General features: G+C 26.7%; 9 protein-coding genes across 9 annotated transcripts; 7 read left to right on the top strand and 2 right to left on the bottom strand.

The window, feature by feature from the left end:
- The first annotated feature begins 2,897 nt into the window (after nucleotides 1-2,897).
- On the top strand, nucleotides 2,898-12,630 carry LOC145838217 (uncharacterized). The gene is made up of 4 exons (XM_082945777.1): nucleotides 2,898-2,994; nucleotides 11,694-11,845; nucleotides 12,014-12,115; nucleotides 12,448-12,630. The coding sequence occupies exons 1-4, from the start codon at nucleotides 2,898-2,900 to the stop codon at nucleotides 12,628-12,630; spliced, it is 534 nt and encodes a 177-aa protein (XP_082801903.1).
- Nucleotides 12,631-15,612: 2,982 nt separating this feature from the next.
- LOC145838619 (cystatin-A-like) lies at nucleotides 15,613-17,788 on the top strand. Its single transcript, XM_082946239.1, has 4 exons — nucleotides 15,613-15,670; nucleotides 16,683-16,765; nucleotides 17,110-17,211; nucleotides 17,428-17,788. The coding sequence occupies exons 1-4, from the start codon at nucleotides 15,625-15,627 to the stop codon at nucleotides 17,542-17,544; spliced, it is 348 nt and encodes a 115-aa protein (XP_082802365.1). The 5' UTR covers nucleotides 15,613-15,624; the 3' UTR covers nucleotides 17,545-17,788.
- An 8,895-nt stretch (nucleotides 17,789-26,683) lies between these two features.
- Nucleotides 26,684-34,230, top strand: LOC145838470 (lysophosphatidic acid phosphatase type 6-like). The gene is made up of 6 exons (XM_082946069.1): nucleotides 26,684-26,942; nucleotides 27,315-27,553; nucleotides 28,238-28,395; nucleotides 29,124-29,320; nucleotides 31,275-31,467; nucleotides 33,939-34,230. The coding sequence occupies exons 1-6, from the start codon at nucleotides 26,689-26,691 to the stop codon at nucleotides 34,125-34,127; spliced, it is 1,230 nt and encodes a 409-aa protein (XP_082802195.1). The 5' UTR covers nucleotides 26,684-26,688; the 3' UTR covers nucleotides 34,128-34,230.
- A 16,945-nt stretch (nucleotides 34,231-51,175) lies between these two features.
- On the top strand, nucleotides 51,176-54,222 carry LOC145838245 (protein adenylyltransferase FICD-like). Its single transcript, XM_082945808.1, has 3 exons — nucleotides 51,176-51,678; nucleotides 52,598-53,076; nucleotides 53,306-54,222. Exons 1-3 carry the CDS (start codon nucleotides 51,180-51,182, stop codon nucleotides 53,750-53,752), a joined length of 1,425 nt encoding a protein of 474 aa, XP_082801934.1. The 5' UTR covers nucleotides 51,176-51,179; the 3' UTR covers nucleotides 53,753-54,222.
- Nucleotides 54,223-54,651: 429 nt separating this feature from the next.
- LOC145838508 (lysophosphatidic acid phosphatase type 6-like) lies at nucleotides 54,652-56,898 on the top strand. Its single transcript, XM_082946117.1, has 4 exons — nucleotides 54,652-55,122; nucleotides 55,429-55,646; nucleotides 55,760-55,956; nucleotides 56,428-56,898. The coding sequence occupies exons 1-4, from the start codon at nucleotides 54,669-54,671 to the stop codon at nucleotides 56,798-56,800; spliced, it is 1,242 nt and encodes a 413-aa protein (XP_082802243.1). The 5' UTR covers nucleotides 54,652-54,668; the 3' UTR covers nucleotides 56,801-56,898.
- A 7,092-nt stretch (nucleotides 56,899-63,990) lies between these two features.
- On the bottom strand, nucleotides 63,991-69,618 carry LOC145838215 (uncharacterized). Its single transcript, XM_082945775.1, has 4 exons — nucleotides 68,778-69,618; nucleotides 66,597-67,064; nucleotides 64,608-64,759; nucleotides 63,991-64,023 (listed from the first exon to the last, which is right to left on the bottom strand). The coding sequence occupies exons 1-4, from the start codon at nucleotides 68,818-68,820 to the stop codon at nucleotides 63,991-63,993; spliced, it is 696 nt and encodes a 231-aa protein (XP_082801901.1). The 5' UTR covers nucleotides 68,821-69,618.
- A 7,455-nt stretch (nucleotides 69,619-77,073) lies between these two features.
- Nucleotides 77,074-91,242, top strand: LOC145838010 (synaptogyrin-2-like). The gene is made up of 7 exons (XM_082945526.1): nucleotides 77,074-77,188; nucleotides 78,339-78,413; nucleotides 80,952-81,099; nucleotides 85,932-86,077; nucleotides 89,482-89,637; nucleotides 89,980-90,095; nucleotides 90,470-91,242. Exons 1-6 carry the CDS (start codon nucleotides 77,087-77,089, stop codon nucleotides 90,055-90,057), a joined length of 705 nt encoding a protein of 234 aa, XP_082801652.1. The 5' UTR covers nucleotides 77,074-77,086; the 3' UTR covers nucleotides 90,058-90,095; nucleotides 90,470-91,242.
- A 17,697-nt stretch (nucleotides 91,243-108,939) lies between these two features.
- On the top strand, nucleotides 108,940-116,086 carry LOC145838213 (carboxylesterase notum2-like). The gene is made up of 8 exons (XM_082945774.1): nucleotides 108,940-109,378; nucleotides 110,081-110,212; nucleotides 110,455-110,687; nucleotides 113,654-113,837; nucleotides 114,237-114,390; nucleotides 114,582-114,629; nucleotides 115,298-115,489; nucleotides 115,700-116,086. Exons 1-8 carry the CDS (start codon nucleotides 108,940-108,942, stop codon nucleotides 115,860-115,862), a joined length of 1,545 nt encoding a protein of 514 aa, XP_082801900.1. The 3' UTR covers nucleotides 115,863-116,086.
- Nucleotides 116,087-117,965: 1,879 nt separating this feature from the next.
- Nucleotides 117,966-134,395, bottom strand: LOC145839424 (cilia- and flagella-associated protein 57-like). Its single transcript, XM_082946997.1, has 25 exons — nucleotides 134,167-134,395; nucleotides 132,621-132,736; nucleotides 131,160-131,342; nucleotides 130,499-130,639; nucleotides 129,475-129,602; nucleotides 128,884-129,052; nucleotides 128,390-128,543; nucleotides 127,977-128,115; nucleotides 127,416-127,581; nucleotides 126,840-126,953; nucleotides 126,160-126,372; nucleotides 125,585-125,755; nucleotides 125,045-125,206; nucleotides 124,229-124,354; nucleotides 123,772-123,895; nucleotides 122,635-122,825; nucleotides 121,891-122,064; nucleotides 121,328-121,486; nucleotides 120,922-121,062; nucleotides 120,635-120,754; nucleotides 120,341-120,472; nucleotides 119,892-120,041; nucleotides 119,331-119,487; nucleotides 118,892-118,998; nucleotides 117,966-118,385 (listed from the first exon to the last, which is right to left on the bottom strand). The coding sequence occupies exons 1-25, from the start codon at nucleotides 134,339-134,341 to the stop codon at nucleotides 118,311-118,313; spliced, it is 3,687 nt and encodes a 1,228-aa protein (XP_082803123.1). The 5' UTR covers nucleotides 134,342-134,395; the 3' UTR covers nucleotides 117,966-118,310.
- Between the last annotated feature and the right edge of the window lie 9,784 nt (nucleotides 134,396-144,179).

Genomic DNA, 144,179 nt, shown 5'->3' with positions numbered 1-144,179 from the left:
ATTAACTTGTCGTTTAGGTACGTATTTCCTAGGTACGCACTGTCGATTGTGTACGCACTTTTTAGTCGAAAGACGCTTTGTTCAGACTTAATTCTACTTACAATTAAAAACTAAACCTAAAAGATAATAATAAAAAAACTTTGTATTTAAAATTAAATATACTGAAGTAAATTTGAATATATTAAAACTAAATAATCCATTAAAAAATGAAGTTACAAGTGTTTTATCTAATCTAATATTTACTTTATTAAAAATAGCCTTTTAGTTACTAAATACTATTACAAAATAAATTTTACTGCAACAAATTTTTACTGAAAAGAAAACTATTCATATTCCTATAGATGAATTTTATGATGTCGTTTCAAATTTTTCTTTTAAAATTCGATTTTATCTTCTTTTACATTAAGTATCTTTTGATAATAAAATCAGTTTGTTAAGTAACTTAATTTATAAAAGTTAAAAATATACTAAATAAATAAAAATTTTTAAAAAAATGTTAAAGTGTTGTGGTTACTAAATTAATGTGGTTGTCAAGTTTTTAAAATTTCATGGTTAGTGTTTAGTAAGCAAAAAAAAAACAAAAACTTGAAAAATTGTTGTATATCTGTTTACTTTTAAATATTTAACTCATTTTTCAACTACTATGTAGTGTAAAATTGTAATTACATTGATACTTTTTGAAGTAAAGTTGTACTTACTACTTTATAAACAAGGGAGCAGGTCAGAACTGCACGGCGTCAATTTAGCACAGCGTCATTTTGCACACCGTAACTTTAGCACGAAGCTTAATTTTAGCACAATGTGACACTTCTGCTCACCGTCACCTTATAACAAAGTGGCACTCTAGTTTCGTTAGTAACTTTTGCACGTAGCTTCACTTTTGCACGGCGTCAGTTTACCACTGAGCGTCATTTTTTCACCGTTTTTTGTTTTCTTATGTATTTGCTTGGAACGTCTTTTTTTAACAGTTTTTTTTTTGCTCTTAGTGTAACTTTTGCACAAACCAAACCTTTTCAAACCTTCGTTTGATTTTTTGATACGAAATTTTAGTTATAAATTCTAGAACTCTGTAATGTATAAAACATGTGATTAAAAACCAAATTGATAATAAAAAATAAACATGCATTAGATTACTAAAAAATTCAAACTTACTTTACTTTTAGAATTTATTTTGTTAACTTTAAAAAAGTATCACTAAATTGTTTTGATAACTGTCTAGAAGTATATATCTTATAAATCTTATAAACAATTATAACTAAAAACATAACAAAACACTAGATTTTTTTTATTTCGAACATGTAAATAGTTTTAGTGGTACAGATATTAAAACAGAATAGTGTTAATTGAAGTTGCTATTCAGTTTTATAAAATAAAAGTATTACAAACTTAAAAGCAAAGTTTAAAATAATTTACTGTTTATGTTTAAAGCATTTAATTTTGTACTTGATATTAACTAATTAAAAAAAAACTTATTTTATTGTTTCTAAACTATAGTAGCTTGATACATTTGTTTTAATCTTTTAAAATTCAAGTTCACAGTACAACAAAAAAATATTTTTTACGTTTGACGGTTTTTATTATTTATGTATTTAATAAAAGCCTTGTAGTGAAAATGTTGCAGATATAATAAAGCTAAAATCAAAGATATTGTTTAAGAACATACAGTTAAAAATAAACGTTAAATGAGTTATTAATTGCTTCGAAAATGTTTTAACTACGGAATTGTTTTAATTGATACGTCTTTAAAAATAAAAGTTCTGTATTATTAAACATACTTATTTCTTAAACTATAAAATGCAACTGTCAAACTCTTTCCAACAAATTAAAGAAAACTTTTGCATTTACTACAATGTTAAACTATACAAGTAAGAGAATGTTTAAAGTTTTCAAGATGGTTACGTGTTTAGTTTGAAAACTACAATATAACTTTACTATACTACTTTATTTCTTAGAAGTATTTTTTCAAAAGAAAATAGGCAAAAAAAACATAAAAAAATACGTATAATTTGGTTATACTGTAAGGACAGCGTCCTCTATTTGTCTTTTTAATTAACCATAAATTAAAAGTTAACTTTCATAGGTTTGTCATTTTTGCCGCCTCTTGAACATATATGACACATTTACGCCTTGGTAAGTTTTCCATAAGTACTTAGTTAAAATATAGGAAGTTTCAGCGAAAATGGAAACTTTCGCCGAGAGGAAAGTCAATTCTCTCGAATCATTTTTGCATATCAACTTAGTTTTGCTTAATGCAGGGCGGCTTTTCAAATTTACAAGTCAAAGTTTGCTGGGATTTTTTACACGTCAAAAGTCAAAAGTATAAATTACTAAGAAACAACGATTTTGGTTGTTTCTTTTTGGGCTTGTAAAATTTCCCCATTGTTACGTCATTTTGGTCGAAGTTCATTATTTTATGATTCTAAACCAAGTTAAGAGCTCAGTCAAGAGTCTCTAAAAATCAGTCAGTGAACCTTACGCCTGACTCAAGCAATTACCATCATAAATCTGGAGAAAACTGCTCCAATTTATCTCCCAGCTAAACCTTTCAAGTGGTTTCACTAACGAGTTTTCCCGGTATATCCAATCGTAGTTGTAAGCTTGTTTGTGTCGTTTTGTGTATTTTTTTGTAGTTAAAAAGTAGTAATAAATATTCGTTTGGTATTTTACTTGTTTAAACTTGTAATATAAATACTTAATTTAAATTACACTTACAAGTTATTTAGTATACTTACTTTTAGAAGTTTTACTTTTATATAGATTTTGTTACTGAGCTTATAACATTTAATTATTAGTCTATAATATCCGATATGAGATAAGGCAGTATTTTTAGACTTATTCGATTATTTATGCAGTCACAACATTATATTGTTTAACCTTTCCCAAATCGTCCCTAAAATATGTCCTTTACCCAACGTAACCACTTTATGAACTGTTACAATGGCGTCCTCACTGCATCGAAGACCCTCAAACCGAATCGTGCAACAGTCGAATCAGGTAGATTATAGACAGAATACGATAGAGATACCTAAAAGAATATCTTACAACTCGTTGAAAAACAAGTTTGTAGATTTACTGCAAAAAAGAAAACGAAAGAATCAGTCGATAAAAAACCTAATTGAAACAGTTATCCAATGTTCTATGTTTAATCAATAATATAATTGTAAAAGAAGATATTAATATTTTTAAAAAGGCTCAGAGTAAATTTTAAAAGGAATTACATGGCTCTATATTAGAAAACCAAGAGTTATAAAAAAAGTATTTAAAAAAAGAATACTATTATGACCAATATTCAAACTCAAAACATAACATTAACTTAGCCCGTTTAAAATCGAGTTTTATACGGCCAGGCACGACAAAGAATATATTTTAAAAACCTCTCCAAACTTGTAAACAGTCGGGCAATGATGAAATAATTGAGATAAATAAATCCCCTAATATAAGCTTGCAAAAAGTAGATAGTGACGTTATAGATACAATCGAGAGTCTTAAATTGAATCCAAACATAAAAAATATAACCGTTTGATCACAACTTGTTGGTTAACCGAGAAAAAATAAAACAAAGAAATAAAGAGCAATATAATTTAAAGTTAAAAAAAACTTAAAGTAAAACAAATATAAAGTACCACCTTCATCGACAAGTCAAAGCGTTTAACTGTATACAACTAATAATTTACCCTCTTCAGTTATAGTGAATACTAATAAAGTTACAAAAAATAAAGCTAATGAGGGTATCATAAACAATATGAATCTTGAGTCGATTTTTTTACAATTTTGCCGTATCATAAAAATAAAAAAGTTGTTAATTGTCCTTTTGGTCTGCAAACTACTATAACAAGCACCTTCCAATGACAGCTAAAGTCACTATATCATTCATAAAATATCAGGGAAGCCTAATTCAGGTAACATAAAAAGTCTATACCATTGAGATCAAAAAAAAGATCAAATCAACAAACACTATCCCTTTCAACAAATACAGAAACAAGCTACTAGAAACACCTTAATAGTCCATTCATTTTTTATTCATACGCATTTGCTACTTATATCAAAGTAGTTTTAGTGCAAAAAGGTGAAAATAGAGTAAAATTTCTACTAGTTGTTTAAAATAATACTCGTCCGAAAAAATTCAAGTTAAAAAATTAATGGATAATTACAAACTTTGTATTTAAGTCTTACTCAATATCGAAACAAAATTGTAAATCGTTGCGAGTTTGTTGTATGAACGAACAATCTGTAAGAACATATTTATTTTGGCAGTCATTTTACCATAAAACAACGCTACATTGAGGCGATTAAAAATCGTAACTCTGCTGCTATCTGTACAAACGATTTAAAGGTAGCAGATATTGTTAACGAGCCGCCAAGATAGCCCGTCGTAAACTAACTAATAGCTATATTTTAACTATCAAAACCGTCGCAAACAAAGTTCAGTAGTAGATCAATTAAGCTAAACGACGACAAAGCACTTAAGCTCTTTATTTTCTCAAGTAAACTATAATATATGTTGTTTATTGAACGACAAAAAAATTCGCTCAAAAAGTTTGGTCCAAGAACCTGGTGTAGGAAAGGAACCTGTCGGTTATCGAGTCGTTCACCAGAACAGTTTAACGTCATGTCGAAGACACATCTTGATGTTGTTTAATCAATCTATATTGAACCTTCTGGAACATTTACATTATTTTCTTAAGTGCAATTTTTAAACAACTTCGTATGTTTACATTCAAAGTTAAAAGCTCTTAAACAACTTCGTACCACTTGAAGTTTAATTCACGCAAATACAAAATCGCAAAATGTTAAAAGCTTTCTGTTTTGTGGTTCATGTAACAAACTTCTCCTATTATTTTGAAACTTTCGGTTAGTAAAGTTTCACAGCTAGTTTAGAAAAGAACAATAAAAGTCCCCTTTTAAATCTTTTATTTTAGTGTGTATAAAATGCACGATTAGGAAAACAAATCTTTAATTTTAGTATAATGGCTGAATTGAAAAATGATCAACATTTCAATCTAAATTAGTACCGTTATACTTCGTTGATTAGTATTAATTTTCTTGTTATTACAAAGTGTTAATACTTAATAAATAAAAACCTTTTAAATAAACATTTATAGGCTCGACCTTTATATAAATATAGTACAACTCTATTTTACTATTTAAAGTAATTTTTATTTTGTAAATAACAAAAAAAATATTGTATCTTATTTAACTGGTATGATAAAATAACTGTAAGTATGTCTTATTTTAATAGAAAAAAATTGTTTTCTTCAAATTTAAAATTGAAATTAATCAAATATAACTAATTTAGTTTTAATTAATTAATTGTAATAACTCTTATACTCCTCATTCTGAGTGAAAATGGTTTAATCTCATTTAATTTTTTCAAAGTTTTATTAGTTTTTGTTGTCATAATTCGAAATTTATATATGTTTTTTAAATCTAGAAATAATATGCTTCTTATACAATTACGTTTTGTACAGTAAACTAACTTACGTTACAATTCAAAAATTGCTTTGAGAGTTATGAAAATTGTTTTGGAAAAGCTTATTATGAGAATAATGAAAATTTTTTTGAAAAATCTTAAAAGGATGTTTTTTTAAAACAGTTATTTTTAGTCTGAAATAAATTGTTTCTAAAAAAAGTAAAAATATATGCCCGTTCGGCACATTTTCCTTTTCTTTCTTAAAAATTTAATGAATTTTGTCATCCTTTTTAAAAATTTTCTTAATAACCTAATTTACTAGCGGTACACTTTACTTCTTTAAATTGTTTTGTTAGTATTTATACTAAGGCTTTTATAATAGTTAGAAAAATTCTTACTAAGCATTCAATTTTTTAATTTTGCTATAAAGTATTTTAGTTTCAAATAAAGTCATATACAACTAAATTTTTAGTCAAAAAAATTTTTAGCTTGTATTTTAAATTATGAAAGTTATTTAACAGAAAAGTTAATGCAAAAATAAAAGTTAAAGTATGAGTCAATGAGTTGTTCTTTATAATTCACTTCGGGCTTCTCGTTTCCTGCTTTTTGTGTTCCAATTTATTGTTGTTGTACTACTTGTTGTTAAGCTACCTTTTATGACTCCCTTCGAGCTGGTTTAGTAGAATCAGCAAACAAACTACTTGATTGACGTTGAAAAACGTTGACGTTATTTGAGTTTCTTTATTGTGACGTCATAAACAAAATCTTCATCTCTTCTATTGTCCAAAAAACGTTTAAAAAAATAAACTACTTTTTTTAAGCAGAAAGTGGTGTTGCTAATACTTAAGCAACAAAAAAATTGTATTCGTGAACGTTTACAAGATAAAAACGCAGCAATTTTTTAACAAGCAACACGGTAAAAAAGGAGTTAATTTTTTCATCATTTAAAAGGAAAAAAAATCCGAACTATGAACTTGACCTCGTAATAAAAGTTGGAAAATTTTTATCTTGCCATTTTTAAGTTAGAAAAGATTGAAAATAACTTTAAGTTTCAGAAAAATTCTTAGTAAAGTACAATCTATGTATTAGAACAATCAACCAGCAAAACAAAACAATCAAGTAGTAGTAGTAGTAAATAAATTAAACAATTTGTTTCATCAACAAATACTCAGACTTTATCGAGAACGGTTATTCTGCTGCTATAATAAATACTTATGCGGTTTTTAGTTTACATTCCTATGCTTTGAGCAATAATATATGCGCTTTTCTTGGCGACTTAAAAGTTGCAAACTCGAACTTAATACTGTATCCCCAGACGACTTATGTAAATTCCAACATCTTCAATACAAAATTGTCCACTATAAAAATTGTGAACTTTAAAATCTTAATATTGCACCGCCTGACGACTTATGTTAATTGCAATACTTGAATAAAATATTTTGTACTTAGACTAGAAAGATCGTGCACTTTAAGATCAAAATACTGCGCTTCATGGGGACTTACGTTTACTGCAACATATTTAATGTACTTTAGAACTAAAAAAACCATAAGTTTAAGTAGAAATAACCGTAAATATCAAAATCAAGCACTACTTAAATTTTAGCAAAAACAAAACCCCAAGAAAAAAACATGTTTTTTTAATAAAAATTTAAATGACCACTACTACACACTTGTAACTTAATTGTAGACTTGTTCACAAAAACTTCTTTATTCAATCATTTACTCGAGTTTTACAAAATAAAACATTTTTGATATTTAGTTTCAAAGTTCTAAACTGAATATTTTTTTCATATTTTTTTTTAATGCGTTTCCTAATCAGAAGATTCCTAAAGCTCAGGCCACTCATGGTCTCTGATGTAACCAATCTAGGTTGTTAGGGGTAACTAAAAGGGGATAGACATGGGTAGATAAAATAAATACATCTAAGATACTAAAAAGTAAACAAAAGTTTATTTACAAATATAAAATAACCACACGACATACTAACTAAAACTACAATTCAACAAAAGTAACAAAAAGTATCTTAAACTAAAGAAAACGAAGCATTTCAAACTTAAATTTAAACATTTTTTAATACAACATTACGAGCTACACCAAACACCAACCGATACTGCAAGTTAATGCAAATAAAATTCCGTTTTATAAGCATTATAACAAATGTAACTCCTTTAAGTAAACAATATTGTTTATTGTTATAAGAAAATTATTTTGAGAGTTATAAAATTTACTTTGAAAAAGCTTGTTTTGAGAATAATGAAAATTGTTTTGGAAAAAATCTTAAAGGATGTTTTTTTAAAACAGTTATTTTTAGTTTGAAATAAACTATTTCTAAAAAAATAAAAATATATGCCCATTCGGCACAAAACTACTGTTTTATACTTTTCGTGTTCTACATGTTGGAGATAATAATGCATATGGTTTAAATTTTAATTTTAGTATACAGTTTAGGTTTTGCAAAACTGATAATAATTTGTTTTAGCATTTTGATGTTTCATATCTATAACAGTAAAAGCTAATATCTTATACAAACAAATATGTTTTGAAATTTTTTGTTTTAAATTAATGTTAATATATTATTTAACTTTGATACTGCAGAATAAACTTGGTAAAGTATTTATATATATATATAATAAATATATATATATATATTATATATATATGTTAGGTAAAGGTGTTATCAAATAATTTTTTTGTTAAAAAAACGTTTAAGTATTTATTATTCAATTGTTTAAATGTTAAAATAGTTTAGATGATAAAAAATATAATGAAAATTTTGAAATAACCTTTGATATTACTATTCAAAACTTTTTAGTATTTTTTTAGTCAATGTTTCTCTTAGTTAAATATTCATCATAGTATATTATCGCCTTAAGTTAAAACAAAACTTTAATAAATAAACCCAAAAATTTTAAAATAACATTAAGTGTGAGTCAATAAAATATTTAAGTTTACTTATTTTTCATAAAATTCAAAATTAACTTATTTTACAAAATCTTCTCAACTAATTAAGCTAAAAACATAAAACTTTATTTAGTCATTAAGTTCAGAAACAATAGCGTTTGTTTAAAATAATTATTTGAACGTTTGTAGCTGAGCTTAACAATGGAAACTAAAAACTCAGACTAATGCTAAAAAATTAAAAATTGTTAAACTTAAAAGACAACTGTAAGTGAAAATAGTTCCAATTTTTCAACTTTCAAGCTTCAGAAGTAAGTTATACTTGAAATAAATTTTAAATAGCTAGAGACAAAACAGTATCGAAACTAAAACTCTTTTAGTTAAACCTTATATACGTAACCTACAATTAATATTAGGTAAAAATGTGTGTTTAATACTTGATATAAAGTTTTCATAAAGATCATAAAGTTTTAACATCAGACCATGAGCTTTCGCTAATAAGAAACCAGTGTCAAGACGGACTTTGTTTATAAAAAATTAAATGTACATAGTTTATTTTAATAATTTAAGTCTGTTGTTTGATGGGTTTTCTATAAACTTTGCCTTGTGAAGTTTTATAATGTTTTTGGTAGAGCTTATAAGGATACGTGTTAACATTTTAAAGTTACTACTAAAATTTAAAAAAAAACATATAACAAAACATTCAATTGTTGGAATAATATAAAAAAAAATTATGATCATTGAAAAAAGGAACTAATAAACCAACAAGAAGAAATAAGTATAATAAAATTTTAAATGGGTTTTATTGACAAAAAATGTATTGCATTCAGTAAAACTTAAAATAAGGACTAAAGCTTGAAATAAACATGCAACAACTGAGCATAAGTGACAAATCTTTTACCAAAAAAAATATGTATAAATTTTTATTAAAAAGAATGTAATAAAATGTACATATCGGGTTATGAAAAGTGTAAGTTTTGTCTAGATGTTACTAAAATTGTCTTATAACAATACTAAAGACTGTTTTATGTTGTGAACAAAATAAACGTCGTTACTGAAGTTTTTTTTTCAATTTTACCTTTTACATTTTCCGAAGTTTTCGAGATACATAAAATGGTTCAACTTTTAAACATAAAATACATCCACAAACAACTTATGGGAAAATCAAAGATATTTGAACTACGTAAGTCAAATGAACGTAGTTCAAAATTATTTTATATTAATGATTTACTTGTAGATTTATAAATCTTTAAATTTGAGGTTTCGAAGTTTGTTTTTAAACAAGCTTAATCCTAATAATCTACTTATAATGATGCACGGCCTAAATAGTAAATTTTTTAACGTTCTGTACACTCCTTTTTAACAGATTAAATTTTATGCATATAAAAAAAAACAATATTTAAGAATTTAATTTAAGCTAAGAATTATTTCTTTCTATATGATAGAATTAAAGCTAAATAATAATCAAAGTTCTTGATTAATTATCTTTTATTATACAACACAGAAAACTCCTATTTTTTAAATTATTTTAGAACTAATAAAACTAGCTAGAATTTGATTACAAACAGATATAAGTTATTAGTACAAGAAACCTCTTTACTACTTTTGTTTTATAAGTATACAATAAATATGTTTCGAATAAAAGTTGTGACAAATAAAAGAAACACGCATGAAAATTTTTCATTAAACAAGAATTTTAAACTGTTTCAAAGAGTTAAATAGTAGTCTTATTAAGTTAAAAGAGAAAATAAGTACAACGATAGTTTTAGTGAATTCGCTTAGATGTTTTAAAAGATATTAAATGTAGACGTATTGCATTGAATAAATAAAAAAAAACAAATACTCAGGTGTTAAAACAAAAAAAAACAAATGGAAACCCAACGTAAGAATCAAAGTTAGAAAAGTAATTTTACAAAATTTAATTTAGATATAGTCCAAAACATTATAAATAAAAAGTTCTAAGTTTTGACTAAATCAATTAAAGATAAATATTAAATCGGTTTTATTATTTATTATCAAAATAAAAACACGTAATTCATTTTTTACCATGATAAATTTTTAACTTAAATCTGGAAAGTCCAAGAGATTTAAATTCCTTCCATAACCACGAAGTCAGACAAAGTCAATTTGAAGGTACTTTTTAATATAAATTTGTTTGAGGTTTTTGTGAAATATTGAATTTGAAGTGTCTACATAGTTCAAAATTATTTTATAATAATGATTTACTTGTAGATTTATAAATTTTTGAACTTGAGGTTTCGAAGTTTTTATTTAAACAAACTAATTCCTAATAATCTACTTATAATAATGCACAGCCTAAGTAGTAAATTTTTTCAAGTTCTGTTTACTCCTTTTTAACAGATTAAATTTTATGCATATAAATAAACACAAAAATTAAGAATTTAATTTAAGTTAAGAATTATTTCTTTCTATATGATAGAATTAAAGATAAATAGTAATCAAAGTTATTATACAACACAGAAAACTCCATTTTTTTAAATTAATTTACAACTAATAAAACTAGCTAGAATTTGATTACAAACAGATATAAGTATTAGTACAAGAAACCTCTTTACTACTTTTGTTTTATAAGTATACAAAATTATGTTTTGAGTAAAAGTTGTGACAAAAAAAAACAAACACGCTCCGAAATTTTTCATTAAATAAGAATTTTAAACTGTTTGAAAGAGTTAAATAGTTGTCATATTAAGCTAAAAGAGAAAACAAGTACAACGATGTTTTTAGTGAATTCGCTTAGATGTTTTAAAAAGGTATTATATTTAGACGTATTGCATAAAATAAAACGTAGTTTTTTTATTTATGTGAATTGTAATTAGACGAAAAATTCTTAACGGTTTCGTAAAAGAATTGTGAGTAAGTTTTACTCTTTTTTTAATAAAACAAATACAGTAGTTCATTAGTACTCAACTTGACTACAATTAGAATAAGATTTTATTTTTTGACGGTTTTAGCTTGACAGCTATTTGTAGGTGATCGGCTGAAAAAATATAAAACATTGCTTTTGTCCGAAATAAAAAAAAGTAATAACGAATAACTAGTTGTATTACTAATATATGGAATTCTAAGTTAAAACGAGTTTAAAAGTATATTTTAATTATAGAATAAAAAAGTTCAGCTTACTTCGATCAAGAAGCAACTACTTAAATTTAAATTTACGGCCACGTTTTTAAGTAAGTTAAAACACTTTCGACTAGTGTTTTGATTGGTGCTACTACTCTTAAAAACAAATTTATTTTGCTTTCGCCTTTCAAACAAATTAAAATTTTAAAACTATATCACACTACAAAAACTACAAAAAAAAAAAAATTCAAATTAATGTCATGTATAAGCTCATTCATTTGGAGCTACTAATTTCACTCTTAAGAAAGCTTTACCACTGAAGTGCAGATAAATAAAAGTATTTTCTTTTTAGCATCAGATTGCAGGAGTCTTGGGTCTCCTCCACCCCCTAGTGTACCAGGCAGCTTTAGTCCAACACGAAAAGCAACCGAAGCAATTCAAAAAGTTGCGGATGAGGTTAAAAAATATGTTTTAAGTGCTTTATAACGAATCTTTTTGAACTTTTAAATAATATTATATCTAATAATAGCAAAATAAGCCAACGGCTTCTAAAATCTATAACGGTTTTCTAAAGTTGAAAATTGAAGAAATTAAACTTTGTTACATAACGTTTTACTCACTCAGGTCAAATACACGGTTCAAAAGCAGCTCGGAAGTTTGATGAACATGTACGAAGCGGTCGTGTATACTTCCCAAGTTGCTGCAGGGTTCAACTACATTATATTGGTTATTGTTTTATATTGTATTATGTTTTAAAACACTTAACAACTTTTAAGAGTGTTTCTGTAATGAAAATTTTAAAAACTAGTATTAAAGTATAAATAAATTAGTTCACATGTTGTTTTACTACAAAAAATTATAAAATAAAATTTACAATAAAAACAATAATGAAACTAATTTTTGTATAATAGTATACTAACAAAAAAATAATAATTTTGGTAGTTTTTGATAACGCAAGTTTTAAAAAAGAACAAATATATTTTTCATTAAATGATTTGTAATGTAATTTGAATTGTAATGTTTAGAATTAACGCTTGATTTTACTTTTTGAATTGCAGATGCAAATAAATGATGACTTGTTCATCACAATAGAAGTGTTCAAGCCACTTTTTGTTGGATCAAAGGCCCAATTTACAGGTTTTGTTGGACCCTTTGATAGGGTACCAACTTTATCAACGCCAACCATGGCACCATACCTGCGCCAACTACTTGACCTGTATTTGAAAATGGACCAAAACTAACAGGACCAACTAAAGGACCTTTTAAACGGTTTGAACCATTTGGACCATTCGACCATTTCGGCCATAAACCAATTTATACTAGGAAAACAAAATGTCTTACCGTTTTTTAACTGATGCAAGCACTTTTTGTTAAAAAAGATGAACTTTTTTTATAATCACATAACCATTAAAGTTGTAAGACTTGACTATTATTTTTAACACATATATTATTTAATTATAGTTTTATTTGTTTCTTTTATTAACAAACAGTGATTTTTTACTTTCATACTAACATCAAAAGTTTTACAAAATGCTTTTCCAAAATGTTTTTATCTAAACATTTTTAAGTAACTCTGAGAAAAAATTTGCACGATTTATTAAATATAATCACAATCTGTGTTTCATATTTGACAACATTAGAAACTAATTTCTTCGATTATTTAATAGATTTAAGTAATTTTGTAATCAAATTCGAATTTAGCTTACTATACAAGAAACTTAAGTTTTTTAAAACTTACGTACTTTTTGTTTCTAACTAGTTTCAATACCACAACACAATGTTTTTTTCATTCGAACAAAATTTCAAGTTTTTACCGTAATAAGCTTAAAATAAACACACTTGTGACAGTTTTTCTATTAGTAAGTTAAGAAAATGTATGTTCATATAGCATTGAAAATTTAAAGGGTAAACGTTTGAACATTAAAAAAGTGATTCAACCTAACTTGAGGCTTAACTAACACATGGTTTGTAAAAACAAATATTTTGAAACTTAAATTAATGAAAAATTGCTTGAAAGAAAACATTCGTGTAAAACATAAATTTGTACTTTGTATATTTTTTTAAATTGATGTTTGTTATTACTATAAGTGGAGCAATACTGACGGCCAAAACATAGCGGCTAACTTACTAGATATTTTTTAATTTCAATAAAAGATATTGTTATGTTTTTAATTAAAATTTTAATTATTTCTAAAGCAGTTGAAGTTCTAATTTTTCAATATTATTAATACTTTTTTAATAGACAAGTTTTTAATCATTTTATAAGCAATATTTTATAACTATTTTTAAAACAACAATTTTTCTATAACTTTAAATCAAAAGTTAGATTAGATCACTTGTGCTAGAAATTTGATCTTTTTGCATTTTAATTCTGGCTAATTCAATTAGTTCTCAATGTGTTAAAAAACGCTTAGGAGTTTATAAAGTTTTAACTTTTGGTATTATCTATCATTTATGGTTTCTCTGTTAAAATTTGAGAGTTTTAAATTCTAATTTGTCACTTCAAAACCACCGAAATTATTGTGTTTGAAAACACTTTAATCAGCAAAGAAAAAGGCGTACACAAAAGTGAATTGTTTTAGACTTTGAAGCACGAAAAAACCAACTAACTGCACCACAGAATCTAGAATTAGTCGGTACTGAGAATAAGCTACTAAACCTTTAAGTCAATATTTTACAAAACTAAAAACAAATATTTTTTGATTGGAATGTTAAGTTAGATTAATCTGTTTAGTGCCGCCTAGGTGTTTTCTCGCGTATTTTAAACAAAAACTATAATTAACAAAAAGTATATAATTCACGTTTAACTTGTAAAATAACAAAAAAATAAGCAGTTGTTGTGTTTGTCTACTAATTATTTTAGTCTCACTCGGACACAACTCAAATTTCACACAACCCGATTTAGACACTAGCTATTTAGTTTATAGGTTTTAGTAACTTACTTGTTTTTTAGGTCATTTAACAACTTTTTTCAACTTATGTAGAATTACAACTTATGTATTTAGTATTTTATATAGAGTTATCAAAGGTTTGACCATACAAACTCCGATCATAAGACCACAAGCTCTCGGTAGACTGAGACCCGGGTTTGGCTCTTATTTAAAATCGTTTCAGTAAGTACAAAACCCTGGTCTCAGTCTACCGAAAGCTTGTGGTCTAACGATCAAGCTTCAACTTTTTATACTTTTGCCGATGTTTTCTTTATTTGGTATCATATTTAACTAGTTACAGTGAAATTGATACAATTTAAACTGAGTGTAATATATAAAAAGTTTTTTTATTTTGGTATATGTTATTTATTATTTTGATTATGTTTTTTTCAACACAATTACTTCTTTTTCTATTGACTACTTACTTATTCGAAAAATAAGTTACGTACTTTATTGTCTAACTGTATAACTAAGCTTCAAGTTGTGTATGTTTGATACAAAATATTTTTTGTTTGTAGATTAAAGTTAAAAGCTATTAATTATCAAAAGAAAAATATAGTACAACAATAGATTATGACAATGTATAAAATATAAAACAAGCTTTACTTTATATTTTTACATTTTGAATTTTATAGAGTTTTGTTCGACGCATACAAAATTAACACAATTATGTAAAAAATCTTTTAAGACTGTTTTACAAAAAGAATAAAACTTGTCCAAGTATTGAATTTTTGAAGTCAATTAAAGCATTATTTTAACCTAAGTGTTACTAATAGTCATTCAAACTTTATACTCTTTTTTGATAGCTAGTGCAAAACTGAAGAGAAACATTTAATGTTATCGACGTGTAAAACAAGTAGCTTATTTTTTAACTTACAATACACCAGCTAAGCTTCAAAAAGCATCTTAAGCCTGCAAAACTAAATCTTGTCAAAATACACATTGTAACCACACACCAGTAGATGACCACGACAAACGGTCTACTGTTTTATACTAATACGTACTACATATAATGCCTCCAGGAGCATTTTGTGCCACTACTTTTTATATTACTCTCAAAAATTTTCAACGTAAAATGTTATTTTCGTAGATATTTGCTGTTGCTGCTTTCACTTTGACGTAAGTTAAATGTAACAGAAATCAGAGGCAACTTATTTTTTTTTTAATTTCAGTTGTATTTTGGTAAAAAAAACTAAAAATTAATATAAGTTTGCTATATATATTTTGGTTATAAAATGTATTTAAGTAATTTTTTTTATTCATTAAAAAACTCCTAAAAACTTTTACAGAGTTTTAAAAGCTAATATGAGAGCTTATTATGTTGTCTGTGCTCTAGCACTAATTTACAACGGTAAGTGTTTCTACAGTATTTTTCAAGTTTCAAAAAAGTTTAAGTTACTTTTGTAGATGCATAAACATCATATAGAACTTTGTTGAAAAGTAGTTGTAAAATAACAACTTTATCAAGAAATGCCCGCTACTAAGCAAAACATTATTTGAATCATAAAAATAAGTTCTGATGAGCTTATTGGTTGGACATAATTACTAGAACACTTTAAATTCAATTTATATTAAAAATTAAAGAAATTACAACTATCTAAAACTTTTTTCAGTGATTAAGTACTTTAACCTCTAAAAATTACTTATGTTTTGAATTTAAATAGTCTAAATAACAAAACACAACTACTCTGTTACTTTTCTATATTGTATAAGCAACAGCTAGACAATTTATAAGCAACTAAGCGTCAATACCTTGAATACTTAATGTATTTTTTTATTAAGAAGTAAATAAAAAAGTGATAATATTTCAAATTGTATTTTCTGTATTTCTCAGTTCTTTTTCGTTTTTGAACTGTTTTTTGTTATTTCTTATGGTTTTTTTATTTTATTGAAACTGTTTAAACTGGGTTGTGTTAGCTAATTAATGCGTAATAGAAGTTTTTAACTAGTAGGTACAAATAAGAAAATGAGATAATTTTAATAATTTAATAAATTAAATTAAATATTATAGTTATATTATAAATTTTAATAAAACAATTAATATAATTAATATTAAAATTAACTACATTTTTTTTATAAATTAAATTAAATTTTATAAAGAAGAAATTAGTTACTATTACAAGATAATAAATTATTAGATAACTTTATCAATTTAAAATAAACTGATCTTAGCTAATTATTCTTTGTTAGACTTATTAAGTTTTTCATATAAATACTATTTACTGATTTTATTTTGAACCGAGCAATATAATATTCCGATTAAAAACTTATATGTAACACCGTTGTGTAGCATAAACTACAATAACAAAATAAACCGTTTTTTTGTTTTTTGAAAATGTTTTAATTTTAATAATTAATTTCAGCATCAGGATGCTCAGTAATGACGGGGGGTGGTTTCAGTGAAGTGAAACCTGCAACTGAAGAAGTACAAAAAATTGCTGACCAGGTTACATATAAAGTTTTTTTTTAAATAAAGTAGTATTTGTAAATGCAAACTGTTTTTGTTTAGATATTTGGTTTTTTTTTTTGAACTAATTACCTATCAAAAATATAAAAAAGTTGTAAAAAAATGTTACTCTTACAAACTTGTTACGAAACTAACGTATTGAAAATGCTAAACACTACATTTATTAAGTATTTATTATGGTAAACAATTTTATACTCTCTTTCTTTAAAAATTTTAAACTAAACTACTTCTTGAAAATCAATTTAATTTTAGTAGAACTTGACAACAGTTTACGATAACTAATGTTTAAAGAAAATTTAAGTTAAAACTAAATGTTTTGTCAGGTCAAATTCAGGGTTGATAGAAGATATAAAGATCTGGTAAAAATGTACAAAGCAGTTGAATTTGAAGAACAAGCAGTTTTCGGGACTAATTACAGAATCAAGGTAAAAACATGAAATTAAAGTTTTTACATTAAAACAAAAGTATACTTATTTACAAGACTATTTTTGCTTATAAATTAAACAAACTGTATCAACTGTTAAAAACTATAATTTCAAAATTGGCACTATTAGGTTAGTTTTTAATAAAAAAAAGTATGTATGCTAATCAAAAACTCAATAGTTTAACCAGTTTGGTTAAATTTAAAACTTAATTTTTAGATACAAATAAACGAAGCCACTTTTGTCACAATAAAAGCCCATAAGTCATCAGTGAATGGAAAAGTGTCATTCGCAGGATTCATGAGGAGAAGAAACAACAACGATCAACAAAATTAGTTAAACGAAATAATATTTCTGTTGTATGACGATGTTTACTTATGTATTAATCATGTAATTATTTTTCATTGCTTTATTTAAATGTTTTATTTTAGTTTTTACTACATATTTTATACAAATTTTGTCCTGTGTTTTTATTAGCTGTGTATTTAACTACTTTATTATTACTAGATGTTTTTGTATTAATTTGTTTAAAGTGATTATACATTTTGATAGTACCGTAGATAATAAAACTAAACTTTAATTTCTATAAGTTGTAATTTTTTTATTAGAATGCATTTTCGAGCTATTTAAGCAACACTTAGTTTGCTGAGTAACTTTTTGAGACTATGAATATAAGTCAATAATAAAATTGTACTAGCTTCCAAAAGCTTAGATTCGAATGCAGAGCTGAATTTTTTAGTCTTTTAAGCTCTAAAGTACAAACCAATATAAGAATACTACCAAAAAAAGACCGAAATTGCTTTAACTTACAAAATTAATAAAAATACATTATCGATTTTAGCCTTTTAAAAAAGTTCTACTAACATATTTAATTTACCTTTAACTATAGTTTTATAATCGTACTTAAATTCTATCTGTGAACAATGATTTAAAGGACTCGATTAAGTTTTGAAAGAACTTTAATAACTAGTACTAGAATTGATAGTACTCGCCGAAATAGTTTTATGTGTTTTACTAACATTATAAAACTTTTTTACTAGAAAAGTAATGTACTATAAATTTATCAAATCTGATTTTACTGTTACTTAAGTTGCTGCATATGTAAACCTTAGCAAACTACATGTTGTTGTTAGGTAGTATTATTTACTTAGCAATTTGTAATTAATACTTTTTGGCTTGCTATACGAACCGAGTCTGTCTAATTTTTGTGCAGGCTAAAAAATACAGTAGAGCCTAAGTTTTAGCTGAATGTTTTAAACATGTACGAATTTCGGTGCTCACTAAAAAACTCAAGTAAACTTGGTTAGAGTAAAATTCTATGTAAAAAGTTACAACTGCAAGTAATAATAATAATAAAATACTCATAGTATTACATAAAATAATTTAAAATCTGAACTTGTTTTTTGAAATACTTAGTTTAGTACCAAACAAATGGTTTGAATTTTATTTGGTCATTGAATAAGTAAAACATCCTTAACTTTGATACATAAAATTAAAACTTAAAAAAATCGTTTTTATATGTTGTTTACAGACAAAATGCTTGTTATATTTCAACTTAATTATTCTAAGTGCTGTAAGAACATACATTATGTTATAGCATTTTCAAGTAGTGATTCGTATACTTGTAAATACTTAATTTGGTTGCAATGATAAATCTTAATGTCTTTCAAGTATAACCTCTAAAAACTAAAATTTATCTGAAATTAATCTGAAAAACCACGACGTTTTAAATAGTAAAGCAGTTTCTTTCACTTGAACTTTTGCAACAAATTAATCATATTTTAAACTTCAAAAGTCGGTTTATACCTGTTATTAACACGTTTCATTTTTTGTTTAACCGATTTCAATATGTGTTCTGAGTTTTTTTATTTTATTTTAATGAATTTTTACTTTTTTATTACTAAATGTTTTTGATAAACTTGCATTAGGAAATGGAGTAAAAAGCTAAATAAGAAAAAATGACAACGCATACTTTTAAAGCTATTTAAAATTAGTTCTGTGTTAAGTTTAATTTAAAATTGTACAACATATAGTATATTAAAATCCTAGAAACGATTTATGATAAAAACACTTTAATATATGGTGGTACAAACTTGTAGTGGTACCATATACTTTATAGCTTATCATTTAAGCAGGAACTGGTTAGTTTAACTCAAAATATTTATAAAATTTTATAAATAGAGTTTAAGTATTAAATATGTTATTCAACTAAAACATTCAAATTAAATGTTCGCTTTAATAAAAAAATACTTCCTTTATATGTACTAAACAATTATACTTTATATATAAAGCATTAGTTGTTCAGCGATTATTCATTTGCTAAACTTTTATTCAGTAATTTATAGTCAACGAAGCGCAGTTTAATCCTTATTAAAATTAATTTAGGAAGTCTTTATTGTCGTACAAAAACAGAGTTTATTCTACTATTTTATTTTACACTTTTGAGTTAGTTCAAACAACTACAACAAACTAAAAATGGTAATTTTTCTGAATAGTTCGGTTTACAAATAGACTTAACTTTGAACTTGGAAACAAAAAAACTTGTATATAAGTTGCAAAAATTAAACAGTTTGAAATTTTATTTAAAACCGATTTTATTGAAACTTATTTAAATATTAAGTATGGAACTAAAAAATGCTTCCAATTATCATTAAAGTAACAAAAACCTGTATTCTATAATAAAAGATGTACAGAAGTGCTATTAATATTAGATCTTAAACGTATTTATAAAAAAAACATCAAACATTTATAATTGACAAAGTAGTAAGACATTTTTTGTTATTATTTAAAAGAAGGTAACTTTTGGTATGAGCACAAATTAAAAGCAACAATATTCTCGGAAACTGTATGACAGTAATGACTAATTCTAAATCAAACTTATGCTTAAGTTTGTACTTTTTTGACATCTTTATCACAAAATGATTTTGCGGTGGAAAACCGTCGCTTTTAAATTGTGTCTTTTTAAAGTTCATCTATTTATTTTTCTAATTAAATTATTCAAAAAGGTAGTAATATTCTCCCAGCCTACTTTTAAACTAAATGCTTTTTAGAATTTATAAACTAGAAAAGTGCACATTTTTAAGCTCGGTATTTTTTTAATTAAAGATTAAAAGCATTTCACTATAAAACTGTGGCGAGTTAAAAGAAATTTAAAACAACAATGAATAAAAAAAGTTCAAAGATTTTTAATAGGCTTTACAAACTAGAGCTTAAAGTTTTTATTTACCATTTAACTTTTTTGAACGTGTTTTATAAGCAATACAAATAATCCGCTTTAAAGCTGTGTATTTGAATATATACAAAAGTTTCAATACTTCTTTTTTCTAAACACGAAAACTAATAATTTTTAAACTATTAGAACAGTAGCTTTATACAAGCTTTTTTTACCAACTAAAAGTAGTTATGTAGTAATAGCCGGATATTCCCGTTGACATGCTTAATCTAAAATACAATATCGAATAAAGCTGTTTGCACTGAAAATACAACGAAGTTAATTTCGAATATTGATTTCGACTTTTTTGATGTAGTTAAAAAAACTTTAAGATTATAAAACATCGAGCAGTTTTTTTTTAACTTGCATTTTTAACACTTATGGTTTTAACTTTTTGTACTTTTGAAACACAACCTATAAGTAAGTTAATAAATACATATTCGAGCAAATTCAAGTTAGTTGTGTATAACAAAGTCTGTTTAAAAAACGAAAGTACAACTTTTAAAACATTATTAAACTAAGAATTTCTTTAATGTGATCATATATTTAAGAAAGCTAAACCTTTAAATATCTAAAAGAACATTTTTAATTAGGCATTTGCTCATACACTTATCTCAGACGGGATTTTAAGTCTTATAAAACATTAACTTACGTTTATAGTAGATTGTAGTTAAATTACTTAGCTTCAACAAAACTAAACAAAACATTGATTTAAATCCTGAATCATTTTAAAAAATTTCACTTCAATTAAACTTTTTTTTTTATTTACCAATCGTAAACACAGCTGGAAAAACTAAAATGCTTAAAAATTGCATTAAAAAATTTGTTTTAAAGAGGCCTTGCTAACTATTAACTTTTCATGTTTTGTGGTATTGGTTGTTCTTATATGATTAAAAATTGCTTCAAAATAATAATTTTGCACTAAATGTTTTTACACCACAAAACTTCGAATAGTTTCTAAAGACTACGTATTCAATCAAAAGTTTATAAATGTAAGTTAAATTTTTTTTAACGGACTAAAAAATCAGATACAACAGAAAAAACATTTCAAAGTTATGTAAAAGTATATGTTATAACTTTACTAGTTAAATAACAAATAATAGAGTTTTGTTAACCATTTTGATAACTTAACCTTAAAATTAAAGCAATAAAAATAAAACCTCAGTAGCGGCGATAGCAGGAAAACTGATTCTTGATGTGATGAATGAAGCATATTAAGAAAACAAAAAAGTAAACAATGAGAAATACAAAGTGAAGTCTCCCTATACCCGTAAGTTGGTAGTGCCTTGTTATCCCGAGGATGAGTCTATCTTGAACTATGTTATTTCCTCTAAGTTTGACTGCGTATGCTAGTCTGCAGACCCGCGAGACGTGATTGTCGTAGACCGGGTCAAGTGGACAGAAGCCGGTTTGTCTGGGGCACGAAATAGTGCAGTGTAACTGTTTAGATACGGATTGTGGATTCCTGTTGCGGGATCATCACCATGACGCAAGTCAGGCACGATCTCGTACGTTCCAGGTTGCCGCGAGACGTGTAAGTCCGAGACCGGTATGGCCGAGGAAAGTACTCTGTAACTGTTAATTTCGGGTCGCGGATCCCTATTGCGGGATCATACCATGACGCAAGTCAGATACGACTAGGCGCGAGAAAAACTAACTGGGACGGCGGAATAAATATTACTGCTTATCGTGTTTGTTACTCGTTCTGCCCCAACCCTGGCCCTTTCATATGAGGTCGTCAGACTGCGGTGAAGCGATACAGACCTAAGTTAAACGGCGCGAATGGCGGTGATGACAGTTTTCCGACGAAGCGGGTCGAACGACTTGCCGAGTCACTTGTACGTACATCATTTGCAAACGAACTCGGAGGGCGGAAAGGACGGTCAAGAGCAGCTTTTCACTGCAATTCCCGTTTCGGAACCGTCTCCCAGAGAGCCGCTCGCGAAAGTGGGCGATTTCCGCTTTTTCCTTGTCGAATGCTTTAAAAGCGATCGAGAAAAGGCCTTGAGCAGGCCAGAGTCGGAGCACGAAGTCGGGAGGGGAAAAAAGAAGACTTCGACTCGATCGAGAAAGACTCAGACATTCGTGTATCATGTTGAAGCTACCATCTGAGGGATTGTGACTGGGATGTCACGACACAGATCCGAGTTAAACGGCTTGAACCGAAGTTTGAAGACCGAAGCCACAAGTTAGCAGGCCGACAGAACGGCCGAGAGAGGATCTGGACCGCGCGGCCGAGGGTCTTGATCATGGAAATTGACTCGTCAAAGAGCCATGAAGGCTTCGAGCTTGAAAATGGGGACGAATATTGGCCGATTGGAACGATTCGAAGGCGGCAGCTGCCGAAAGTTATAACGGTCGGGAGGCACGCCTCCAACTCCGGACCGGCAAGCGTCGGCCCGGACCGAGCCAGCTCCCTCGTCGAAAGGCGGGGCGAAATGTCATTCGAGACCTTCGGAAGATCGGGGCGACTAAAGGCCAAAGAGTAGCTTCTCACTGCGATTCGTCTCACCGCCCCCGGTCGAGTTCGGGCGCCAGAGCGGGGGACTAGCCCCCACCCCGACAGGCTTCAAAGCAGCGCGAACGCCGTTGGATCCGACCGGTTAGCCCGTCGGTGGTGCCAGGGAGCCGAAAGGCAAGCCCGACTCCGGCTGCTGTCCGAAGCCCGGTGCATCCCCTCTCCACGATTTCTTTTTGGGGGGCGGGTCATTTGGAGTGGTCGCTCTTTCGGGAGCTCGCTCTTCATGTTTCTTTGCTCTTCATGTGGTAAAGTGAAAGAAGTAGCAAAGGTAAAAAGCAATGGTAAACAGAAGAACGTGTCTGCCCGCTTGCATGTTAATTTGAACTTTGAAGAGAAAGAGTGTTTAGTTACTGTGTGAATATTTAGTTGACACTTTTCATAATTTTTTAGGTTAAATGTCATGATTTTAGTTGAAGGCTTTATATATCATTAACAAATTTATAGCAATCATAAACTATTGTGTGATGTGTAATTTTGATTACTAGCTTTTTAAATTACTTATTGAATTTTATTTCAATAGTGACGCGAACAATTTTTATCAGTATAATTGCAAACAAATAAGTAAATCAATTACTATGTCAGTTTATAATACATACACAACTTATATCTAATATAAAAGTATATCCGCGTTATAGTTGTGTTTGAAAACTAGTCATGATAACAAAAAAATCAAATAGTCCAAGTTTAAAATCAGTATGAATGCTGATAATTTATTTGTGTATATGACCTTATAAGAAAATCAAACTTTGTTTATAACTTACATAAGGCTTATTTTCAGAAAAAAAAGTTAATAAATCATCGGTTGTAAAAACTAAGAAGCTTTTTTTTGTGTTGTCTTTCTATGTGACTTGCTACGCACAAAAATTTAGACTAAGCTTAACTCCAATGTCGGGGCAACATATGCACCCTATTGTACACTTTGCTTTTGTACAAACAATTACATTTCATTAAAAACGAATTAATAGCTCGTTGCAGCTAAGTTATATAGTTTGCAACTTGAACGTTGAACTTTAGAAGGAAATTTCTCCATTTTAATTGCATAACATTACAGCAAATCTAGAATATAATGTTGCAAATAAACAGGTAACTTGTTATGTGAAATTGTTTACCATAAGTTATTAAGTATGCTTAGTAATACAAACTTTAACAATAGTACAATTAATCAATCAATTATATTTGATTATGTTTCAAGAAGATTTAAAACAGTATCCAAGTGGTGTACAACTATGTGAACAAAAAGTTTTTAAGTACGCCTGTCTTAGGACCAAGCATTTTCAGTGATATTTTTGTTGTTCAAAATATAATATTTGTATTATTAAATATTCAAATTAAAGTCTAACATACTCTTTTAGTTTGTTTAAAGTGTTTGTAAAAAGTTTTTAGTATTATAGAATACATATACTTTCAATTTGAATTTTCAATAAATGTTTTTACAGTGAAAACAAATTAGTCTATGGCTTAGGCTAGGAATCCTAATTACATCATTAAATATTTTATGAGTTGAATGTTGCAAGACTAAAACCTAGTGGTCAACACATAAACAAAAAAAGACAACAGTAATTACTGTTATCTTTACAAAAATAAACTTACTATGCAACAGTCAAGAGAGCAAGTTTTATCTCAATTGACTATTTGATGACTTACACTTATTAAAAAATAAATAAAGTGTTAAAAAATTATAAAATAAAGATCATTGGTGTTTTGTTGTTAAGCAAACAGCTAGGTGTTTTTTTTTGACTGGCGCCTGTAATCTATTTACAAAGAGGCTTGAAATGATTAAGGACCACTAAATTAAAAGGCTTAAAAATATCACTGTGCCAAAAAAATCACTCACAAGCATCCTTTAGAACTTTAGGTGACTAGAAAATCGAGCCAAAAGTTATGCATAGTTTGATGAAGCTATATTTCTTGTTTTAATATGTTGTTTTTTGTTCTCCACAGGCATTTTATAAGCTAGTTAAGGGCATGGGGGGGAGGAGGTTAATCACTTTTTTCACAATTTGATCTTATTTTATAAAGTTTTAACTAAGCTTCAAGATGCTTTTTACTTATTTAAAAAATTCAAAAATGGTTTTTTAGATATAGCAGGTCAATAGCAACAATAGGTTCCTTATGGGAGGCGCAAACTAAAACAGCAAAAAAAAGACTACTTCACTAAAAATCTATCTTCTCCTACGTTTTTTGAGATAAATACCTTAAACTTTTAGAAAATGTTCCTTGCAATATTTAAAAAATTCTGTTGGAAGGCATTTTAAAAAAATAACAAAAAAAAACAGTTTTTTTTTTATTGTCATAAATTTTTGTTTTTTAATTCTGTTCCAACAGAGTTTTTAAATATTGCAAGGAACATATCCTGAAAGGTTGAAGTAGTTTTCTCAAAAAAGCGTAGGAGAAAGTAGATTTTTAGTGATGTCTAGTTATTTGCTTTTTTAGTTTGCGCCTCCCATAAGGAACCTATTGTAGTCTCCAAATTTGACTGACTATATCTCAAAAATTATTTTGATTTTAAAAACCTGTAAAAAGCAACTTGTAGCTTTACTAAAATTCAATAAAATAAGATTAAATTGTGAAAAAGATGATTTAACCCCCTATGCCCTTGAGTTGAATGATTTTTGACAGTTCTATCTTAAAAATTACCCAAATCCTATAAGCTATTAAAAAAATAGTCTACTGCACAAATCTAGTTTAAAGTTCAATTATCAGACACATTATAAACATAGTAATGGGTATTTAAAGTAAATTGATGTTTTTAGGTATATAAGTTTAATTAATAGTTTTTTTTTGATTTAGTTTGATTTTTATTTTAATTTATTCTTTAAGTCAAGCTGACTTCTTGGGCTCAAAGAAGGGATGCCCTGACTAAAGCCAAAACTCTTTTTGTTTGTTTTTGAAAAATAGAATAAGACTTTTTAAGCATAAACTCGATAACCGAGAGGTCTTTTTGGGTATCTGGGTCCGTAAATCAAAAAATTTTGAGCAATTTTTTGATTTTGTTCAATAAACCACTATACTGAAACATATTTTTCATCCAAATAAATTCCTGTGTCCTTTAAAATAAATTACATGAACACTAGTATCAAAATTAACTGTAGTAAAGGTAAAAAAAAAAAAACTTGAAAATTTTATTCAACTCAGCTAGTTTTTTTCAAAGAGTGGCAACCCTTAATTAAGCATAATAACTGTTTTTCTGAAAAAACAAATTAATGAAAGACGAACAAAAAAAAGTAAATGTTGAATACATGTAAGTTGTTTTCTAAGCAAGTATCTGATACTTTTTGGCTATTTTAGTGTAATGTTTATAATTTATAATAAGATTATTTTTAGTAGTTGAAAAAAACAGTACAGAACTTTAATTCAGTTATTAACTATATCAAATTTGAAAGTTTTGACAAATACTGTATTAGTCAGATTCAAAAAAACTTTTACAATATTATTAAAAGTATTTGAAAATTATTATAATTAAAATAACTTTAGACTTTAACTAAAATATTAAATATTATTGCTATACTTAATATAATTGGCTGGCAGGTCAAATAAATTTTCAATTTTAACCTGCACAAAAAGAATGAATTTATTGAGAGAAAAAAAAGGTGATATGTTATTGTTTAAAGATAGCAGTAAAAGTTTAGAATATTTTATTTTATTTGATGAAAAAAAAAAATTGAATGTTGCACGTGATCAAACATACCTTTTCAATTATAGTACCTATTTAATTAAACACCCAAAACTTTCAGCATCAAAAAATAAAATGAAATTAAAATCAAAAGTATCATTTATTGCCTCGCTAGTGGGCATAGGCGGACCTCTGGCATACTACAAACTGGGCAAGAACTTTAGCCTCCACGCCAAAGAGCTTGGACAGAGCAAGCTTATCCTGCAAAGCGTCCAAGTGGTCCACAGGCACGGGGCAAGACCGCCACTGGTGTCCATGGAGTGCTTCCCTGATATTGAGTACGGACCAAGGTTGATGAACCATGGTGACCACACATTCACCCCTCACAAGTTTGGAAAATTAATTGTTTTTTTGTAAAAACAAACTAAATTTAATTAAAATAGCTGCTTTACTTTTTTTTAATGCTATTCAAAAAAAAATGAATAGACCATTTTGATTACCTCTAGGTATACATAGAAAACAAACTACTTAACAAAACCACTACTTTTGATAAGAAAAAATTTAGTAATGTTTTATTTTTTAAAGAAATACATATTTACATATTATCTAAGGTGCACAGAATATATTTTGTGTTGTTTTACTGTACACAACTTAAAAAATTCTTGAAATCACTTACTAAAAAGCGAGCTATACAATGTTTCATACTGTACTGCATATTTATTTGTTTGTTAGTATTGCAACGTTTTCACACCTCCTCACAGGGTAGTGGACTGTGAAGGCAACGATTTTGATGCGACCAAACTGCGCGGCTACTCTTCAAAATTTTTGGGTCAGCTGAGCGCTGCAGGGGCCCAACAGTTGCACGATCTGGGCAAACTTCTCAGGCACAAGTATGTGGACGAGCAGAACTTTCTCTTGGGTTATTACTCCCCGTGCGAAGTCAAGTGCTGGTCCACCAAGATGAGAAGGACTGTGGAATCTGAAAGGTGCCTGTTGTCAGGTTAAAAAATTCTTTATTTATTTGGTTATTTAATTTTGATTTATGAATTCTAATTTGTTGTAAGAAATTTCAAAGATGTACGTAACTTGTTGTCAAGTAAAAATAGTTTTACAATTTAAAATGGTGTCTGTTAATTGTTTTAAGTTACAGCTGTTAACAGATCTGAATATTCTTAATGAATCCTTTTCAAGCATTTTTTAGTTACGTTTTTAATAAAATATTTTTTTAAGTGAGCGTTTACTGTTGTTGTCAGTATCCTTTTTTAATAATAGCAGTTTATTATAGTGAATTTTACTTTGATTTAGTGAAAAAATTTATGGGTTGTTAAAGTTAATTTAAGATTTTTTTGTTTTCAAAGCTTTACTTTGTTCTAAAACTGGCAGTATATCAAAGTTAACATGATTTCAAAGATCATAAATTATGTTTGTAGTTTTGAATAAACATTTTAGTACGTTTTAATATATATAACTCAACTTGTATATTATTTTAATTTAATCTTCAACCTTAATAATAATAGATGTTCATGGGTTTTGTTGGATAAAATAGATGAACAATTAATCAAATTTTAACATCATAGTTATTTCTTTTCCATAATCAAAAAAGACATTTGTTACTGCATCTAAAATACGAAATATAATAGTTTTTATCAAAAAAAAAACACCTAAAGTAATACTGTATATCCAGGTCTGTTCCCTAACAACGATATGGAAATCCCCATCCACGTGACAGCAGATGGCGCCAGTGAGTTCCTGTCACCCAATTATAGGAGCTGTCAGTACCTGAAGGTGATAAGTGCCATGACCTGGGACAACCCGGACAAGATACAAGGTGTCAAAGAAGCTGTAAATGATTTGTTTTGTTTGTTTTTATTTAAGAAAATAAATATTTTGTCAGTTTATTATGGGTTACGTTATAGATGTATAATGTTTAAGAATGTCCAACATTAAAAAATATATACAATAAGGAGTCAAAGAAGCTGTAATTTGTTTGTTTTGTTTTTTTTTATTTAAGAAAAATAGTTTCCAGTTTATTAAGTCAAATTATAAGCTTATAGTAATTAACAGGTGTCCAACATTTTTTTGTAAAATATAAATACAAAGTGTCAAAAAAGCTGTAAATGATTTGTTTCGTTTTTTTTTGTTTTTTTTTATAACCCAACATTTATACTTCGGTGTAGTTTTCTCATGTTGTGTTTATATTTTGTTTAGGACTCTTATTGCTAATTTATTTGTTAGTAAAATTGAATAATATTTATGTGATGCTTGACTTGGAAAATACATTAAGTTTCCAAAAAGTAATAACTTTATACTTCTTTGGAAAGTATTGAATTTAAAATAACTTATAATGATTATTTTAAGGTCTTAAAGATACTTATTAATTTGCAATGCTTTATACACTTTTTGTTTAGTACAACTCAATTTGTAGTGTAATCTTACACTTTTTTTATAATCCTCTTTGCTTAAAGATTAAGTCTTTCTATTCTTCAAAAAACAGCTGTGAGACATAAACAGTCACTTTGCACAAAACACATTTTGCTGTACATTGTTCTTTAACACTGCCTGTTTTCCAGAGGACGCAACTGCAGGAGATGCTCGACATACCCGAGTCGGACAAGTCGTTCCACATAGTGCTGGCTCGTGATTGGCTGTTCAACAACAAGTTCCACGGCGTCCTGCCCTCGCGGTACGACGACGAGAAGATATTAGAGCATGCCGAGTTCGGAGCGCTCAGCGTCATGGAAGCCTGGGGTGGAAAAAATAAAAAGAAGTTGGTTGTTTGTTGTTTATATTTATTACACGCAATTTCTGCTGTATGATTTTTGAAGCCATATGCAGGTACTGTAGTTAGCATATTCGAGTTTGTTCTAAAAAAATAAATGTTTGAAAATTTGTTGTGTTGTTATATACGATTGCTGCTATACAACTTACAATATTTCTGAAAGGGTAAAAATAGTTTTGTAATTTATATCAGTTTCCTTTTTTTTATTTTTTGTTTATTTGAATGTAAACGCTGCAATACTTAAATAAAGATTCTGTCTTATCTTAATGTAATCTCCTCTAATAAAATGAAAAAAAAAAACAACTAATATTTAAAGTAAGATAACTCTTTTGAAACATTAGTTATCAGATAAAGTTTATTATTTTCAACAATATAAGTTAATGTAATCTTATTTATTTGTAATTATTACACTCGTTATTTTTCTGATAATGCTGGTTTAGGTCTTTTTAAGGTTTAGTTTAATATATATCATGAGTTATTAATTTATGGGGTTGAACTGTTTAATATTTGTGTTATAATATTTTATTATTGTGGTATTTACATTATAATTTTATTTATATAAATTAAAAAAATTGTATGGTTACAATATTATTTAGCTGCTTGAAAAATATACAATAACCACAAGTTTAACAAGAATATTTAATATTGTTAAAAATTAACCAATTTTTTCAATTTAAAATTAATTTTACTTTGAAAATATTACAACGTATAACGTCACAAAAATAAACATGTATTTATTTGCTAAACACATGTTTCAAAAGCCAAACGAAGAATTTCGTTCACTTTAAGTAAATGAAAAATTTTATATAAGTGTACTACAATTTCTGGTTATAACATTTTTAAATTAAATGTGTTCGTGTTTACAATCCATTGGTTTTAAACTGTACTTAGAGCTTCCTTCTTAAATAATGATGTTTACTTGTAAGGAAGTATCATATGACATTAAAATATAATTTTGCTTATATATTAACTTAACTTGTACTTATAAACATTTGTGTTTTTATAAAAAAAGTGTACTTCTACAAAAAAAGCTGTATAAATAAAGTCACAAAATCCAACAAGTATTTTCATTACTTAATTAATTCAGTCTGTTTCCAATTTAATTTGTTTTAAGTTGATGTTTTTGACAGAACATTTGCTTACAAGAACTCACACTATTAAAGTTTAAATTTGTATGCAGTTATTCAATTGTGATGTTTGAAAGTTTTCAATCAAAGTTATTCTTAAAAATAAAACATTTATTTTAACTGTTGTACATTAAGTTGTATATATCAGTTTGTTATTTATGTTGTACTTGAAAACTTTTTTTGTTCGAAACTTAAAAAGTTATTACCTCGGTCGATTTAATAGTTTTAAATAAATTTAAAAAAGTATGCACACTAAAAATGTGTTCTTACACAACAAGAAGATAAATTTGATTATGCTAAAACATATATTAACTTTTAGTTTAATTGTTATGCACCTAAAAATGTTTATTAACAAAACTACAACTTGTGCTCTTATATTAACTCAAACTTATTAATTACTAAAATCCTTGAAAGTTTACACAAGGTTGCTGTTTAGCTATAAAAAGTTCATTTAACTCACACAGTTTGACCCATTGAGTAAACAAAAAAATAATGACTTAAGTTACTTGTATAAATATTAAACTTGTTTTTATGATCTAAGTTATCTAATTAAAAAAACTTTTAAAGTTTTTATACTTGTAATATTGGCCTAAAAGTAAAAATAACACTTATGAAGTTAGTTTTAATAAAAAAAGTATTATTAAAGTTAAAAACCATTACAGCCGCAAAGGATTTAAGCATACAGATACTGATCACATGCATAAAGTATAAAAGATAACACTTTGAGATTATTCAAGAACATTTTTCTAAACAACTTAAAACATCCCTTTAAACATTACTTGAATATTACAAAATAAATATAACAAATTCCACAGCTACAAAGGACTGAGGCTGTCAATAGGCAGGCTGATAAAAACCATCTTGGACACTTTCAACGAGGCCGACTGTGAGAAGTTGAAGCTGTACAGCGGGCACGACACCACGCTGATTCCCCTGTTGTGCGCCATGAACATATACGATGGCAGGTGGCCCCCTTTCGCCGCACACATCATATTCGAGCTGTACAGGGTTGGATTTTTGTTATTATTTTTTTACGTTTTAAATAAAAAGTTATTTTTATTTTTCAAAAAAATCTACAAATTTATAAGTACTCGTTATAATGCCTAAAGTACTTTCAAATTCTTTTTTTGAATTTAAAAGTAATTTAGGCAATATAACGAGTACTTATAAATTTGTAGATTTTTTTGAAAAATAAAAATAACTTTTTATTTAAAACAATTTGACAAAGACAAAAAAAATCACGAAGAACAACATACAACCAAGGGAAGATTTGAGATACTTAAAACTATAATATTCTTACTGTTATTTTTTTTGAAATGATTTCGCTGCACACATCACATTCGAACTGTACAAAAATGGAAATGTTGTTTTTTTTTTCTATGATTTCGCTGCCAGGGTTGCCACGAGGTCAGGAAAAGTCAGCAAAAACTAAAAAATGACAAAAGTCAGGAAAAAGTAGGGGTTTTTAAAAAAAAAGTCAATAAATTTGACAAAATTTGAAAAAACGTCAGATTTTGTTAGTTCAAATTTACAAAATTTCTTATTTTCCAAAACCTTTAAGTGGTAAAAAAGTAATAAAAAATCCTTTGAAATCAGACTAAAATTGCAAAATTTTCCTAGTAATTTACAAAATTACTTAATTTCCAATGTCTTTATCTGGTAAAAATTAGTAAAATGAGTGCAAAATGATAAAAGATGGAGCCCACAAACTATGGCTAGATTTAGAGAAAAGATTCTTTTTGACAAGTGTAGGGCAGCATGTGAGAACGATTTAAATAAAATAAGGCAAATGGTTTTAACTGCCAATAAAATTAAGCGGTATGCAGACTAGATAAGGAAACCATATCTTCATTAGATGAAGAGGTTGATATGCTAATAAAGAAACGGATAAAATAAATTTTAGTACATAAAAAAAAACTGTGTTTGATTAAGTCTTTATTTTTAAGGTTTTAATTGTAAAAGTTCTTTATATTTATTTAGATACATTTATGTTAGGAAATGTTAAAACATTGTTTTTTTTTCAGAATAGCTGTGTTTACAGGGTAATAATACAAGTATTTTGCTGATAGAGCTGTTTATTGCAAATAAATCAATCATACACAGGTGGTTCAAGTGACGTAATGGAAGTAAGATGATTGTATTCAGCAAAAATACTATTGTTTTAACCTGTATAGAAATAAGATTGAAAGCTTTATATACTTTAAAGTTATTGATTATGTATATTACAATAAGTTTAGATTAACAGTTTGATTTAGAAAAGTCAGGAAAACTTTTGTAAAAAGTCAGGAAAAGGTCTGGATGTTTTTCTCAGTTTGATCTGTGGCAACCCTGTGCTGCACACATCATGTTCGTACAAGGTTGTAAGTAGTTGTTTTTTCAAGTAAAAAGAATCTGTTTATAGAAATGTTTCTGTAGCTTACATATGTTCATATGAACATGCTTAAACTACATGATTTTTATTAAAGTTTGAATTTTTGTTTATTGAAATGATTTTGCTGCCCATATCATTTTATTGTTCAGTTGATTTTGAAATAAACTTTAATAAATAAATAGTAATAAAATAAAGCACAAGTTTGAGTTGTATCAGACAGCATTAGTAAAGCATCAACTTTGAGCTGTTCAAGATGAAACTAGCTTTTTACTAAAAAAAAAATAAATGTCCTGTTTATTAAACTATTTTTGCATCTACCATCATTTTTTAGCTGTACAAAGTAGTTTAGTTGTAAAATCGAACACTAAAAATATTAAAATTAAATTTTTAGACAAAAATAGTCTTTCCAATATTTGTGCCTTACATAAAAAATCTGTTGAACTCACTAACTTTGTTCGCATTTGAAAATTAAAAAGTTACTTTTGTTTTTGTCAAGTGGCAAAAACTGCCTGAAAACAAAAATAAAGTTCCACAAATTAAGATCAACATGCAATAAAAAAGATGTGACCCCCAATGTGCCCTGATGCCCTCGATCAGTGATGAAGTGTGCAAAGATAAAGTTTTAGTAAATTAGTTATTCGTAACAAACTACTCTAAAATATACAAGATATTATACTTTAAATATACAAGATAAAGTATTGAGAATGTCAATAAATTTTAAAGAGCAGTTAGAAATAAAACTTCCCTTTATGTTGAACATGATGCTTACAAATACAATTACTAGCAATATAAAAAAATCAAATAGTTTGATAAAGAACTTAAAATTAGTTTTTATTATACAGCAGGGTTTCCCAAAGTGTGCCATGGCAGATACTCAGGGGGCCGCAAGCAGCAAAGGGGTAAGAGGGGGGGCCATGAGATCATAATTTGAAACTTACACTAGATATTCTTGAGTTGCAGATGAAGAGAAAAAAAAGATCTTTCGTATATTTTATGGTAGTTTATGGGTCTTGTTGAAGGGGGCCATGGCTTTTTCAATTTCTTTAATGGGGGCAATTTAGAAACCCTGTTATAGAGTAACACATGTACAACTAAATATTATCCGCAGCACAAAGAGGAGCCGGACCGGAAGTTCGTGCGGATCCTGTACAACGACGTGGAACAGCTGATACCCGGATGCTGCTTCGCGTGCGTCGACGACAAGCTCGTCTGTGACGTCACGGAGTTCAGTGACGTCATGCGGGGTTACGCGATCGCCGACGACGATTACGAGCGCGAGTGCTCGGACGTTTGTTGATTGTTTGGATTTTGAGTTTTTTTTTAAATTAATTAATTTCGAATAGACTGCTTTCAAAGAGACCTTAGGTTCAATTATAGTTAAAATTAATGTGGTAAAACTATCTGGATTACGTAAAAAATAATATTAAATATTTAAAACAGTAAGGTTCTTGAATAAAAAAAAAGTTATATTAAAGTTTTATTCATCAAACCTTTTGAAAAAAATATTTTTATAATTGAGAACATTTTTTTTTGCCATTTGCTTTTTACTTTCAATAAAGTTTAGATAATTTTTTGGAACAAATATAATTTAATTTTAAGTAGTATTAGAACAATTTATTAGCTCTAAAGAGTTGGTGTTTGTTTGTATTAAACATCTCTTAAAAGTTAGTTTTGTATAAAGTTTAATGTTTGTATTTTATTTTCGTGTTGCTTATTGGTATTCTATGTACTAAAATTTCGAGTTTGAATACATGTTTTTGTTTTAACATCATTTTTTGGTGACAATCTTTTTTGTTAATTTGAATCCACTTAAATATTCAAAATCATTTATGAGCTGACTTTATTTCAACAAACGTTGTTTTATACATTAGAATGCTTTGAAACGTTTTTTATAAAAAGTTCAAAAAAAAACTTTATAGTTAATGAAATATTTAATGTTTTAGTTATTGTTCGTTACACTTTTCAGTTATTATTATCACGTTCTTTTTTTTTTATTTTAAGATTTTTATAAAGCACTTCTTACATTTATAATTGTTATAAACTTATAAATTAATTTAATTTTCAATGTGTTCAAAGTATTTTGTTATAAATCGTTTGTAATCGTTTTTGTTTAAGTATTATTAAAATTAGATTTCATTCCTTATAATTTTTCCCTTTAACACAAATATAGTTAATTTGAATTAAATTTACAAATAAATTTTATTGAATTTGTTAATTTCGTAGTGTTCATATTTAATTAAAATTAATTTTAATTAGTTTTGAGCAGTAACATTATTTAAAAATAATAATAAATACTTTCAATTTAGAAAATGTATATACGAACTTCAAAATAGTGGGTTCTAAACGTTTTATAAGAAATTTATTTATAACCAGTTCTACATTTGGAATTTCAGAGCGAAGCTAAAATGCATCAAGATCATATAAAGCAATAGTTGTTTAATTTTTTTCATAAAGTAATTTTTGTTAAATACTTAGTAACCATTAAACTTAAAGCAGTTTCGTCTAAACTTTGTGTGTTGATCCAGAAGTAAAATCTTTCCACAATGTCTTATTTACAAGTCTACTTTGAAATAATTTTGTATAAAGAACAATACACGCTGATTTTTGTGGAACATTTGTCCTGAGTTTTTCTAGGAATACATATATAACGAACTCCCATATTTTGCTAGTTTAGCAATATTTTAAATTTTTTAAGTTTAACAATTACACTAATAGTGCAATAATTGACTTCAAAATATTTTGGTTAATTGTTTTTGTTAAAAAAAAAAATTAACATTAAGTTCAATTTTGAGAAAAAATTTATTTTTAAGCTTCGCAATTGTATTAACAGTGAAAAAATTGACGTCAAAATATTTTTGGGCTGTATAGTCATTAAGTTTAAAAAAAAACATTTTAACTTAAAAAAAACTTGGGTGAATGTTTAAAAACGGTGATCAGACAAGAAGCTCAAAATGCATTCATCTTATTTTTTAGTACGCACTTTAAACACAGCCCAAAAGTGCATGATCAAAATTCAAGAAGTCACAGTCTAAAGTAGCATTGTTTTAAACATAAAAAAAGTTTTAGATAATAATTAAAAATGTTTGAAATAAGTTTGAGTATAGAAAAGTATTTTGTTAAAATAAATCTTTGCTTACTTTTTATTAAAGTTTACTATATAGTGACTAAATTTTTAATTAGCTGTTGGTAGAGGGGTCGGCAAACTGAAGCAAGCGGGCCAAATGCAGTCCTCAAAGCCAAAATCTGCGGACCGCGAGGTACTTTTCACCCCAAAATATATAAACTTGAAAACAATACTAAGAAAAGTTTTAGTGGCAAAAGCATACAATAAAGTTTTTGTTTGATAACTGCTCAATACTAGTACTGTATTATTGCTTATTTTACCACAACTTTATTCAAAAGTAATGATTTGATGTTGATTTCTAAAAGTATTTTGAAATAATTGCGGCCCACAGAAGAACTTTTTTATAAAGTGCGGCCGGCTAGTAAACTTAAATGCTGGCTTATTAAACGCTGCCGTCCCCTGTGTTAGTATTAACTAACTTTCTTATAAGCCCACTATCAGCCGGATTCGAGATGAAAATTAGGCAATAAAGGGACTCCCTAAACGTAATACCTTAATTTAGGATTTAATGTAACATATAAAAGAAGAAAAACTAGAACTCTGTAAGACAAAAATATATTCCTTTATCTTTCTTACCTGCCCTTGAATAACACTTGATACTCTCCTTTATCCAACAGGTAACTAACTACTGTAAAGCAGAAATTGGTTTGAACGTGCTCGTTTCTCATTTTCTGATCATGACCGAACCAGCGAACCCTGCGCTTTCTGAAGGTAGTGAGATCGGTGCGTCACAGTATGTCCTTGTTGACAACATCCTGTTTTGACACATGAATCAGCGGAGGGAGTTGTTGTTAGTGATTTAATTTTGTTTGACTGATATGGTCGACCTTTCGCTAAAAGATACTGAAACGCAAGAGGTAAGCTTGGAATGCATAGTTTTGCAGATTTTTATTGTGAGTGTGCAATAAAAGCTGAAGTGCAGACTAGTAAGCTGATCTAATTTTTCGCTGAAAGCAAAACTTTAACCAAAGTATTCAAAGGTTGAATTTTATCGAAAATTTAGTCGTTAAGGTTAATTGTATGTAGAGTTTGTTGATCAGTTGAGGGAAATGTTTTTGTACTTTTTTTGTCATACTGAATTAAAAAAACTTTTCTATTCAAATGCTTTTTGTATGTGTGATATGTTGACCAGGTTGGAATTAGTTGAGTGTTCAAAGTAGAAAAAAATATTACTCGTTAAAATCCACTTTTGGTATTTTTTGTTGTTCTATGTCACTTTTTTTAAAGCAAACAACTACTAAAACAAAAAATTGAACTTATATATTGATTTTTAGTATACATGAAACGGAAGTTTTTTTTTCTTTTATATAAAAGTTTGTGTTACTTATATATACTATTTTATATACTTAAAAATGAGAAAAATGATGTTTCAAATCAAATATTTAATTTTTTTTATAGAACCTTAAGTACATTACTATGAAATAGATTTAGAGTAAAATGAGAATAAGCTTAAATTTTAATGACAAATAAAGATTAGATTTTGGCTATTACTTTACAGTTTTGACAAAGTTTATTTTTTTTATTTAAATGTAACGAAATAAAATTTGAACATAATAATTTATTTTTAGTAAATAATGTAGACTCTCCAAACAAAACTTTATTATTATTATTTTAAAAAATAATAAGAAAAAAATTAAAATACAACTTTTTATTTAAACTGATCTGGTGTATGACTCGATATCCGTAAGGTTTTTTGTACACTAGATCCTTGGACCAAACCTTTTGAGCGTATTTTTTTGTCGTACAATAAACAATAAACTAAACTTAAAAGTTTAAGATAAGTTAGCTTAATTTGTTAAAATATGTTGCTAGTTTTAAAGAGTAACAAAATAATTAATCAACACTTAATTAAAAGCTACTCAAAGTTGGTTATACCAATTAAAATTTTAAGTTTGCTTTACATCAATTTTTTTGATATATTTTATAATAAATTATAGGATATGATAGTATATATAGTGTTTTAAAACTAGTAACAAGCATTGTCTTAAAAAAAAGATACTACATTCATAAAAAGAATAAGAAGAATTGACTTTTTTGTTATGTATATTTTTTTCATACAAACTAAATTAATCAGTTTTAGTAATCAGAAAAAAATGTATTAAATTTACACAAAACAAAAACTTCAAGTTGAGAATTTTCCGCACGTCTTAACTTAAATACCACTGACTGTTACTGGTACACTATACTTTTGAATACTTTATTAAAAAAATTAAAACCTACAGTGTACTTTTAGCCGTCTTAGTCTATTAACGTAAAGAGCTATCAAAATATTTGTGAATAAAATAAACGAAAAACTAGCAGTAGGAATAACTAAAAACACATGTGTTTATGTTTTGCATAAAATTGTAAAGCTATTCAGCAACTGACAGTAAAGACATTTTTAGTTTCATTGAACGTTAATACTATTATAAATAAAGAAGAAAAAAATTATTGTAGAAACTTGCGTTTGATCTTTTTGCTTAATAGGTAAAAAAGGCATAGTTTCTTTTCTTGATTAGTGCAAGCTTTAAAAAATTAAAAGGCGGTAAAAATTCAAAGTATTAAAGATTTAAAATAACTAAATTTTTGTGTCTTGTTACGCTTATTATTGTGGTTATTTGCAAAACTGTGCTGTAAAAGAAATCAGGGTGGATAAAAATTTCTTTAAACAAAAAAAAAAGCTATTTTGTACTTAATAAAAACCACAGGAAAGTTTCAAAGATAACATTGTTTCTTGTTGTAAAAACCGCTAAAGTCGAAAGAACTCGAGCTTCGTTGGAACGTTGAGGTGTTTCCCCTAATACTTGCTGAATCAGCAAAATGATTTTTATTTTTCATTGTTTCTTATTTTAATAACTATAAATTTATCTTTTGTCAAACGTTTATTTTGTTTGGGTAACGTAGGATAAGGGTTTTAACTTAATAACAAATTCAAAAAAGCAAAAAAAAAAGCTTACTCATCAAATATTAGGGGAAACACCTTAAAATCGGACCTAATGAATTTTATGTTAAATCGGTTTGTTTGTTAATCGTTTTGTAGCAACATAATTTCAAAGATAAAAAACATAATAACAAGCAAAAAAAAAGACTTTTATGACATTAATGGATACGATAAAACAACTTTGATTTAATTTACAAAAAGCATCAAAATATCGCAGATCCAAAGTCAAAAGAAGAGTTTCCGCCAAGATTAAAAATCAAGCCTGGCGAGCGCGAAAAACGGTAAGTTTGCGCGGGGACGTTCGGATTCAGAGTTGGTACAACTCTGTTCGTCATTCACGTAACAAAGAACTTTTCCTTCACTATTGCAATTAATATCATAGATAAGTCCTTTACCAATGTTATACAGGTAAACGCACTTATACTCGCCAGAATATCGGGGTCGTTTATCACCCCACCAGGCATGGTAAAATTTGAAAACCACTAATTAAAGCTGTTTTATTGCTGTAGTAACCAGAAAGCTAAAGTAACAAAATAAAGCTAATTTTTTGTTCTCATATTTTACATTGGATAAAATTACAAAAGCTAATCTTTAACAGTTTAGTTGTTATAAACTTAGTAAAATGTTAAATGACATACGTTTTAATTTACAATGTACTAAAATAATTTTAACACGTTGATTGTAAAACTGAAACTGTTTTATAGTATTTTATAATATTTTTACATAATACCTTATTATTTTTTTCAATAACAAAAAATGAAATTCTTCTTAAATCTTTTTTGCCAAAAAGTTTTAAAAAAAGAACAGAAATTTTTTTAATTATTTAATAATTTCTTTTGTAACTTAACCTGTTATTCAACACCATTATTTATTAAATATTATTATTTTTATATTAATTTTTAACAAAGTTAAATACATATGTTTTTTAAAGAACATTGGACTTAATTTTTTTTAATATATTCAATAATCAATAAAATTAGAAACAACATTTTTAGAGAAATAGTTTAATGTCTTCCCTACAGTATATAAAAATAAGTTTTGTTTTGTGCATGCTTTGTCCACAAATTAGAGTTGTAAATTATAGGCAGAAAATTTTCATAAAAATATAAATATAAAGCATTAATTTGTGGCTACAAAATAAATCACAGGTTTAAATGATAAAACTAAAAAGATTTTAGCTTAAATTAATTTTGTTATCTTCAGAATGAGAAAACATATCTTAAGATTAAAAATTAATTATTATAACTATTTTTAAAATTCTATTTACATTTGAGATTAAAAATCCTACTTTCGGGGATTTTTTGATAATAATATATTTAATTTGCGACGCTTGTTACCATGTCTGCACCCCACTCATACAAAAAGCCGTCTTCGTCGAAGTCGCTTCCGTCCGAGTAGACAAAGGGGTTCGTGGCCTTGTCGATAGGTTGTTGTAAGTTCCTGGCGGTGATCCCAAGAATGATTATTTTGTAAATATTGTCGTCTTCGCGAACCGCATCGATTTCTAGATTGGCCTTCTTACCGTTTTCACTGTAAAAACAAATAAAAAATTAGTCTTGACAACTTCGTTTTACTGCTTTAGGTTTTTTTTGTGATATGTTTTAAATTTTGTTGTTTAAATGATTTTTTTTATAAAAGTGTCCAGTTTCGATCGTTTCTTTGTTTTAAACTACAGACAAAAACTGACTTTTACGTTAAATAATTTATTACCAAATAAACTATATGTTTATTCTATCGTTATGAAACATTAAATTTTAAACAATTTTAAACAATTTGCTTATAAACTGATTTTTATAAAATAAAAAACTTGCTGAAGAACGCGTATTAAACGCTGAAATGGTTTTTCAAAAGAAAAGACTGTTTTGGTGCACTTTATTTATTTATGGCGCCTACAAGATGCAAAGATTCTTTTTTATTGTCAAAGGACTTCTCAAGGCAAGTATATATTTAACTTACTATAAAAAGAAATATGTAGTTAGTAACTAATGAGTCTTTTTAACGTATTACACAGTGTCATAAAGGTTTTTAAAAACAAAACTCTGCTAATAATGTTTCTCTAAAGTTTAAAACAAATTATATTTGTTAAAAAAGGTTTGTTTTGCGCACGACTTTGTACCTAGGAAACAGTGCTTTTAGCGTAAGTTTTGTCGATAAATAAAAAAGTCATTTACATCCCATTAAAGTTTTATTAATGTCGATTTTTGATATTACAAAAATTGATTCTAAGCTACTGTTAATTTTAGATAACTTTTCAACTTTTATCCTTTTATTTTACAAAAGGCTTTTATTTAAACATAGAAACAATAAATCTTTATTTCATAAAGAAAGATTTTTGAATGAGGTTATTCTTTTATTGAAAGATAAATGATATCTTTGATCTACTACAAATTATATATAAACAAATTTACGATTTAAAGTTTAAAAGATACACTTTTGTCTTACGAGTAACGTTGCTTTTATACAATAATATATACTATTGTACAGCTATATTTTATTTATACTAGTCGTTGTTATTGCACAAGGTTGCTTTTTAAACTTAATAAAATATACTTTGTCATAAAGGTTAACTTTGTTCTATTAGTCATTGTTTTGTATAAAGTTGCTGTGTTAAGTTTGTAAAACAACACTATTCTTCTATAACTCATTGCTTTTCTTAATAAATTAGCTTTTTCAACCAAAAACTGTACATTTGTGTTCGACATTTATAAGTTTTGAATAAAGTTGTTATTGCTATTAAAAAAGTACTAAATTTGTCTAACAAGATCATTATTTTTCTGTTAATTTGCTATCAAATCATAAAATACATCTTATTTTAAATTTGTTTCTTTTATACTATTAGTCATTCGTATAAATTCAATTTAAAAAACAAAATTAAATTCTTATATTTTAAAAATGCAATGATATTTAACACATTTACTTTTCTATCTTTAAAACAAACTACACTTTTGTTCAACAGATACAACTTTTTGAATAAAGTTGGTTTAATGATACAAAACAAACTGTACTTCTCTAGTAAAATGGCTATTATTTAGGTAAATAATTCTTTTAACGAAAAATATAAATTCTCATGTAATTATACTTTTGTTTTATTTATTTTATTTTCGTATAAAGCTGCGTTAGTTATGAATTGAAATAAACTATAGTTATGTTTGACATTTTATTGTTGTTTTTTCTACAGTTATAAGTTGCTGGATAAAGTTGCTACTTTTAAAGAAAACAAATTTTTTTCGTCTACTCAAACAACGTTTTTATAGCTGCTATAAAATCATAGTTTTCTTTTATCTTAATTTTTTTATTGTGCTTTATTATTTAATTTTTCGTATTAAGTTAATCTTTTAAATAAAAATAAGTTATGCTTTCCTCCTACACGACAATACTGAATTACAATAACTTTGTCTTTTTATACTAAAGTTATAAGGTTGAGTTAAATTGATTTCTAAATACTTGATAAATTGTATTGTCTGCTATAGTCATTATTTTTGATTAAAATTGCTCTCTAATAGTTAGGTATTTTTAACATTTAGCTATAATTTTTTTAAATCAATCACGGTATTTTTAAAGCAGCATCTTTAACGTAAAAAATAACTTTATGCACCTATAAGTCTTTATTTTTGTTCTAAAAATAACTATACTTTGTATAAACTATGTACTTTCAATGTTGTCATAATTCTACAATTCGTTAATGCCTTTTTATGTTAGTTGTCTAAGCTAGAATATACTTTTATATACTGTACTTTTAAGCTTAAAATCAAAACTTTTAAATAACTTTACTTTTGTTGCTGTAAATAAAGGTAGCACTTTTATTCTACAACTATAAACTTTTGTTTAAAACTGTTGCTGCCAATACAAAAACAAACGGATTTATCAACTACAATCTTTTTTTCGAAAGCTGCTTTTTAGTCAAAATATTTGTTATGTGAAAATTAATGAGTTTTTAATAAGTTCGCAACCTACCTGTTTTTGAGGTCCTCCGACGCAATTACTCCGCCTAATTTCTCACACGCCCCTTTCCATTTTTCAAGTCCCTTCATTTTCTCCGTTAACACATAGCTGATGCACTCTGTAAATTTTAATATTTTAATTGAACACACCAAAAATTACAGTGTTCTACAAACAATGTTATTTACATGCTATAAAAATTTTATTAATTTTGGTATATTTTATTATAAGCTGCTATTAATTTTAGATAACTTTTTTTTGCTTTCTTAGTAATATAAGTTTATATCCTTCTTATTTTACATATGGTTCTTCTTTAAACATAAAAATTAAATCTTTTTTTGTATAAAAAATTTATATTGGTGCACATCAAAAATTTAAAGTTTACCAGCAGATAGGTTATGAAAAATGTACAAATAAAAGTTTATGTTTTGTGACTGAAATGATTTAAACTAGTTTTTAAATTAACTACAGTGTAGGACTTTTGTTGATGTGCAAAAATGCATTGATGATTATTTACAACCTATTGTGCAAAATTTAAAATGCTCAAAACACTGAGCTTTTGACTGCTTAATTTCAAATAATGAAGTTCATTCATTTTCATTCATTATCATTTTTCGAAAAGTTTTACGTTTTAAACTTTATATACAAAGTAGTGTTCTTCGCTAGGCTATCAAGTTTGATTTACAGGTGAACTAACATCAAGTTAGTTTTGTAATAACTAGCATTATGTCATCTGTTTAACAAAAACTAATGGCTGTTGCTGCAAATAAGAAGCTTTTAAAACACACCTTTTGCTTCTGTTGACTGCGTGTGGTATAAAAGGGCAGTTGCAAACACTAACAAGATCATCGTTCAAAGTCTGTGTTTGTTTCTTCACCTAATCAATGAGCTGTTTAAAGTTTTAAAGTTAATTTTATTTATGCTTTATGAAGGTTTTTAATTAGACGATTAAAAATTACTTGTATTAAAAAAAACATAAAAAAGTCTACGAATACAGTTTTAATATAATTTATGTTTAGCCATGTAACTTTAAATAACAAACGCTTAAAAAGCTCTAAAGCACCTTACTTCTAGGTTCAACACTGTTTCGTCTTCACTGGTAAGTAACTACAACACACCAGCGTATTTATGCTGAAAATTTTTGCTTGTTTTTATCAATTGTGATTGGCTAAAAATTTTCACTTGTAACCACATCAGCTCTGTCTACGTAAGAAATGAGTGAGAAGCTTGTTGTGTTTCTTGCTAAACTGTTGATTAATAGCTACTTTATAAGAAAATTCTGTTTATTGCTTGTTGAGTAATAAACACGAGGGAGCAAGCTAATGAAGCTTCTTAAAAATATATCGGCTTGCTTACATTGTTTGTTTTTTAATTTAAGTTGTTTAATTTAATTTTTGCACAGCATAGATAAGCGGCTCGCTAAATTTTCAAAAGCTTAAAATTTTCACCGTAGACTTTTAGAAAAGTTTATCTGTGTACACTTTATTATTTACAATGAACAACTAATTACTTAAACTATTTTGTCATGCTTTTGTTATTGATGAGTCTTATATGAAAATAGTACTTATGCTTCTATACTAATCTCTCTCTAATCACTATATCTATTGTTAACGATACTATACTTATTTGACTTGCTAAAATAAACTAAGCGAATAATTTATCTATTAAAAATTGTATGGTTGGTTAAAAGTTGTTTAACTTATTTAACTTTTAGCTTTAAAGAATGTGACTATTGTAAACTTTTATTTTCAAACCTTTGTCAAGCCCATTTTAAGCAAGATTTTTGTCCTTAAAAAATAAAAGACATAAAAATTGTTTCAGATTAACTTACTTTTGTTATACTAAAATAATGAGAACTTATCTAACCACTCTGAAAGTTATTATAGCATTAACTGATTTGACTGCTTAATTATCTGTTGACTCCAAAAAAAATTTTTTGTTATTATCTCGGCTAGTAAGCATGTAGGCGCAAAGATTATTAAGCTTCTTAAAAATAAAAATAATCACGGCTTGCTTACTTGTTTGTTATTTAATTTAAGTAGTTTGTTTTATTTTCAAAGCACATATGGTACTCTATCAAAGCAGCAACTCGCCAAACTTTCAAAGTTTAACCATTATAGAAAAACTCTGTGCTGACCAACATGTTTACAATGAACAGTTTAACTACTGATAATTTTTTATTATTTCAAAATTTATTGATGAGTAGTAAATGAAAGTAGTATAAAGTACAGGGCTTATTCAACACTGTAATGTAACTTCTCTTTTTTTATGTACTTAATTGTTGTAGAATTACTTAATAATATTTATCTCATTGAAACTTTCTGTTAATTGCTTGTTTCCTTAGGCGCAAATTAATGAAGCTTCTCAACAATAAATCAATTCATTGTTTACATTGTTTGTTTTTTAATTAAAGTTGTTTAATTTTTTTAAAGCATTGATGATACACTACTAATTAAGTGGCTCGCTAAATTTTCAAAAGTCTTGTAGAAAAGTTTATTTTAAAACATATATGTATAATATGTTTAGCTATTATTAATGATACTTTATATTTTAGTTAGTGCTACAAGAAGAAAAAATCAGTCATTATAATGTATGTAAAACTTTGGTTCATAAAAAACAGTAAACTGTGATTTTTACGAACAATTTTTTTTTAGTATGTAAAATTTTATATTACTGATTCAACTAATATTATTTTGTTATCAATTTATGCGCAATAAAATAAGTAAGATCGTTTTCAAATTGATTTTTTTACAGTCCAAGTACTTTAAAAAGCTTTGAAATCGCATAGATCAGTGTTACCAAATACATATTGACATACATTTAAGTAATTTGAAAAATGTTCTAACATATTGTTTATAACCACAACAAATATCAATTTATGTTTAAATATTTTTAAATACTTTTTAAAAGAAATGTGTACTTTTTTATGCTGTTTTTTTAGTTAATTTTTATGCAACGTTAACTTTCATTTCAAAAATAGATCCGACCAGATCCTAATTTATGGATCCGATGGATGTCTACTTAAAACTTAGAATATCGTTATTACTTTGAGTTTAAATTCTATTAGTTAGTTTTTAAATTATAATCTAATTTTTAGTTTAGGAGACTAAAATAGCTTGTACTAATTTATTTTTTAACTTTTATTGCATTATGCCGTTTCCTTGCAGTTCATCTGACGCAATCAAAAGCTGAAAAACTGTAATCTACAGAATGATGAATTAGAAAATAAAAATACACATAAAAATAAAGTTAAGTTAATATATAACTTACCATTAATATGTTGTTAATAAAAATTAAAAAAAAAATATATAGGTGAGTTAAACTTTGGTATTCTGTTAACTATATAATATCTAAATCCATTATAATAAAAAAAAATAAAATTAGTTTTGTACAAGGTTAAAATATTACTTTTTATATTAAACAAAAATGGTATTTTTATGAAACGGTTGTAACTCAAAAAAAAAGTATTTACACAATACAAACAAAAATATCACAAAAAAATAAATTAAGTGGATTGGAATAAACTAAGTTAATGCGATTAAAAATATACTAAAAACATTTGCTAGGGTAATGAGGGCACTGGGTCACCAGTTCATTTCTCTTATTTAGGATTTTTCTTTTGTTAGCGTTTGACATCTACAGTCTTTCTAGGTTACATAATGAGCACATAAAGTTTAGTTTGAACCTGCTGTTGGTCTGTCTAAATGTTTTCCATTTAATTGTGTATTTTTCGTCTTTTTCATACAATTTCTATATGTAGTTGGCGAGTTATGTGCAGTTGGTGGGCTTCTTCTTTTGGGTTTAGGAAATGATGCTCTTTGTTCGTATAATCTGTACTTGAAAGGTTTTCAAGTTGATCCAATATATGACAGATTTTTATTTTTCTCAGATGAGACAATTGCTTCGTAGATTGCATTTTCGGGTTTACATTTGTTCATGACTGGACATTGTTTTTTGGTTACATAGTTCTGATTCTGTTGGTGGTTTTTTGAGCAGCTTTTTATTGTGTCCACTTATGGTTGCTTTTATGTTTGGGGAACAACTATATGAGTACTTAATGGAATTTCTGTTAAAGATTTTGTAGAGCTCAGTTGATTTCGGGAAATGTTTGTCAAGCAGTTTTATAAAAAAACTTCCAACTTTTGTTAGCACTGATTCGAAAAAAGGTAGGTTGTAATTGCACTTTCTTTTTCTGTTTTTTAATTTGGTGTTATCAATTGTCGGATTAATTTGAGCTTATAATACAGACTAAAAAAGCTTTACATAACTTGCTAAAATCCATATTTAGTATATGTAATTTACCTAAAAAGAAACTTACACTATGTTTATGTCAGACAATTTTCCCAAAATGTAATGAGAATAGACTTTTCTTAAAAGTTTTTATTCAATTATGTTGTATACATAAAAAGAATAAAAAACAAAAGCTTAGATTTTATAATTAATTTAGATGTGTAGAAATGTTTGAGTAATCAAGCTACAACTATATTTTTATTTGGTTTAGGCTATAAAATAGTAGTTATGTTTTGAGTTTGTCATGGACAAGACGTTAGAAGGTATCCAACAAGGTGAATGACTCAAAACCAAAAGATTTTTTTGTACACCAGGTTATAGGACCAAATATTTTGAGTGCACTTTCTACCATGACATTAAGAACTAAAAGTTCAGCTTAGATTAAATAAAACAAATAATTAATTGATTAAACATATGTTAACCACTCTTTTTGAATTCATTACTGCCAATTCTAACCATAAAAACCACAGTGGACCATATCCTATTCCTGAAGATTTAAATTTTTACTATTATTAATGTTAAGATTTTTTCTGATGGCCTACGAAAAGTTGTTTTTCATCAATATCAATTTACAGTTTTTAATAAATAGTTTTTTAGAAGACTCATAATTTAATTGTAAATACATAAATCATGAAAAGAGTTTTTGAACACTGTTAAAAGTCAATGCTTTTATTTATAAAGGTAAATTATCTTTTCTCATTTTCCTTTTTCAACTTCAACATTTTCTGTGTATAGAAAATAAGTTACCTTATGGACGGTTTTACTAGCCCTTATAATGAATTAAATCTTTTCATAAAAAATATGTTAAAACAAAAAAAAAATTCATGTCATTTGACCAAAACTCAACAGAACAAAAGTCGAGCAATTAAATTAAACTACTTTTTGACTACAATTTCAGTAGTTATATAATGAAATATTGAAATATATGCTTTAATTACTTTATGTATTACTTGATTGGAGAACAGTTTTAGTATAGAAAGTTGTAGTTTAGTTGTTCTAAGCTGAAAAAAATATTCCTTATATCAAAAAAAATTTCAAACTTTAAATAGTTACTCTCTCAAATTTTTTTGCTTTAAGTTTTTTTTATACAAGTTTGTTTTAGACTTGTATTGCAAGTGTTTTTTTTTTGTTTTATTAGCTTATATCTTAAGTAGATGCAATTTTTGCTTTGATTAAAATCTACATGTTTTCCTTTTACCAGCTAAAACAGTATATGAAAAATAGTAAGTATGTTAAAAAATAGAGGATACAGGGAAATAGGATCTGTTAACTACAATGTAGTCTACAAAATAAAAGAATTGTTTTCATATATTTTCTTATTTTGTCTCATTTAATTGTATTTAGCCAAGTTAAATGTATAAACTAAATGGTCAAATAGTTTTTAAGCATTTTTTATTAGGGTTAACTTAAATTAAAAAAAGTTTAGTTGCTTTTTAACTTTTTGATATAATTTTTTTTTAACCAATAAACATCAATGAAAATATTTATATGTTTAAATACTAGATTACAGCAAAATACATCCATTGATTTTATCTCACTCACATTAGTCAAAGATTAATAACATTTCAAATAGTTTTTCAAACCGTTACTCCTAACATACCTTACTTGAAACTGAGCATCTATAGTTAAATCTATAGGGCTTATACATGTTAAAATTCAAAGTATTAAACATAAATTAATTTATATAGTTTTTAAAAGTTTTTTTTTACAGAAGTTCAATTGTGTATAAATTTTTAAATTCAAATGTGAGGGAAACAATTTTATATTGTCATTTTTCACAGAAATTTAAAAGATCACTAAAATTCTATCTACTTGTTCATTTTTTTGGACTCCAAATTTTCGAGAAACAATCTTTAGGTAGTCTAAGGTTAAGATTCTAGTTGTTAATTAAACAATTTTAGTTTTTAATTGCAGTGGAAGAGAATAAATATGTTTTTTTAGTTTATAAAAAAATATTTTACTTAATAAGTCTTGCTCGTATATAAGCCAAACTGAACTTTTACAACGTGATTTTTTCAATTGCCTGAAAAGTTTATACTAAGTAGTCTTTTGTTATGTCTTTCAGTTCAATACTTTAATACCTTCAAAAGCGCTGTGTTCTGCAATAAATCAGAATAACCTAGTGTGAAACTACTTATGTTATCATAAGACCTTGTCAAAGTATTCTTTATTAGCTTACAAACTGACAAATTAAAACTTCATTTAGTATCAGCAGTTTATCAAGCACAAACAAACATAAAATTTATTCACATTTTGTGTAGAGACCATTAGTTTTAAGTAACAATTAGTAAAACCAACCAAGTTAATATAGTGTTAGATTTGCTTATAAATCATGCTATTATAGTATATAATTTTTTAGAACACTTGAATCTAAAAAGTACTTTAGTTTTGACAAAATTAATAAAATAGTTTAGTGAAAACTATAATTTGAAAGGCTTAAGACTTGTTTTCTAAATTAGCTTCTTCACCCAAAGCAGTTTTGCCACGTTTAATGTGCAAATAACAAAATTATCACACCTTACTTTAATTTAACACAGTTTAAAATTTATATTGAAAATAAAAAAGATAAAATAAAAGTTATATATTAGGTCTTTTATCAGGTGACCATCAAATAAAATCACTTTATTCAAAAACACTATATCATAAGCAAACAATTTCCTTTCAACCTCTTTGGCATAAAACAAATCACATATTCACACAATACACAGCAAGAAAACTCAAGCAAGAAGTGATAGACATATTTGCATATTAAAATTTAATAGGATGGTAAAATTTTGAAGACATGTAACTCCTCTAATTTATTAATTTATTTTTTTCAGAATATTTTTGAAGTTTTATTACTTTGTTTTTTAAATTTAGCTGTTTATTGTTAGAAGTGATTTTATTTTAAGTAGTTTAAACAAATTCTATCCATTATTAGTGCTAGATTTTATTGTTTAAAACTGAATTGTTTACAAATCTATAAAAAAGTTAGACAAAGTTTTTTTTTTTGCTCTATTTTTATTTACCTACAAACACATATACTAGAAATTTAAAGACAATTTTTAAAAATACATGGCACTCTTTCAGTTTTATGACATTACTGAATATTTTATGTATACTGACATTAATAACTCTCCCCATTTATTCAATTTTGAGATATCTGTTGCATTTTTTGTGGTTGCTCTTGTAGAAAGGGCAACAAGAAAAATGTGAATGTACATGATCATAAAAATAAAAATCTAGGGGAGGAGACGGTGTGGAGCCCATGGTAGACTATGGTTTCCATGGTCAATATTGGCAGTAATGTTTAAAAAAGAGTGCTTACCATTTTTAAACTTAAAAAAAAAAAATTGTATATACAGTTACTTTCTAAGTTTTTGTTTTTATTTTTTCATTATTGTTTTAAAGTTAGCTCAAAGAATTAGTTACAAGTAAATGGTGTGCAGCTCGATGACCAAAAGGTCTTTCTCCACACCAATCCATTGACCTTAGTTGTGAGCGTTCACATTTTTCTTTCTTTCTTTCTTTCTAATTCTATTAATTTAAAATATTTTTTTTTCTGCTTTATTTGTCAAAACTCTAAATCTGACAATTTCAGGGTAAGAAATCATATCATTTACAATCACTGGGTTTAAAGAAAACTTAATTTATGACAGCTATGCCTTAAAGATTTCAACAAAAATTAGTTTAAGTTTATTAAAATCATAATATATTAAAGTACACTTACCTGTACATCTTAAAAAAGTTGAGCATTATTTTTTTGTCTTTTTATATATTCCTGGTCATAAACAATTTTTATTTCTTTTCAAAGCAAAACAAAATGAAAAAACATACATAAGAAGTATTCATCAGATTTAAACCAGGAAAAATCTCAATATTTTATAACCAGAAGACCTACGTAGACTCAGATTTAGGTTTTTTTTAAACTAAGCTTAGGTATCAGTCTATCGATTATCGATATTTGGTTTGCCAAACTTTTGTTTGAGCAATGTTTGATATAACTTGTAATAAAATATTTTTTGGTTTTTAAATTGACTAAAAATTTTAAACTGTTTAAAAAAAAAACTATTTACAAATAGCATGTTTTATTTATTATGAAAGTGACTTGTGAACTCAAACCCTTGGTTCTCATTAGTTGTTTTGTTCTTTTAGCTTCGTTCTTTCTAGTTCCAATTTTACATAAAACAACATTTTACAACTACGCTTTTACTGGCAACTCATTAACTAAATCTTTGAGTAGAAAAGCAGACCAAAATGACTTGAAATGCATGGAAAATGATATAAATGACAAAACATGTCCCTTCAGCCAAACTTCTGATGACTCAATACCCACTGAAAGTTTTGGAATAGTTGTTTTTCAGCACCACTGGACTACTGGGTTAAATGAAAAAGTTATGCCACGGATCTTTAAAAAAGAAACCGGGATTGAAACTGATTTGACTTCTCCAAAAGAAGCTGGTTTTGCTATTAAAAAAGCAAAAGAACTAGCCTCTCAAGGGAAGCGGAAACAAGCAAAAAAGCTCTTTGAGCATGCCTTGTCTTTGAAGCCTAAGTCTATTGTTGCACTGAACAGCTATGGAGAATTTTTAGAAGGTAATTATAGTTGCTACTAATTTGATTGTTCTATTTTAGTTTTTTTTACTAAACTTCAACCAATTTACAAATTTAAAAATATATGATATGTTTTTTAATTAAAGATAGCTCTTTCATATTACAAAATGTTTAATTAGATTTATTTTTTTGTAATTAAAACATAAGCTACTAAAAGTATATATTTAAAATTTATAAAAATGTTTTTATTAACATGTTATCTACATTTTATATTTACAAAAACTATATAAATACTTTATACAAAACTGAATGTTTAAAAAACAAAGACTGCAACACATTATAACTTGATTGTTTCTAAATGTTTGATTTTATAGAATATTATATACTGAAAATTTAATTTCAGTATTTCAATTTTTGATAAATTCTTAATAAAATTTGATCAATAAATCAGCCAATCTTAATTTAGAATCTATTGTATTTATCTATTTATAAATTGCACAACAGTAATTCACAGAATATTTATTCACACAATAAAATAATCTTAAGTACTGAGGAGTACAGAAAGTACAACTTTTGTTTATTTTGTTTGTGTGAATAAACATTTGATTTATGTTTTTTCAGTATCCTTGTTAAGCTAATTAGTTTTTCTCATGTTATATTTATGTTTGTTGAGAATTATAATTACTTTTTTTTTGTTTTGAGTTTTGCTTGATTAACTAGTTTCTGATGTAATTATAACGCTATATAAGTTTAAAGTTTTCTTTATCTCGTTACAATTGTACCACACTAAAAATCAAAACTACTAATGAATGTTTTTTTGTAATATAATTCTGTTTGATAAAAAAACTTTTTTTGTTTTCAATCAAGTACAATATCATACTAATGTTTAAAATAGATATTTTACGGTAATTCACTCAAACAAACAATGTTTCAACAACTTCAAATAATCAATTTTTTTCAGACGAAGACGTCGTCAAGGCTGATCTGCTCTTTCAACGGACACTCTCCTACCAACCCGACCACAAAACAGCCATCGCCAACAGGCAGAGGACGGCACCATTGGTTGCACTGCACGACAAGCTGATATTTGATGAGTTGGACAGCAAGAAAGCCGAACTGTACAAGTTTTCTGCCCACCACCCGACGCTGAGGAGCTACATGAAGGAGTCCTACTACCACCACGTCTTCCACACGGTGGCGCTAGAGGGCAATAAATTGACTTTAGAGGAGATGAGGTACATAATCGACCACAGGGCGGGGCTGCAGGGCAAGAGCTTGAACGAGCACAACGAGGTGTTGGGGTTGTCGGAAGCCCTGCAGTTTGTCAACAACACTCTGCTGCTGAAGAATGAAGTCACTGTGCAGGACATCAAGAATCTGCACAAGAGGGTCATGGGCAGGAATGATCCGGTGATTGCTGGAGAATTCAGAAGCTCACAAGTAAGTTGTTGTCAATTGAGAGACTCAAGTTTAAATGAGTATAGTTTGAATATAGTTTAATTTACAAAAATGATTAAAGTCTAAAAGAGATAGAACAAAAAAAACACAATTACCATTATACTACAATTCATAATAAAACTAGGCCAATACTTACACATCTTTACTAAGCTCTTAAGTTTAGAATTATATAAATAAGTAGTTTGACCATTTTTAAATATTCAAAAAACAGGTTTTTGTTGGAAACCACATCCCTCCGGACCCCCTTGAAGTCGAAGAACTGATGCTGGAGTTCGAGTTGTGGTTGAATTCCGATTCCTCTCAGCAACTCCACCCTGTGGAACGAGCCGCCCTTGCCCACTACCGTTTTGTGTTCATTCACCCGTTCCTTGATGGCAACGGCAGAACTGGCAGGCTGTTGATGAACTTAATACTCATGAAGGAGGGGATCCCCCCGGTAAGCATCCAAGTGGGGGACAGGTGGACTTACTACCAGACGCTTACCCAGGCCAACGAGGGGGACGTGCGGCCCTTTGTCAGGTTTGTTGCCGCGTGCACCAGGCAGACTCTGGACGACTACCTGCTGGTTGCCAGGCTGCCCAGGATGAGGGTGGAGGACAAAAATAGGAAGATTTTTCAGGTTGATGAGAAGGAAGGTTTAGATGGCGGATATGGTTGAAAATTTTTCAATTTTTTGCTTTGAAATTCATAGATATTGGAAGTTGGCTCAAACTTAAAAATATTAAGAACATTTTTGAAGATTTATTTGAACTGCTTTTGAAAGAATAGCTGTTTTAATTTATACACTGCTTACTTGCGAAAAATAAGTTTGAAATCCAAGAAATCTAGTGTTCAACTTTTAGAATATATGTTTTTTTGAGTTTAAACTAAAATCCAAAAACTAGCAGAATTTACTCTCTTAAAAGTTTTAGAAATATTTTTTAATCATTTGAACAGTTTTTCATACTTATTTTTTCATTTATTTAGTTTCTTATTAAAGGATCTAAAATTTTAAAGAAAAGTAATTTTATTTAAAGTATCAGTATTGATTACGAAAATAACTGGTCTAATAGTCTAATTTTTATTTATTTAAAGAATTTTTTTGTTGCTGCCTCAAATTATTTTGAATTTATTAGTAAATATTTCTGTGCAGACTATACATTTTACTAAAATATTTCTACAATACTTGTTATTGTATTTCTTTGATATTTTATATGTTAAAAAAGTGCAATTTTAAATGGCTTCGGAAAAAATCTTAGAAACGATTTATTTTCTGTTCATTTTAAAGCTGTTTATTTACATGTCATTTTCTATTAAAAAATTGTACTTCCTTTAATTTTTTTGTTTTTAAATAATTATAAATATGTATGTTATTAAGTTAAGCTTTATTATTTATATTGATGTTTTATGAAAAACACTTTAAGATTAGTTTTGAAATATTTTTAAGTTTTACTAACGTTGTTAAATAAAATTAAACTAAGAACAATAAATTATTCGTAAAAACAAAAAGTAATATTATTACCTTTGTCTTAAAGTATTTATATTTTTTTAAGTACAATTTTATTAAAGAAAAAAAAAATCAATTTTATATTTTGATGATATCGAAACTGAAACGCAAAAGGAAAATGATCAAAGCGTTTTTTATCCTGGGCATTATGACGTCGCTCCTATATTACGTCACAATCCTACGACGTCAACCTGATATGAAGCTGGTGCAGAGTCACGTGGTGTTCCGCCACGGCGCCCGCACTCCCCTCAAAACTCCCGCGGGACTTCCCGGGATCGATTGCAAGGATGACGTCATAATAGAACCGCGCGGCGTCCACGTCAATCTGGTGGTCTCGAGGGGACTTCCCTTAGACAAGAATGCGGTGGTCAGGGGCGGAGGGGAGGGTTGCCACGGCAAGCTGACGTCACTCGGGGCCAGGGAGTCGTTCATGTTGGGAAGGAAGTTGAGAGAAAGGTACTTTGTGACGTCACACGATGACGTAATGGTGACGTCGACGAGGATAGAGAGGACGATCGAGACTGCCAGACAAGTTATGAGCGGTGAGTTTTTTAATTGTTTATGTTTTTGTTTTTATATAATAAAATTATTTTAAAACCAAGATGCACTTTTTTTTATTGAAAATATATTATTAAAAAAAAGCACATAATACTATATGATATCGATCGTCTGGGTCTTTTGCAGTATTTTGTGTTAAGCATAATACATTACTAATATAAAAAAGACTAAAATGTGATATTTCAATGTATTTTTATGATACTTAGTTGATAAATAAATTCGCCGTTTGTTATTTTTGTTAATTACTTATTCTCAAACTCAGGATTCTTATACATTTTTTATATTTACAGGCCTGCTTACTGATGATGCTGACATTTTGAAAATCACCAGTGGCAAATATGAAACATTAGGAGAAAGTCCTGTAAATATTGACGTTCACGTCAGAGAAGACGACAATGACGAAATACTGATTCCAAACTTCAACCGGAACCAGAATTGCTGCTTCATCGATGGAATTTGGCGGGAAAACTTCAAAAATCCTGACTCGAACGAGGAAGTTAAACAGCTGGTTATTTCTAATCTATGAATGTGTTGTTTTACAATACACTTAAAAGCAAACTTGTAATTTTTTTTTCTTGTTTCAAACTAATACATTATGATGAATCGGTTATTTTTAAACAGAGATTGCGCATAGAAGATGATCTCAAGCTGAAATCTGAGATTCACGTTTGCTACGTCAGAGATTACTTCATGAGTCAGATGCACCACAAGAAGCTGAGCGAGGCAGATTACGAGAAGTTCGGCAAAAGCGTCGCTTTCGCTGAGAGAGCTGCCAGTATTTTGATGGAAACATCTTTCGCGAAAAATGAAGACCAAGGGTCCGTTTTTGCTTGTAAAGTTTTTTGTGGTGAAAATTTGCTGTTTAATTTAAAATACTAGAATTTTAAAGCTCCTACTTGACACAAAAATTTTCTTGATTTAAATATATTTTCTCAAGTTAATGAGTTTACCAGACATTGTATAAATACTATGTAAACTATATTTAGAACTTGATGTAGTTTTGCCTGTTTTTAAGTAATAACTATGTCACTTAAGAAGTTTTGTTTAAAAAAATCTACAGAGCTTATTCTTATCAAAAGACTAACAATTTTAAAACATTTAAATTGAATCAAATGAAAAAAATAATAGTAGCAACTAAATGTTTTAATTAATTTCTTTTTTTTTAAATAACTATTGTAAGCAATATCAGTTTTGTTTAAACAGGCATAAGGTCGATAAGCAAACAATAACACAGATTCTGTCTTAAATTTGTTCTGCAACAACTTAATTTTTATTATTATTTCTCACAGTGTTCAAATGACGCGAATCTCAGTAGGTCGCTTCATAAATTCAATGCTGAAAGATTTGAAAAACATCCACGAAAACAAAATCGAACACAAGCTCAAGTTGTACTCTGGCCACGACACAACACTAATTCCGCTGCTAGTCGCTCTTGAGAAGTACCCTAAATCAATCGGCTGGCCTCCGTTCACCAGTTACATTGCATTCGAGGTTTACACTGATAGTTCGGATTATTTCGTGAAAGTTGTGTATAACGATCAAGTTATAAAGCTCAATTGCACTGATGGTGCAGATCACTGCAGTCTGAATGAGTTTGTTGGTAAAATGCAGAAGTATTCGTTGAAAGAAGAAGAATACAAAAGCTTGTGTGATGTTTGTTAGGTTAGTTATTGTATAGGAAATAAACTATTGTAAACTTTATAATTATTTATGTTAGATATTTTGGCACTGTTTTTTTAATTCGTGTTATTTATTTGTAGCTTTTAAAGTTTTGCTGATAAAAAACTTTTTTTGTAATTTAGTTTCTAGCATTTCTCAAATTGAACTATTTTTTATTTTGACTAAATTTTTTACCTCCATCTTTATAATAACAAAACTACAACTCTTTTGTTTTTAGCTCGAGTAATCATTATTTTTTGCTTCAGTTTAAAACTTAATTTAATCAAACAAATTAATTTTCTATTAATTGATTCAGCTTGTAATAAAAAACGATATCGCTGTTCTTTTCTGTTCAAATTCTAGCACTGTAGCTTTTTGACTTATGTATATATATATCGATTTTCTATATATCGTCAACAGTTCCAATAAAAAGTTGTATTTTTTATTTACTTAAAGAATTAGAAATATCATTAAAGAATATTCCAAATACTACTAATTAATTAAAATTGAACTAATAGTAGATATACAAACGATGATGATACTTTTTATTTTTTAGCGAATTACTAATTTTTTAGTTGTTTATGCTTATTACTACAATAAACTCCTTTTACTATTTAGTTTATGAATTTACTATTCAAAATTGGTGAATAAACAAATGAAAAGCATCGTTGAAACAGTTTTAGATTTTTTTTTGTTTTTAAACAATAGTTTACAGCATATGTAAAATAAGTTCAAAATATTTTGATATGTATTCAGTTTAAAATATTTTCAATGCTGCATAGAGTATTTATACTGTAAAAATAAATCTATAGTTGTCTTACTCAATTTTCTTACGCTCAATAACGTCTAATAAAGTGAAATAAATATGTTAAAACTTCAATAACAATTAAAAATATTTTTTTTCTTACAAACAAAATGTTTAATAATTATTTAACCAAATTTCTGGTGAAAAATTAAAGTGCTTACAATAAATTAGTTAGCACGAATGGTTTTTACTTTTACAAGTAGTACCTGATCAATTATTTTATCTTAATAATTCGATTTTTATAAGTTTATACATAAATTAGTCTTTTTAAGTTAAAAACATGTGTAGATAAAATTAATAACTACATTTTAAACAACTATCTCCGACACATTAAATAAGATTACAATCAACGCTTGATTTCAAAATTTGCTTTAAAAGAATAATCTAAAATTCATATCCAATAAAAATGCGCTAGTATAACAAAAATGTTTTAATAACTAAAACTTAAAAAAAAATTCCGCTTGTTATTATAAAAAATAGTGGCATGACAAACTGATGCAAAAAAACTTGTTTTAAAAATGCATAAAATAGTTGTACTATTTTTAACTAGCTAATTATGACTTTTTTAATGAATAATACCTTGAAATAAGTTAAAATACTCCATAGTAAATGTTTGCTAAGATTTCACAAAACCAGGCTTATGTATGTGTATTTTTTAGTATCAGGTCAAGTTCTTTTTGCACAAAAAAGGTAATAATTTATCAAAAGTGTTTTGATTGTTTTATATAAAAGTAAATTTTAACTCTCACTCATTGATTTATTTTAGTATTTCATCAGAAACTTTTCTAGATAATTATATTGCTTAAATAAACTTAAGATTGTGATATTTTGATTAGCTTACATTTAGAAGGTCAATACATTATTTAGCCTTGGTAAAAGAAAGCAAAAGTTTTGTAATATTTTCAAGTTAAATTTCTAAAAGTTTTACTTTAAAAATGACTTTATTAATTTGATTACATTTAAGCTAAAAATCAATTAGTTTTATCATTTAATTTATTAAATACTTTTAATGTTATAAAAATGAAATTACTTAAAAAATATTGGTAATAATTTATTCTATTATAAGTCAAAATAAAAAAAGTTTTCTTGACTCCATAACATTATTTTACGAAAAATAGTGACAATTATTTAAAAGTCTTTTAAAGAGATTAATATTAGTTAGAAATTTGCATGCTAAAAAACTCTACTTAATTGTAGTATTACTTTGGTAATAATTTGATTAATAATTGCACTACTTGTATAATACTTAGGTTTGAAATTTTTTATCGACATACTTTTGAATAAGAATTTTTTAGTTTTCTTATATGAAACTGAAAATATGAACTATAAACATACTAAAAAATAAAATTTTAGAAAAGTACAGTTGTATTTTAATATTCCTGATTTAAAAAATAGCGACCACAACCATTTTAAGTCGTTTGAACAACTTATATCTTTGTTGACATCAAATATTTTTAGTTTAATGTTATTAACAACTATTTAGCTGTGTAGGCTACGTAAAATATGTCTGAGTAAATTTATATTGATTTTTGATTAAATACTTATACACTAGAAAATATTGACAACTAAACAGTATAAAAGGTACTGTAATACTTTTATACAAGTTTTAAAGTATGTATCTTATATTCGAAAACTAGTTTCCTGTAATTAGAAATATCTTAAGACTTGAATTATTTTCACTTTTCAAACCTTAAAGCGGTTTTTTTACAGGTTAATAATAAAAGTAAGTTATTAAAAAATAATCGAAAAAGACATCAAAAGTCACTCTCACATTACAAAATAATTAATGAACAAACTAGAAAGTATACACACAAAAGTTTCATACCAATATCTAGCGCTTCTTTTTAATGAGTTCGAAAGATTACGGAATTTTCGGATCAAAATTTGAAATTTAGTTGACAAATTCTATGAAATTCGGCTCGATATGTATGAGTTTATAATAAATCATCAACATCTTTATTCCATAAAAAGTTTTTCTACAAGTTTTGACGGAAACTAAATATACACAATGAAACCTTTGAGTTATGAATCTTTTAATAAAATTTCCAATTTTTACTCTTTGTTGAAAAGCTTATGTTTTATGTTTAAAAAGAAAAACAAGAGGTAGAGTGTAGTCTAGGTATAAGTAGTAGTTACTGTTGTTATGGACGATTAAAATTTGCAGAAAATGTTTTTCAGAAACCTATATCTGAAATTACTACCGTATATGTAGTAGTTTATATGTAGTAGTTATAGATAGTTTTAAAGACTTGTGGCTAGTTGTCGATACAAAGTTAAAAAAGACAAAGCACCTACCAATGACCTTTCACAAAAGCTTGATAGAAGAAGTGATGAATTTTCGGACAATGAGGTCTTAAATTAAAGAATTAAAGATTTTCCTTATTTTTTGGATAAATAAACTAGTCAACTAGTAAGAGGTTTACAATGTACTATTTGTCTAGATAGTTTTGAGGAAAGTCAAGAGTTATGTAGGATCTTGTAGCCGTTACTTTCACAGAGAATGTATTAAAAATTAGTTTCGAAAAACACCTGTGAGCACTTAACAACAGTTTCGTGAAGAAAAACTCTCGGACAAAGGCAGTTCCATAGACAGTTTATAACCAAACTCTCAAAATAATACAGAAGAATAAATTCAGTAAGTGACGAGGAATTTAACTTGGAAGAAGTTGATGAAATAGTTGATGATGTAGTGGCTTCTACAGGACTTTTGTCAGTTTGTAGTATTTCTAAAGAAAACACTTCAGTTGATGAATCGACAAGCACTACAGACAAAATTTTGGAGTCAACAGCAAATACTTTACTAGATTACAGTGAATATAATTAATCCGAATTTTATTTTGATGAAGGTGATTTTCATCAAAACTTGGATCCTTAAGGTTTAGATGTGGTAAACTCAGGAAACAAAACAAAAACTCAGTGTCCGAATTGTGGAACTCATTGTTGGTAAATTTAAACAATATTATGTGGTGTGCGACTTGATATCCGAAAGGTTTTTTCGTACACCGCGTTCTTAGAACACATTTTTAGTGCTTTTATTTTCGTACATTAAAACCATTTTAATGTTTATATAGAATCTTTTTTATTTTGTTTTTGTAAACTAGTAAAAAGAAATATTTAAGTTATAATTAATTTTCATTTAGATTTAAAAGCTTATTAATAACGTAATAATAAAAACAACAAGAATTGAAAGTAATATACAATCGAAAACATAATGACTTGAAGTCTTGCTTTTACTTGTTGTAATATTTCCTTAAGTTTATACAATTTTTTAGTTTGTTCTATTTCAGCTACAACTAACAAATCTTTCGTTGTTACAAAATGGATATTGCACAATTTTCAAAAAAGAAATTTAATTATTTGTATAAAATTACTTAATAGAAATTGCATTTTCAAAACGTTTTACAATATTTGAAACAGCTTTTTATTAATATAACTGTTACTTAAGAGAAAAAACTTTGCTTTTCTTAATTTTTTACGGTAACAAAAATACTGAAAAAATTATTTAATTCTAATTTAATATTAATCAACTAATAAAGCGCGATTTCTTATAAAATAGGGCGTTAATATTTTAAATTTATCCCAAAAACACTTAATAAAAATTATTTTGGAAAATCCAGGTTTGAACTGCATGTAGTGCATTTTAATGTAAATACTGATTCAAAAACTGTTTCAAAACATTTTTTAATTCAGTAGGCTGCCGGTTGAGTCATTTTAGGCCAAAAAACGCTGATTTTAACTATAAATTATAAAAGAATTACCTAAAAGTAGTAAAATAAGGACATTATATTAAAAAAAATATGTTTAAGAGAATATAAATAAAACTAAAAGTAAAGGAATCCGTAAAAAGTTACTTGAAATTTATATATCAAACTCATTATTTAATACAAACAACAATTATATAACAGTTTATTTATTTAACTTTATGACGGCCAATGCAATTCACACTTATATATCAAATGATCAAAACATAGGAATAAAAAGTATTTTTTAAAGTCATATGAAAATTTAAAAAACGAGTACAATGAACAGTGAAACTGACATTTACGCATTCCAAGATTTAAATATAATTTAAAAGTTCTCTAAAGAGCTATATTAAAATTTAATCATATAACGAAAGTAACGAAAAATTTAGTTGAAAAATTAGTTAGAACCAGATGCTCTTGATAAAATGTTTGTTAGTGTAGCTTGTCGTTTAGGTCTAGCAGACACTTTTAGTTTTGTTTTATGGCACTTATGTGTAAAAGTCATCTGTAAACTTAAGTGGCTTTCAGCATGTTTGTATTAGGTTTAGTTTAGATAAATAAAGACCTTTGTTTTTAATTAGGATACGGCCATATCCAGATCTTAAATAATTTAAGCTATATGTAGTGTTAATAGATAACTAACTTAAAAAAACTAATTATTATAAAACATTTATCTAAAATACAGCCCGAACAACAGCATAAAATCATTTTACACAAGTTCAACCAGCAATTGACTTGCACGACTGTAATTTAAATCCTTTGAATAAGCATCGTGACCAGACATGGTATAATCAAGATGGCAGTTAAATACAGCTGTTTTAATTGTAAACACGCGCTTTAAAGCTCTATAGTAAATTGAGAGAAATTTGGAGAAATAAAAGAAAGTAAAGTGAAAAGTGAGTGGTACGCTGGAGCGCGCTCGAGTTATTCTCTTCATTTAAGAACTTTACAAATAGACGCAAAGTTTTAGCGCAAAAGTGAGAGAGCTAGAAGAAAAAAGAAATTTATAAGCCAAAATCGTACGCTTGAGTAATTCACTTAATTTTAAAACTTTAATAATGCATGTTAATTTTTTAAGTTTTAACTAACTTTCACGTCTTGTCTTATATTTCTTAAAGTCAAAATTTTTTTTTGTTCCTGCAAAAATTTTATTAAAGTGAAAAACTACATAAGTGTTTAATTTACAATTTACTTACTTATTTTAACATTCTTTTTCTTATGAAAATTTTTATCAAAAATTTATTTGTTTATATACCTTAAATTTTTATTAAATGAAAAAAAATAAGGTCAGTTTAACTGGTTTGTTAAAGATTTAAGCTTAATTTACTTTTTTAAACTAAATTAAAAATATTTTCTGCTATAAGTTTTATAACAATCTAATTATACTAAAGCTTTTGCAGTAAGAATATTCGCAGCTAAAAATGTTAACTTAGTGAAAAGATATTTTATTAGATAATAATGACTATGATATAAAGCAAAGACTGAAATTGTACATTTAAAGGAATTCATGTTAAACTACTTTAATTTGTTTCATAAAATAAAACTTTATTTAAGAGAAAAAAAATCTAAAAGGTTACTAATATTACTTATTTCATTTATCTTTAAGTTTTAAACCATTTTCAATGTTTAATTTGTAAGTATAGTTAACTAAAAAGTAATTTATTTTTGTAAGTTGCTTATGTACTTCTAGGTTTATTCATTTAATTCAAGTTTCAAAGTTTGTGAAAAAATAAAAACTAGGATATATTGTAATTAAAAAAATTATACAAACCTTCGACACTACAAAATATTATACTAATACAAGCTATATACTCTACATACTTTTTTGATATATAAATAAAGAGCTTGGATTAATTTTATATGTTTATTAATAAAAGAACAAGTGCATAACATAAGGGCAGTTTACAGCACTATGACTTAAACTAATTTGTATTGCAATAACTAGCAGTTATGGCAATTAAAAAAAATCTATATTGGTAAATAAAGAAAATTGTGTAAAAAAAAAGCTGAATTGAAGTAAAAATGTTTTGTTTAAAAACCTAAAATTTTATATAAAAATTTTAAAAAATACAAAAGTTAATACGGAAATTTAAAATAACAATTTTAAGTATTAAAAAATACTTAATAAAAACTAAGAAAATGAGAAATTTTAAAGTTTGTTAGGCAAAAGAAATTTAGCATAATACTCATATGATAAAAAATTAGCGCGATTAACGGTTGGATTATTATTGAACTTATTATTGTTACTACAAAATATGTAAAAAAGTACAAATAGTCTAAGAAATTTTAGCAATTAATGTACAAAACTTTGTAAATAAACAAATTTGAAATTTTTGAATAAAATACAGTCACAACAAATTTAAACAGTAGAATGCTTTAACAGTCACTCAAGTAAAAGTGTTTTTAAAATAGTGAATTGACTTTAAATGAAAAGCATTTTTTTTTTTTAATTAACTGCTTTTTAACACGCAAAAATTTTGTTGAAATTTTATATTACATTGTTTGCTGCAAACATTGTCAAATTTGAAGGTTTAAATTTGCTGTACTCTTCGTTTGTCAAGATTTCATTGACATCTTGGCTTCTTGGTTTGTACAAACTAGACTTACCAACTTCTTCTATCAATGTATCTGAAAGTGGAAATTTGTCACAGCATAACTCCATTCTTTTGCAGGTTGATCTGAGAAAAATAGAATTTATTATAATTTTGGGTAATAATTGGCTTAAGAATGTAAAAAGTAATTGTAGGAATTTTTTATTACTAATGTTTGAATTGAACCTTTGAATGAAAAAGAGTAATTTATAAACCATACATTGAGTTATAATTTTGTACTTTACCAATATTATATTTATGATAAAAATATTCAACAAACAGATTAACACTATACTTTACTTTATCTAAAAAGACAACAACCTATATAATATTTAAATAATAAGCAAACGCCAAGCTTTTTAACCTTGTACAAATAGTTTTAATTAGAATAAAAAATTTAAAAAACTACCTAAACTAAAATTTGTTAAAAAAGTTCTAGTAACTTTTACTAGTGATATATATTATTGAATTTTACTGATAATATACCGATAAATTTAGCAAAAAAATGTTTCAATTCTTATTATGCATTTATTCTTCCCTTATATTTAAAATAAAAGTAATAAATAAATAAATATAAAAAAACAACTTTGTAACTTGAATAAATGCAGCTTACTAAAATTCTCATTCAACAATTGAATTAATAATTTATATAAAATAGTTTTAATACTTACTTCATTAGGTATTGTAGCTTTGGTTGCATTTAAACATGCATTTTGCAAAGCATGATTTGTACAGGATATTGTTATAAGCCTGGGATTATCTTTTTTCAGAATTTGTCCTACTCCATTCTTAACTCCTGTCATGGAAGCAGCTCCGTCTGTACCTAAAAATATATTTACTAAGTTAAAAAAAAAAAAATATTTTTCTTAAATTATAAGACCAGTTTGTGCTTAAATTTATACTTTTCTTAAACAATTGAATAAAATCAAATTAAGTCTATTAATAAAGATAGATCATTGTAAGATATTAAAACTAGTTTATAAAAGTTAGCAAGAATACACAGAGAATAGCTGAAATAAACAAAAAATAACTTACTATTAATATCTAAATTTAAAATTAAAAACACGTTAGTAGTACATATTTAACAAATACATAACTAGAATACAAAAATGAAAAAAACAGTAACAGTTCATATATACTTACATATTGAAACTACATTTTTTAACTGAACATTATACATCTTTAAGACTCTTTTGAATGCGTTAGCAATAGATAACGCTGATTTGTCTCTTCCAAGGTCTTCGAGGTGTAAAAATGTAGATACTGAAGTTTTCTTTATTTTGCTTAGATAACAAATACTAACACCTGTGATTCAAACATAAAGCTTTCTAATTTTTTTTGTTATAAGTTTAATAACTGTAAAATTTTGAATGAAAAGAACTTATAATCTGTATACTTTGGAATAAAAAAAAATATAAATGTTTTAAAATTATCTGTTGGTAACTACTACTCATGCTTTTTTAAATAGATATCTAAGAAAGTTAAAAAATACCAAATATAGTCGAACTTTTAAGTACATAAAATCTGTGAAATTAAAGGACTACCACTTTGTTCTAGTTAAACAACTGAAGGTAGTAGAACAAAAGTTTAAGAAAGTATAGCTTTAATTGTAATTACAACCGCTGTATATAAAAGGAAAACTGTTATAATTATTTGAACATAAACTGCTTCCGGTTAACCACTCGGTATTTTTAAAATTTTTTCCAGGTTTTCTAAATTTCTTCCAAGTTTTTAAAATTACACATATTAAGGTCTGTTTAAAGTTAATAGTTAAGTTTAATGTTAAAACTGTATTAAAGAGTATAAAAACATGAAAAAGGTACACTAAAGCTGCTTTATAAATGGTTCATTAATAAAAAAAAATTGATGATGACAAAAAACTTTGAAAAATAAGGTATAATTTTCTATTCAAATCCAAATTTTATTACTATACAAGTAAAAATTATTGAAAATATCAGGTTTTTCAACGTCTTTTAAAGATTTATGTACAAAATTCCAGGTATTTTTATGCCTAAAATTTTAACTCCATGTTTTTCCTGGTTTCTAGGTGAAGTGGCAACCCTGCTCGTTAAAGCAACAAATTGCTAATTTATTTATTATTTTCTTTATTAATTAAAATTTTTGCTGTTTAATAAATATTATAATAATTAAATCATTCTCCTTATTAGAAAAATAAAATCAACAATATTTTGACATATTTCTTAAACTATTAAATAAAAGTCAACACAAAAATCAAATATATGTTAGAAATGAAACTGACTTAGTTTACTAGAACGAGTTTACTGTATAATTATTAAAAAAAAACATAGTAATTCTAACTTTAATTTTATGTAAATTTTAATTTATTAACCTATTAAATTCTGTAAAATAAAAACTTTTTCCTTTAACTGTCATTAAACCTACTTACATCTGAGTAATCTAAAAATGTCCAACTCATTGCATAACAAAATATTTTCTTTTACAGCTAACGTGTTACAAGAATTAATCTATATTAAAAAAATAAAACAAAGAACAATGTGTTTAAAGCTTATTTCATGTTTGAAATTTAAATTTAATAAGCTTTTAGTATTAAAATATTTTTATATTCAACAGAATGTATGTAAATAAATAACAAATTTAAACTTAATTAAATTAACAAAGCTTAAAAGTTATTTTCTTACCTAGAAAACTTTGTCCAGCAGTATCTGTACTCTCATCCAGATAGAAATAACAATGCTTCACCATAAAATCAGTTATGATTAGTCTTCTGCAAATTGGTGCGAGAGTATTGCACAGAATCATTTTTGCTTTCCTCCTTTTAAGCGTTGCTGATTCGTGAGCTGTCCCAAGTGTCTTCATGAAATCTATCTGGTGTTCGCCTGCTAGCAAGTTCCCGTGAAGAGCTTGTTGCAATGCTAACCGGACTTCTGTCTGGCGTACGTTTTCTTTAAGGAAATTGTTGAACTGCTGTTTAAAAGATTTTTCCATCCTAAACTGATTTATTGAGTTGTGGTTATTTGTGACTGGAGATGCGCGTTTATGTCGGTCAGAATAAGAATGAACTTTTAAGTTGCTCTTTTTTGCTTGTAGTTCTACATTGCACCACTTGCAAAAAGCTTTAGTTTCACAATTTGTTGGAGCAATCCAATCTAATAAGTAAAACAGCATTACACATAGTTGACATAACAGATATAACTAATAAAACATTAAACACTATTTATATTTGTTTATAAATAAGTTGTGTATCTAATATTTATTTTATTAATAAGTGAACAATTGAGATTTCAATGATTTAACAAAAACGTTTCACAATAAACTAAACAGTTTAATAGATGTAATAGTGTTGCCTTGTATTTTCAAATTTTTTTCAAAGTATTCCAAAATTCTTACAGAATTTTAAAAGTTCACAATTTTAATCTTTATTTGGTCGAAAATTAGGTTCAAAGTAAGATACTGTGTTAAACAGTATGACAACATTAAAAAGATACTTTAAACTTACAATAAATGTGTTGGTAGATAAAAAATTTTTAGATGAAGAAAAAAAATATTATTTATATTATAAATTTTTGTGTCAAATCGAAAATTTAACTACTGACAATGCTTAAAATGTTAAAATTTCCAGGTTTTTTTTAATTTGAAGTTTTTCCGATTTTTTTTCAAAAATACAAACATTCCTGGTTTTTTTTTTGGGTTAATTTGACAAATTATAGGCTTCCAGGTAAAGTGGCTAGCCTGATGTAAGCATCACAGTTCAACTTGAGCTAATTAAGTATGTATTTACTTTTAAAACGTGCTTTTTAAAGTTTTGTTTCACTACAAGATCAATAAATAACAATTTTTTTTTAATTTATTTATTCTCAATTAATAAAAGCTTTAGTTAAATCTATCTTATAAATCTAAGCTTACAAATGGGATAATAAATTTGCTTATAATAAAATTGTTATTTATATCACAACTTTTATCAAAAATTTATATATAAATTTAATCAATGCAGTGAAAAAATTCTTTTTTGAAATAAAAAAACTAAGTAGATCTGTCTAGTAATTAAATCAGTCAAAGCTAATCTTCTTAGCATTTATAAAATAGTAAAAAAAAATTTTCTTTTTGTAATTGAAAGCAATATACTAAAAAATTTTATAAAGAATTCTTTATATTACCACAAACCATTTGTCAGAAAAATGTTTTTAATATTCAAATAAATGTATTTTATGACAAAAATTAAAATTTTTTTTTTTGTTTAACAAACAAAAATCATGATAATTTGTAAGGTGTAAAACCAAAAAATTGTTGTAAATAAATAATTTGCCCATCTCACCGCCTTATGGCCTCTATGAACCATTTTACTTAAATAATAAAATTAGAAATTCAATTTTTGTCTATGAAGCGAACTTTGTTTTATACTAACAAATTTTGGTTTTAATTTTATAATAAAATTAACAGTTTAATTTGTGTGTTGTTATTATAAAATGTATTTTAAGTAAATTTATTTAAATAAAGTAGTCAAAGGTTAGTACTAAAGTAAAAAAAATGTCATGCTAAAGTATTGTTAATTATTAAATTATTAAAACAAAATGTTAATTTTTAGGTAAAAAGTGAATTGGAATTTTTGACTTTAGATGATAAAATTTTTTGTGTATTATTGAAATAAAATTACAAAAAATACTTTAAAAACTATTTAAAAATTATTTTTTTTTCAAAAATTACAATGGAAAAATTAATTTAATTCAATAAAAACATGAGAACTTTCCTTTATAATATTTAATAAAAAAGCTCAGTATTAAAAAAAAATTGTTGTTGAATTCCAAATTGAAATACTCAAATGTGTATTCTTAAATACTACAAATTGTTAGAGATAAAAAAACCTTTTAACTCATAAACAGATTCCCAAGATTTCTGGTACCTCATCTTTTTAGGTGGTGGAAAATCTAAAGTTGATAAATCTTCTTGGTCTGGAATTTCATCTAAAATAATTTCAACGGTTGTTACCTACGAAAATGTAACTGCTAAAGTAATGTGTTTAGTGTGTAACTTAATAACTATTTGTAAATCCAAGAAAAAAAAAAACCATTAGAGACTTACCTTAACTACTACAGAATAGCATGGTTGCCACAAGTCAAGCTGAGAAATTTTTCCTGACTTTTCCTGACTTTTTCCTGACATTTTACTAAAGTTTTCCTGACTTTTTTCAAGATTTTTCTGACTTTTTACTATAATTTTACTAAAAAAGGCATTGAAAATTAAGTAATTTTGTAAAATTTAAGGAACATTTTGCAATTTTAGTCTGACTTTAAAGAATTTTTAATTAATTTTTCACTAATCGAAGGCTTTGAAATAAAAGGAAATAAATAAATTTGAACTGACAATATCTGAGGTTTTTATAAATTTTTTTCCTGAATTTTTCCTGAATTTTTTCAAAAACCCCCCATTTTGACCTGAATTTTCCTGACTTTTGTCATTTTTCTTAGTTTTTCCTGATTTCCTGAATTTTCCTGACTATGTGGCAACCCTGAGAATAGCCACCTGATTTTTATTTAAATTTTTTACATGATTTCAAAAAATCTTCAAAAATACACATTTTAGAGTCTAGCTTTAGTTTAAAGTTAAATTTATTGTAATAAACTGTTTGGAATAGTACAAGGTTGCCACTCATGTTTATAAATTTTTCCTGGTTTTTCAAATCTCTACAAGGCTTTTAAAATTACATGTATTTTAGTTTATTTTCAGTTTAAAGTTATGTCTAATATAAAAAACTGTGTTAAATAATAAAAAAACATTGTATATGTACTATAAAGTTAATTAAAATGTGTATTATAACTAAAAAATTTTAATTGAAATCTTATTTATATGATAGTTTTTTTGTGTCAAGTTAAAATTGTACTACTTAACATGCTGAAATTGTTAAAAACTGAATGTTTTTCTAAGTCTTTGGTTAAAAATTTCTTAAATTCCAGGTTTTTTTTGCCTTAGTTGTTAAATATCAGGTTTCCAGGTAAAAACAGATTTCCAGGTAAAGTGGCAACCCTGATAGCATAAGCCATTGAAAAATACTTAAGTTTATTGAAATGCGTTTTATGAAAAAAAGTTTTTTTTGTTGATAAAAAAAAACTTATTTATATGAAATATTTTTGAATCAAGTTAAATTTTATTACCGAACTATGTAAACTTGTTAAGAATTTCAGTTTTTTAGGTTTATTGTTAAAAAATGTAGGTTTTTTTTAAATTATATCTAATTTCAGCTTTGCTAAGGTTTTAATTGCCTTAATTGTCAAAGTACAGAATTTTTAATTTCTAGGTAAAATAGCAACCCTATAGTTATTATCCACTCTTTAAACAATTTCCTGACTTTTTATTACAATTTTCCTGACTTTTCTAAATCAAATTATCAATTTAAACAAATAATATAATACATATTCAAACACTTGGAATTAATAAAGCCTTCAATTTTATATTTCAGTTTATCAATATTTATAAAATTAGTAGTAAATATTTTACCCTTATTTATGTAAAAAATATTAAAAAACAACTATTCTACAATAAACTATAAATAATTAAACTTAACCATGAAGTTCACCTCTTTTATAATTTATTTTAAAAATTTAAACAATTTTGAAAAAATTATAATGAGGTAAATTATAAACATAAACTTATTACCCAAAACACTAAACCTAGTGTTTAATTAGAATGAAATTATTTATTTACTTAAACAAAAAACAATTCAATTCTAACATATGCTAGATAAACAAACTTATGTGTATTATCATTGTTTTACTAAAAAATGCTACAGATTATCAAACTGCTTACAAAAACTGTTTGTTCTAGTAGGATAGTTTAAAAAAAATTTAATAGAAACATTTTGCAGTTTTATAAAGGATATTCATTTAATTTTACCAGATGAAGGCATTAAGTAATTTTGTAAAATTCTTGGAAATTTTTTCAATTTTAATCACACTTTGAAGAATTTAAATTAATTTTTTACCATTCAAAGACTTGTTTTTGAATATAAGGAATTCAGTGAATTTAAACTGACAAAATCTGGTATTTTTTAATATTTAGTCAAACTTCCTGACTGTTTAAAAAAAAAACCTTACTATTCTTGTTATTTATCTTTTTTTTCTGCTTTTCCTGAGTTTTTTGACTTTTCCTGACCTTGTTTCAACTCTGCTTAATTTACAAAACTTGTTTTAAAAACCTTGAGTTGTACACTAAAACTTTCAAGTATAATATTTTTTTTAGATAAACTACCTAATTATAATAAAAAAAGACTCAATAAATTTGTCACATTAAAAATTTTAAATAGATTTAATCTAAGCAAATAGCAGTTTCAAGTTTGTCAACAAAAATAATAAATTATATTCAAATTACTTTTAAGTGAAATCTATGTCTTAATAAAATAATTTATAATGAATCTTAAAAAATTATAATAATCAAACTTTATTTTTAAGTTTAAAAATTCAAATAATTTGATAAAAGTAGGATATAAGAAAAAATAATTTGTCTATTGCATCTAATTTTTGGAAAAAAAAATCAAATAATAAATTAATTTAACATCGATTAGTTCCAAAGCTACAATGTTTTTAGTTTATTAACCTTTTAAATAAGTGGAAGATACTTTTCTTTAATTTTTCTAACAAAACATTACCTACTACTACAAGGTTAATAGGTAGTTATGATTAAATTAACAATAAAGTGAATAAAATTAACCTTATGAAAATAAAAAACATAAACTTACATTTAAGGCATTCATACTTATAAAAACAATATGCTTTTAAATATGTTGGTGTAATTGAATATATGAAACTTTTATGTTCTCAACTTGTAAAATACAGCTTTTGCTTTCATAAGAAATTTTAATTCTATTGCCATGCTTTTTATTTTTTATTCTACTGCGGGGATTTTGTGCTCTGCGATTTAGCATCTCTGATCGTGACTGATCCGAATTCTTATTTGTAAAGATTTTTTCGCAACGATTATTTAAAAATTTAGTTCTCAAGTACACTACCCAGCTCAAGCTTAAGTTTGCAGCACATTTGTACAGTGGCAGCAAATCGTCGATTAATATAGTTCATTGAACGACAAAAAAATGCTCAAAATATTTAGTCCTAGGACCTGGTGCACGAAAAAACTTTTTGGTTATCGGGTCGCATACCTTTTGGATACCTTTTAATGTTTTTTTTTCCAGAATTAAGCAACAAAAATTTGGTCCTTCACCAATAAAGTTTTCGTTATGTTGTAATTTTCAGGTGTTGAAACAGATATTTGTTTAGTATTTATTTCACGGTCTTTGAAAAGCGCATGATTTGCTGGTTTGGTCATAATTAGAAAACATTGTAATTGGTTTCAATTAAATAACAGAAAGTTCTAAGCTTAATAAGCTTATTTTATTTACGTTATCTTTCACTTTTTTGCTCTGTAACTATCTTCGGAGCTATTTTAACAACTGATGGTCTCTTGTAGTTTAATATAATTTGAAAAATTGCGTTTTAAAATAATATGTTAAGTAAATTATAACCATAAGATAAGCAATAATTAGCAAGTCCAAAAAGGACTGAACGAAAAACCGGTGAGTTTATTTTGAATATATAAGTACAAACCAGAAGCAGAGTAAAAGAAATGTTTTTTTATCTCTACCTAGCTCGTGTTTTCCATTCTTTCTGCTTTAAATTTTTGTGACATTGCTTTTAATATATTGATCGACTGAACGTGGTCAATGTAATAACCTTCAGACATAAATAAAAGCATTAAGTAATGAAACAAGCATTTACTTTTCTTCTATATAATTTTTTTATTTAAAATAGTATTTTTTTCAATTTGTATTGATATAGTTCTTCTTTTAACTTTAGCCCCATAAAAAATATAATTTAAAAACTTTTACACTGCTTTAGCTCTGTTTCTAGAACTGCTTACAAACGAATTAAACTATAGCTTAAATTTTTCATGCAATGACTGTTTTTTGAGAATAAGCAAGATGTTAATCAAAACAGATAGTCACATGTTTATAGTTTTGTGACTTTTGCTTAGTGAAACTCCACCCAATTATACTTAACAAATATTTTGAAAGTTTTCAGAGGAAAAGGACATTATTAAATCTGCAATATATAAATTGGTTATGGTCAACTTTAGGTGAGCACCAATATCAAACTGAAAATATAATACATTCAATGTCTTATTTAACCATAATTTTTGGCTAAAAAACAATATTTTGTTTTAAACAAGCTATATAAGTACAAAGAAAGAACTAAATTAATATATTATAAACTAAAGCATCTAATCAATTTTATTTTACAATATCATAATCAACATAAGTTATTGTATTGATATCATCACTTTATATTGTAAAATAACAGCAATTAAAAACTGAAGTTTATTAGTTTATGATTTATAAGTTTTATTTTATTTATGTATTTATAAAAGAAAGATTTTCAGCCTGAAATAATGATCAAATAATACATCAAATGTATTATAATTTCAACTTGATATTGGTGCTCACCTAAAGTTAACCATAACCTATAAATTATTCCTATGCAAGTTTCAGTATTGATGGTTAACAACTGTTTTGTTTGGTGTAGAATATGTGGCCTGATGATGTGGGGTTCTAAATGATGGTTTTGAAAACTCCCCAGAGTTGAACATTGTTAGATCAAAACCTAGTAGTTAACATATAAGTAAATTTGCTTAATTATTTATAGTACTGCTCAATATATTATAGGTTTGGACTTGTTGGGTATATACTATTTTAACACCTTTTTATTTTTAAACATACATTTATTAGTTGTTTTTTTTGAATATGTGTCAATCACTTGTTTTAATCTAGCAAAGCTAACCTAGGATTTTTAAAGCCATTGTTATGACCCCTACACTATCAGGTCACACAAGTCTACTAACATTTTGACTAGTATCTAGTATCATTTAATTAGTATTTAAAGTTAAATTACATAAACTTCTTTTTAGAAGAGAGTTGAGTATAAATATAAATCTCAGTTTTAACAAGTTTTAGTTATGAAAATTGCAAAAGTCTCTATTTTTTTTGTATATGTGGTGGCCATTGGGTTTCAATTATTCAATGTTCAACTTTTTCAAGAGATTCAGGCTCCTACAACATCAGGCCACTTATAAAGCTATACTTATAAATTTTTAGAAATAACCTTCTAGTTTTATGTTTGTTTATTCAGTGATTACCACATCGCAACAAAATTTTGTAAAACTCCAAAAATAAAACTAAAAGTGAGTGGTTTTTGTGTGATTGTTACAACTGAATAAGTCAATTTGAAATAAGGAATTAATTTTATAAGGTCTTTATTAGTACGGATATAAAATAAAAAAAATAAATGCTTATTAACTTTGCTAAAAATAAAGCTCCCTCCAGAGCTTCACTCTAACAGTCCTTTAATAAGAAGTTTATTTTAATTTACAGTATTATAAAGTAAAAAATACATATTGAAATGATTGAAAAAATATTTTTCAAATGTATAACTTTAATTTTTGCCGCCTATTTTATTTATTATAGTCCTGGACAAAACGTTAAAAGGTATCTATGCAGTGTATGGCTCAATAACTGAAAGGATTTTTGTACACTAGATCCTAGGATCAAATATTTTGAATGTCATTTTTTGTTGTTTAATAAACATTTCATAAATTTATCAATTTAAGCTTGATATGTAAACATTCCAAAACTTATATGAAATAGAATAAGGGAGGTTGTTTTACCTGGAAATACTTTAAATTTAAAGTTTAGACAAAAAGATCTTGAAAATATCTGAAATTTGATACATAATTAAAAAACTAAAGTTTTCAACAAAAGCCATCAAAAAAAACTTTTGTGTTTAAGATAATGAAATTTAAAACACATAAAAAATACTAGGAATTCATTTACAAATTCTAACTAAAAAACAGTTTTTTTGCTTTGAAGGGCTCTTTAGTTATAGTAATTTTAATAAAAACATATATTTGGTTTTCTTGTATCTTTATAACTTTAGAACTTTTTTGTTAATTTTAGAACTTAGAAAATTGTCTCATATAAAAATAACTAAAATAAACAAGTTGTTTTAAAAATATCATCTTAATCATTAAAAAAAATTAGTTATACAGAAAATGTTATGTTGAATTTTATAAGAACTGACTTGTAGTTTGTACTTAAAGCTTTCATATAAATACCCAAGTAATTTTTTGTAAAAAACAGTGTTGGACCTCCCCTCCCCCCTATGGCCTTGATATTCTTGAGTTTCAATTTTCTGAATAGTTGAAGGACTTATGTATAACTTTTATGCGTTGTATTTATTATTATTTTTTTATTACCTGCTTCTATAACCATTGTGGACTGATGGCCATTTTACCTCAAAGTTTAGAAATACTTTAAAAACCTAGAATGTAAGATGCCTAGAATGTTAACCTAGAATGCTGTTTTAGTTTGCGCCTCCCATAAGGAACCTATTGTTGCCTCTGATTTAGACCGGCTATATTTCATAAATTATTTTGAATTTTTTAAATCTGTAAAAAGCATCTTGTAGCTTAGTAAAAACTATATAAAATAAGATCAAAAACCAAAAATGGGTGTTTACACGGTAAAACCTATGCCCTTAAATATATTTGAAAATTGACCGTGGAGAATTTACTTTTAAAACTATAGTAGATATAATTGTAATAAGTTACTTTTTCTTTTTAGTTTCCAGCTTCTAAAAAAAGTTACTAAACTATTTAATTTAATTTTTGGGGTCCCAAATTCACCCAAAACTGCTTGAAGTTTTTTAAGCTCTTAAGATAAACTTAACAAAAAAAAGTGAAAACAAAACAAGTTGCTCCCTACTTGGCAGGAGTTCATTTACAAGTTACGTGTTAAGTTTACTAGATAAAGGTTTTGGGTACTAACATTACTTTAAAAATTATGTATTAGTATATTAAAAAATCATGAAAAAACATAAATCTAAAAAAAAAAATATGCATTGCTGTTAACTGTCAAACTGAAAGAATATTTGTAAATACTATTATAGTAAAGCTCACTTCTGTTTGTTTTGCTTATTTTGTTTAACTTAAAGACTACTGAATTTAACTTGCTGATACTTGTCCTATGATTTTAAGCAGTGTGTCTCAAAACTAATGATTTTTTTTTGATCACGTAGTTACCAGAATGAGTGTTGATATTAATTTTAGAGAATATTCCTGATTTGTAGAAAATATAAAGTTATCATAGTGGAATTACTTTTAATGGTTTGCTCAAGCTAATACAATTTAAAATAAATCCTATTTAAAATCATTAAAAAGTATAAAATTTTATTTTGTAAAAGTTAGATAATAAAAAATTAATAACAAATCAAAAAATGACTATCATTTGAATTCTATAGTTTATAAGGTTGAGTCTAATTTTTATCTGTACTGCAATAACATTGTGAGAGTTGCTGAACTACATAAAATTTAAGCTCTGTTTAAAAAACAGGGGTCAGCAGCCTTATATAAGTAGCGGGCCAATTTGCTTGCGGGCCACACTATACAGAAACAATGTCATCTTGGGCCGCAGTTTATATTAAATTGTTGTAATAAATAATACAAAAGTATTATTTACACCAAAAATAAAACTAGCTATAAAACAGCACTAGTAATGAGTAATTACTTAAATTTGACCCTAGTTGTAAGTTTTCACCAAAAAAATTTTTTTTTCTATTGTTTTAAAAAAGAATTTCTTTAGCTGAAATGTGCCCCAAGGGCCGCAGATTTTGTCTTTGAGAGCCGCATTTGGCCCGCAAGCCGCAGTTTGTCAACCCTTTTTAAAACTTTTGAGTTAAGTGTTTTTAAAAAGTAAAAAACTAAAGTTTTTAGCCTCACAACTTTTTAATTTTCTTCATTACTTACTTTCATTTATAAAATTTAAGTGCCATATGTTGTCCAACCCTGAACGTTTAATCTTTGGTTTGATATTTACTGCAAAAACAGTTAAAGTTAAAAAAACATTAAATTCCAGCAAAGCACTTTGTACAAACATTTTAAGTCTTTGTATAACTTAAAGTTTACTCTGTATACATTAAATAAATCTCAAAGCTACAGTTACTTTGAACTCCTTAAGATTACTTATGTAGAAAGCTATTTTGTGGAATATATATTTTTTTGAAACTGAAGTGTGTATAAAGTTTTTCTTTGTAAAATTTCATATGGAATTTTTTATCTAGAGTTTGTAAAATTAGTTATGGATCAACAAGGAGCTTATGGTGCCGGGAAAGCAGGAGAGTCTTTCAACATGATTGACTTCATTAAAAAACCAAAAACAATACTGAGGTTGACTAGCTGGGTGGGTTGAATGATTATACTTAAACTTATTCTAAATATCTTATAAGATTATTTATTAATATATTGAGCTACACTAAATTTTTGAATTTTACTTCAATCTATCTAAAATGCTTATGTAAAAAGTTTTAAGGTAAATTTTTGAAATTATTGACTTCATTAAAAAACCAAAAACAATACTGAGGTTGACTAGTTGGGTGGGTTGAATGATTATACTTGAACTTGTTCTAAATATTTTATAAGATTATTTATTAATATCTTCAGCTACACTAATTTTTTGAATTTTTATGATTCAGTTTGAATTTTACTTGAATCTATCTGAAATGCTTATGTAAAAAGTCTTAAGGTAAACTTTTAAAATGATTGACTTTATAAAAAAAACCCTAAATGTACTGAGGTTGGCAAGTTAGGTGGGTAATTTTACTTGAATTTTGTTGTAAATTTATTATTAAAGTTAAGAGTAAAGTATACAATAAAAGTTTATTTCTGTATATCCTAAATTACACTATTTTTAAACTTATGCCAGAATCTTGAATAACACATTTTTCAATAAAAAGTGTAGTAAAACTATAATGATATCAGTCATTTTTCATTCAGTGTATCAAAAAAGTTTAAGTAAACACGCCAAAGAAGTAAACTTAAAAAAAAATATTGGTTACAATACAATCTCAATAAATATTTAAATTTTGATAATTGTGTTAAAAATTTTAGTAAATTTATTTAGTAGCTTTTGAATTTTTTAAGTTACAGAGTATAACAGAGACTATCTTGCAAAATTAAATCTAGTTTTAGTCTAATTTTTTTGTTGAGTGTTTAGGGTTAACTTTAGTGGGTTAATATACAGTCTGGTATAGTTATGTTAGTAAACAATGTTTTTACTTTATTACTTTAAAATTTTATACAAAATATGTGTTTAAAATTACAAGGTATTAAAGTATATTTATGACCTGTTAACAAAATAATTAGCTTTGTTATCTTAATTGACTTATTAATATTTATATAAAAACTAGGATAATTGAAAAATCAAAAACTTATTGTTGTTAAGTGTGCTGAAACAAATTTTGTGTAATATTTTCATTGATACAAAGTTTTAATACCATTGCGATGTAATTATAATTTATAATTATCTAAACATACCAAAAATAATTCTACAGGTATTTTCCCTGGTAGTTTTTGCTTGCATTATTTCTGAAGGAGTAGACAACCACCAAAATTGCATATTTGGCACTGTAAGTCAGAGTTGAAAATAGATTTACTAAAGTGTTGAGTTGACAATCAAAATATATTTAAATTAGACTAAAATTAGACTAATTTTTCTATAATTTCAACAATGGCATAAATTCTATAATTCAGTAGTATTTTTTTTGTTACTTCAGTTTATCATATTTTTATACTATATTTAGAATATAACATTAATATAAACAAGCTGTAAGCTTTTGTCAGTTCTATGTTCTTGAAAGGAAAGTATACTTAAGAGGTCAGTCTGGTTTGCATACTTGATAAGTAAAATATTTCTATAGCTTTTTTATTATAATTTTTTATTTATACTTTTATCCGTAACCCACCCTACTCAAACATATTAAAAATTAGTCAAAAAATAAATTTTCAATACTTTAAAAATAAATTAGAAAATAAAACTTAAAAGTAAAATTTAAAAAAAGTTTTTTTTTGCTTACTCAGCAAGTATGTAAATCAGACTGACCTTTAAGTATACTAGTATACTTGAAATATAGTAATAATTCTTTCTAAATTAATTGTTATTATCTATGTAATTAGAATTTTAATATATAAAAGTAACAATTTTTTTTATCTAAACAGTTGGACAGCTCTTAAATGATGTATGATTTATTTAAAAAAGTTAACAGTATTGATTTGATAATTAAGAAGCTACACTATCAAGTTTATTAACTAGTTAATAATTAGTTTTTTTTTGATTTCATTCTCGATTTCAGATACTAATAACTAGTAGTAATTTATTATTTTTAGTAGTTCAAAAGTCAGCATATAAAGTTGAATTTTTTATTACCTGAGCAATGCACAAAGTGAAGTAAACAGGTGAAGTAAACAGCTGTAACAAATTGGGTTGTAAATGTGGTAAAAAAATTTTGTGCAGCACATATGTAGTCGCAGACAACTTGAAAGTTTAAATTTAAAACAATGTTCAAAAGGGCTAATTTATTATATTTAAGTTCAATTTTTAGATAGCGTGAAATTTTTTATAACACTTGATGACCTTTAACTTTATACTTATTTAGCAGTCTGTGACTTGAGGGCTGAATTTAAAAACCTATTTCAACTTATTTTAGTAAAACTTTGTATTTTAAAAGTATTAAAAAATTTAAGTGTTAACTTAAAAAGGAAATATATATTGCTAATTTTTTTTTCAAAAATGTTGGTGAAAATAGGTTTTATTATTTCCTTATTTACTTTTATCTTAATCAGGGATCAGCAGTCTTGCGGGCTGCATTCAAAATTTTATTTCAAGCTATTAAAGCAGATTTTATATTTTTTGAAAACATTTTATAATTTTGGTATTATCTTTTAAAAGAAAAATATATTTCTAAAGTTTCTTTGTTAAACAATATTAGTGAAAATAGGTTTTATTAACTTTGTTTTATTTTTATTTTGATTTTATGAAGTTGTAATTTTTTCGACCTGCAGATACCTATTCTAAATACATGTTTTTGAAATTTTGTTTGTTGACAAAATATTATTTAACATTTTCCTACTAGGTTAATTTTTTAAGGCAAACTAAGGTCAACCTTCTACAAACTAACTGCTTTAACAAAAAGCAATCACTTGTCACAAGTTAGATTTTTAATTGTATTTTTAACTCTATAGGGATATTTGTGTTATCCTTGTTATTTTTTTCTAAGCACAAAGAGAAAAAATTTTGAAAGCCATGCATTACTTTTTGCCTAGCTGGATTAAAGATTTCCGGACACAACTAACAAGAAATTAGCTTAATGGCCTCTTTAGCTTAGAAACTGCTGCTTTTAAGCCTTAAAGGCAAGTAAAACATTAATATTTAAAACTTTTTAACTTTAAGCTAAAATTGGAAATGAGAATTTTAAAAGTTTTTCATGATAGTTATATAATAAGAAGAACTTGAAAAATAAAACTTAAAAAGGCAATCAATTTGTTCCCATTTTTTATACTGTATAATAAATTTGAAAATTCTAATAAACATACAAACAAAACACTTACTCATTTTTAATTACAAGTTTTTTATATATTTTTGAAAATAAACTAGTACTTCAAACTAGTTTCAAAAAGCAACATTGACGTTTGCTCTATACCCAAACCTTTCGTTTGAAAAACAATCCAAGCAATGTAGAGTTCTGAGCTAATTGTATTTTATTATTTACAACTATCTTTACACATTGTTTTCATAAGTAAACTAAACCAGTTCAATAACTCACAAGCAGTGTTTCCCTAACTTGGGCATTATTACCCAGTTGGGGCGATTTGGAGCATTAATTAGTAAGGAGGGAAAAAGTAAGTTAGTTATATAATGAAAAGGGTTGTTCCTAATTTAGGGATGACTTTACAAAATTTCTGCCTAGCTTGCAATTATGATATGGAGTTTGTAAAACCCTGTTTCAAAACCACAAAATAAAACCAAAATTTCAAACAGAAAGCGAGCACTTGAAATTACGTAGTTTTTACATTTATTTTATATTTACAGTATCAAGTTATGTATTGTATAATAAAAACTATCATTATAAACTATTAAATACAATTAAGCCAAGTTAATCAATATACAGAAAGCGAGCGCTTGTAATTACGCGGTTGCAATCGGAGTGATGGCCTTCATAACCGCCACCGTATTCTTCATATTCGACCTCGTCTTCCCCTCCATCTCATCCGCTTCCAAGAGAAAGAAGGTGGTGATGGTGGATCTGGGAACTGCCGGTGGGTATTTTGTTGAAACTTTTGTATTTATTTTAAGGTAATAGGAGGCATAAAAGATAAAACAGACACTACTCAACACATCATTTTGAATTTTTAACTTAATGTTAATTAATGTTAATTATGCTTGATGCACCAAGCTCTTCTCAGAGTCAAATATTTTTTATATTATTTTGTTATAGTTGCTTTTTTTTTCAAAGAGGGTATGTAGGTTTGACTATAACTATACAGCACTTTATAATAACTTTAAAACAAAACAACATATTAACTACTTGTTCTGTCAATTTCATAATAGTTATTTGTAAACTGCAGTTTCACTAATGAAATTACAGTTGGTTAGTTGTGTAATTTCAGTTTTGTATTTTATTTATAGTACATTTGCATAGACAGTATGATATATACTGTTTTTGAAGCACTATTTTTGAAATAAAGTTTAAATCAGTATTTATTTTGGCCATCATCAACAAAGTTGAGATGTTTCGCGCTATCAATAATAAATAATGAACTTCATTATTTATTAAGTTGAGTTGTAAGAATATTGTAGTTTTAACATTGAAAATTAATCTTTATTAACTTTCTAAAGACAAAATTAATGATGTTTTAAAACTCTTAAATCATTTTAGTTGTTCGCAACTACGTTTTTTTTTAACAGGGTGTTCATAAAAACAACAAATTTTTCCTTGTACAGCAAGTTAATTTATTAAGTATAAACTTAATTAAAGGTTAAAATAAGTTTGTTGTAGTTTTTTAACTGAAGTTTTATTAATTGAAACAAAAATCCGGTTGTTAAACTAAAGATTTTTAATTACCACTTGATTACATTGTAAAATTTATGTAGAATTTAATTCACATAACTTAATTCAAATGTAAATAATGAATTTTGTTACTTGTTAAACAACTTTTATATTTTCTTTAATTTTTTCATTTTCAATTTAACATTAAGTTATAAAGCTCTAATTTACGTTTCACAAATGTCGTAAGCAAACAAAAGCTATAACAATAAGAATATTGTTTTGCTCTCACTTTTTGTTTGATATAAACGTATGAAGTTTTTAATTTTAACATTTTGCAAAACTTCTAGGTAAATTGAAGCAAATTCTGTTTTATAGAAAAACCATTTTAGCATACACTGATAAACTTCAGAATTTACCCTGCAATGATGAAACTTTTTGTGATTTACACAACATTTAAACTTGTGGACATTTACTCTGTTGAACTTTTTATTATGACTTTGAAATAAACATAACTTCTACCGTTCAACTAATTAAAAAAAAAGTTTTTATTAAGCAATAAAGTAACAGAAAATTAAAAATTCATTTAATTTAGTCATTGTCTTTAAACTTAAAAGCTTTGTTTGTTGTTGAACTTAAGCTAAATAAGTTAGCAAAACTCCCAACACACATTTAAGAGGTTACGGACAATATTCATTGTAAGAATTTAACAATTTAATTTTATTTCAAAATAATAACAACTCCACACATAGGACTGTGGACGTTCTTGTATTTCGTCGGTTTTTGCTTGCTAATAACAAAACAATATAGTAATAGTAAAAACTCAACAGGACTGTGGACGTTCTTGTATTTCGTCGGTTTCTGCTTGCTAATAACAAAACAATATAGTAATAGTAAAAACTCAACAGGATTGTGGACGTTCCTGTATTTCGTCGGTTTCTGCTTGCTAATAACAAAACAATATAGTAATAGTAAAAACTCAACAGGATTGTGGACGTTCTTGTATTTCGTCGGTTTCTGCTTGCTAATAACAAAATAATATAGTAATAGTAAAAACTCAACAGGATTGTGGACGTTCCTGTATTTCGTCGGTTTCTGCTTGCTAATAACAAAACAATATAGTAATAGTAAAAACTCAACAGGATTGTGGACGTTCCTGTATTTCGTCGGTTTCTGCTTGCTAATAACAAAACAATATAGTAATAGTAAAAACTCAACAGGATTGTGGACGTTCCTGTATTTCGTCGGTTTCTGCTTGCTAATAACAAAACAATATAGTAATAGTAAAAACTCAACAGGATTGTGGACGTTCCTGTATTTCGTCGGTTTCTGCTTGCTAATAACAAAACAATATAGTAATAGTAAAAACTCAAAAGGATTGTGGGCGTTCTTGTATTTCGTCGGTTTCTGCTTGCTAATAACAAAACAATATAGTAATAGTAAAAACTCATCAGGATTGTGGACGTTCTTGTATTTCGTCGGTTTCTGCTTGCTAATAACAAAACAATATAGTAATAGTAAAAACTCAACAGGATTGTGGACGTTCTTGTATTTCGTCGGTTTCTGCTTGCTAATAACAAAACAATATAGTAATAGTAAAAACTCAACAGGATTGTGGACGTTCCTGTATTTCGTCGGTTTCTGCTTGCTAATAACAAAACAATATAGTAATAGTAAAAACTCATCAGGATTGTGGACTTTCTTGTATTTCGTCGGTTTCTGCTTGCTAATAACAAATTAATATAGTAATAGTAAAAACTCAACAGGATTGTGGACGTTCCTGTATTTCGTCGGTTTCTGCTTGCTAATAACAAAACAATATAGTAATAGTAAAAACTCAACAGGATTGTGGACGTTCTTGTATTTCGTCGGTTTCTGCTTGCTAATAACAAAACAATATAGTGATAGTAAAAACTCATCAGGATTGTGGACGTTCCTGTATTTCGTCGGTTTCTGCTTGCTAATAACAAAACAATATAGTAATAGTAAAAACTCAACAGGATTGTGGGCGTTCTTGTATTTCGTCGGTTTCTGCTTGCTAATAACAAAACAATATAGTAATAGTAAAAACTCAACAGGATTGTGGACGTTCCTGTATTTCGTCGGTTTCTGCTTGCTAATAACAAAACAATATAGTAATAGTAAAAACTCAACAGGATTGTGGACGTTCCTGTATTTCGTCGGTTTCTGCTTGCTAATAACAAAACAATATAGTAATAGTAAAAACTCAACAGGATTGTGGACGTTCCTGTATTTCGTCGGTTTCTGCTTGCTAATAACAAAACAATATAGTAATAGTAAAAACTCAACAGGATTGTGGACGTTCCTGTATTTCGTCGGTTTCTGCTTGCTAATAACAAAACAATATAGTAATAGTAAAAACTCAACAGGATTGTGGACGTTCCTGTATTTCGTCGGTTTCTGCTTGCTAATAACAAAACAATATAGTAATAGTAAAAACTCAAAAGGATTGTGGGCGTTCTTGTATTTCGTCGGTTTCTGCTTGCTAATAACAAAACAATATAGTAATAGTAAAAACTCAACAGGATTGTGGACGTTCTTGTATTTCGTCGGTTTCTGCTTGCTAATAACAAAACAATATAGTAATAATAAAAACTCAACAGGATTGTGGACGTTCTTGTATTTCGTCGGTTTCTGCTTGCTGATAACAAAACAATATAGTAATAGTAAAACTCAACAGGATTGTGGACTTTCTTGTATTTTGTTGGTTTCTGCTTGCTAATAACAAAACAATATAGTAATAATAAAAACTCAACAGGATTGTGGACGTTCCTGTATTTTGTCGGTTTCTGCTTGCTAATAACAAAACAATATAGTAATAGTAAAAACTCAACAGGATTATGGACGTTCTTGTATTTCGTCGGTTTCTGCTTGCTAATAACAAAACAATATAGTAATAGTAAAAACTCAACAGGATTATGGACGTTCTTGTATTTCGTCGGTTTCTGCTTGCTAATAACAAAACAATATAGTAATAGTAAAAACTCAACAGGATTGTGGACGTTCCTGTATTTTGTCGGTTTCTGCTTGCTAATAACAAAACAATATAGTAATAGTAAAAACTCAACAGGATTGTGGGCGTTCCTGTATTTCGTCGGTTTCTGCTTGCTAATAACAAAACAATATAGTAATAGTAAAAACTCATCAGGATTGTGGACGTTCTTGTATTTCGTCGGTTTCTGCTTGCTAATAACAAAACAATATAGTAATAGTAAAAACTCAACAGGATTGTGGACGTTCTTGTATTTCGTCGGTTTCTGCTTGCTAATAACAAAACAATATAGTAATAGTAAAAACTCAACAGGATTGTGGACGTTCCTGTATTTCGTCGGTTTCTGCTTGCTGATAACAAAATAATATAGTAATAGCAAAAACTCAACAGGATTGTGGACGTTCCTGTATTTCGTCGGTTTCTGCTTGCTAATAACAAAATAATATAGTAATAGTAAAAACTCAACAGGATTGTGGACGTTCTTGTATTTCGTCGGTTTCTGCTTGCTGATAACAAAACAATATAGTAATAGTAAAAACTCAACAGGATTGTGGACTTTCCTGTATTTCGTCGGTTTCTGCTTGCTAATAACAAAACAATATAGTAATAATAAAAACTCAACAGGATTGTGGACGTTCTTGTATTTCGTCGGTTTCTGCTTGCTGATAACAAAACAATATAGTAATAGTAAAACTCAACAGGATTGTGGACTTTCTTGTATTTTGTTGGTTTCTGCTTGCTAATAACAAAACAATATAGTAATAATAAAAACTCAACAGGATTGTGGACGTTCCTGTATTTTGTCGGTTTCTGCTTGCTAATAACAAAACAATATAGTAATAGTAAAAACTCAACAGGATTGTGGACGTTCCTGTATTTTGTCGGTTTCTGCTTGCTAATAACAAAACAATATAGTAATAGTAAAAACTCAACAGGATTGTGGACGTTCTTGTATTTCGTCGGTTTCTGCTTGCTAATAACAAAACAATATAGTAATAGTAAAAACTCAACAGGATTGTGGACGTTCCTGTATTTCGTCGGTTTCTGCTTGCTAATAACAAAACAATATAGTAATAGTAAAAACTCAACAGGATTGTGGACGTTCCTGTATTTCGTCGGTTTCTGCTTGCTGGTCGACACTTGGAGGAACAAGATGGGAGCGCCTGCCGAACTCGAATACGGAGCTGACAACGCCAGAGCCGCCATAGCCTTCTCATTCTTCTCTATTTTCACCTGGGTTTGTTTGAATTAATATGTTTTGTATTGATATTTACATTAAAGTTGTTTGTAGGATATTTTTATTGCAAACTAAAATTGTGTGTTGGGTATGTTAAAATGGTGTTTGGATGTAGTTATTTGAATGTAATAACATTTTCATGTAATAATGTTTTTGTTAGCTCGATGCGAAACTTTCATTCACCTGGTTTTGTTTTAAAAAATTAGTAGCTGTTGTTTTTATAATAATTTTTAATTTTTTCTATGCTTTTTTAATGGCTTTGTTGTTATTTTACTTGTTTTTTAATAACATTTAATTTGCTTACATTTAGCTAAAAGTTGTTTCTACTGCAAATAGCCTATTGAATATGATGATAGGTTACTGTGTTTGAAAGTTAAAAAAGTGTACTTGGGTTTGTTTATTAAAATTTGTTTATCAAAATTTGGTTAGATGTTATTTTCATCTATGTTTGTAAAACTAGAAAAAAAGTTTAATAGGGTTTGATAACTGAAAAAAAGTTTAGTTGAGTTTGTCATGATAAAAATAGTTATTATTCAAATAGTTTTACTAAGCGGGATTGTAATTATTATTTAAATTTAATTGTTACTGTAAGTACCTCGTTAAATTTGTTTAAAAAATATTATTTTTCAAAATTAAGAAAATAGTTCAAACTTTTAAGAAATTTTTGTTGAACTTGTCAAAACATTTGCGTAATGAACTAGTCAAGTTTCAGTAATGGTAATGCAATTAATTGATACTAAAATGGTTATTGATAATATTAGAGATATGTTTTTTGTTGTGACATTCTCATTTTTTTCCTCCTTCTAGGTTCCTTGTTTTGTAGTCATACTATTTTTTCAGCAAAAGTAATAGTAATTGAACGTGCAATAGTTCTCGCATAATACTTTTCATAATGAAGCAAAACTAACATGTTATTACAGAGTTTTAAAAGTAAAAAAAAGTTACTTATATATTATAATTGGCTCAATAATACTCAAAACCTGTTGTTTTAAATTTTTATCTTGTCATAATAACTTATGCATGTGTAAGATTTTTTGAACTTGCTCTAGTTTTGTAACTGCTTTCTTAAAATAATACTTAAATTAGGAAAAAAAGTATTAAAGATAAGTAAACAGTTTGATAAGTAAACAGTTTGATACATTAAGTTTTAATGAAACGTGATCAATTTTAATTAAGTATTTTCTGATATTTTGTTTTACAAAAAAAATATAAAAGTAACATAACTTAAATGAGGTTTCTAACCAACTTAACGTTTAAATAAATTTAGTTTTCACCAAGATTTTTTAATACACACCAAAGCTCATTGCTCAATCCATTAATTTCAAAAATGCTTTTGTTTGCTTAAGCTGCTCAAGTCAATAATAAAAGTTTGAATTAATATTTTATACTTTAAATTCAACTAAACGAACTTGACTATATTTTGGTCAAACATTCTAGTTATGTTGTAGTAGAAAAAAGTAAATATGGGCTTTGTACACAAATTTTTACAACATGAAAATATTAACACCGTCAGCCGATACGGTGAAATTAACTCGTTTATTTGTCGAACGAAAATTTGTTCATTTCTCAGCGGAGAACTGCATGGAAAAAGTTTTATTGATTTGTGAAACTTTTTATTTTCCATCTGACGTGTTGTTTGTTACTTGAACGACCTTCAAATGAACAAAGCTTTTCTTTTTTTTCTATTCTAGTGAAAAGCTACAGTTTCTTTGTAGATAAAATTATTTTTTTAAAACTTAATGGTTTCTTTTTTATCAAGTTTAAAGTTTCTTTTGATTTTTGTGTTAAAAAAACAATAAATTTTTCAGTTTCAATGCCTAAATTGTTAGAACAGAAAACTAATTTCTCAGAAGAAATGTCAAATTTATGTATTTAAAATTTTTCCTAATATAATGGAAGATTTATCATTGTGTTTGAGTTAAACAAAAACCACTTTATAATAACTGCTGAATATTGAAACACAATATTTCGACACGCAACAATAACAGCAAATGTGAAAGATGAGTACAAGTTTTTAAAGTTGTTTGATATCTTAAAATCAACAATAAAACCAGTAAATTTTATTAGATTTTGTACGTTGTAGAACCGCAACGTTTTGCAAAAATTATAACAAAAACGTCTTTTTAAATTTTTGTTAAGTAAAGAATGTCAAAAAAAACTCTTTACAACGAATTTAAAACATCATACATAGTAAATAAACTAAAAGCAAAGTCATAAGATCTTTTCAAACACTTCACATAGCAAATGTAGGCAAATTAGTATGCACAATTTTTTTATAAACAGTTTATGTGAAAACAAACTTATTACTCACAATTACATCTATTAACAAATTAAAAGTAAACTAACTATATATAACATTTTAACAACTATTATAGCACTGTGCAGTTTTTTATCTTTACAATAAATTATAAATTATTGATCACGCATATGTATTGCAATAACAAACATATCATGAATGATAATTGATTGGAAAAATTTGTACATATTTAATAATTTATACAGGCTATAATTTGTGAAACTCCAAATAAATATGATGTTTTCATCATAAGCATTTCAAAAAAACTTACCAAGTAACTATTTTCGTTTGTAAAAGCTTAGTTTTAATACTTTTTTATATCGTACACTTGCCATAAGTTGAACTAACATACTGAGCATTATAAAGTAAACAATAATGCTTGATTTCAATAAAAATAAGTTGTTAGAGGTTTTAAAATTTTAAGGAATTTTTTTATACTGTGTAAATAAGTGGAATATTAACTAGATAGAAAGCATTAAGCAAATTCAATAATTGACGAGGTTTTATGTATCGTAGAAATGTGAGAGCACTATTTACAGGGTTGCCACTTTACCTGGAAACCTGGAAAAACCTGGAATTTGACAATTTAGGCTAAAATAACCTGGAAAAACCCGGAATATTTTTAATAATTTTAACATTTTCAGTTGTATTTTTTGATTTGACATAAAAAATCTATCATATAATTAAGGTTTTTTGTCATCATCAAATTAAAAAACCATTTAAAGTAACTTTACAGTATCTTTTCAATATTTTTATACCATTTAACACAGTTTCTTAAATAGAAATGAACTTAAAACTAAAAATAGACCCAAAAATATGTACTTCTAAAAACCTGGAAGAAATTTGGAAAATCTGGAAAAAAATTTGAAAAAACGAGTGGCAACCATGTATTTATATAAAAGTAAGTAAACAAAAGTATGAAACATGTATACTAATAAAATAACATTAGCAGGACTTAAGCATTAAGTAGATAATCAACAAACGAAAAAATAATTAATAAACTAAATCTTTAAAAAATATTTTATAGGCGGGACTCACATACAAAAAAATTAAATATATAATTCAAGTTAAAAATAATATTATTTTTAACAAACAAATACTCACGCAGGCTGGACTGACGTACTACGCGCTGCAAGCTTACAGACAGGGAACATTGAGCGCTTTTGCGCCCTCTTATGACGAAACCGAGTATCCTAGCAACCAGTCTAGCGCCCCCTACAAGTCTTACCCGGGCACCGGTGACCTGATGAAGCCCTACCAACAGGTAATTCTCTGAACATTTTCAATCATTAAATTTAATTTAATCTCCTTAAACATACTGCTAATAACATTTAAGAAAGATCAACTGGGGACTTTGTGTTTTAAAATAGTGTTTTGTGTGAATTTGTAGGTCTAGTACTTAAAATTTTGAAATTTAGAAAAAAAACATCATTTTACAAATATTTAAAATTAAATTAAGTGTTTTTTTGTGTTAATTAAAGCCGAGAAGGCAGTTTTGGCATTGAAAATTAAATTTAGATTATGATGACTTGAAGTCATTTTAGAACAAATTCAAATTTGTAAAAAAACTTGAAGACTGCAATTTTTTTATCCTCCTTTTTTTCAGGCTCCATTCAGCAACCAGGAATCAACTGAAGGGGTCCCGCCCCCACAAGCCGGTAACTACGACCCACCCACTTACTAGGCAACAACAATGAGTGCACCCACGCTTGTTCTATGCAGGTGAGTGTTGAAATTATGATATTAATTTTTGTATGGAAGCTGTTTGATAGGATGTTCAGTGCTAATCTGAAATGTTAATATTATATTTAAAAGATATATAACATGAAGGTATTTGACATCAAAATTATTTATCTCTTTGCTAGCAAAAACAAAAAAGGTTTAGATTGAACAATATGATAAATAAATCCAGTCAAGTTATTTGTTAAACTTTTTAACAGTAGCTTGGTTTAGTGTTTATAATAAAGCTTAATAAAACTTTAAGATTTTTTTTAGCATTTAGACATTTTTTTAAGTTAAGATTTTTTTCATGAATTTTTATTGTAGTATTAACTAAACAATTAGATAAATTAAAAAAAACATTTTAAACACACCAGCTACGAATAGAAGCAACTAAACTGGTGCTCACAAAACAACAAATAAAAAGGACGAAAATTTTCAACTAAATTATTCATGGGCCCCTCTGTGTGAGCCACCTTTAAAACTTTTCCATTGAAATACTATGGCGTACTTTTTATCGTTGCTGTTTACTCGTAATCTCTTATATTCAAATGAGACTTGTGTAGTAATTTCCTTCAAGCTAGTACGTATTCCGTTCTCTATTTTGAAATAATGCAGTTTAAAGAGATTTTTCCTGAATCAACCGATGCATTGTAATTTGGGCTGCATTTGTTTAATTATTTTTTACTATATCTTGCATGATATTAATTTAATTTTGAAAATAATTTCTATGTCATTAACAATAAACTTAACACTAAACACAACAAGTTTTCTTTAATTTATCAATTTTGGGTTTTGTTTTTGATAAAAAACTTTGTTGAAAATTTAAATTTTTAGATCTTTTGCAAAAAAAAGACAACAGCCTAAGTTAAACAAAATATAAATTAATAAAATCTATTTTTAACAAAAATAGATTAGAAAATTAACTGAAAACATGCTAAGAAATCTTAAAATTTGAAATGTTAGTGCCACTTGTGTATAACTTGATTAAAATTTGTGATTTATTAAAACTTGTGATTTTTTACTAACAACTAACATTTTGAAGTGAAATCTTCATATATTTATTCAATTTTTCTGTTTTGTTCTTATACTCGGAACTTTGTTTATTTTTATACACAACATTGTTTGTTTTGCACATAAATGTTTATTTTATACTAATTTGTTTTTAGTATTTTGTAAAACAAAAACATGAATAAACTGTTAAATGTTATAATTTTTATTTTTATCAGTAACTAAAATATAATTTAAATTCAGTATAATAAATAATTTTGATTGCTTTGTGATATACATTATGTTTATAAACTACACTCCTTAATTTTAATAAATATTATGTATATGTGGTAATATATATTTGATTATTTAATGAAAGAATTACTAAAAGTATGTTTATTTCAACCAGTGTTACAAAACTTTTTTTTAATTGAAAATTAATATATTTATGATAACAGTTAAGTCTGTTATCATACAAAACAATCTTAAAGTTACTACTTGACAGTTTAATTTTAAAAATTAAAACTAATCTCTGATTTTTGATGCCTTTACAATACTTAAATATTTGTACAGTATCTATATACTGTTAGGTGAATAAAACTAACTATAAGTACAAAACCATAATTACTGCTATTATTTTACACAGTTAAGCTTTTCATTAACAACCGCAAAACGCGAAATTTGTAAGGGCAAAAGTTTTTGATTTATCGAAAAGCTATTAGTTATGGTATTTACAATATGGATATGTATATATGGTAAAATGTAGCTCATTATAAGTTAGTTCAAAAAAGTTCTTTAAAGTTCTTTCCTAAAAGTAATGTATTTTAATTAGCGTTACCATACATAATATGTAAAGTTTAAAAGTATGTTGAAGCTTAATAAAAATGTAAGTACTTAATTTTTAATTTAAAAGTTTAAAACATGTACTTAGCTAGAAATAAGTACATTTGTAGTTAAGAAACTTTTGTAAAAAAAAAACTAAAATTAGTAAATAACAGTAGTTTATACAAAGTAGTAATTTCACAAATATATGCTTTTTTTGCACTAAAATACTGCATTATCATAATTTGTTTATAACTAAAAAATAGCTTACTTTTAAAATTTTTATCAAAATATCTAAAGATTTAACATAACTCAACTTTGGTAATAATAATTTAACACATACTATGTGGTGAAAAAAGTCTTTACAAATTGCTCCAGTAAAAAACTTATTAAAAACCAGTTTGAATTAAAAGCATAAGTTTAAAGGCTGAATACGAGTTTTTAACTATTAAAGTGCTTGAAAATCTACTTTTTATTCGTTAAATTACAATTAAGCAGATCCGTATTCTTTAAAGTTGAAAATTTAAGCTGAACAGCTAAATTTTGAAAAATGCTTTAGCAAAGTTGCAATTATATAACAAACAAGTTTCAGGCTCGATAAACTGTTTAATTATTCATCAAGTTGGTGAGCTTGGTGGTAAAACTTCCATTATTTTATCACTCACATCTCGACAGTCGGTTTTTGTTAGAATAATCGTCACTTTGGCCTTGCAAAAACTTTCGTTTTCTCTTATAAATAAGTAGTTTTATGGAAAACATATTTTATTGATGTTTCAACTTAGTATTATGAATTACTGAATACTTGTAATTTTTTAATGTATCTTAAATATTTTTAAGTATTTTTTCTAAAAGTATACGAACTTCCAAAATAATTATAAAGAATCAACAATGTTTGTGTTTTTATTAAATCGGATTACGATAGCTTTGAAGGTTTAAAGTTAACGAAATTTAATATATCTGTTGAGGCTAAAAGGGTAGGAAGTTTTTTTTACTTATTAATAAAAAAAAATGTTTTGTCTTTTGGTTTAAAATAATGAAAACAGTATTGTTTTCAATATTAAAAGAACTAAAAACAAACTTAAACAGAATAAGTGATTACTGTATAATTTTGTTTAATTTATAACATACTGCTGATCGATTAAATAACTGGTAAGTTTTAAGAAGCATAGCAACAACTGTTTATATATAACTTGAAAACTAAAATTATTGATAAAAATTACTTAAAAGTTTATACTTGGGTTCAACTAAAAAAAAAAATCTTTAAATTAGTTTTCAAATTAAATAACTACGATTACTTTTCTTTTCTACAAAAAACCTACGAAAGTTTACATTATATGTTATACAGCCAATTATTTATACCAGTTTATGAAAAAACTTGTTTTGTTTTATTATAATGCTTACTTTAAGTTTACTGTGAGTTAATAAAACGATGAACTTTATAAAGTATATTTTTTAATCATGAACTGAAGTTTAGAACCTTAAACACACAAATTTGGATTTAAACACTAAGACTTGAAACATTTACAACAATGATATTAACTTGGTAGTTTTCAAGCACAATAATTACTAAATAGTTCAATAAGGGATTTGATTTAAACTAGATTAGTGAAAAAAATCTTTGACACAATTAAAATACTTACAGACTACCCTATTTATTAAAAAAAATTTTGATAGTTTTAGCATCTTCCAGTAAACAGTTTAGTAAAAAAAAAACAATTTATCAATTGTGATCTAATCCTAATCAAAAAAATAGAAACTTATAAGGATGTAAGCCTTTTTATATTGTATTTATTGTTTTCTTCGTCTTGTTTGAATACTTTATTTTTGGTAATGTACTTTTAAATTGTTATAGAAAACAGTGTGAATTACGAACACTGCAAATAATTTATTTATTATTTTTTAAGTATTAACTTCGATAGTTATTTTTTTACTTTGTAATATGATTTAGGTTTTTATTAGATAGATTTATAAGTTTGCGCCTTTAAGACATATCATAATACTTACATTTATAAAACTAATAAACAAACAAAATCTTGAAGAACAAACATGGAGATTTTCTACAATTAATATCCTCTTAAATTTTAAAAGTTATTATTTTGAAAACCTGTTCGAAATTTAAATCATTTTCCATCATACTGCGCAAGACTTTCTTAGTAAAAATAAATTAGAACAATTTTTGAGCATTTGTAGAATTAGGCTTATTCTTTTTAAATTTGGTTTTGTTTCTTTTCTACTTTAAGTATTTCAGAAGTTATATAAGTTCGAATGCGGCCAATTTTTGTTAATTTTTCGATCAAAAACTACGCAAATACTTCTCAATAAGTCAAAGGATTGCATGCAAGAACTACACAAGAAAATATAAAACACTTATTTATACTTGTGGCCCATCAAGGGTAAAAATGCAGCACATTTTTACTTTAGTTGGGACGCAGCCTATGAAAGATAGTACCTGCGGCCCGCAAACATGCAAATGTGGCACATGAATAAAAAATCTTAAAACTTGTAGTTTAGGTACAGATAATCTAGGTCCCAAAATGAAGAGCAAAAACACTGGTCTTAGGTACATTTCATGCTAAATTCGAAGCTTACACTAGATATTTCGGGTTTGTTATGAAAGTTTAATACTAGAGTTATAACTGCGGCCCGCAAAAATATTTTATTTTCGAAATCTGGCTCGCGACCACCAAGTGTCTGCCGATCCTTGTGCAACACCATGCTTTAGAAAAATTTGTTTTAAATAAGTGTTTCAGGATTTTTGTGTGGTATTTGCAAGTCACTTTTTGACAAAACAAAGAGAGAACTTTTAGTAGTTTTTGAACTGAAAAATAACTCGTTCTTTTGAACTTACATAACTTTTTTATACTTTGAAGTTAAACATCAATATGTATATGTTTTATGTAATCAGAAAATATTCAAATTTCAACTTTTCATTCGGTGTCACGCGCAGCCCAGCTACTGATAAGCGACTCCAATTTTTCGGCGTAGTTCAGGCAGTCTAAAGATTTTGCAATTAAAAGTGGCTTCTACGTCGCTTTTGTACTTGCAGGACACTACTTGTACATCTCAAAATCTTTCGACGGAGGAGAGCGCTGACGTTTTTGTTTTTAAACTGTGAAACTCTTTGTTGAGAAACTGTGAAACTGTTCTTATCAACTCAATTTACTGGCCGAACAGGTTTTCACACAACTCGCGATCAAGCTTTTTCTTGGTTGTCCAGTCACATCCCAGCAGTAGCATGGAAAGATCTTTTGCTTTTTGCACGTTCGTCGCAAAGCTTTACGCAAAACAAGTTGAACTTGAATTGAATTTTGTCATTACTTTGAGGTCTAAAAAATGTTGAAATTATAGTGAAAATGCTCTTATATGCTACTTATTTTTACTCCTAAAACTAAGCTGTATATTTTATTTTATTAACACGTAGTAAGACAAAAACTATTTTCCTGTTAAGAAGTCTTTCTTGTTTATCTTGTATCTTAAAAACCGTTAATAATCAATTAGATTGGATTTGCTTAACTTTTTGTTTTACATGGATTATAAAAAATAGTTATACTAAAAACCCAGAGTTATACAAACTTTTTATTACTTTTATTAAATATTTAATGTGCAAACATTTATGAAGTTAAATAAATCGTGTGTTCTAAAACTCTAACGTTCAAATCCGTATATTATACGTGCTTTTACTTTTAACAAAACTTTCAAATGTTCAATAGTTTAGAAACACTTTTTAGTGTAATCAATACAAGCTAGTTTAAAATATATGAACTTAAGATTAATATTAGATTAGTTAACAGATAATAGAACTTTATATTAATAAAATGAAATGATTGTAACTTGTCAACAGTATGTTATAAGTTTTTATTTTCTCAAAAAATATAAGAATAGTTTTTTCGACGATTAACAAGTTTAGGTGCTAAAAGCTTTTAAAAGCAAATCAGCTAGCTAATAAATAAAACTGCCTACTGTAGACACATTTACGACTCTATAAAGCTAATAAAAACAAAATAAGACTAAATAATGGTAGTAATACAAACCTTTGATAACTACTGCTAGTCTTTTGCAAAATAAGTGAAGCTAATTTGTCATATAAAATGTAAAAAACAAGTATCACAAACATTATACACATTTAACTATGGCATATTTTTCTTGTTAAATGTTTACCTATTCATTTAAAATTTTCTATTAAAAATGTTCAGCCTAATTCACTATGCCTTTGACGACGGCTTAACTGTTGTACTAAAAAGACTTCTGTTTTGTCTAACCACCAAAATTAAAAGACGAATTCTTAAATTTTTACCACATTTTTAACTTTTTTGTCATGTTTATCGATGTTGTTTGTTTTGTAAAAGTTTTTATAATCAATAATAGATAGCACGCACATACTGATCACCATACTAGAGAAGTATTTTAATTATATTTTCATTTTATCACTAACATACTTAATAAATCTATTTAAGTGTTCTAACAGCCGTATGAAATCAATCTGGAATTCGTTAAAAAAGTTTTGGTCTTATTTTATTGAAAAACTTTAGTGAGATGCTTTTAATCAGGTCAAAAAAAGCACTGATTGAAAAATATTTAATGATTATCTAATTCATGTGTACCACTTTTTTCAATAAAAGTTAATATTAAAATATAGAATTCAAACTTTGTTCCGGAAAAAACTTAATTTTTTGCAATCAATTTAAATTGTTTCCAGAAAAGTTTTTAAAAAACGATTTTGTTGTTAGGAGTTTGGTAGTTAAAAAGCAGATTTTTCGTTAAATTAATTTTGATTACTTTACACAAAAGTTTTTTTTTTCTATATATTTATTGCACTTACTTGAATTATTTTTTAGAGAACTTATATGTTTTTTAAATACTGTGTGAAAACTTTCAATGATATTCAAAACAGTTTTATAAAAAGTTATTTCAAAGTTTTATGATCGTTTTTATTGCAGAAAGAATCTATTTAAACTGGTTTTATAGAAAATCTGATTCGGGTCACTAATTAGGGGTTATAAAAACTAACAGTTAGGGTTTTGTTCAAGATTACTGACAGTATAAGGCTCTTAGATTTAGAGTCAAGGATAAGTGTAAAAAAATCTGTTGTAATTGTTAGTTTAAATATTTAAGATTAATGTATAGAGTTGTCCAGGTAGAAAAAAACTTATTCATACGACATATTGGCGTATTCAATTATGCTAAAAAAATATTTTACTTATTTGGATACTCTAAACTGAGCTTTATTTCTAAAAATCAATAAACCATTATGTAAGTAAATAAAGCAGTTTTATTTTGAAGATCAAGTTTAAGATCTATCTAAAGTATAAATTAATAAGTCACATATTTTATAAACGTACGCTATGAAAAAAAATCTAAAATATTTTAAATTTAATAATAAAAAGTTTGTTGTAGTATCATAAACTAAAAAAAGGTTATTAATACCTTCACGCATTAATAAGAAAATTTTAAATTGATTCAAATATAATCTTGTAATGTATTCATAGAACTCTTCGTAAGTGATAAAGTTTCAAAATAAAAAGTAAACTATACTTACAAATAGCTTTACTTAATAACTGAAAGGTTTTTTTCGTACACCAGGTCGTTAAACCAAATATTTTGAGCGCTTTTTTGTCGTTCAATAAACAACATAACTATTTTTGAGTAGTGATACGTTTTTAAGTTAGATGGTACAACAGATAAAATTATTAAATTTTAATTTAAACATTTAATACTAATACTTAGTAATTACAGTAATTCTAGACTAGAATTTCCCAATCTTTTATTTTCAAAAGGCCTCTAAAAAGTACGTAAAAAAGCTATGGCCCCCTATTAACAACATTACTCAGAAAACTACTATTAGAAACATCAAATCTTTTTCTGCTCTTCATCATCAACTCAAGAATATCTAGTGTAAGTTTCAAATTATGACCTCATAGCCCCCTTTGGGCTTTAATGCTCAAGGCCCTTTTTGGGAAGCCCTGTTTTAGACCAATTCTAAGATACTACTGAATTTAAAAACATTTTACAACAAAATAAAGCTACTTTTTTCAAAATATTTTAATTATAATAAAACATACTTATATGAAAATTCATAATCATATTTTGATTTAGTATAGTTTATTCTAGCTATTTTTTTAAAAGCAGTACCTTTTAATTTAAACTGTATTTTTTAAATTAATTTTCTAGTTTGTGAAGTTATTTAGAGTAAACATATTAAACTAATATTGTAATATAGTAATTTGTTTTTTGATTTAAAATAAACTATTTTGTTTTAATTATACATACATACATTGTTTATTGAACGATAAAAAAAGCGCTCAAAAAGTTTGGTCTAAGAACCTGGTGTACAAAGGAACTTTTCGGTTGTCAAGTCTTACACCATATATACATATTATTTAGAAGTTTTCTTAAGTTAAGACAAAATCATTTCGATAAAATAACTATTCTGGACGAGACATTAAACTGTATTTGTGGAGTATGACTTGATAACCGAAAGATTTTTGTATACACCATTTCCTTAGACCAACTTTTTGAGAGTATTTTTGTCGTTTAAAGTCCAATAGAAAATACTATACTAATTAACTTTGTCAATACTAAAACTATCCTACTCCCGTAACATTTATTGAATTCATATTTTTTTTGTAAATCTAGCTTTTGTAAATTCTTTAGTGTTTTACTTTTAGACCATCCTAAATCTTTAAGAAATCAAAAAGATTTTAAGCTAGAAAGATTTTAATTTTCGAAATCTAGTTTTCTCGTAGCCAAAAGTTACCTATGCTAGAATTTCTTGGTAGTTATATTCCTTTCAAAGATAGGTATATAAAAAGTTAAAGCTATGCATAGAAAGTTAATACTCAGAATGATTATTTCAACTAAATTCGAGCTTAAGTTTTCCTAGACAGCATATTTTCAAAAACTGACACTAAAAATTAAACCATTATGATTGTACAAATGTGTTTTTTATGACAACTTTCTTTAAAAATTTTCAAAACTTAAAGCTACTTATTTAATTTTAATTTTTTTAAATCTTCTTAAAATTTTGAATAATTTTAGTTTAAGTGATTTAAGTTTGGAATGAAAAATAGTTTTACTTTATTAAGGAAAAAAGTTTTTTACTTTGACAAACGATTGTACATTTTGAACAATTCAAACACTTAAAAGTTAATTAAAGGTTAACATTTCATCACATTTTAAACTAATTATTGTCGTAGTATCTAAAAATACTGCTATAAGATATTTTCTTTATATTGTTTATTAATAAGTAGACTAAAAAGTAAAATGGTTTTGTTTACATTTCGAAATTAAAAAAGTAATGACAGAAGTAAAGTTAAATACTAAGCTCTTAAGGATCATCAATAACATTTTCTAATCAAAAATCAACTATGTTATAAAGTATTCATTTTTATTAATGCTAAAAAGCTGCCAAAAGCTTTATTTACAATTTTAAGTTTTTATAGCATTTTTATGATGATAAAAGTTCAATAAAAGTTTAACACCTAATGCAAGTTAATAAACTTCAACAACAGAAAAATAAGTAGTTTCTGAAAATCGTAATTTGTTAGTTTAAGTTTAAAACGTAAGTTACTAGCTTTTAAGATTATATGAAGAAGTTTATAACTAATAAAATTATGTCCGATTTAGATTATTTAGTTTTAATATTTATTTACGTAAACTTTTACAAGTATAGTTTATTTGTCCTGAACACTATGTATTGTTTTAATATGCTTAGAAACGAAACCTATAGCGTATAAAATATGTAAAAAAATTTTGTATACACACTGAAAAATTTAAGTACTCATATATTTTTTGTGCACATAACAATTAAAATAAGCTACGAAAACTGTAACGACAGATTTAAAGTTTGAGGAACGAATAAAGTGTTTATTTTAAAAAATAAAACTCTTTCACAGTAAGTAATTAGTATTTCTTCAGTAAAGTGAGAGTTAGTTTTTAGTGTAGACAAAAACAACAAAAAAGTATTAATTGATTTTGAACTAGCGTCATACATTATGCAGTTTTTTTTTTATTTTCAATAATTAAAAACAATAGTCCAGAATAAACTCATAAATTTAAAATTAGTTACATAGTACAAAATGTTTATTAGAAAATTGTTTATTAAACTTACTTATGTTTTTTCTAACCAACTACTTAGAATTAAAATTCCAATCATTTTTGCTTTTATTTTTCAATTGCTTATAAAAGAAAAAATAAGATAATCTAGACAAAGGTGACTAGATTAACAAAACTTTATTAAACAACAGTTTATAAAAATATTTAAAAGTTTTAAAGTGTACGTTTAAAAAGGTTTATCTTAAACTTGTAACTTAAACTTATGTTTTCTACATTGCAGTATTATTTTTTAAGTATAAACTACTTAGTTATTTAATTTAAACACTTAAAGTACTTAGAACAAAAGTATAAAAAAAACCTTTTAAATATAGAAACAATAGTTAGAAATAGTCGTCATCAAGAAAACTAAATTACTTTGTTTAACTAAGCACCAAATGATATATCTTTAAATTGGAATTTAATTGATTATTAAACTACTATTATAAAGTAAATATCTAGAAATAAAAGTTCGGAAAAAATATATATACACTTTATTGTAGTTAGCTTTTTTACCTTAAACAGTATTTACCGAATGTAAAAAAAAATTAGAAATACTTTAGTAAAATATCAAAAAATCATAGATAATGTTTGATCCAAACTTATTAACAAACGAAAAACAGGTTTAACTTTTTTTTGATTAATTAATTTCGATTTATTTGAATGGCGTTCTATTTACTATAGTAATTATGTTTTACTATATAGCATAACTTACTTTATAGTAAAACTTAATTCACTTAAATATTACGTTTTATTCAAACAAAGGAACAAAAAAAAGTCTGTTTTAATTTGCTTTATTGTGATTGGTTAATATTTACTGGTTTAAAAGGCGTTTTATTTACTAATACGGTAAATTTATACCAAGTAGTTTTACTTACAATATACTATTACACCATTTAGCTAAATAATAACTTTTATTTAGATATATAAAAAAAACGGTTTTAATTTTAACTTTTTCATCGGTTAAAAACAACTTATTAAAGAGGCGTTTTGTTTACTTTTACAGTAATATTAAATGACATTGTTTATTAGATTTATACTAATTATCATACAGTTTAAGAACAATTTTTATTTAAGTATAACAAAAAACAATTTCTATTTTTATATTCTTGATTGGTTGATATTACCTTATTGAAGAGGAGTTTTATTTACTAAAGTAAAACAATATAGTTTTGTTCACTTTACATTAAAATACCAAATAAAAGCTAATAGGTTGTATTCAAAAACAAAAAGAAAATCATTTTTTTCATTGGTTTATATTTACTTATTTGAGAAGCGTTTTATTTACTGTTATAGTAAAAATATACAGCGTTGTTTGTTTTATGTACTTTAAAATAGCATACATATAAAGCATAAGTGTTTTAATAGTATAAACAAACTAATTGTTTTTAATACTTTTATTGGTTGATATCAATTTAATTAGTAGGCGTTTTATTTACTATTGTATTAAAATTATTCGATAAAGTTTTGAATTACTATATAAAAGTATCATAAAGTTAATGAATAAGTTTTATTTTTAAATAAAAAAAAAGTATTAGTTTTTATTATTTTGATTGGATAACATTAATGTTTTTAAGAGGTGTTTTGTTTATTTAAAACTTAATTTCGTTTTTTATATTTAAATTTATGACCTATCAGCTTCCTTTTTAAAATAAAAACAACTATGGTTACGAAATTTTCAACAAAAATAAATATATTGTTTTAAAAGTCTGTTTTTATTACTCTCAGAATAAAGTTGATTAGTGATTAATTTTTTTCAAAAACGAAGTCATTTTGAAACTTTATAAGCTAAAAAAAAATATTTAAAAATTAGTTATTAAACTAATATATTTAAAAACTATTTAGCAATAGTTTTCAGAAAAATACAAATAGGACTAGAACTTTTAGGTTGAATGTTTTCGCAATTCAAACTATTTTCGTCTTATATGTTGAACTTACACAATTGTTTTGAAAATACCCACATCTTTGTTTGATATTTTTACAAAATAACGTATTACTTTTCGTAACAAGCTTCTTAATTACAAAATATTAGCTTCTTAAACTTTCACAAAAACACGAACAATTTGTTTTTCAGAAAACATTAAAGGCTAAATGAAAAAAAAAACGTTATTTTTAGGTGGATACAATAAAGCTTGAGAAGTAATTACTTGTACAAGCTCGAGAAATACGTATTAGATTATTTTCGGATCGTGTTTCGGCTTGAAAACGCGTCGCCACGTGTGATGCTTAGTCTTATTTATTTTAATGCCCTCAAATGATGTCTGTGAGGTAAACATGTGACGTAATTTGTTTCAAAAGGGTCGCCGTTTGTTATGCTCGTAACACAAGTTTCAAAGTTATTATGACGAAAACAAACTGCTTAAATTTGTATCGAACACCATTAGTCGTCAGTAAGTAGTTTTAATTTAGTTTAGACTGTTTTCTGATTAGTAAACAGGAGTAGTATATAAAGCTCAAAAAAAAAAAAGTATTAAAAAAATAAAAAGTAAGCTTGTGTTTAAAAATTTTGTTATATCTTTTAAAAGAGTAAATTCGAAGTCATAGTTTAAGATTATTATATAAATTACAAAATAAAAATATAGAATTTAAATTTATTTTAATAGCTTATAGATAATTTTTTATAAAGAACAACCAATACTGTCTGACGATAAGGTGTTTTATGATTATTACTTTTACTCAACTGAATTGCTTCAGTTTTTATGTTGTAAAATAAGATTAAAAATGTTAAGAACATTCACTAAAATATTTAAAATGTCAGTATTACAAAACTAGTATGCAGCTCAACACTTAGTTTTGCTACTTATTTTACATCTTTGTTAAGTCATTACTTTATAACATTTATTTGTTTTTACATTTAATTGACGTAGTAAAACTTTACATCATCAAAAATATTCTGTTACCCGCTACAACAAAGCAATACACCAAAATAAATTAATCTCCATCATGCGAATTCCGACGGTCATTAAAGTCAAATCAAGCATGCATTCCGCTTAAGCCGTCTGATGTCGAAACCGCGAGGCAAAGTCAACACTTTTAAATAAAATTCAACCCAAAGTTCACTGAGCAATGGACATCAGAAGTCGGCGGAAACTCCTCAGATGTCTGATGATAGTTCAACTGAGGCGACGGGCTTGCGAAAAGGGGAGGAAATTTTCATGGGGAACCGCGGAATTAACCCTTGGCCCCGATAAATAAAAGTATCGCCTTGCGACCGCGAACAGTGCCCGCATCAAACTGAAACGCCGATTCTCTCGTTCGAAGTACGCAGCGACAATTTGGCTGTTTCGAAATTTTTCACTGTCGCTATGAGCGGCACGCGACCAGTTTTTCGAGTAATTTTCCAAGCACGTTGAAGTGAGATTAGCTTTGAGTTTAAAAGCTGAAACAAATACGCTTTAATCGAGTTTAGTTCTGAAATTTCAGATCAAAATTTTTGAGAAAATGCTAATGTTTGAATATCAGAATTTCGAAAGCGTGTTTTTTTGCGTCATGGAATATTTTTGTGAGATTTCGTAAACTAAAAAGAATTTTCATAATTATTACAACCTTTTAACTTGTACGAAAGTTAACAAAAAGTTCAAAACCTTACCATTACAAACGACGGCATTGGTAAAAACAAATTTTTCTAACTATTTATAACCTCCCTTACATACCCAAGAGAGCAGAAATTTCGTTTCATCTCGCCGCCCCCCGCGATGATATTTTTAATTACGAAAGCACGAAAAACGTGTTGTCAACAGTATATTTGCCGAAGCTGCCCGCATTTTATAAATAGCAAAGGTACGTAATGTTTGTATTGTTACATTCATGCTCAAGTTGGCGGCCTATTTGATCGCGTTCTCCGCCGTCTCTGGTTTCACTACTTCAAGTCTTGCATCTCAGTCCCTGCGTATGTTTGTTCATCGCTGCTGCTGGGCTAATCTGCTGGTCGACGCAAAAACCCCTTTGAAGCTCCGTCGGTTGCCGGCACGTGCGGCGGGAAAGACTTCAAAGGAAAAAAAAGCCGCCCTTTGAAGTAAACAAACAAGAAATTTGGACTCGCTCGCGCCAAAAATTAATTCTGGTGTTAGAACGGCTCTGACATGATAGCAGTGAAACGTAGTGCCGCGTAATAACTAAAAATAAGTTTGTTCAAATTTCTCTGTTGTTTCTATTGTTTTTAATGGCTGATAATGTTTACGGTTGCCAATTTGAGTACGATGCTTTTCTGTGGGTTAATGCTTTATTTACTTATTGCAAGGTATTGTTAGCTGTCGGTAAAAGTTTGTTTAAGGTAGTTAATAAAGTTATACTTGGTTTTATTTTTATTTATTTGTTTTTTTTTGATCAATAAAACAACGTGGTTTTTGAACTACTGAATAAATAAAATACACTTTTTATTACCGACGTGCAGTAGTTTACAGGCGATATAATTTGATGTAGTTCTTAGTCACAGTTAGAAAGAAAATATCTAAAAACCTTTGAAGTAAATATTTTGTGAGAGATAGAAAAGTTTCATTATTATATTAGTAGATTTATTTTTACAAAAGTTTACACTTTTGCTATGATTGTATTTTTTATTAATAGTTTCCTTTCTACTTAAGTTTACTAATTGTACTTCCTGACCTTACTGTGAATTCACATACAATTTTTGCTAAAGGAGTGCATAATTGGTACCAAATGTTGATCATGAATCATAGGATGTGGAGAAGTATAAAAACAAAAATTGTTTTGTGTTCTTATTTAAAAATATTTTGATGCAAAATGCGTACTTAGTGTGATATGAACCTTAACGTAAACAAATTTCTAATAATAGCTGTTTGTCGTCTATTCATTTACAAACATATATTCCTTTGGAAAAAAACCGATATAACTGATGTTAGTTTTATTTTATTGTAAGCGAAAAAGACTATTTTTTAAAATTGTTTTAGCTGCATAAAATAGTGTATTTAAATTATAACTAAATTATAGAAAACAGTGACATACTGTTTTTTTGTTGCACTATTCAAATCTTTTATGGTTTATATTGTAACTATCAAAGTAGAAATTCCACAATTAAATTTGTAGTTTAAAAATAGCTTGTACAGTTCTAGATTACTTGTATCAAATAAAAAAGTGCCTATAAGTAAGTGTGTTATGGTAACTTTTTTTTGTTTTGTTGGCATTTATTTTACAACGTTTAGACCGCAGTTGTAGAACAGACAAGTATATTAAAACGCGATAAGCTGTCTTATATAAAACTTTTGCTTCTTTTTGTATTTTTAAATATATCTTTATGCCTTTTTACGTTTCGTAGCATACAAATTACTTTTGTAAATTAGTTTATAGAATATTGATAACAACTACCAAAAAAAATAAAAGTTATAAATTTATGAAATACAAATACGCTTGTTTAATTTTAAAATTCGAAAAGTAAAGAATTTTATTTACTAGTTGTAGAAAGTTTTAAAGTTGAAGAGTTTAAGTCATTTATAACTTTTTTTCGCTTTGATCTTTAACGCTGTTGTAAATACCAATAAAAAGTAGACAATAGTTAAAACTGATAACTTCTAAAGTGACCAGCTATTTTAATTCCTAAGAAAATCATAAAAATGCTATCGTAATTCTCACCGTATTTAAACAATTTGTGTAAACACACAGCGGTAATGTTTGATGTAATGAGCACGGTCAGGCTTACTTTGGCTTCAATAAACCGCTTACGTTTGCGTAATTTGACTTATGTGTAGAGAGAAACTGTATGATGCACGACTGGTAATAAAACACCAACATAACGCCGTTTCCGATAAATATTCTTAATACGTTTTTGGCTTCGTAAAAAGTAAATATTTGTTGTTGAAATTGTTCTCGACTAAATACCAATAAAATCATTATTTAAACTTTTAACTAATTAAGGTACAAAAGTATAGCAATTGTTGTAAATTTAAGATCCATTTATTTAAAAAACTATACTATTTTTCTATTACCAAATAAATGTCAGCATTCAGTTTTATAGCTTAAGTACATAGATAAAAATCTACATATATTTTTTTTCACCTACTAAAAAATAACAAATTGTAATAAAATGGTTACATCAAACATTTCCCATAATTATTTTTATTGTTTTGCGTCACATCAAAAGTAATTTTTACAGTTGGTTTTAATACGTCTATCAAACTAAATAACAATAAATATTTGAAGTAAAATAAAATCAAAATCGAATGTATGTACTTTGATTGTTTCTCAATAAAAACATCAATTTCACAGAGTTAAGACTAGCGATAAATTTTATAGCTTGTAATTCCTGGATTTAATATATTCACTTGTATTTTTTACAGTTTTTACTGTAAATTTTTTTTTGATAATAAGTTAATTGAAATTGTATGCGTTTTTAACTTTACGCTACTAGTTTTTTATTTAACATTAAAATTTTAAAGTATATGTATAACTATAACAATTCAAGTTATTATTACGAATACTTTTACTTTTCTACTATTAAGTTAAATTACTTTTCTTTCTAGGTTCAAAAAACAGACAAATATGTTTTCTTTTATTTAGTTTAAGTTATTATTTTGCTAGTAAAGTTTTTATTATGAATACTAGAGCAAAACTAAGTTTTTCTCTTTGTTACTACTCAGTTGTAGTAAATAGTGTGATTACAAAGATTAAAAACAAAAGGTTTTATATATTTGTAAGTCTTTTATTCTAAACAGACTTTTTGTCATAATAGTATTGTAAAAAGCTTAAACAGAAAGTTCAAACAATCTCAAGCTTATATATGAGCTGTTTAATACAAGTGAGTTTGTATTTAAAAGTACGTATTTAGCAAACAGTCAATCAGGCTTGTATTGCATAAAAAGATTTTAATTTTGACAGTGTGTAATGAGATTATCAAAATATTTCAAAGTTAAAATTAACAGATATATTAGCCTAAAAATAAACACTTATCCATTTGACCAAGGAAATGGATTATGTTTATGTCAAACAAACTAAAAATATTAGGTACAAACTTTGGTAAAGGAAGTACTAAGAGTTCAAAACTAAGTCAAAAAATTTACTATCACTCTTGCTTTTAAGTTTTGGTTTTTAAATAAATAAATTTTTGCTCTATATGTTGCTTTCATCTTTCAGATTGAAAAGTTTAAAACACTGTTAAGCTATTTTAAAATTCTAATTTTTTTGTAGAAAACTATACTAAACTTTAATTAAGGAACTAAAAATATTTTTTTAATTGTTTAAAAACTAATGATATTTTTAGTGATCTACGAAAACTTTTTTTTTTGTTGTAAATAACAAAGTTTATTAATAATAACAACAATTTTCATAAATGTAGCCTTAATCCTTATTAGTCTTAAAAAAGCAAAACCATATACAACTTAGATTAGGTTTTAAAAAGTAGTATTTACTTTTTTTTTTTGTTAAATGTATAATGTGGGGAAATGTGTAATTACTTATATAGATCGTAATATAATCTTTATAATTTATACTAATTAACTTTAAAATAACCAACCACTACAATGCTAAAAAACTTTGTTTTAAGGTTAAAACTAAATAGCAAAAATTATAAATCAGGTGTTTAAAACTAAACATCTACCAATATTTGACAATAAAAATAAACCATAAAAATGCTTTAAGTTGTTTAAAAAATCTAATTACAATGTACCAAAGGTCATATTTAGTTTTTAAAAAAGATGTCATAATTTAACCTCTGTGTACCTATAATTTATAACTTGTTCATGATAAGTTAGCAACGATTGCTTGCTCAAACTATATGATCTATTTGATTTAAAGCTAACATCAAGTTGAGTTTATTCCCACTGTTTCAAACTGCGAACAAAGAGATAAGGCAATATGTAAATTTTCTTCAAAGGACAGAGAAGCAGATCAAAGGACTCTGCACCGCTGATCAAACATATTAAGTAAACCTGTTAAACACGTAAATACTGTGAGAAAAAAATTTCGAGAGAAGCGAAATGTGAGAGAATAGCGTTTTTGAGAAAAAGTTCTGGTTTTTCAAGCGGTGCTCTTAAATACGAGTTCATTTGAATTAAAACTTATTGCGCTGGTGGTACTATTTCAAGCGGTTCATAATAAACGAAAAATTAGAGTTATAAATAAAATTGTATAATTAATATTTAATTTAAGAGCTAGAATACTATTTTTGGTTTGGTTATGACTTTAAAAATTTAGTTCAGTCAAAAAGTATTATTTAAATTATTGTGAAAAAATTTAGACTTCTTTAGTTTTTTTTTTAATTTCAATCAAAACTAAAAATTGATTCTAACATTCATGGACTTGATTTGTCAATCTGTAAAAAATAAAATGGTGAAATGAAAAAGATTAAAACAATTTAAGAATCAACTATACATGATAAGTGTTTAAAATATGTAATTTACCAAATGGTTTTTTTTAACGAAATAAATTTTATTTTATGTAGCTAAGAATTTAAACTTTATTAATGCAATTTGTGATAAAAAACTTAATTAAAGCAAGCAAAACTATAATGTAAAAATTTATGGCTGTAACTTCTGCATAGAAATTTACTGCGGTCTTATAGCACTTATTTATAAGGTTTATCGCACTTACTTTTAAAAAATTGAGTTTTTTTTCTTGCTTTAAATCGGTTTTTGATTGACTTTATTGTTTTTAAATTTCATTTTTATAATTTTATTTTTAGTTTATATGTTTTTTTTATTCTTTTTGCTGTCAAGATACGCGAAACAATTAAATATCTTAAGCACATTTTACTCCAAAAATTAGTTTAACTTTAAAGTTTTTATTTGTTGTTTAAAGCAGATATGAGCTGTGTTAAAGTAAGATATAAATGACGCTGAACTTTTTTAATATACTTTTTTAGAATATACTGAGCATAATTTTGCGCTGAAGTGTAATATTTTAATTTTCACTTTAAAAAAAGTTGTGAGTAATTGTTTTCCAAAACTTCAACAAAATTTCAACAGAACCAAGTCTGAATTAAAAACAAAGTCTCAAAATGAAAATATTTTTGCTAATTTTATTAACCGCCACCCTCCAAATTTCCTCCCAGTCTCCCTCCGCTTCGAGGAGGAGGAAGCGGCCTTCTCCATACCAAGAACCCAAAAGCTCCCGCTCCTCAAGCGCAAGGTTCGTCGTGAGAAACTCCGAAGACCACCCGATATTGGAGAACGTCCCTGACAACTGTCACCACGGCAACGGGCGACAGCAACGGCGCCACCCAATGATGGCCCTGCACAAGTTCAAGGGCAAGGGCGCCCCCAAGTGCCTGGACGGCAGCCAGTCCACGTTCTACCTGCTGAGGAGGAAGGAGTCTCGCGATTGGGTGATCTACCTGCCGGGGGGGATGTTTTGCGCCACCTCGCGGTCGTGCCACCACTCCCTGTACCTGATGAACGAGCTGACGACGTCCAAGTACCTCAGCAACTGCCGAAGAGGTGAGAGGAGTATTGAGTTGTAACAAAGTTTTAACACTGAACTGAAATCTGCTTTTAAAGCTTTGCGGAAAAAAATTAAGAAGGTTGTTGACATGTGGTTACATGACAATTCAAATTCCGACAATTCAAATTCATAGAAAATGTTTAAAAAAACTATATCTCAAAAAGTAATAAAAAATTTGAAAAAAATAAAAAATGCGTATGTAGATCTTATTAATACCTACAAGCCACTTATATATTTTTTGAGAAATCTAAAATATTTTTGAAGATAATTTAAAATTACTAAAAATAACTATATTTTTTACTTTAATATAGCCATATCTCAAAAAATGTTTAAATTTTTGCAAAAAAAAAATGTTCTGTAGATTTTAATATGATTCACATATGCATTTTTTATTTTAGACAAACATACATTACTTTTTTTTTAAGCCGTTTCAATTTTTTATTAAAAGTTTGAATTGTCGGAATTTGAACAGTTGTGCAACCGTTGAAACTGTTCATTACTGCATAGCTTTGTGAAAAATGCTAAAAAAATTTTTGTTCAACCTTTTAAGTGCTATATATGTAACAATATTAACACGAAAAGTTTAGGCTGGTTTTAAAAAAACTTTCAAAATAAAAATTTACCTACACGTTATTTTCAACTTAAATTAAGTGTTTCTTAATAAAGTAAGCGTCTTGAAAAATAAACTCTGTTTGAAGGTATGGGAATTCAGTCGACAAACGAGAAGAACAACCCGTACTTTTACAAGTCGAACATGGTGTACATACCTTACTGTTCGCAAGACTTGTGGAGTGGAACTAATAAAAATGTTAGGTTCAGTGGCAATAAAAGTAAGTCAATACTTCAGTTTTATTTTTCTAAATCAAATTAAAATGTTTATTTATAAGGCGTTTAGATTGGTAATTATTCATTTTCACAAAAGAAAAACTTCCCAATTTATACTCACTTTAAAAAAATTAATATTTACTAATTCTCATCTAAAGTTAGCGGGTATTTTTGACTTTTAGATAATATGATATTAACAAAACGGTAGTTAAGAAAACAAAATTAATAAAAACTAAACCATTTACAGGAAAACTGAACTTTATGGGGTCGAAAATACTGGAGCAAACCATCACTCTGCTGTCCAAAAAGTACGGCATGAAAAACGCGGACCGAATTATTTTGGCGGGAAACAGCGCGGGAGGAATTGGCGTTTTGCTGAATGTGGACAGAATCAAGAAAATGCTCAGGTTTTTCGGCAGCTCGGCAAAAGTGTTTGGGGTCGCTGATTCGGCATGGTACCTCATTCCTGAAAACCATGAGGTTTGGTTTTAAATAAAATCTAGTGAAAATAGTAGTTTTAAATTTGAAAAAATACTTACATTCAGTGAATGCTTTATACACATTGCACACTGAACCTTTATTGGTTATATTTTTTAAGGAAATTTCTTTTTTAATTACAGAAAAACAAAAAAAATCATGACATAATTTAATAAAAATTAATTACGTCTTAATGTTTTTCTGCTTTAGTGTATTTTTTCACTGCTGTGCTGTACATTAGAGCATTAATTTCTACCCAAAATAACTGATGATTCTAGCAATAAGCTACATGAAACATTTTTTTTTTTTGAATTTTATATTTCAAAAAAGTATTTAAAAGCCCTTTTAAGCGGGCTCAGTTAAAACTTATTCAGTTAAATAAATCTTGTTCTATTGTATATATATAGTTTGTTAGTAAAATGCAATTTCAAAAAATACTAGTACATTTGTTTCATTAAGACAAAAAAGATTGTCTTTAATCTTCAGCTATTAAAGACAATCTTTTTTGTCTTTATAAAACATATGTACTGGTATTTTTTTTTAAATCGAATTTTACAAAAAACTATTTATAAGCCCTTCAAGTGGGCTCTAAAGAAAGTGGTAAAGTTTAAACAATCACCTTATTTTCTATATATAGATATACATATATATTAGTTTAAGCTAAAATCATCTGAGTTGTTAAAATGTTTAACTTATTGCTTGTCAATATTAAAACAATGGTAGCTAAACTTTGTTTTAGAAACAAAAAAACTAATATAAAGTTCAAACGAAGTAATCGCTTAAAACTTACAAACAAAAAATTACAAAATGTTTTTTTTTAATATAATTTAAAGTCTTATATAGGTTTCATAGATTTGAACTTTAAGTATGAATTTACCACTTTGTTTTGCTTCATAACGACTTTACCTAACATGTTTAAAATAGCTTAATTACACTTTTATTTTATAGATTTCCTTAAACTAAACTTAATATAAAGGCAAAACAAACATATAACGTCTGTTATACATATTTCTTACTACTTTAAGAAATTTAAAACAGCTTTTTACTTCTTACCTTTGACCAAGAAGCATGTACTTAAAACTATTTTTTGTTAAGGACCTTAGCTAAAAGTTTTAAAATAGCTTAATCGCCCTTTTATCTTACAGATTTCTAGGAACTAAACTCAATATAAAAGTAAATACCCGCAAAAAACATAATTCGTCTGTATTACGTGTCTCATATTACTTTATGAAAAAAAAACTTTTTCGGTCAGTAATTCAAACCCGGCGCGGTGTAATTCGTACTTTCATGAAGCGAAGTTCAAGGAAAAAAGCCGCCGATAAGTTCTTGCCATCCGCGCACAATTGACCGCTAATTCCTTAATTCTTCGATCATCCGTAATTAGCGCGCGTGCCAGAAATCTGGGCGAGCAGTGTGACGTAATAATGCGTGTGGCGCTACCGAGAGTCGGTTTCGTGCTCTTTGATCATAGCGCTACGTGTTCGGTTCTGAACTTTGTTGTTTTGTTTCAGGGAAAATAAAAGGCTTTCAGGTGCGGGTAATGCTTTAGAAAGCTGTGAAACAACTTTTGCGAGATATTTTAAAAAGTTAATAATCCTTCGCTTTCGTTTAATCTCGGGCGGCTTTCGAAAAATGAAAATGCTCGAAGAATTACATCATCGCTCATTTGCATACAAGGTTTTGAATTTAAATATTTCTGTACTCATATTGATTTTTAAATTTATTAGAAATCTTTTTTTTAGTAGTAGTAGTTACTGTCTTTTAATAAGCAGCAATATTTTAGAGTATTTAGGGTTTTGTAGATTACACTAAATAAATAAACTTTAACAAAACTTTTCAAATTGCCTTTATTTCAAGCGAGTTCAAATAAAAGCTCTAGAATAAAAGCAAATCAATAACTTTCTTTGAAACCACTAAGTACATTTAAACTTTCTGCTTGTACGTATGTATTTATATATTCAAATTGGTCAAAACCAAAACAAAACTTTTGAGACAACGCTCATTCTATATTTATCATGCTGATGAAAATTTAAGTCGATGAAACATAAGTTTCGCAGCTTTAAAGCTTTTGAACACTTACCGCAAAACATTATCATTAGTTTGTTTTGTGTAAACATTAAGCGTAACAGAAGTTTCTTTTTACATTCAGTGATCTAAATTTTTCTTGTACAAAAGTAATTATACCAAGCGAATTCAAATAAAAGTAGAAGTATAAGTGGAAGTTTTAAAATGTGTTAGTATTAATAAAATAATTTTTGTCGCTTTTAGTTCAGTAATAATAACCAAACTTCTTTAACAAAAAGTTTTTAATCATATAAGATTGTAAGATTATCAAAAAGCGATAAACAGTATCTTTATAGCAACTGTAAAGTTTAAGTTGAATTACAGCTTATATACACACAAAGCTGGTTAAAAGTATTTATTTAATTTTCAGCATTTCAAGATAAAATATATAAATACTACTAAGAGTTATAAAAATAACTGTTCTTAACCAGTAAATATGTTAAATATATCTTCAATAGCTTTAACCTCTAGACTTGAAACAGTTAACTTTAGATTAGTTGCATGAAAAAGTTTAAAATAAGTAATCGTATTTGCTATAAAACATATAAAACACTTTTATACATCTTTAATACTTTTAGTGTGTATGAACTAAACTAAAAAAAAAATTAGGAAGTAATTATTGTCAAAGTTAACAAATACCAGTTTACTTATATGAAATCAATTAATATTAAAATGTTTAACTGCAATTGATAGGTGTAACCCAACTAAACTAAAAATGATAAACTTCTTAAGCATGTACAGTAATCTGCCGCTCAGGTACGCACTTCTTAGGTACGCGTTTCCAGTTGGGTACGCTTTTTTTATTGGTTCAAAAAGCGTACTTAAGCGGTAGATTACTGCAAAATACTTCACTGACCAGTTATTATATTAATTGTAAAACTTTTAAATTCAAATGACTTCAACAGAACTGCACGCGCGGAGGAACGTGCCAGATGGTGGAGCAATTGAAGCAGGGATCCGAGGTTTGGAAGCCGAAGACGAACGCCAGGTGCGACCGCAAGATGCGCAAGTATGACGCAACAAGAGGCGATGACGTCACCACCAAGTGGAAGTGCTTCTTCGCACCGCAGACCTTCAATTTCATCGACTGTTAGTTTGTTGGAATTATTGAAAGTGTATTTGTTATATAATAAACTGTTAGAGGTTATTTTTAACACGGTTCTGGTTAGATTTGAAGATTTACATGAAATGTAATTCTAAACTTAATGATATATATGTATTCAATTCTTAGTTTAAGATTCAGTTTGATGGGTTGTTTTTTAAAGTAGTTTTGAAGTAAATAAATATATACTTAATACAGTATCAAAGTTTTACCCACTGTTATTTTTTGAAATAGTTTATACATAAAATATTTTTTTTTAACATCTAAAAATTTTTATTCTTTATTGTAATTATCTATACAAACTTTTAAGTACGTTTCTAAGCAAAAAAAAAAAGTTTACTTTGTATGTTCAAACATAGCAGCTAAACTTTTACTAACAATTTCAGCCCCAGTGTATGTCATACAAAGCACTTTCGACAAAACTCACATGCAGTCGGACGGGTTCAATTTCCACTACAGTGGCAGTTTCAATCGTAAAAAGCTGGTAGATTACTTGGACAATTTGTACAAGAGAATGGCATCCACCCTCAAAGAAATTTCGTGAGTAAAATGTTTTAATTTGTAGTTATAATTATTATTACAAATATGGATAAAAGTTTGTATAAATCTTTCGACAAAGTTAAACATGTAACTTCTTGACAGGAAAACTGATTGTTATACTTTTACTTTATCGATAAAATAATTGTACTGAAACTTTACCGGATAGTTAAAGACACTTAATTTACACACAGATCTCTCTTTGTACCGACTTGCATAGGTCATTCGTACATTCAAGACGAGTAAGTTGCTTATTTTCATCTTGAATTTTACCAAAAATTTCATCGTACAAAAAAAGCTGTTTTTAAGAAATATAAGTGTTTATAAAATTAAAATCTGAACTTTTTTTTCTAGAAAAGTTAAAAATATTTCAATAAAAATTATATACATTTTCAATTTTTACTATTAGTTTCATTTCGTTATTTAAAATCGGTTTCAACTGAATTTTTAAATGAAGAAATTGTTTGTCATTTAATATATAAAAGGTTTATTATATATGTTTATAGTTTGTTGTATAATCGATATGTTATAAAGTTGTATATTTTTGTTCATAAATCATAGCAACATGCTTAGCGTTTTGTACTAGAATGAACAATTTAAGTTGTCTGTTTTTCATAACTTAACGTTTAAAACTTTGTTAAAGTAACGGACTTTATAAATTAACACTGAAAGTTCTAAATTTTTAATGCTTTAAATCTCTATATGTATGTTTTTTTTTTGTAGTCCAAAAAAAGTTTATAATACTTTTTATAAAAAGTAGTAATTCTTTTGAACTCACTTTTGAAATAACAAAATTAAATTCACAATTATATAAAAATACTACTTTAAATTTTTAATGTTTATAATTTTCATAAATAATTTCCAATGCACAATTGCATGTAAACTAAACATAAGTTATTAACATCAACAGTTTGTGGAGGACGGTGTCAATTGACAACATGGACATCTCCGACGCCCTCAAGTGCTGGCTGGAGAGTCACGAAGACGAAGCCGTTGTGACGTCACAATCCGCTTCGTCGAAAAACATGACGTCGTCGTTTCAAAACGGCGACAACGAAATGAGCAGCGCTGATGTCATGTACTTGAGTAGTAGGAAGCGCAGGTTTTTAAACCTTACAGTATTTTATTATATAACTGGTTTTAATTGATTACAAAAAATTATTACAAAAAACAGTTTTATAACATTGAAGTCATTTTAAACAATTAGTAAAGAGTCAAATACAAAAGACAGGTCACAAAAAACTTTGAAATTTTTATGCATTTTAAAAAGTATTTCCATGTAAGAGTCATAACCAGCAATTAACATTGACAGGTCCACCTGCAAGCAGAGGCTGTTCAAGGAATGCCAGATCCCGCAGTGCAACTTCGAGTGTCCCAGGGTGGAGATGTACGGTAACACGTACACGAACCAGCAGTTCCACAGCTACGTGTTCAACACGAAAGATGACGTTTGCAAGGCCTTCTGTAACATTTGATGGGATCGTTGGGTGGTACGATTGTGTGAGGTTTTCACGAAAGATAAGAGTAGAGGTTAACCAGGGTTTAAGGGGTGATTCAATCTGGAATTTGCCCATGCGAATTTATTTTTCATAAAACTGAAAATACAGATTTTGTAATTATAAAATTTTTAACCTACACTTGTAGAAATTTGTTTTGTGTTTTAGTTTTTGCGTTATCGTCGTAAACCAAATTTATCTTTAAGACAAATTTTTAGTGTTTTAGTAAAGTAATGCAGAAAAAACACAGAAAAAACTAATATATTAAATACTTTTTTTTTAACTCTGAGTTTTTTTCATATGTCATGAAAAATTAATAGTTCACAATTTAACCACCAAAAACATAGCTTTTGAAAAAAAAGCTTTTCAACTAAAAAACTAGTAAACTTTATTTTAAAAGTTTTTGGTGATGTTTTTCCCATGGAAATAATATGTAATTAATTCATAGTTAAGTATATTGCTTTTTAATTATTTACCTGACTTAAGCTGCTGTTGTTTTTTTCTAAATTTTTGTACAGTTTTTCATTTGAAAATAAACTAATATAAAAAGCAAGACTCGTTATATATACAATGTATATACTGTTTAAGTTACTTATTTTATCAACAATTTTTAGTCGTAGCCACTAAGTGTTGAATTTACTCATATTTGAAACTTATTTATATATTATTGTTTTCTTTTGCATTATCTTTACAAATTGTTTTAATATAAATATTATTAAATCTTAATTAACCCATTATCATACTTTTCTATACGAACTTAACCTTTTGTAAATTTTGTTAAAGTTTTCTTTTCTAATAAAGTTACAATCTTGTGATAAGTTTTACAGGCAGAGAGCGCTGTTACACCCAAGCTTATACTTTTATTCATATATTTTTAACAATATCACTACAATATAATTACACTGTACGTTTATGTCATCTGACCTAATTTTCATGTTGGTAGTCATAAGTCAGCTATAAAAACAACTTACAACAACTAAATTTGCATAAGTCAGCAAATTTAATTAGAATTAAGATTCTTTTAAATTAATAATTCTCTTACTTTTGGTAACTTTAATACTTGAAAATAAAAGTAGAAAAAAATACTGAATAAACAAATGAAACAAGTAAACTAAGTGCTTTATTATTGGAGCAGTTGAAATAATTTTTTTAAGTTGTAAACCTCGTAATTCAAAACTAAATTTAAGTTTTAAATATAGCAACTCATATTAAAACTTCTCCACTAAAAGCAATGCCTTAGTGCCCTGTAGTTTAAAATTATTATTTAGAAAAGTACAACTATGTTTTGGTAAAGCATAAATTTTTGAAAGTTTAAAATAAGTATTCAAACAATGCAAGACTAACTATAAATGTTTTAGGTCAAAAAAGTATCCGAATTTATGTTTTAAAATTGCTCTGACTTGTTTTTAAATAAGACAAAGCATTCGGAAAACTATATAAAATTAAACAAACTTTCAAAACTAAATCTTTTGAACAAAAAAATCATTTAAAACGTAAACAAGTGATAAAAGTCTCATAAAAATAAACTTAAATGATGTTTACCACAAAAACCATATATTAAGAATTATATGTTCAAATAATCGAGTCAGCCGATGTAAAATAAAACAAATTGTTAATTTTACACTGAAAACTCTGACAAAAAAATTTATTCTCAAAAATTCTGTTTATAAACTAACAAATACAACAAGGATTCCTTACATTTTTTTTTTGACTTCGTGTACAAAACTTTATACTTTTAGTAATGAATCTTGAAACATAAAACTTACCTTTTTGTTTTTCATAATATTTTATTATTGATGTCAAACCGCTTTTTTATCTAATACATACAAATACCTGCGATCCGAGTAATTTTGAATAACATTTGAATAAAACTGAACTTAATTATTTTTTTTTTAATTTGTTTCTTTTAAAAACTAAGAGTTTAAATACAATCAAACAACTGCAGAGTTTTCTTTAAAAGAAAACATGTTAGGTCTTTACACTTCATGGTTTCAATGAAATGCTTAAGTAAAAATTATTAAATCAATTTTATCAGTTACAATCTTTTATTTTCTTAAAACGTTTTAATACATTTTGGGCTACTCAGTTTTAGACAAAAAATGAACAAAGAACGTCAAAAATGTTTTTTACTTTCATGTTTATGCTTTACAGACTTATTCTCAACATTTTTAAAAACACTTAAACAACAAATATACTTTTAAAAATATATTTCTAATCGTTATATTTAGCTTTGAAACTCTACAAAGTTTCTTTTTATAAATTTTTAATGAACATAAAAAATACTTTTGACAAATAGAGCGATTTGGATTACATAGAAAAATATGATTTACATTTTCACAGTGAAAACGTAACATTAAAGTTTGAAACAAATACAAAATCACGGTGCGACATACTAGAGCAACGTGTCAAATATTTTATATTTTTCAATCAATTTGAGGAAATCATGGGTGGAAGTTTAGTTCCGTCAGGTGGCACTGTTCTCTTTTCTTTCTCGTATTCAAGCTGTGAAAAAATTATTTGAAAAACAATTACTTCAGTAGTTCACTTTAAAACAAAATCGGGTTTTTAAGAGTGAGTTTTGTTTAAGTAATTAAACTTGAATTAAGTAAAAAAAACATTTCTCAGCTTGTTATTTCAACACAAATAAACAAATCATTTAAAAATTAAGAACTTAATTTGTTTTGAAAAACTTATATTCGACTACTTCCGTATAACTTTACTTAAAACTAGTTTTGATTAATTTTATTTAAAATTTAAAGTGATATAAATTGTAAAGAAATGTTTAAGTTAAATTAATAATAACTTGTTAGCTTGTTTAAATATCTATTCTACTCTATTTTTTTAGATTTAAAGAAATAAATAAATGAAATTCTGCAGTTTTAGTAGCGGATTTATATGTTTGTTTTGATATTATTTGTGAAATTTGTAAACTTTTGCAGCAATTGCTTAGCTTGTAAAATTAATTAAATTTTTTGAAATAATAAAAAAAAAAAACAATTATTTCCCACCTCATTTCTGAGTCTTTTAATTTCAGTTTTTTGCATCTCAATGATCTTTGGAGCTTCCTCAGTCAAATTTTGACGACGAACCAAATCTTCCTCCTCACCGGGTTTTCCTAAAAAATATCATTAAAAATTATTCATAAAAATTTAAACAGAGTATGAATAAATAGTTATTTGTAAAATAACTTCAAAGAATAAAAATAAATCTAAAGCACAAAATCATATAAAGAAACTAAATCTTATTGAAACTAGTTAATTTTGTGTACAAAACAAACATTTAAAAACTACCTAGGTTAGCAAAAACCTATAATAAACAAACTGAAAAAAAAAATTAAAAAGAAACAGATAAGAAAAATTAACAAAATACATAAGTTTTAATGTCAAAAACTACGAAAAAACCTTGTTTTAAAACTAATTTAAGCTTAAATAAAAGTCTTTCGCGCACTTTTGCATCCCATGCTTTTTTGCGGCTGGTAGCTTTTCGATATAAGAGTTTTCAGCTTGTTAGCGCCGATGGTGGATTCAATCAAGTGCAGGTGCTGCCGCATCAGTTTCAACTCTTTTCGCAGGTCATTGATCTCTTTGATGAGCGAAACGTTTTCCTGCGAAAATTAAAATATTAGATTGGTAAGTTTATAAAACATATAAGATAACAAACGTGAACAAAACTTTTTAATTGATCAAAAAAAGTCAACTTAATAATGTTATGGTTAATTTAAGCTGTTTTAAAGTACAGTGCTAAAAATAGTAAAACAATATGTTAGAGACATAAGAAACATAATTTTATACATATAAGACATCTATTCCAAAAATTTACAACAAGCTTTTAACCTGATTAGCTTATATTAAAACATTCAAACTAAGATATTGCACAAATAACAACCTGCATGATTCTGAAGTTGTCAATAAATATAACCTTCATAGTAAAAGAGTAAAAAAACATAGTCAACAGAAATGTTAAAATTTATATATATGTTTTTATTTATTATATTTTATTCAAACGCACCTGCATGATCCTGACGTTGTCGGTCCGGTGTATCTCGGAGTCCTTCACCAACTTCCTCCTCAGAGTGGTCACCGAGTGTTCCAGGTGCTCCCGCTGTCTGGCGTACTCCTGCTCGATGTCCCGGTCCATTTTCAGCCCCGACACGTCGTTCTGTTCGAAATAAAAAAAAATGTAACATGTCTTCATAGTGTAGTGACAGTTCAAACTCCCACAATCAAGTTCTGTTAACTCTGAGTTATTGGTAAATATTTTTTTTTGATGTTAAAAAATTATCTTATTAACTAGACCTACATGAGTGCAATAATTTTAGACAGTTTAACACTACAAAAGAAAACTTAAAACTTTCTTTTGGCTAAAACAATACTAGTTTGTACTAACTGCGAAAAACATTATAAGACTAACTAAATATTAAAAATTTCAATTTGTGCATTAAACAAATGAAAACTAACAAAGTCATCGTGACAGTGGGTATCGAACAAGTTTCTTATTGATATCTTCAGCATCTTGGGATCTTGTATGAGTCCCACGCAGTTGTGGATGTCCACCTTCATCCTCTTACACCTGGCCTCCATGTCCCGCAGCTGTTTGATTATTACGTCACAATTGTGAAAGTTCTGGTGTTGCTACTTTGAAAACTAAATTCAAACGTCATGACTTTAACTTTTCTGAACCTCAGCTTTTAAAAGCCTTTGAAATCTATCAGCGTTTAGATTCAAAACTCACACTTTTGTACAAAATCAAACCTTCTGTCTCTCTCTTTGGTATTCTTTTTCAACGGCACGCATTTTCTGTTTCATTTCTGAAATATTCAGCTCGAGTCCTGTGTTGTTCTTGTGGAATCTTTCCAGCTCAGACTCCATCTCCTACAAAAAACATGAAAACGTGTATTAACCCAAGCGTTGAGATTTTTGATTGTGTGCTTTTTTATTTTTTTAATACTACAATAAATTATTTCAATGATTTGTTTTGTTAAATGTTTTTATTATGTGCAGTTTTTGAAATGAAATATATAAATTCTCTAAAAAAATACTTCAATCTGTTCTTTCATTGATTTTATTTCTTGTTCTCTGGGTTCAATCTGCTTTTTCAGTTCTTTTATTTTGTAGTCCAACACAAACTTGAATTTTTCCAGTTCTTGATTTTTCTTCTTCAAATCATAAATGCGTTTTTCCTGTAATAAAGATTGTTGAGCATTGGTGTCGTTACAGCTAAAAACTTTTGTTGATATTTGAGAGGTTCTTAAAAACTACTGTAGTAATTATTGCATACATTCAATTAACCTCATTTAAAACTTTTAGAAAATGTGGGCAGATTTATTATTTATGGTTGTATAACTTTATAATGAATTTAAACAATCACTTTTATATAAAAATTTATAATAAAAAACAAAGTTTAAACAAACTGTGAACATTTAGTATTTAGTAAATAAATTTAACCTTATCTTGTATGGTTTCATCTCTTTCTTGTATTTCTTTTTTGAGACCGTTGATGTCTTTCTCCAAACTCTTGATGACAGTCTCCAGTTTTATTTTCTCACTTCTCAAATGATCTATGTCTCCGTTTTTCATGTCAATCTCCTTATTCAAACTGTTGAACTGAAAAAAAAAGTTTTAATTTCTAAGCTTAGTAATCACTTACTATGGTAAATTATGATCCCAGGATCTTATATTATCGCACAGATTAATACTGTAAATGTAAAAGGTTATTAAAAAAAATTGACTGAAAATAATAAAATTTTGACTAACTATAACTTTTATACCATTTGCTACTTTATAAGTACAATTTTTCGCATTACTTTAAAAAACTAATATGATAAAGATAAAAACTGTAAAGTCTCTGTGGTTAGTTGTATGAACTGAACGCGAAATTAAAGCACATACAAACTTGATTTTGTACGATGCAAATCTAACTATTTTTTTTTCAACTTATGAATGTCAGTAATTCAAAAATTTCACACACTTTAACCCACAATACCATTATGAAACAAACATCAACAAACTTTTTTCCGCATGATGCCGCTCTCGCCCTTCAACCGCATGTTGGTTTCGATCTCGTCCCTCAACCTCCGCTCGTACTTGTTCTTCACGTCCAGGATCTCCCTGTCCGCGTCCTCCTCAATCTGCCGCTTCGTCTCCTCGTACTCCCGGTGCTGCTGCCGCATCTCGTGGTTCGTCTGTTTGTCATTACTAATTGTAATTTTTTTTTTTTTGAATTTTTTATTTTTTTTATTTTTTAAAGACAACGAAAAATTGTGATAACTAAACTTAAAGTTTCTGCAGTGTTTAGAAAATTTCTGAATAAAATAACTTTAATTCGTTTGTTTCAAACTATGGCATATTTGTTTTAGTTAATTTGTTTTCAAAACAAATAAGTTTATATTATGCTTATTTATCTGTACTTTAATCTTTTTGCTTTGATTCTTATTATTATTTTTAGATTATATTTCATGTACAAAACATCTACTTAATGAAAACTTTACTTATTCTTTGTTTAATTTTGTAGTCAAGTCAAAGAGTTATCGTAGAGAGTTATCTTGGTTTATTTCACATTATAAAGATTAAAAACAATAAACAAGTAAATTTATTGAACATTTGTAGCAACAACATATACACTTCACCTGTTCATACAGAGTTGTCTTCCAGCTTGGTTTAAATAAGCTTGTTTATGAAACTATTATAAACACAAAACAACTATTTCACCATACATTACGTAGTTGAATGATAACAACAAGTTTACACTCCACCTGTTCGTACAAGGTCGTCTTTTCCTCCAGCTTCGTCTCGTAGTACTCGGTCAGTTCCTCCAACGCCTGCTCCTTGCCCTCCTCCCCCTCTTGCAGCTGCTTCTCGTAGTCCTCCTGCATCTTCTGCGACTTGTTCTGCAGCTCCTGGTACTTCTCGTACTCCAGCATCAGCTTTTGGTTCGATGTCGATTCTGTGCAAGAGAGATTGTTGATGACGTAACAAGAACGCTGACAGTTAGAAGAACTTATAAACTTATTTTTAACAGGTTAAAAATATAATTAACTACTGAATTAAAAAAGTATTATAGTCCGATGTTGATTGTGGTAAAATTAAGTTGATGTGAAATAAATGAAAAGAAAAGTTTTAAACATTAAAGTGAATTTTTAGTTTTTATAGAGATTTTTTCTAAGCTATGATTTTCCAAAACGGAAAGTATTGATCCCTTGGGTGCAATTTTTTGTATCAGGAGGTAATGGCTAGTGGGGAGAAAAACCTTTAATTGGTAATTAAATAGTATAAAGGCGATATCTGGTAAAATCGGGCGGTTGTGAAACTGAGTTTGGAAAATCCAGATGCAGATATTTGTTATAAACTATCAAAACTGTGATAAAATTTTATAAATAAGTTAAACTTTATATGATGTAACTTAAAAGGCTTTAATCTCGAAGATCCTGATTAGCTAAGCTTATCGGGTTATATACCACAGATGTTTTTGTGCTAAAACTTTATTCCGACTAACGGCGTTTCACTGCTCTCAAATAAATTTAAGAACAGATCTACGGAGTCTCATAAAAACTCTAAGAATAGGCAATTATTCTTATTCTTAGAAATTTTTTTTAAGACTCCGTAGACCTGTTCTTAAATTTATTTGAGAGCAGTGAAACGCCGTTAGTCGGAATAAATTTTTGACACAAAAACATCTGTGGTAATATAAACTTTATAAAACTTTTTGAGATAAACAACGAAAATGTGCGGTACTACGTTGGCCAAAACTTTGTTTTATAAGTTTGTTAATTTCTGATGTATGTGTTTCTAACAAAGCAAATTGATTTAAGCACATACTTGGATTATAAGAGAATGAAAACTTAAACTTGTTGATGTATTTTAATATTTTTAGTACGTATGTAGAAGCTCACCGATATCAACAACATTTTTAGAATTTCTGTCGACAATTTCGGCAATTTCTTCCTCGTGTTTGGCCACTTCCTTGTCTCGTTCTGTTTTCAACACTTGGTTCTTTGTCTTCAAATTCTCCATTTCCTATAAAAAATTATCCATAAGATTAGTGCGCCATATCAAACTGCATAACTTAATGTAGATTTTAGTGCTTAAATCGAAGTCAAGTAGGATAAAAAAAAGTTGAAATTTACTATTTTAAAATCAAACAAGCCGTTAAATATAACCAAAATAACTTTGTGCTTTAGATATACGTCTTACCAAAATTGTTAAATGATTCTAAATAAATTAATAAACAGAGTTGAAAAAATGTTTACCATGTCTAAATATGACGGTTAACATACAGTTATAAAACCAAAAAAATATTTACTTAAAACTATTATTTACTTAAAAAACAAAGTAAGCACTGCAACAAACTTGAATAAATTTTTCAGTGAGTTCTTTTATTTTTTCATTGTAATTCATATCTTTCAGTCGGAGTTGGTACTCGTTTTCCATTTTAAGTTCCTCAACCCGAGTTTTCAGTTCAGACATAAGTTGGTTCTGTTAATAAATTTAAAAAGTATTATTGTTAATTTAAAAAATTAAACTTGTAACTTATTAATGCAAAACATTTTATTTAAAAACTAAAATACTTTAATAAAGTTAGTTTTGTCTTAGTCTTGACAACATCTATTACAATGGTTTAACAACCTTATAATACTTTACTTAACACAAAAAATTAAAAAACTTGCTCTTCTAAAAGTTATGATAAATTTTGATTTAATACTTACCACAAAATAGTACAAAACTTATAAAAATAATTAAAGGCATAAAAACAATTAACCTTATAATATTTTTTCCGGGATGGTTTAATTAAATAATTAAATTGATGTTTTTGTATTATCATTTATTGAACCTTTAAACTACTTTTTAAAGCTCAAAATCATTTTAGATGCTGTTTAATAACTCAATAAAAGTTCAGAAATAAGTCTTTTTTTACTCAACTGTTTACATTACCAACTGTTTTAATATTCAGCACAAAAAAGTTTAAGAAATATATATTTTTTATATACGTTTTCCTCAACATTTGTTTTTGTGTTGAAGATAGCTGAATTTAATTAACTATTTTGTAATCATATTACTATCATTTACTGAACTTTTAAACTATTTATAAGCCTTTAAATTTTCGTTAAGATATTTTTTACTCAGCATAACAGAAATTAAGAAACTTATAAGTTGTCTACATAAAACCTTTTCCTCGAGATCGGTTTTCGTGATGAGGATTTCCTGAGCGTACATGTTCTCCTTGTCGTGTTTCGCTCCTCTTCCCTCCTTATCCGTGATCTTCCACATCAGCACGCATCCGTCCGAAGACACCGTGATCAGGTACGCGTCATCGTACGTTATCCGCATCTGTCAGGGTGTTGGGGGATTAGAAAAGCAAGCAACTTTTTTTTATAATTTTTAAAATTAAATCACCTATAAAAGTTTCAAGTTTTCATTTACAAGGTAAATCTCAAACTATTAAAACGTTACAAGCGAAACTTTCGGCCACAGTACTTGAGTGTACAATATAAATTTAGGGTTTTTATTTTAATCTTAATATAAAATATATTAAATACAAAAAACAGGTAGAACAAAATATACATTCTAAGTTTAAAATTTATTCGCATGACGACGTTTCGACTTTCCATTAGTCATTATCAAATCATGGAAAGTCGAATAAATTTTAAACTTAGAATGTGTTTCTTATTGAATTGGTATATTAAATATAATATTACGAAAAATAACCTTGGTGATGGCGGACGAGTGAGCGATGTGCTCGATGTAGTCGCCGCCTTCGGTGATGGGAAACTTGATCGCCCTCAACGCTCCGTTCTGCCCCCCAGCGAACATCATCCTTCCCGAGTGGCTCATCTCGATCTGCAGCATCGTCACATCCGTGTCCACCGTTCGCAGGATCTGCGAGGTTTGCAAACAATACGCTGAGATTGGAAAGTAAAGTAATGCATTATGACGTGGAAAACAAGAACTGAATAATCGAATTCGATTGGAAAAGTATTTTTTGCAACATAATAAATTAACTAATTTGATTAAATGTTTAAAAAAGAATTAAATTTAGAAAAGGTTTCGTAAAAGTATGTTTAAATGTAGCATGTTTTGCTTTAAATAAACTTTTTTCATTGTTAGGTACAGTACAAAATGTAATTTTAATCATTCTTATGATGATAACTTTTTAAGTTTACCATAAACGTATTGTCATTCAAAATAAGCAATGTAGCAATATTTTGTATAACATGCACCTAATTGATAACTATAGCATAATTAATCTTTTAAAAAATCATTTAGATTTTACTTCAACTAACGCTGCTCTCGGTGATCTCCTTGATGGTCTTGTCGCTGCCCACCGCGTAAGTGTGCTTCCCCTGCGGGCTGACTGTGTGGCACGTGTACTGGCACGACTTGAGCACCGACTCGTTCACCCGCTTGCCCGTCTGCACGTTCCACTCGTACACCGCTCCGTCGATGCCTGACGTCACCAGCTTGCTGTCGTCATTCGTCCACTTGAGGCTTCTCACCTGTGACGTCATAGTATCAGCAGAGTTGTTTTCGTTTTACTTAGACATAAACAGCAGCATTGATAGTTGAACTTTTTAGATGTAAGTATAACACCAACTTTCATGTTAATCATAACAGCTATAAATCAATTTAAATATACTTGCCACCTCTTTTTGACAAGTGTTTACCAATGCGTTCATTGTGATGTAACAGTGTAAGAAAAATTAAAAGTTTTGATAGGTTTTAAGAATTTTAAAACAAAAACTAATGCATCCATAGCTACGCACCATTTGTTAGTGTTGTAATTATTAGTAATAAGAGAGTAAATACAGTTCTTCCTTTAGTTGTTTAAATACCATAAATAGCAGCATTAATAATTTTATTTTTGTAGATAATTGTTGCCAATAACAATCATTAGCAACTGTCATTCAAAAGTAAAAACATTGCAGTTGTATAAATCAATCTCGTTTCAATATATACAACAAACCTTTCCGTTGTGGGCCTTCAGATTAATGATGTTTTCAAACGTTGTGCTAGAGTATATTTGAACGACTGTTCCATGAACCGCTGCAAATAAGTGCCCTCCGTGTGAGAAGCTACACTGTTAAGCGTTTGTTTTCATTTTTGATTGAAAATATTTACATTTGAAAAAATAAGCGAACAGCTCAGATCAAAATAAGGTCTGTATAGTTATTTTTGGTAGAAGTTGTGGTTAATTTTTGACTGTAACTTCAGTGTAAAAATTTGAACAGATTAACAAAGTTAAACTAGTTATCAAATATTCAAATCATATAATGTTGTAAAATAAAATTTTAAACAAAAGCATACCAGATCTAAAACTAGTAACTATTATAAATGTCTATTTATAAGAACTTAATTGTAAATCAGCATTTAAGAAATCCAATTAAGTGTCATCCTTTTCAAAACATAAAAGTAGTAAAAAGTTGCTTCGATTTAAGAACTGGAATGTTAAAAAAAATTCTAAAACTCTTTATAAAAATTTAATAAATTAATATTTTAAAACATACAACGCTATTAATAAAACAAACACAAAAATACTAACTTCTTTGCATCCTCTTATTGGGAACTCCTTGAACGTTCTGATGTCATCAATGAGCAAGTTCATCAATCTGAGTTTGTCTGAAAATCCCACGAGTATGTACAATCCTGACGGGTGTATGGCGATGGAGTACGCCTCTTCTTGAAACACCTTGTATATTTCCAACACGCTGTTAGAAAATGCATTTTGATTGTTTTAATGCTGAAATTATGTTTTACTTTGAAAATGTAAGGAAGCTTAACATTAATCGAGTAAAACAAACCAGTTGTAGATAATATGTTTTTGATGCTGTCATTTTTTTTTAAGTTGATTATGCGTTTTTGCATTTTTATTTCAAACTATCAAATAATGACACTTTCAAATGAACTTGTTGCGTGAAAATAGTATGCAACTCTATTACTAAGACATTTTTACATTCTTTAATAACAAACCAAAAAAAAATTCTATAAACAAATTTACCTAACTGACAAAACCACACAAACTGCATTCTCGGTTGTTAATTGTTGATATTATTTTTAGTCTAATAATTAAACATCAAATATTTTTTTATAAAACAGCACTTGCTTGGTTTCGAAGTTCCATATTCTTACGGAGCAGTCAGTACTGCAAGTTGCTAGTAAAGGTTTCCTCACACAAACATCCAGACCAGTCACTTCTCCGCTGTGGTAAGTGTACGTCAGTGGTTCCAATTCACCCTCGTCTCCTGAGAATATATTTTAATTTGTACGCCTAGATATTTAATATTTCTTCGTGTAAAACATGGGTGATATTTGTTGTTTTAAGATTATTAAAAAAAATAATCTTGAATTGTTAGAGTTCTTTTTTTAAGTAAAAGTATATACTTATATATAATAACCCAATTTTGAGATAGATAAGCTAAGCAAAAATCGTAATATTTATCACGTAAAATAATTAACTATCCATAGCTTTTTTAGGAACATGATTTTTGTAAAGAACTAAGTCGTTATAACACAAACCTTTCCCGAGATCAGTGGTGGATAGCGACACCGTGTAAAGTTGCTGATGATCCGTGGAACAGGTGAGATTCTCCTCGGATGGGGAGATGCACATGAAAGTGATGTCCTGCTGCCTCGCTGCCAATGGATCAATGTTGCATACCTCCCTGCTTATCTGCAACAGTTCTTTTGGATAAAAATTTAAGTATCAATAAACCGGAATTTAAACTTGCTATATTATATTGTATAGTTTATATTTTTTTAATTTGCATAAAAACTATTATACATAATTATCAATATTTTATATTTTCCTGCTGGTGTGGTTAGTAAGTGTTGTTTTAACAGAAAACAAATTAATACTAATAAACAAAAATTTCATAAATGTACTCTTAAATCAGTTTTTTTAATCTGTTAAATAATTAAGCAATAAATGAACATTTACTTATTATGAATAGTTTTCTGAACTTAAAACTGTGCTTATATTAAATACACTAACTACCGCACATTTTGTTTACCTTAACAACTCTGATCTTCTTGTAGAAGTCCTTATCCTCGCCCTTCTCGAACAAGTGAATGGTGCCGGGTCCACTGGCGCAGGCGAAACCTTTAGAGTAGGCGGCTATTGCGGTCACTTTCGGACTTTGCCCCTCCACAGACCGCTTGCCGTCTTCAGATATGTTCATCCTGCATTAATATAATTATTATTTTCATCTTTTTCAATATAAATTAAATTAGCTTTCATGTTTTATAAATCTAATAAAAAAAGTCCTTTCGTTGGTCGTTTTAAGTTTGTTTATTTGTTTTCCGATAAGTTTAAATCTATAGGCAATGTAAGATAAGTAAAATACTCAATTTAATTGGGTATAAGGGAATAAAAATAAATAAAAAAAGATTAAAAGCTTTGTCGAAATAGTTAAAACTTTATTTTAAGCTAAAAACTAATTACAAACCAAATTTGAAATTAAAGCTAAAAACTAGAAAAACTTAAAAAAAGACAATTTAATTCTGATTTATTTTGAACAAACTTATTGAATTAAATAATTTTTGCTTGTAAAAAAGTGTGAAAAATATTTTATCAAGCAACAGATTACTAAACACCACATAACCTGCTGCCACTGGCTTCAGCAATGGTGCCTGTCGGAAGATCAGCAACAAAATCCATCTTGACTTCGCCGTTTTCAAACAGCAGCAACCGGCCAGTTTCAGTTCCAACAATCACTCTCTCCTCTGATACCTTTGAAACATATTTCATTGTAAATTTTCTAGAAAGTCTTTTCGTTTTATTTAAAAATTTATTACTACATCCATTTTTCATAAATGCAACCTTACCACTGTTTTGTCTGATACTTTTAAAACAGTTATAAGTGTTTTTTTTTTGCTATTGTCATAATATTTTTTTTAAGCTACAAGTACTATTGTTTATAAAAATTTTCCTACTTTTAATATTGTTTCTTTTTATGATGCTTTTCAAAAAACCGTGTGTATCTTTAAATTTAATAATAATTTAATAACAAATAAGTTTCTAACATAAACGTTAAATTTTACCACTTAAAAAACATGTTTTATATTTCTTGTGGCTTTATAACGTTTTTGATATCAAAATTGTGTATATTACAAATTGAAAAAAAAATCAAAAAAAATTATTGATACTTTTGAAATAATTATGTAATTATTAAAAGCATTAAAATTAATTGCAGTTTAAAACATCTAAACTAGATTTAAACTAAATTGACTAAATTTTAATTTGTATTTTTGCTACTTATCATATATGTATAGTATTGTATTTTAATTGAACAAAAAATAAGTTTTAGCTTTTATGAATATAAAAAACTTTTTTGAATTATAAGAAAAGAAGCTTTAAGCTTAGAACTAAAAGTTGAACACTATATCAACTACAATTACAAGAACAAATTGCATGTTAAATATTCAATATAACTTTTACTAAACAGATTTTCAAAACATGTATTTTATGCAACCAGAATAACTTATATGTTTACAACTTTGAAAACCTAGTTTAATAGTAGTTATAAGATGTTTAAAAATTTCCTATAAAATTGCAACTAAATTTAAATTGAATAATCATAAAAACAATAAAAACTCTTAAACTTTTAAGAATTATTAAACTCTTACCCAGGCATGACAGAGGCAATTTTGTGGGTCAGACTTGGAGTAACCGAATTGTTTCAGGTTTCCCTCAGTGTACCTGTACAACTTGAATATTTGGTTTCCCGTCACACATATCTGGGTGTTGTCCCGAGGATTGAATGTTACCTGTAAGAGATATTTATTTTAAAAACAGTTTAAACTTTGTATAATAGCAATAACTTTGCGCATTTAGCAAAATTAAATAATTCTAACAGTCTGATAGTCAACACTTGGATTTATTTTCCTTAAAACTATAAAATAAAAAAGTAGCTTTAGATAATAAACAATTTTTAGCATAAACTCAGACAGCGTTGTTATAAATGCACACTTAAAAATTTAAAACTAAAACAAAAAATTAAAAACTTCTTTTTAGGTAATCTCAAGCCTAAGAAGAAATATTATATTAAATTTATCATACATACTTTTACAAACTTATACTTTTAAAAAGTTAATAAAATAATCAAACTTTTATACACTGAAATAAAGGCATAATATCACCGAATCAAAAAAATTTAGTAAGTTTTTTTTTTGTATAAAAATACCAAAAAAAAACTCAAACACTTGAACATTATTTCAAAGATTCAAGTTTACCTAACTAAAAAAACATAATTTTTTTCAATTTTTTTCTCAAACACCTGAAACTAACATGGTAAACTGGAAGACTGGACTGGGCCGAAGTCCTCAATTGGGCCATAATCTTTGACTTCTCCCACGCGAAGTACACCAGCAGGTAGTCCGGGTAGCAGGTCTGAGCAATCAGGTACTTGGAATCGGGTGAGAAGGCCAAGCTGACGAAGCAGTCCGCCTGCATTTCCGGTACCGTGAGAGTCTGTGAAAATGAATATAGATTTTTTAAATAGCCAAATGATATTAAGGTTTAAATTTCCTAAGTAGTATGTTAACACAAACACAAGCGCAAAAATGGGTGAAACCATGATCAAATAAACAACAATATTTGATTAAACTTTAATAAATTTCAGTTATAGTAAGTAAACAGGAGGGTCTGAAAAATACTTGATCATAAATCTTGTGGCTAAAAAGAAAATACGTATATATTAGTGTTTTGATGAATAAAATCATTTTGAAATTATGATTTATTGAAAATAAACTTTTAGAGTAAACATTATCAAATTTCAAACAAGTATAGTTTTAGTAATTTAGTAAGTAACACAACAAAAGACACAAACTTGAAAACCAAGCTATATACAAGTTAAATATATTTAGATTATGGTAAAAAAAGTTTATTAAAACAATCAGTTTTTAAATTAGAAACTTTTTTGTTGAATTAGAAATAAAATAAATGATAATTAACTGATTAAAATTTTACTTTGAAAGCTATCTGAACCATTACTAAGAGAACAAGAATTTTATCTATTCTATACGAACAAAAAAATTTTTCAAGTTAAGATAGTTTTTATAAATTTTTTCACAAGTCAAAAAAAAACTGCTTATTTTAGATTAAAAAGGAAAAAAAAAAAGAGAACTTTTGTAAAAAATAAATCTTAAATAACATTTAGTGTGTAAGGTAATTAGTTTAATGAGCTAAAAACTTTCAATAATTTGTGTAATAAGATAATATCTAATCACTTAAGATGTTAGAAACAAAGCATGAAAACCTACAATACTAAAATTAAGTTTAAAAACACTAAACTTCATAAACTTGAGTTTTATAAAATATTTGTGCAAAAGGCTAACAATAAAAAAATATTTTTCAGGCTTTTTATTTTTTAAATACAGCTTTGTAAAACTATTACAGCTTCAACACTAACTTAACAAAAATTGCTGAAACAAATATATTTTCTCACAATTTTTATTTTACTACCTAAATATTGGTAAGTTACAAATTGCATTTTTTAAAGTGCAAAAATTGTTTATATAGTTTGCACATATTAGCATAAAAAACTTCTACTATAATATATTTATCATAAGCACTTTTTTATCAAAAGATCATACAATGATACTTCTTTCAGAACTTAAAATTATCATCACTTTGAAATATTAGAACTATATTTTACAATTTAAAAGTTCCTGTAAGTTACAATAATTATATTTATAAAAAGGTATGAGCTGTTGTTATAAAAAAATAGTTATTCAACATTTTATTTACCTTTCTCTTTTTCGACTGGTCGTGAAGGAGATCCCATATTGTAATTTGGGGTTTGTCACCCTGCTCTGCTATTGCCGCGTACCTTCTGTTGGGACTCAGTGCTATTGCTGATATTCCTTCAACAAAAAGAATATTCAAGCAATTTTTAAAGTAAGGTGTTGAAAGAGCTATAAATAAAACTTTTTGTCTACTGAAGTTTTTTTTCTACTTGGCACAAACTCATATGGTATCTTTACTAAAGGTTATGCTTATATGAATGAACTCAATTTATTAATAAAAAAAAGGAAATTAACTACTTTTGAAACTAGAATAAATAAATTTAGTTATTTTTATATTTGCCTTATGACCAATAAGTGTTGTTACACATTATTAGAAAAAAGTTTATTTGACATTACTTATGTTTAAGGTAGGCAGTATATTTTTGTTGTTAGTTACAAATAAGTGTTATTTTATAAGGCCATTCTAAGTTCTAGAACTTGATAACAAACTTCATTTTCTAAGTTTACTTAGTTTTAAGTGTATATAGGTTAGGTGAAATAAGAATTTTTAATACTTCCATTCACTGTTTGAATAATTTTTGGAATTGCAGATTTTATTCTACCTGGGGTATTATAGTGTAAAAAGATATTTCAACATAAGTGGGTAGTAAAGTAAACTTTTTGTAAAACAGAATTAATCAACATTTGCCAGTAAATCTCATATATTTATTTGTATACATGTACCTTAAAACTCAAAATTTTGATAAATCATCTACTTTTGAAATATGAAATTATTTTCTTATTTAAAAACAAAATGTTATAATCTATTACACAACAAAAAATGTAAATAAATAAATAAATTCTTTATGTTCAATTTTTATCCTTTTAAAAAATCAAATCCTGTTTATCAAACTACGCTGAAACTTCATTATAAAAATGTACACTCAAACACTTTAAAAATATAGTAAACTATAAGTTTTTGATAAACTTTTACTGTCTACAGGTAAACAGTACTAATTTTTATAGATGTAAATTAGAGTTTTTAGTGCTAAAAATTTATTAAATAAATGCCTAAACTGTAAGAACTTTTGTATTTTCATTGTTGAAAACAAAACTTGTCAGTGTTGTTTTTGTAAACTTATAATTAATACTAAAAAAAGTGCAAACTTGTAATTAAAACATTAAACACCAATCCTTAATTGAAAAAAAATTTTTTAAACAAATTAAAAGTAGGTAAACAAATCTGATTTAAAACAAATATATTAGCAAAAAAACGTTTTTAAGATAAAATTTTTAATTGCATAATGAACACATAAAGTTGCATAAATACTTTTGTTAAATGAAAATGTTATCAAACATTTTGGCTTCAAGATTTTGGGATTTTTGTTGAAAATAATTTACTCATTTGCTTCAAAGTTGAAGTAAGCAAATATATAAGCATGTATAAAATAACAAAAAATTAAAGCTAAGCAATTGGAACTACTTTACTTATAAGGTTTGCTGTTCTTGATGTATTTTTTTATCTTAAATTATTTTCAAGCTTAATTAAACAACTTTTTTTTATTAACCTGAACACTTTTCAGAGCTAGATATGAACTTCTGCTGCTTTTGATCAATGTTGAAGCGGACAAACTGGTTTCCAGAAGGAAACAGGACAGTTTGCTCGTCCAAGTATATGACATTTCCGTTGACATCGGTTTTCAACCCAAAAATTTGATGGGGTTGGGCAAGTGCTATTGACATGACTTTATCTTGTGTTCAGCTTGGATCTATAAAGATCAACAAGCCATTGTTTAATAAAATACCACCTATGAAAAATTACAATACTTGACTTTGAAAAATACTTTCAAATTGTTTAAAACAAAACTTAGTTATTGAGTAGTTTTTAGACTTAGAGTGTTTCATTTTTACACTTTAAAACTCAATTACAGAAACATAGAAGGAAATAAAATAAAACTTATATTAAGTAACATTAAGCTTTAAAAAATCAAAACATATAATTGTAAGAAAAAACAAACAGCTTTAATCTAACTCATTTGATTAATTAATACTGACTTTGAATTAAGATAGTAAGATTCTTGACAACTATTTCCCAAACTTTTTATTGGTTTTAAAACTGATTTTTAGAAATTTACTGAAGAAGAGAATAGTTTGAAAGTGCCTAATATAATTTTGATATTCATAACAATTTTGTCAACTTTTTGTAAAAGGAATAGTTTAGTTAATTATTAATTTGATGAAAGATTCAAAATTAGCAAAACAATTTAACTATGTCCTGGACCAACTTTGGAAATATATTTTATATATAAAAACTTGTTTATTTTTAAGGGAGTATTCTTTTCAGTACTACAAACATCTTATCAGAAATGAAACTTGAAAATAATAATTGTGACCAAATTAAAAAAGCAAATTTATATTGTTTATTTTTGTAAAAAAAACAGCATTTTTAATTTATTATTAAAAAATACATTTTCTACAAGTTGTTCATAAATAATTTAAGAATAGACTGAGAGAGTTCAAAAACTCAAAAATTGAAGGAGAAGATATATTATTGTCAAATACTCCTTTTTACCTTTTTACTTTGCACCTTTAATAAACGACCTATTGAGTTCTCTAACTCTTAGCATTTATACTTAATGGGTTATCTTTTTATTTTTTATATGGTGAAAAAACAACTGGCAGCTTAGTTATAGACTTGAAAAATAAGATCTTAACAAATCTTAACCTCAATGATCTTAACAAAACTAAAATCTGAAAAGTTGATATGTTATTTATATGTGTTAATACTACTTTGGATTATTTTACTTCCAAAAGCAAAGTTTAAATTGTTTATTTTTCAATGTTATTAAAATTATTGAACAAGTATAAATTTTAATATTACTTCTCTTTAAGTACTACTATTAGGCATGTGTTTGTAGTACGGCTTTTCTGATCCAAATTAAAGGCATAGGAGATATGTTTTACAAAAATTAATATTGTATCTTTTAAGAAAGTTTTCAGTATAAACTATATGTAAGTTTCTATTAAATAGAAAAGTTTTAGTTAAATTTAAATGATTAAGTCATCTTTGTCAAAAGTTTCAAATACATTGTATGGGCTGCAACATTTTTATTGTTAATTTTCTAAGAAATTAAAAAATCACTATAGTTCCATTTTATCTTTTGAGAAATTGACCACAAGTTATCAGGAAACATACCTAAAATAGTTTAAAACATTTTCAATTTTATATTTTTTTAGGTGTTTAAAAAGAATTTTTTTATCAAAAATAGCTTTTTTGTAAACTAAAAAACTTCCTACATTCAAAAGACTAAGTATTAGAAAAACTTTTACTGTGAAAATTTTAGATAAATTTGTTAAAAAAAAGGAGAAAATACCTTTAAAATGAAATAATCTAGTTTTGCTTTTTTGGTTTTTGCCTTCAATAAAGAAGTTTATCAAACAAATTTATTTTGGTTCCTTATATTATGTTTAATGTTAATTTGATCTTGCTTAAGCAGTAAAAACTATCTGATAGCACAATTATAGCTAAACAAAAAACTTTAACTTGTGACTTTTACTCCTTTACAGTATTTGTTTTTAAAATAGACTGGTGAAATCAAACAAAGTGTTTAAACTGGATATTTGTAAACCGATGCAGCATATTTTTATCCTGATTAATGTTAAAAACTATGATGAACGAACATTTCAATCATTAAATCATACAGATTATATTTTTTAAATCAATAAACTTTATTAAATTTCAAAAATTTTTGATGTATGTTTTTATGTCACTTTAACAAACTAAAAATTTCAAAAATGTTAAAACAATTGTTTTATTTGGTTTATTTAATTATTTCTGATAGTATATGTTTTTTACAAAGACAAAGTTTTTTAATCATGGAATCGAATTGAATATTAAATGTATTTTTAATTACAAATACTATTAAGTTATTTGTTACTTTGGTTTTTTAGGACATTAAGTTGATTTTTCATTTATCTATAGTTTAAATAAATTTCTTCATTTATAAAATACAGTACTTACTCTGTTCTCTTCAACAATAAAATTTATCCGACAATGCTAATTTAAAGTGGTAATAAACTTATTAAACAAATTTTAACAACTTATTACTCAAAAATAATTGTTTTTAATATTAAATTTATCTATCAACACTACTTATTTTAATTACATTTACTCAAAGAAACCACTGCTGTTTTATTCCATTAATGGAAGATACATTATTTACACTTTTCTTTATAATTTACAAGGCTTCAAAAGTTATTTTATTGTGCAAATAAAAATTTTTATCATTATTTTGCTTTTGAGACCTTTTATAGTCAAATTTGTTAAATTAATTTCATGGTTGTTAATTTTTGAAACACTTGTTTAAAGTTTGAGTCTTTCATTTTAATTGTAAATTACCAAGATTTTATTTGAGTATGGCCTAATAGTATTGGGTCCAAATGATGGAATTGAAAACTCTTTGGATTGAATGTTGCAAGATAAGAATCCAGTGGTTAAAACATAAACAAAATATATATAAACAAAAATTTGCTAAATGAAATAACTCCAAAGTTATTTTCAGTTTAGTGTTTACTTATTTAAACTAAAATTAAAATAATGTATGCGCCAGGATTAATAAAAACTTAACTTTATTACATAGAAACTATTTATTTGATAAATTAAATTACATTTAAATAAAATATCACAATTGTATTTTTCATTAGTTTTTTGGTTTCATTTTATTTGTAAATTTTTAATGTTGCAATTGTAGCCTTCAAAATATCTATGACAACACTTATAAATCAGCTAGTGGTTGTTTTTAGAGAACAGTGTTTGAAAAAATATTCTGGCTTCAAACTATTTTACCTATACTTTAGTGTTTTTTATGACAAAATGTTGCACACTACACGCAGTTTTAAATGGTTTACTTCATAAACAAGCTTAAAAAAAATAAGCAAGTAATTAAATTGATAAAACACAAAAAAAATATGTTTATTTGTCATTTTAAACAACACAATAACGTTTTTTTTCATTTGGTTAGCTTCGTGGTTCCAAGTTTCTGTATAAACAAATTTTTCTTATAAGAATTTGTTTTTTATGTTAAATGTAAAGTTTTTCAAATATACGTACAAGTTTTTTTTTGACTGATTAAATATAAACAACTTAAAAACAAAATTCATTTATGTCTACGTTTGCACCGGAAAAAAGTTTAAATTGCGAAAAATCATTGAAGCTAATTCTTTTAAAATAAAATCATCTTGACATTTTTGTTTATATCGTAATTTTCTTAAAAAATATTTTTTCAAAGTTTACTTTGAGTTATTTGTAGTAATAATACAAAAACTTTTTGGTAGGTATGAAAAAAAACACTTTAGCAGTAAGTTTTTAAATACATAGTTATATTATTCTGCTTATTTACCGTTTTTGTGTTAAAAAACAGCTTATCGCAATGATTGTGTAAGTTTAGCAAAAGTGAACGAATAAGATTTTATCTACTAAAATTCTAATTTTTTTTTGGACTATATTTATTACACCAAAAAAAGTAAATGTCATTAAAATACACCTATTAGCGCAACTTTAGTCTTAAAATTTAGAAAACAACCTAAAATTAAGATTAAAATTTTCTTTGTCGTTTCAATTTCTTATTGTTAATATCATTTAGTTTTTGTTTTGCTCTTTAGGTTTAACAAATGCAGAAATCTTTCTGTTAAAAATGTTAAGAGCTATAAATTTTCAAAAGATTAAAGAATTAAAAAAAGTTTTATAATACCAAGTTTCATTAACTGTACAAAAAAATTTTTTTTCTTAACAATATATGTAAATGAATAAATTTAAACAAAATATTTAAAATTGTTTTCTGGTATAAGTTATTTTATTTGTATAAAAAACGATGCTAAAATATTTAAAAAAAAAATTATGTTGTAGTAGAACTTATTTTAAGTTTAATGTTTTATTTAGACCTATTTTACTTCGTTATTTAATTAACTAAGAAACAAAATAACTGAAATCTTTAAACTTTTTGGTTGGACTTTCAGTTATATAAAGTATAAATTATAACTTGCAAAACATTTTAAAGTATCTTTTTTATAAATTAATTTGAGGATATTTATAATATTAAAAAAAATATTTATGCAAGTTTATAGTAGAACTTTTATTGTTTTAAAAATATATATATATATATACCTGAGAATACGTCTTATAACAGATATATAAATGTTGTATTATTAACTGCTTAACTTCATTTGAGTTGCTTCAATCCATATACTTTTTTCTTTATAAACTAAGTGCTTTTTTAAGTTTGGTATCGCTCTTTTTTAATTTTTAAATTTTGTTTAGCTAAAAAAATGAATGATGCATAGTTCGAAAGGTTTTTCTTTAGTCTAAGTCTACTAAGTATACTTATTTAACATCATTTATCCGAGAAGTATTATATTAGCTCATTTGTTCTTTTTTAATTTCAGTTAACACTTTTTCGACGAACAACTCTAAAAATACATGTTTCAGACGAACGACGACTTGGGTTCTGGAGGCCTGATAGGATTGATGCTGCGGCCGGCCATCCGCCCAACTGGAATCATCACATACTCTGCAAGATATGATTAAACAGCTTAAGAAGACAAAGAGGTCTTGTCACGTAAGCTTTAGCAGCTTTCGTATTGTTAAGTGAACAAAGTTAGTCACATTCACATATCCAAAAAAGTATTTTGTAGTATCTAAATTAAAACTAGTTTGATTGCGCTCAGTACAGTTTAAAAAATGCATCTATTATAAATTAAGTTCAACTTCTTTATCATCATGAAATTCAATGTCTATCAAAATAATAATTGTGATTTATTATAAATGATAATAAATTATAGTAGTTTTCTATCTATTATTTAAAAATTTTGGTTTTTATTGAAATTTTCTAACTTATTTAAAGATTTTATAAATGTTTAGATAAAGTTTTTATTATATTATTAGCCTGGTTAAGAGATTTATATTTTACATAGTTTTCACACACTTAAAGTACACTCGTGAACTCTGGGGTATTTAGAATTAAATTTTCTACTCAGGCTGACTCAGGAAAGTTTTGTTTTTTCTATGAAAAACTCAGGATAGTTTTATGTTTTTAATAATCTCAGAACATGTTTTTTTATAGATTTAAACGAGATTTAGTTAGTTTAGTGTCAATTTTTTGATATTTTATAACCAACTTTTTTTTGAAGAACTTGAATTTCATTAAGTTTGGGAACTTATATTTTTAAGATTTAAAAAAAGATCATTCAGACAGTTAAAGGTCAATCAACACAGTTTTTTTTTTTTTTGACTCAAAGTGTGGCTAGTAACCCTATTTTTTTAAAAATATTTTAACCCTTAATTTTTTTTTTAATAACTTCTATGTTTTGATATTTTATGGTTTTACATAAAAGTCTATATATAAACAACTTTCGTTTTTAATATAAAAATATATATGTTATACTTCGTATATAAAAATACTTTTCTATATACTTTTAAGTAATTTTTGTTACAGTTTTTAATGCTTTTTTTTTTTGTTTAAAAGACTTGTAACAAATTAGTTTTAGTAAAAGAATGTTTAAATTTTTTGTAAAGGTAAAAACTTTTTGCAATCAAAGCTAGATAAGATAAAATTTAATAAGATACAAATGTACTCTTCATATTTTGACAATTTTTTGATAACATTACATCTTTAACAAAAATGACTAAAGTGTTAAGATTTCAAAATTTTTTAAATCGAATAATTTTATTCTATATGTTGAAGTTTATTTTTGTACACATTTTTTGTTTTTTTTTTAAGTCATAAAAGTTAATCATTTTTATGTAACAAAAACAAAAAATTTTGCAAATAGCTAATGAATTGTGATAAATATTTTTAAAATTATAAGCTTTAAAACTATGAATACTATTATATATATGACTTTTATACTTTCATTTTGAATTGAAGATTTCATTGGTTTACAAAAGTGGTAACTTATAAGGAACCATAGAGGGTCAAGAGCAACATAGAATACTTCACATACATAAATTACTCATAATTCAACATTTTATTTATCTTTTATACTTAAACTTAATGTATAACTTTATTATAAAATAAAATAACATCGGATATAGTTTTAATTGCTCTGTTCCCGCTATGACGTCATCACGCGTCATTCTTGATGTGTTTTGTTTGTTTTTTTTTTGCAGATTCTTTACTTTTTTGAGCTAGCTATGTCTTTGAGTTTTACTAAAACTCTTAGTATAACCCACCAACTTTTAATAAACTCAATTTTTTAAATGATATTTTATAACATTAATTGTATAATTTACTGAAAAAATAGTTTTATTAAGTTATTTATTTTAAGATTTTATACTTTTATATAAAATTCAAATTAAAAAGATGTTAATAATTTAAATAGTTTAGAAAACTAGTTTAATTAAATAATAAATTATTTAATCAATCAAATAATATATCTTAACAAATTATGAAACTAGTTTAACTAATTTAAGATAAATTTAGACTTTGCTGACTAAATTAATTATATTAGTAGTATCAAAGTGTGCACCGGTGCATACTAGTGTACACGAAACTTATTATAGTGTGCATGTTTTTTTTTGGGTCACTTAAATATTTCAGGTTGTTTAGGAAAAGAGTTTAAAAATTAATTAGTTTTTAAACGAAAAAGTTAAACATTTAAGCTGAATTCAGCCCTGCTAATTGTTTTAATTATATTATTTTATTTGTAACCCACAGGGAACGTGTGGGTTAATTAAATAGTTGTTTGGCTCTGGTGTTCCATAAACCATTATATTCAAATAACAATATTTAGCTAACTCTGATATTAAATGATACTTTTACTTTATATAAAACTACTTATGACATGAACTAACATATTGCAAACACTGACAAACATATAAAAACAACATCTTTTTGAAAATATTTTAAATGCGGTCAAAACTTTAACACAAGAATTAAATCTAACAAGAATATATTTAAGAATGTGTGAAATAATATTACATTTAACTACTTAGAATTCATATCTAAAACTGCTAAAATAAAAAAGTTTTTAAAAACACTACAAAAAACAGCAAACGGTACAAATGTCTACATTTTAGCATTAGAAAGGTGATCAAGAATTCCCCTATCACTCTCTTTGGCTAGTTTAAGTAGCTATATTCTTAAATTTATTCAACATTACATCAGAAATTTCTTTTCCACTCTTTATTTTCTCCTTATCTTAATTGTATTGAACTGCATCAATATTTTACTGCATTTCTTTCTGAGGTTTACCCTCAAACACATAAGGTTTCAGATAAAATTTGATGTACCTTTACATATTGACCATTTTTGTTCTAGAAAGACCAATTTTGTACTTTTTTAATTCTTTTCAATGTAAAATAAGTTAGTAGTGCAAGAACAACTCTCCTGTTGAAGTTTTCATAAGAAATTTTAAAACTAAAAAACCTTAAAGAATTTATAAAAAAAACATCTGGAAAAGGTTAGTTTTTAATTCATACTTTTCAACTTTATTTAATCTTCTATTTTAATAACTACAGTTTAAATTACTATATTATCACTTAAGTTTTCAATGTTCAGACATAAACACTGACTGTAATCTAATAAGTTCAAGTAACAATACTTCAAACAAGTTAAATATTTAAAATATATTAATACTATCAGGATTGCCACACACTCAGGTATTTCCAGCATAACCCAGGCTAGTTTTAATTTTTTGAAAAATTCAGGCCAACTCAGGCTAGTTTTACTTTTACAAAAATTAAAACTGACTAAGGTATTTTTTTGTGTAAAATTAAAGTGTTTGACGATGTTTTTTAAGTCTCTGGCTAAAATTTATACTTTTAAATTTCTTTTTCTAATTCTGTTCTTATTAACTCATATTTTTGATTTTTATGAATTTTTAGTTTAATTAAGCATTAACTGCTTTTTGTTAGTTTTTGGCACATAACACTTTTATTTTAAACTTTTTGTAATTTAATGCCATCTCAGGCTAGCTCCATTTAATTCAGTCCATTTTTCAGCTTTTTCTCAAGTGATGGCAATCCTGCAGTTTTGTTTAGTTTTTTAGATGATAAATTACTAATAACAACTTCATGCTTCAACAAACAAATTTACTTATTTGAAAAGTTTGAAATAAGAAGTTTGTTTATTTTTAATATGACAGTTTAAAAGTACTTTAATTATTTTATTTCAGTAATAACTATAACTAAAAGCTATAACAATCTCACAGCTGAAAACATCGAAAAATAAAATTAAATAAAGAGTTATGAGAGCTTCTTTAAAAAGGGAAAACCTTAAACTATTTTTCAAAGCCTTTCAATAAAAAATGCTAAAATAAAGAAGTAAGGGTGGTGCATTGATTGTGAATTACAAACTGTAAATTTATTTTAAACTTTTCAATGCTTTGTTGTTAATGTTTATTAATTTGTAGAAAATGAGTTTCTCTGCAGTAATCATTTATTTATTTTAGCTCAATAGACCTTAGAAGTTAAGTTATATCATAACATATTCCCGCACTTATTTTAGCTACAATTTATATATTTTTATTTTCTTTCTAGTTCTTACTTTTGTAGTTCACTCTATCTAAACTGGTTTACTACCATTTCCAAGCCACGAACATTTCTAACCCGATCATTTCTAACTCGATCAATTCTAACCAATCACTTTTAACCTGATCACGTCTAACCCAATTATATCTAACCCGATCATTTTAACCTGACCTTTTCTAGCCCAATTGTTTCAAACCCGATCTAAAGCGATAATTTCTAATTCAATCATTTCTAACTCGATCAGTGAAAAAATGTTAAGTTTCTGATATTTTTAACCAGTATTTATTTCAATAACAAATTTATCTCAACAAGATTGTTTTTATATTCAATGATAATGTACAATGTTTTAAAAAAACTTTATGTTTTTGTAGCTTTATTTAAAATAACTTTAAAATGACGTTTGTTTTGATTCATTGTATTTTAAAGTTATTTTATTTCCTTGTTTTGATTTTTTTAATTAATCTGCTAAAATCGTGACTAAATAACATTTGCTAGATTAATTTTTTTATTATAATTCTGTTTTGTTTAATTCTCAAAGTAATCTTGTACAAATACATTTAAATTATACATTCTTGTAATCTTGTCATTTACGTATGTACAAAATATTTTTAATATAAGTAAATTAAAAACGTTAAACCTTTACAAATGTAATACTATAATGATATTAATAAGCTATACTGTAAGTCTAGCGCAAGCATTGTATAGTTGCTGAATAATCGATTACTATTTTATGGTCGCTAAGTTTTTTCTTGCTCGAAAACTTGCACAAAATGTTTTACAAGTCGCACCGACCAAATAATAGAATTTAAACAAAATTAAGCGAACTTGATAACCTTTGTTTTATTTAGTGGAAAATCATAACTTTTAGATATAAACTTTTCTAACCAATTTGTTTATTTATATAACAAGTCAAAGGGTTACGAAATCTAGACTAGTTAATTTTCTTTAAAAATTTTACTTAAGTTTATAAAATGTCCAAAACGTCTTTTTTACGACTTATATAAAAACTTTATTTGATGTATTTGTTTTTTACAATTACATTTACCTTATAAGAAA

Source organism: Thalia democratica, chromosome 6 (assembly GCF_965202585.1).
Source record: "Thalia democratica chromosome 6, ktThaDemo2.hap1.1, whole genome shotgun sequence".
Lineage (NCBI taxonomy): Eukaryota > Metazoa > Chordata > Thaliacea > Salpida > Salpidae > Thalia > Thalia democratica.
The sequence above is the reverse complement of the archived record's forward strand: the minus strand, read 5'-3'. Positions and strand labels throughout refer to the sequence as shown.

What these genes read in the sequence shown, in the direction of transcription:
- LOC145838217 (XM_082945777.1), top strand. Translation starts at nt 2,898, where the DNA reads ATGTCCTTTACCCAACGTAACCACTTTATGAACTGTTACAATGGCGTC. An exon ending in TTCAAAAAGTTGCGGATGAG is followed by an intron (nt 11,846 to 12,013) that starts GTTAAAAAATAT and finishes TTACTCACTCAG; the next exon opens with GTCAAATACACGGTTCAAAA. An exon ending in GGTTCAACTACATTATATTG is followed by an intron (nt 12,116 to 12,447) that starts GTTATTGTTTTA and finishes TTTGAATTGCAG; the next exon opens with ATGCAAATAAATGATGACTT.
- LOC145838619 (XM_082946239.1), top strand. Translation starts at nt 15,625, where the DNA reads ATGAGAGCTTATTATGTTGTCTGTGCTCTAGCACTAATTTACAACG. An exon ending in TACAAAAAATTGCTGACCAG is followed by an intron (nt 16,766 to 17,109) that starts GTTACATATAAA and finishes ATGTTTTGTCAG; the next exon opens with GTCAAATTCAGGGTTGATAG. An exon ending in GGACTAATTACAGAATCAAG is followed by an intron (nt 17,212 to 17,427) that starts GTAAAAACATGA and finishes CTTAATTTTTAG; the next exon opens with ATACAAATAAACGAAGCCAC.
- LOC145838470 (XM_082946069.1), top strand. Translation starts at nt 26,689, where the DNA reads ATGAAATTAAAATCAAAAGTATCATTTATTGCCTCGCTAGTGGGCATA. An exon ending in CACACATTCACCCCTCACAA is followed by an intron (nt 26,943 to 27,314) that starts GTTTGGAAAATT and finishes ACCTCCTCACAG; the next exon opens with GGTAGTGGACTGTGAAGGCA. An exon ending in TCATATTCGAGCTGTACAGG is followed by an intron (nt 31,468 to 33,938) that starts GTTGGATTTTTG and finishes TATTATCCGCAG; the next exon opens with CACAAAGAGGAGCCGGACCG.
- LOC145838245 (XM_082945808.1), top strand. Translation starts at nt 51,180, where the DNA reads ATGAAAGTGACTTGTGAACTCAAACCCTTGGTTCTCATTAGTTGTTTT. An exon ending in CTATGGAGAATTTTTAGAAG is followed by an intron (nt 51,679 to 52,597) that starts GTAATTATAGTT and finishes AATTTTTTTCAG; the next exon opens with ACGAAGACGTCGTCAAGGCT. An exon ending in GAGAATTCAGAAGCTCACAA is followed by an intron (nt 53,077 to 53,305) that starts GTAAGTTGTTGT and finishes TTCAAAAAACAG; the next exon opens with GTTTTTGTTGGAAACCACAT.
- LOC145838508 (XM_082946117.1), top strand. Translation starts at nt 54,669, where the DNA reads ATGATATCGAAACTGAAACGCAAAAGGAAAATGATCAAAGCGTTTTTT. An exon ending in TGCCAGACAAGTTATGAGCG is followed by an intron (nt 55,123 to 55,428) that starts GTGAGTTTTTTA and finishes TTATATTTACAG; the next exon opens with GCCTGCTTACTGATGATGCT. An exon ending in GCGAAAAATGAAGACCAAGG is followed by an intron (nt 55,957 to 56,427) that starts GTCCGTTTTTGC and finishes TATTTCTCACAG; the next exon opens with TGTTCAAATGACGCGAATCT.
- LOC145838215 (XM_082945775.1), bottom strand. Translation starts at nt 68,820, where the DNA reads ATGAGGTACCAGAAATCTTGGGAATCTGTTTATGAGTTAAAAG. An exon ending in TGCTGGACAAAGTTTTCTAG is followed by an intron (nt 64,760 to 66,596) that starts GTAAGAAAATAA and finishes ATATATTTTTAG; the next exon opens with GTACAGACGGAGCTGCTTCC. An exon ending in AAGCTACAATACCTAATGAA is followed by an intron (nt 64,024 to 64,607) that starts GTAAGTATTAAA and finishes TATTTTTCTCAG; the next exon opens with ATCAACCTGCAAAAGAATGG.
- LOC145838010 (XM_082945526.1), top strand. Translation starts at nt 77,087, where the DNA reads ATGGATCAACAAGGAGCTTATGGTGCCGGGAAAGCAGGAGAGTCTTTC. An exon ending in TACTGAGGTTGACTAGCTGG is followed by an intron (nt 77,189 to 78,338) that starts GTGGGTTGAATG and finishes ATAATTCTACAG; the next exon opens with GTATTTTCCCTGGTAGTTTT. An exon ending in GGTGGATCTGGGAACTGCCG is followed by an intron (nt 81,100 to 85,931) that starts GTGGGTATTTTG and finishes AAAACTCAACAG; the next exon opens with GATTGTGGACGTTCCTGTAT.
- LOC145838213 (XM_082945774.1), top strand. Translation starts at nt 108,940, where the DNA reads ATGAAAATATTTTTGCTAATTTTATTAACCGCCACCCTCCAAATTTCC. An exon ending in CCTCAGCAACTGCCGAAGAG is followed by an intron (nt 109,379 to 110,080) that starts GTGAGAGGAGTA and finishes CTCTGTTTGAAG; the next exon opens with GTATGGGAATTCAGTCGACA. An exon ending in GACCTTCAATTTCATCGACT is followed by an intron (nt 113,838 to 114,236) that starts GTTAGTTTGTTG and finishes TAACAATTTCAG; the next exon opens with CCCCAGTGTATGTCATACAA.
- LOC145839424 (XM_082946997.1), bottom strand. Translation starts at nt 134,341, where the DNA reads ATGTCAATAGCACTTGCCCAACCCCATCAAATTTTTGGGTTGAAAACC. An exon ending in CCAGTCTTCCAGTTTACCAT is followed by an intron (nt 130,640 to 131,159) that starts GTTAGTTTCAGG and finishes TATCTCTTACAG; the next exon opens with GTAACATTCAATCCTCGGGA. An exon ending in ATATGGAACTTCGAAACCAA is followed by an intron (nt 127,582 to 127,976) that starts GCAAGTGCTGTT and finishes ATTTTCTAACAG; the next exon opens with CGTGTTGGAAATATACAAGG.